The sequence below is a fragment of the Chanodichthys erythropterus genome, chromosome 24 (genome assembly GCF_024489055.1).
Source record: "Chanodichthys erythropterus isolate Z2021 chromosome 24, ASM2448905v1, whole genome shotgun sequence".
NCBI classification, from domain to species: Eukaryota; Metazoa; Chordata; class Actinopteri; order Cypriniformes; family Xenocyprididae; genus Chanodichthys; species Chanodichthys erythropterus.
In genome coordinates this window covers 25,725,940-25,845,176 of record NC_090244.1, presented here as the reverse complement: position 1 = coordinate 25,845,176, position 119,237 = coordinate 25,725,940, and the positions used below count along the sequence as shown (strand labels likewise).

Here is a 119,237-nt window from a genome sequence, read left to right as displayed (position 1 = left end):
AAAGGTGCTCTAAGTGATCCTGGGTGGAGTAACTTCCTGTTGACGTTCGAAGTGTTGTCAAACAAAACAGAGGCTAGCTAGACCCTCCCTCCTCCTCCTCCTCCCCCTCCCCTCCATGCTTCCTGAAACAGTCATGAACGCGCATTTAAAATCATTCATGTCAGTTATTGGCTGGAGCATGTGTAATATGATTCATGGTCCAGGCTGCACCAGTTTGTTTTTGTTGCCGTTTTTCGGGGCTTGTGGCAACTACAGAGATTGTGTTTTTTTTTTACAGTGTGTTCAGGGGACAGGCAGCTAGCGGATAGCGAGGAGATGTTTGCTGTATGTAACAAAAAATGTTTTGGCCTAAAAACGCATGACATCACTTAGAGCACCTTTAAGTTATAAATATTTTAATATGATTTTAAATCTGCTTTGAAACACTTGTAAGGCTATTTATGGTAGGTAAAGACGGCTATGTTTATTTGTTTTAAGGAATTAATTAAATGTGCATGACACCAAAGACTCCAATGCATGTGAGAATGAAACTTAAAATATGAACCTGTGAGGTATGGAATATAAATGAGAAATTAGGAAAACTTTTAGAATTCTACTGGAAGGAGAAAGAGCTATTGTATTACTGTATTACTTATACCATTCTTTTGTTTCAAATGTTACACTGCAGATCGAATAATTACACGTCTTCAAGTAGTAGTAGTCTCCATTGCTATAAAACTCTCATGGAAAAACTTTATTAAAAAGGCATTTAAGGTTGTATTATTTCTTTTAATTCCTGATCTATTTAGTGCAAATGATGATTCTGAGAGGTCAAGACATCAATTTCATACATTTTATTCAATACATTTTGACAGAAACAGAAACACAGCACTTTCATTGCCTCTATTTTTATACATCATTTCACAAAATAACAGAATTTTATATTCATTCCATTTATCATGAGTATAATAGGCTACAGTACATATTTGTTTTATATATACTAATGTGTTCACATGGCTTTACAAAAAAAATATAAAATTATATACAAAACATATAAAATTTAATCTGTTTATTAAACACACTCATTCCAGTGCTTAATTTTTGACGCACTACACAAAAATATGATTTTATGTACAGGAACCTTGTTTTAGCTCATTTGTCTTACATACTATTTAGCTTATTTGACTTTTTCTGTTTAGATGTTCTTTTTACATTGCCATTCTCATTTAGTTTGGTCAAAGTGTCCTGTTGTGCTCTTTGAACTCTAAAAAAGAGACCAGTTTAATTAGAAAAAGAAGTACATAACATGAACCAAAACACATAAAAATAACTTGTTAAAGTTCATGAAATATTTATTCTCTTCACATTACACACACACACACACACACACATATTATATATATACAGTGAGGAAAATAAGTATTTGAACACCCTGTTATTTTGCAAGTTCTCCCACTTAGAAATCATGGAGGGGTCTGAAATTGTCATCGTAGGTGCATGTCCACTGTGAGAGACATAATCTAAAAAAAAAAAAATCCAGAAATCACAATGTATGATTTTTTTAACTATTTATTTGTATGATGCAGCTGCAAATAAGTATTTGAACACCTGTCTATCAGCTAGAATTCTGACCCTCAAAGACCTGTTAGTCTGCCTTTAAAATGTCCACCTCCACTCCATTTATTATCCTAAATTAGATGCACCTGTTTGAGATCGTTAGCTGCATAAAGACACTTGTCCGTCCCATACAATCAGTAAGAATCCAACTACTAACATGGCCAAGACCAAAGAGCTGTCCAAAGACACTAGAGACAAAATTGTGGACCTCCACAAGGCTGGAAAGGGCTACGGGGAAATTGCCAAGCAGCTTGGTGAAAAAAGGTCCACTGTTGGAGCAATCATTAGAAAATGGAAGAAGCTAAACATGACTGTCAATCTCCCTCGGACTGGGGTTCCATGTAAGATTTCACCTCGTGGGGTCTCAATGATCCTAAGAAAGGTGAGAAATCAGCCCAGAACTACACGGGAGGAGCTGGTCAATGACCTGAAAAGAGCTGGGACCACCGTTTCCAAGGTTACTGTTGGTAATACACTAAGACGTCATGGTTTGAAATCATGCATGGCACGGAAGGTTCCCCTGCTTAAACCAGCACATGTCCAGGCCCGTCTTAAGTTTGCCAATGACCATTTGGATGATCCAGAGGAGTCATGGGAGAAAGTCATGTGGTCAGATGAGACCAAAATAGAACTTTTTGGTCATAATTCCACTAAACGTGTTTGGAGGAAGAAGAATGATGAGTACCATCCCAAGAACACCATCCCTACTGTGAAGCATGGGGGTGATAGCATCATGCTTTGGGGGTGTTTTTCTGCACATGGGACAGGGCGACTGCACTGTATTAAGGAGAGGATGACTGGGGCCATGTATTGCGAGATTTTGGGGAACCACCTCCTTCCCTCAGTTAGAGCATTGAAGATGGGTCGAGGCTGGGTCTTCCAACATGACAATGACCCGAAGCACACAGCCAGGATAAGCAAGGAGTGGCTCTGTAAGAAGCATATCAAGGTTCTGGCATGGCCTAGCCAGTCTCCAGACCTAAACCCAATAGAGAATCTTTGGAGGGAGCTCAAACTCCGTGTTTCTCAGCGACAGGCCAGAAATCTGACTGATCTAGAGAAGATCTGTGTGGAGGAGTGGGCCAAAATCCCTCCTGCTGTGTGTGCAAACCTGGTGAAAAACTACAGGAAACGTTTGACCTCTGTAATTGCAAACAAAGGCTACTGTACCAAATATTAACATTGATTTTCTCAGGTGTTCAAATACTTATTTGCAGCTGTATCATACAAATAAATAGTTTAAAAATCATACATTGTGATTTCTGGATATTTTTTTTTAGATTATGTCTCTCACAGTGGACATGCACCTATGATGACAATTTCAGACCCCTCCATGATTTCTAAGTGGGAGAACTTGCAAAATAGCAGGGTGTTCAAATACTTATTTTCCTCACTGTATATATATATATATATAAACATAGTTATAGCATATAGCTATAGCTTTTTTTCAGGTGACTGACCACCTGCCTCACACGCCAATAAATTGCAATGAATAAAATCCAGTACTGCCTTACATTTTTTTAAAATGAACAGTACAATAATCATTAAAACTTGATAAAGAGACTCTTAAAACATTGTTTCCTGGAAAACATTCCATGATTTTTCTCCATATAGTGGACTTCAACGGCTACCAACAGGTTGAAGGTCCAAACTGCAGTTTCAGTGCAGCTTCAAAGGGCTCTACACGATCTCAGACGAGGTATAAGGGTCTTATCTAGCAAAACGATTGGTCATTTTCTTAAAAAGAAAAAAAAAAAAAAAGTGTACTTTTTAACAACAAATGCTCGTCTTGCACTGCTCTGTGATGCAATACACATTACGTAATCATGTTGGAAAGGTCACGTGTGATGTAGGCGGAAGTACTGCGGTAGGGCGAAAAAACTCCATCTCATTTTCTCCTCCAACTTCAAAATCGTCTGACATTGTTGTTTTACTTTTTTTTTTTACTTAAGGCCCTTTCACACTAAATGCAAAACTTGGCACAAATGTTTGCCACGATGACGCTTGTGCCACCTACGTCACACGTGACCTTTCCAATATGATTACGTAATGCGTGGCATATTGCAGAGCAGTTCAAGACGAGCATTTGTGGTTAAAAAGTATTTTATTTTTTTTTTTGAAAAATGAACGATCAGATAAGACTCTTATTCCTCTTATTCTCGTCTGGGATCGTGTATATCGAGAAAAATCCTGGAATGTTTTCCTCAAATACCTTCATTTCTTTTCCACTGAAGAAAGAAAGACATAAACATCTTGGATGACATGGGGGTGAGTAATCTATCAGGAAATTTTAATTCTGAATTGAACTAATCCTTTAATAAAAGAAACTTCTCTATTTCCTTCTAAAATCAAATGTATAGAATTTGATTTTAAAACATTGTTTTATTAGCTCTTGTTACTGACCTCAGTTCTTCTTTCAGCCTCCTGAGTTTATCATACAGTCTTTCATTTCTCACATCCAGGGGGGAAGTAGGCACAAACCAACTTGCTACACACTTAAAGATCACCACCACATGCTGGTCACAGAGAGACAGTTCAAAATAGTGAGTGAGCAACAACATTCATTATTATTCTTAGTATAATTGCTGTGTATCTAGAATCCTGTTTTTAATGAGGTACTAGATTACCTCAAACAGAATGATGAAGACTAATCGTGCTGCCAGAATGACCCAAAACTGATTAGTCAAACTATAGTCTTCATTACTTCTGTAGTCTCTATAGCTGAAAAGAAAACAGTACAGTAAATAAACAGTAAATAAACAGCACTGGTTTGATTTTGATTAAAAGTTTTTTGTTGAATTAAATAGAATCTAAAATGTGCACTTAAATACAAATTAATAAAAGAAAATGAATTTAATTTTGTGTGTTCAGTCAAGCTTATTCTTGCTAAGAACCACCCACTTAAACAGGAGTGAAATGGAGAAATGAAATGATCTTGTTTGCTTGAGTAGTGGTTGCTGAGTTCCTAAGGTGTTCAGATAGATAGACAGATAGATAGATAGATAGATAGATAGATAGATAGATAGATAGATAGATAGATAGATAGATAGATAGATAGATAGATAGATAGATAGATAGATAGATAGATAGATAGATAGATAGATAGATAGATAGATAGATAGTTAGTTAGTTACCTGCAGTATGTCACATTTATGCCACTGTTAGTGACCATCTGATGTGGTTTGAAATCCTCACTAACTCTCTTATCACTTATATTAGCAATGGAAAGTGTGTTGTTTATGTATCCAACCATACAACTGAAAATAAACAAAGAAGACTGAAAGACACTTGTGGTGCTGCAAATATTTATTACGTAGGTGTGAAATATCAAGTCCAACTCACTCAATGCCTGTGACACTGCCATTGGCACAAGGTCCATAGTAGTACTTGTAAACCAGACGAGGAATGAAATCAGAGGATATACCAATGACCAGTCCATTAGCAATGACCGCAAGCACACTAATTGTCTCCAGCACTTCTGTCCAAACACCTGAAAAGAGAAAAAAATGTGTCATTTCATACATTGTTTGTGGTCCAAATATTTGTTTCATGACCATTTTCCATCCTTTGTTTTTATTGAAATCTTTCAATATCAAGTTTCTTTGCAAAGCTGCATTATATTGTGACTGCTCAATCTGTTAAAGGCAGACTTCAGAAGGATATTCAGAGTGGTAGGCACTTGTCACAGTTCTATTGTGTTTGGACTTTGTTTTTTGTCTTAGTTTCATTTTCATGGACTTTTATTGTTTTCCTTTGTCCTATTTTCCTGCCACTCTTTAGCAACCACCGTGACAGAGGGAATCCTAGTGGAATTGAACTTGGAGGACTGGTATGAACATTGATTTATTGTCAGTAATCCTGCAAAACCTCCCTTTTCCACCTCTACTACTAAGCTCAGTCCTTCAGCCCTGCCTCAGCTGGATTCCTGCAGCCCTTCATCTTCCCCCTTGATGCCATGTGGTGTTGTTAAGCCTCAGGTCATTCAGTCACCAGCTTTGCCGAAGTGAGAGGATCCCTCAGCTCTGCCTCCGGCCTCTGATGCCTTCGCTCCACCTCCTGCTGACATGTCGGCTCTCCCTTGGCTCCTCCCACCCTTGGCTCCACCAGAGACCCTCAGCCTTACGACTCTACCGGGTTCCCTCATCCCACTGGCTCCACCTTGGTCAGTCGTCACTCTGCCTGCACCATGGACTTACGAGCCTTCTCTCCACCCCTACAGCTTCAGCAGGCTCCTCCTTCTCCCTGGCTCTACCTTGGTCCTCAGTCACACCGGCTCTACCTAGGTCCTTGGGCACTCAGTTTCTACCTCGGACGCTCATCTCCACGGCTCCATCGGCTCTCTGTCTGCACTCTGGGATCACCTGACCTTGTCTCCCGCTCAGTCGATCGTCCCCTCAGTGGTTTCTCCCTCAGTCGACTCCACCGTGGGCTATAGTCTTGGCAGTGCTCTGGTTCTGCTTGCTCTTACCAGCCCTTTGCCAGCTCCTCTCACCAGTTCTTCATTGGCTCCTCATCCACCTCCAAAGTCCTGTTATGCCACAAAGTTGTGCCTTCTGGGAGGGGGTGTACTGTCACAGTTCTATTATGTTTTTTTTTGTCTTAGTTTCATTTTCATGAACTTTTTGGGCCCTATTTTAACGATCTGAAACGCAAGTGTAAAAGCGCGAAGCGCAAGTAACTTTGTGGGCGGGTCTCGGCGCTGTTGCTATTTTCCCGGCGGGATAAATGGCTCTTGCGCCCGGCGCAAATCTAAAATGGGTTGGTCTGAAGTAGCTTCATTATTCATAGGTGTGGTTTGGGCGTAACGTGAAATAAACCAATCAGAGCGTCATCCAACATTCCCTTTAAAAGCAGGTGCGCAAGTTCCATTATGGATTGCTATTATTATGGCGTATTTACCAGGCGCACGCCAGGAGCGGTTCACAGCCGAGGAGACTGATGTTCTTGTAAGAGCAGTGAAAGACAGAGAAGTTGTGTTGTATGGGGATGGGAGAAACCCACCCACCATATTTTTTTTGTGTAACATATGATTTGCAAAAATAACTGTTGCATCTGTGTAGATTACATGAGCAAAGTGTATGCGCGTTGTGCACGCTATACATTATGGTCAAGCATGCGCCCTTAAAATAGCATAATGAACAACGCGCAACGCGCCACTGACTTTAGACTAGGTTTTTTCTGGTCAGTGGCGCAATTGTTTAATGGAACAGCAAAATAGCACCAGGGATTGTTTGCGCCGGAACACGCCTCCTTTTTTGCGCTGAACCGCCCAGGGGCGCAAGTTCATTCACTAGTTTAGCGACGTGCTTCTGTGGAGGGAAAAGCGCGCTTTGCGAGGGTGCAAAATAGGAATGACACATGCGTCGGTGTACAAAGTCAATTGCGCTGGGTGCAAGATAGGGCCCTTTGTGTGTATTCATTAGATTCCTGTGTCCTATTTTCCCACCACTCTTTAGTTACCATGGTGATTGATAGGATTTGTCATTCTGTTTGGCTGTTTGTCATCAATCAGCCTTGCTTGCCTTGTATTTAAGTTGCAGTCTTTTCAGTTCTCATTTGTCCAGTCATGTCTATGTTCTGTCAGAAAAACTATCGTTTAACATGACTGGCAGTAAGTATAGAGTTTGGATTAGTGGTATGGTTCTGTTCTGGGCAAAAACTCCCTGCCCATCCATACAGCCTAGCATGGATAAGAGCAGGAAGAGCAGCGATAACCCCCCTCAGGGTAAACGGAACAGAACCAAGTATTGCAATATCATTAAAGACCCCCTGTGGTGAAAATCAAGTTTTTAATGTTGTTTATATGTCTATGTAGTGTTTTTAATATGCTTTAAGACAAACCATGTGCAAATGCATAAATCAATACCATTGCTGAGTATTTTATGTTCGAAACTGCAGTAAACCAAAATCCCGCGGTTTGAAATCGTGGGTGTTTGTGACGTCACAGACTACCTTGTAACCAATCACAACAACGTGCCGGCAGACTTTAGCATATCATTAACTATGACCAATCTGAAGCAGGAAAGTCTCAAGAGAAGCCAGGTTATCCTGGTAAATTTTCTGTTGATATGAAAAATTGTGTAGATTTATCAATGTTACAGAGCCCCATGTTTGTCTTCCCCTGTGACCTAGTTTCCCCGTTCTGTTGATTAGTTCATTTGATCCACCTGTGTCTTGTTAATCATCCCATCACCTTGTTTAGCTCCCTTTGTTAGTCATCTGTATTTATACCCTGTGTTCCCATTCACTCCTTGTCCGTTCTCGTTGTTGTCAGATGCTAGTTTGGTGTACTCTGCCTTTGTTTATATTAAAGTCTTATATGTTTGTGGAAATCTGTTATCTGCCTCATCTCTACACCACCAGCCGTAACAGAAGAACGGACCAATACAGTTTTTGCGGCGATTTTCTTTTTGTTCGTTTTTTCCCCTTTCTCCGTCACCATGGACCCTGCTGTTGCCCTTTTGTGCCTGGAGCAGAGGGACCGCTCCCTGGAATCACACACCCTGGATTTTTTGGAGTTGGCGTGCCTCACACACTATCCAGACCGCTCGCTCTGCGTGTTCTACATCTCCAGCCTTAGTGAGCGGTCCCGGGCACGCCTCCCAGGGAGCGGTCCTCAGAAGGACTTCGCCGCACTCGTGGAGTGGGTGCTGGTAAACAACAACTCTCCGTTTACCATCTGCCCCGCGGAGGATGACTTCGCCGCCAGCCCCACTCCACTGCCAGAAGCCAGTCAGTCACCATCGACGAACGTCACAACGGAGATGTTTCACGAGCCCACCGCAGACCGAGGAGGCCAGCCCACCGCGATGGATGAGCCAGGACCGAGGAAAGGATCGGACAGTACCATCGCCCCGGAGCCAACCTCACAGCAAGGTTCTGACCAGGTGCGTGAGCCAGTAACATCATCTGACGTCGTGGGAGTGCTTGTGGAGCTTGAGGGCTGGGAGGAAAGCTCCGCCCACAACGCCACCACAATGGAAACTATGACTGACATTGGCAAATATGCTGAGGAACTGAAAGACATTTTTACAGTTGATTTAATTGATTTTTTCGGAGAGGTGACTTCCCATTCCCCTGATTCTCCTGTTTTTAATGATTCTCCTGAGCCTCCAGAGGACCAATCTCCAGTGTTCTCCAGATCTCCGTCTCCTGAGTTCCCTGTCTGCCCACCCAGCCTCCCTCTCCCGCCTCCTCCGTCACCCAGTCTCACAGCCAGTTCCTCAGCCCCACCATCATTTCTGCCCTTCAGCCACTTGACATCTCCCACATGCCAGGTGGGGATGTCAAGCATCTTCAGGCCCTCCACTCCATCCATTCAAGAAGATCCCCTGCCTCCACTTCCAGCCTCCACGCCCCCTGCTCCACCTCGGCCCGTCGACACTTCGGCGTCACCCTGGCTCCTCCCTCCCTCGGCTCCACCGGACACCATCGGCCATACGGCTTCTCCGGGCTCCCTCGTCTTTCCGGCTCCGCCTTGGTCAGTCGTCCACCTGCCTGCACCTACGGCTCCGTCTGGCTCCTCCTTCCCTCCAGCTCCGCCTACATCCTCAGTCCCACCGGCTCAGCCTCTGCCCTCTGGATGTCCGCCTCCTCCTCGGACGCTCGTCGCCATGGCTCCTCCTCGGTCTCCAGGACCATCGGCTGCGCGTGGGCTCGTCGGCTCTTCAGTTACACCTGGGTCTCCAGCTGCATCTCCGTTGGTCGTCCCCAGGGTGTCGTCTGCCCCAAAGCCGACTCCACCATGGCTCCTCCCACCTGCGACTCTACCCTGGGGCCTCGTCCTGGCTGGCTTCTGGGGTAACATCTGGCTCCCCCTGCTCCTGGCTTCCCCCTGGCTCCTCCCACCCTCCACTCCCCCTTGGACTGTCTTTGTTGTTTTCTATGGACTCTTTTCTTTTTTGTTTGTACTCCGCCCTCCTCCAGAACCCCCTCCCTCCCTCCTCTGGACTCTTACGGCGCGAGGACGCGCCTATTCGGGAGGGGGCGAACTGTTACAGAGCCCCATGTTTGTCTTCCCCTGTGACCTAGTTTCCCCGTTCTGTTGATTAGTTCATTTGATCCACCTGTGTCTTGTTAATCATCCCATCACCTTGTTTAGCTCCCTTTGTTAGTCATCTGTATTTATACCCTGTGTTCCCATTCACTCCTTGTCCGTTCTCGTTGTTGTCAGATGCTAGTTTGGTGTACTCTGCCTTTGTTTATATTAAAGTCTTATATGTTTGTGGAAATCTGTTATCTGCCTCATCTCTACACCACCAGCCGTAACAATCAATATATATGAGTCTATTACGATGTTATGATGAAGCCTTTCTCCACTGACGTTCTGAGTTGTTCAAAGCGTTTGTAAGGATACTGATTGTTAGAAGGCAGCTGTCTGACTCTGAGATGAAGAACAGGAACGGTGTGTGTAACTTTAGCAACACATTATTAGCTGTTTGATAACGTAGTCAAGCAAAAGGCTAATTAATTCATAATAAATGACAGAACCGTCGCAAGGGCTGTGCCAAGTGTGCGAGCGCATAGGGGGTTGCGCTAAGTAAAGTGACAGCTGACTTGAAGTAGGCTAAAGCCAATAAAGTTCATGTTTTTGTCCTCTGAAATATTTTAATACTATAAAACATAGCTAAAACAATATTGCTCTGAGCATGTGCGTGTGACCATGATTCGTGTGCATATTCAGTCAGTGTGGAATCGCATGCCAAGTTCTGAGAGAGCTATTCAGTCCATTATAAAAATTATTAAATGAGGCTAGGGTGTAGAGTTACATTCAAGCTATTTTAAGGTATGAAGAAAGTTTTTTCACCTGATTTTTTTTTTTTTTTTTTTAATATGTGATTTTGGTGATCAAAGATGAGTTTTAAGGGAAAAAACTATTTACTACAGGGGGACTTTAATTTTCTTAATGACAATAATTAATGTAATATAATTGAAGAAATGAGTTTGATCAAAAGAAATATCAGAAGGTCCAGTCCATATATATATATATATATATATATATATATATATATATATATATATATATATATATATATGAATGCTGTGATAGGTGTTGTATTCCTATAGGTCAATGTGAATCAGCTGAGTGTCAGCAGATGCAAGCTTGACTAATGCGACCTGCCAGAACTAACGCTATATACTTGATTTACGGTTGTGTTTCGCTGTTTTGGATTATCTTCGGTGTGGATTATTAAAGACGTTTGAAACTGATATTCTTCCACCCCTTGCTTACTACAACCTAGTTGTGACAGCACTAAACAGAACCACATTTTACCCTCATCAATAGTCCTTCTAATATTTAGGAATAACAGTAACTATTGTACTTCCTCCTTATTAGCTCACAGTGACTGGAGCTCAAAATGAGTCTTTAAAACATGTCAATTTAATTTGTTTTTATAAAAAAAAAATATTGGTGAGTTTGAACTGCAAAGGGAGTTGAATTCTGCAAGTACAGAATGTTTACATAGTTCCATAAGCTCTTTTAAATAAAAAATGATTTCTATTGATATGAACACTCTGTTTATAATCCCACAAGCCTTTTTTTCTCTCACCAATATCATTGGCCTTTGTTGGTACTAGTCTGCGTTCAAGGCTGACCATCTTAATGGCATCCAATCGGATCTCAATGATGTTGTTTAGAAGAGCCAACAACGGAGCCAAAGGAAATGCCGCTACAAAGATAGTAGTAAAACTGTACTGCATCACTGGGGAGGTAAAACAAACAAACAAAAAAAGGACAATGCAAATTTTAGACATCTGTCATATTTTCAAAGAAAATATAAGCTTTGTAATGTATTCTCTTAAAAATATCTCTTTGAAGATCCACAATCCACAACTAAAATTTTAATGTGTGTTTATTTATGCAAAACTTGGGTAGCTTCCAGGCTATTACTACGTTACTGCTAAGGTATTCTGAGTGGTTATTAGTAAGTTACTATGTGTTGGGGTTACTACTGGCCCAAATCATAGAAGCCCACTCCAAGTCTCTATGGCAGGGATGGACAACTCCGGTCCTGGAGGGCCAGTGTCCAGAAGAGATTTGCTCCAACTCTAATCAAACACACCTGAACCAGCTAATCAAGGTCTTCAGGATTAGTAGAAAGTTATAGGCAAGTGAGTTTTTATCAGGGATGGAGATAAACTCTGCAGGACACTGGGCCTCCAGGACCGGAGTTGTCCATCCCTGCTCTATGGTATGAGATATCAATCATGACAAAATGTATAGGATGGGTTACTAGCCAAAATTGAATACATATGCTTAGGTGTTTTAGTCATATGACTAATTATAAGAATAAACAATGAATAGTAATAGTGATTATAGTCTTAGCAAACACCAGTAGTAACCAGTTCTGGCAAAAAGACGCACACACACAAAAACAAAATGACGATTGAATTTTCAAGCATATTTTCAAGATTTGTACCCATTTCCAAGAACTCATTAAAGAGGCTGAAGCAATCCGTTTTAATCAGGCCATAGTTTCTGTGGAGATCTTCGAGTTTGCAGTTTTCACAGAGTTCGGATCCTTCCTTGGCACTCATACATTCCTTCTTATAGCATTTGATACATCTTCTCCGCAGCTTTTGGGTCTTTTTCCTGTTCAACCACCGCCTAAACCAGCTGTAGAAAGAGGGTATAAATAGGTGCTTGTTATCTGTAATACATTTACTGTATGTTATACAAAGTCCATGAAGCAGTGTAAAATAGGGATCAGAATTACAAGACATTTCATGATTCTGGTTCCTTAACTATTATTTTTAGTACTTTAAGATGAAATGGTTCTAACTTCTAACTATATAATAACATACAGTGTGGCCGATAGAACACACATAGAAAAGATGTGTGGTAGCATAATCATACGTAATAGAAATTATTGTTTTTCAGTATTTTATAAAATATGGAACTGGTTCTGTATAAGATCTTGATTTCCAAAACCAGTGTTAAATGATAAAAAACACAGACCACAGAAAGACAATAAAAAAGTTCCACTTACGGACCAGAATATTCAAAGATATTGTTGAAGATCTGTTTAAGTACCATGATAATAGACATCTGAATGAACAAATCTGTGAGACAGCCACTTGGGTGACACTGAATTGGAAAAGAATATAATATTGCATAAAAATGAGTGTGAGTAAGTAAAACATAGTAGAGCATTGTTTATTTTTAGCACACTGTAGAGAAAATTATAATGGCCACACCTCCTCCAGTCTCCATATATCAGATATCCTTACATATCCTCCAGGGTGACCATTAATTCTAAAACACAAATTGATTTTCAGTGTATTATTATTATTGCTACAGTACATTTTTGTTGCAGTAAAATGTGATGCATTTTAGAGGAAATGAGTTATTCCCTGGTAAAAACACCCCTCAAGTGCACTCTACATATCCAATCTGTCAAAGCATTTGACATAGCTACACAACACTAATACTGACAAATTTGATATGCAATTAAATTTCGATTAATTAATTGGTACATCACGTAATTAATTAAATTAAAAATGTGAATCGCTTTGTTGATTTATTGTTCTCACCTGTTTCTTGTTACACTTATTATTTCCAGTGTATTAGTTCCTTGTCCTTACATGGTGTTTTGTTGGTGTACTCTGTTTTAGTTTCCGTGTTTGAAATTATTTGTTTTTGGAGTTACTTGTACCTTAAATTTGTAATAAATTGCTGCATATGGATCCTTCTCTCCTTCACCCTCCATGTGAGATTTCCAATCTCTGGTAAGTACACAATGTTAAAAAAAAATTAAAATCCTCTCAGTAGAGCTCTTTAAGTTCTACTGCTGGATCCATCCTTTTTAAGGTTGGGTCTTCTGTAATGTTGGGAGTGTGACTCAGAGATGGAGAGAATGATCCATATGTTGCAATGTATTAATAACATAAAAATACAAGTAACTTAAAAAACAAGGAACTACAAACAAGAAACAAGCAAACCCAAACTAACGAAGCGCATTAACGAAACATCATGAAAGGACAAGACCTGACCAGGAACACAAGGGTGTTTATACACTAGAACTAATATGGGTAACAAGAAATAGGTTAGATAAATCAAAATTTTAAAAACAAAATTACAAATGGATTACAAGACTAAAACAGGAAAATAAAATATCAAAATAATATATCAAAATAATATAATATAATATAATATAATATAATATAATATAATATAATATAATATAATATAATATAATATAATATAATATAATATAATAATTGATTGTTAAGGCTACCTTCCCAGAAAGAATGCTGTGTACATGAGAGAGGAGAACATTGTAAAGAACTGGAATATGAACATCTTCACTGTAAAACTCCTTTCAATGGCAGTATGGGAGTGTTTATTCTCTGCAAGCAAAAATAAATAAATAAATAAATAATAATAATAATAATAATAATAATAATAATAATAGAGAAGAGTTTTATATAACAAACAAATAGGGTTAACAATAAAAATGTCTGACAAAGCCACAAACTGTGTTCCACTTACCTATTTCACTCAGCTTCATGGCTACTGTACAATTTACCTAAATAAAATAATTACAATGTTACGACTATTGTTATCATAAGCCAAAAGAGATACAAGCTCTATTCCAAATTTCATTGCATCACAGGCACACTTGATGTGAAGACAAAACATAGATACTTAATTAAGCTGCATGCATATTAAAGAATTGCGTCATTAGCTTTGTAACATTCTAATATCAAACTGTATTGTAAGTCTTCAATACAGTGTTATATGTGTGATGTGCAGATTTGCTGATTTTATAGACCATTTTATGTGCATGTTATAAACCACTTCATGTGCACTTGCGGTAAGAAGAGTGTACCATATTTGAATTATATTTGCAGCCATTATGCACCCTCGATGCACACTTTTGCCAAGGCTGCAGTGAGGCAAGTTCCTCAGAAGACTTCTAGCTAACAGTCGGAGCAGCATTACGTCAAGAAAGTGTGGACTTGGAGAAAGACTGCGAGGGCTTAGGGTTCAGTTTGGGACAGGGCCATATTCCAATCAGTACAATATAAAAAAAATCAGTCACTTATAAGGTTTAATGATGCATGGAATGGTGCCATAAGAAGACAGCTGCCTATGTTGGCATCAAGCAGCTTACCTGGTTCCCTTTCGGCTGCTCTGTTAAGTCTTCGTCGTCAGTTAGGAACCTGGGTGTACTCTTTGATACCAATCTTTCATTTGAAGGCCATGTTACTAGCATCTGCAAAACCGCATTCTTCCATCTTAAAAATATATCTAAACTATGACATGCTCTCAATGAAAAATGCAGAACAGTTAGTTCATGTGTTCATGACCTTAAGGCTAGATTACTGTAACGCTCTACCGGGTGGTTGTTCCTCCCGCTTGATAAATAAACTACAGCTTGTACAAAATGCAGCAGCTAGAGTTCTTACCAGAACTAGGAAGTATGACCATATTATCCCAGTTCTGTCGTCACTGCATTGGCTTCCTGTTAAACATCGTATAGATTTTAAAATCTTGCTAATTACTTTTTAAAGCACTAAATGGTTTAGCTCCCCAGTACCTGAGTGAGCTCTTAATGCATTATAGTCCTTTACGTTTATTGCGATCTCAGAATTCAGGCCAGCTGATAATACCTAGAATATCAACAAGTTAGATGTTGAATGTGGTGTTATTTCCACACAAGAAACACACTCGGTCTACTGTCTATGAGTTGAAGCATACAGCTTCTTTTCTTTCAGGATCTCCACAATGAGTTGTCATGGTCCTGGACACAGCCATATTCTGCTCGTATTGGATTAGAAGGGTATAGATATGCGGTGATATCTAAGGTTAAAGAGACCATTAGTCAACTATCCCTCACCTTCATCTGAATCGCCCTGGAGTCTACTCTCCAGACTGTATATAATTACTTCTAGTCTGGCTGTTCAGGCTGATGCCTCATTGCATATAGTTCGGCAAGCGTACCAAGCATATCTCATAAAAACAAATGGATTAGGGCTTCCATGCCCTCAAGGGGCTGCATTGCTAAACCTGCCACAGAAGCCTGCCCCCTGAGGGTATCAGGACACCGGGCACCATCTTTTTCCATCAGTCCCCTGTTTAAAAAGTTTGCTTCTTCTTGCTATTCTGTCATTTCAGGACAACAAATAGAACTGTTTTCCGTCCTCTATTATATTTCAAGGAAGCAAGGGGCTGCATTGATAACCTGTCATAATCTGTGTTTTGGGAAGCATCAGTCCCCAGCAGGATTCCACCAGTTCTCCGCACACCATATTCACTAGCACTACCCCTTTTCAGAGGTTAAAAATTTTGTTAGGGTCATCTGCCCCCCGTAGGAATACAGGGCATCCCCTTTCAATCAGTTCCCTGTTCAAGATGCTTAGTTGTTCCCTACCAGTAAGCTGTTTCTGGGCACCAAACAGAGCAGTTTTGTCCCCTCTTTTCTCAAAGTATCAGTCGGGTACTGGAAAATGAACGTGTGATACCGCTTCTTTGGACCATAGAAAAAGCTTGAGAGATCATTTTCTCATGCATCCACCTCACTTCAACAGCATCCTCCTCATGCTAGTTACTGTCAAAGAGGCAAGCACAAAAAATACAGTCTCTTTTGGACAATGGGGCCATAGAAAAAGAGAGTCCGGATTTTACAGCTATTATTTTCTAGTTCCAAAAAGGGGAGTTTGTGTCCATATTTGGATTTACATTATCTGAACTGTACTCTGAGGGCATGATGTTAATGTTCAAATCATATCAAATCTGGTCAGGAGAATGGTTTGTCACGATAATTCTAAAGAACGCCTAATTTCAAATCTTACCCAATCACAGAAAGCTTCTCTGGTTCACATTCGGGGGAGAAGTGCACCAATATCAAGTAGAGTAGGATTCAACCACTCAAAAACCCATGCATTTGAGCCACCATAGTGGTATCATATGGGCACACCTAACAGAATTACCGGGGCTGCTGTTGCACAAACCAGGATCAACTCCACACAGATGTCAAATGATCAAGACTTAAATTCCGTATTAATTGAGCTTGAAGACTTCAAGAAATCAAATTTTAACTTTGAGGTCTTTATGCTAGTGTACTAAAATAAAATAATACATATTTTTTAGCAGATATGCATATGTGAAGAATGTCTGTAAAGGATGGGAGCGGGACAATGGAGTTGGAGATCCACATGCAGGCTTTATTTACAGAAAGAGCAGAGCAGACGACCACCAAAGCATTTCAGATAACACTGGGAACACAGGCAATGGTCAAGGCAAGCAGCAAGCGATCATCAAACAAGGAATCAGTCCAGAGTCAAAAACACAGGCTAGGCAAGACAAGGCAGGACAAGGAACAAACAGAATGCAAACCAATGGCTAAACACTACTCAGCCATGTGTGTGTGTCTGAGTGCAGCCAAAGAGCTTAGAACTCAAGAGGCGACACTTTTTGGGTAACAGTCACTAGATGGCGCTCCGGTAGCGCAGCCTGCATTATGGGCTGAAAATACTAACTAGACCATACAATCCTTCATATCTTACGCGCCCAAAATCGGCGAATTTCACTGCCAAATCAGAAGCACAATAAAACTGTTTTTTTTTTTTAATTAAGTCACCAGTAAATTGTATGGCTCCCACAGTAAATGTTGTATTGTCTTATATATGTTTTATTTTACCAGTTGTGGAATCCAACCATCTGAGGTAGCGTAGTTAGCCTACTTTATTGAGTATTTCCATTATTATTATTTCCATTATTTCCAGTATTATGCAACTTTACACATTTATTAATAGTAAAACAATAATTAATAAATTTAAGATCATCATGTTTGCAGTGAACAATATATTTTAGACCTAGTGGAGTAATAGTAATGATATCTAGGTCTGAATTGAAATATATTGTGAATGTTTTATCTCCCTCGGGTCGGCGGTCACGCCGGTTTTTTTCTTACCAGTGTGAAAGAGACTCAAAATACTCCATCAATCTTGCACATACAATTAAGAGTTATACACCATTCTAATCTGTGGAATATCTTCTTTTATTTGTATACACGGTTATCCACGAGTAAAAACAAAATGTTGTGCTTTTTGTAAAATAAAGAAAACTAACATGATGCGTGATCTCTCGTCTCCCTCTGATCAAAGTCCAATCTGATAGTTCTCAGAAAATGAACTGTAACTTAGTGAATACTAATCACAAAAAAATTTTTACTTATGTCTAAAGAAACATTGAAATGTCAGGTTTTAAACCGTGTAAGTCAAATCGAAAACAAAAATTCTGTGTTTATGTAATCTGTATGAAAAGAGACACGTGTCAGAAGTCTGTGATTCAGCTCATTATTAGCTAATGCAGCCACGCCCATGGAGCCAGCGCTGTTGAGATGCAAATTCTGAGGCAATACATGTATACAGCGTCTCAATCGTGTATTTATTGTCTTGAAAAGTGTTTTGAATAGCCATAGTTAGCGTTCTCTGGAAGCCTGTTAGTTCCTGGATTGTCACATGGCCTATTCTTCTTTAGGAGATATTTGTGGACTAAAGGTGCATAGAGCGCCCTCCGGCTGCAAGTATGAATTGAAAACACAGTATCCAGCGTTCATAGTGATGACAATAAATACTGAATAAATATTACTCCTCTGTATAGAAAATTGACATAAACATATGAGAATCCATCAATATTTCTCCAAATGTGCATGCTTTTAAGCTAAAAGCCTATATGAAATGCCATAGAGGTAACATAATTGTTCAGACACTTTGCATCACAGAAATACATTATATTTTAAAGTATAAAATAGAATACCATTATTTTAAATTGTAATAATATTTCACAGTATTGCTGTTTTTTCTGTATGTTTGATATACACCATGATGAGCTTGAGACATGATCACATAGGGTTTTTTCACAGCCTACCTGACTGAAAGGCCTCATTATTATGTAAGTCATTACAGCTCATTATGTGATTATTTTGTCTTCTCAGGTGTAAATTACTCATCATTCGTGATGATTCATGCCTCCACGCATACTGTGTTTCTTGACAAAAAGTGTCTTAGAAAATGTAAATCAATATATTGTTATAAATGAAAGAGTAGGCAGGATCATTTTTACATTATTTTGAAGCAAAAACTCTAGTCTACAACCTCCAATACCCAGAAGTCTTGTGAGCACAGATTATAATATATATATATATATATATATATATATATATATATATATATATATATATATATATATATATATGTTTTTTTTGTTTTTGCTTTATTTCAGTGTTCATGTTTCTCACATATTATTGTAGCCTAGTTTGTGCTGAATACAGTGTAATGACACTTTTTCCATTAATATGTTTATGAACATCTGAAAAAAGCACAAATGTCAGGGCATGTCAAAACTTCTCCAAGCCCCAAATCAGCCTCAGACTCCAGAGGGTTAAAGTGACGGGACTAATCTGTGTTCGACATGAGCACATAAACAATCTGTAGGAAGTAGAATTCTTGCTGGGTGGTAGGGGATCGAATACTTATTTCACTTGATCAAATGCTAATCAATTTATAACCTTTATATAATGTGTTTATTCTGGATTTTTTGTTTGATATTCTGTCTCTAAAACACAAAGGCCCGGTTTCACAGACAGGGCTTAGCCTAAGCCAGAATTAGGCCTTAGTTCAATTAGGATATTTAAATAGCATTTATAAACATACACAAGAAAAAAAAAATACTGGTGTGCATTTTAAGACAAAACAATGACACTGACATATTTTAAGATATGTCTGTACAAGTTATTTTCAGTTAAAACAACTTAAACATGCATTTTAGTCTAGGACTAGCTTAAGCCTTGTCTGTGAAACCGGGGGATAGTGTATAAAATAAACTGTAAAAAGGATTTGATGATCACTAGTGATAGTATTTTATTCTGTGTTGTCATCATTCAGGTTGGATTTCAACTTTAATGTACAAAGCAGCTGATATTGCCATAGAAACTAGTGACTGCCGACTCGCTTTCACCCCAAAATGGCGGAAACGCAGGGCCACTGCTGGGCGCCGTTGTTTCGATGGAACGTTCTATTAAGTGTCGCTTCTTGTTAGTGTATATTCTTTGGTGCAACTTATAAAGAGTCACTGATGGGAGCAGGTGTGAGTGTGTGATTGGTTCCTAGGTGGGGAATTGTGGGAAATGGAGTCCATATAATGAGAATAGAGCACGGACCTAGGGCACATGTAACAATGTCTTTCTCTTCCAGGAAAATTTATTAAAAATATTAATGACATTAATATTTGCACTCAGGGGCAGTTTTTGCAGTTTTTCCCCAATAAAATGCTCTCTAGAATGAGAATTTGCACTTAAAGGTAGGGTCAGCAATTTTCTTTTATAAACAAATTTTGTTATACTGGTTGAAACACATCCTGATAGCAATCAATAATAGAAGTGGTCTAAATATTAAAACATGTACATATATCTTCTGTGGATACGATGTTCTACCCGCCTGTCAACATATATATCTCTGTGCAGAGTTCACATCATGTTGTAACCATAATTACGAGATGCCAACCCATGACATTCTACCTGGAGCTGTTCACGTCTTCAGACTCAGATTTATGCATTTCTATTTCAACACAATCAATGCCCAAAATAAATCTGTAGCAGTCATGTGGTACAAGTCAGAGCTCTGTAAGTTGTTTACATTCATTATTATTGTAACGTTATGTGCTTTGATACATGAGGTAATTTAACGCTGTCTCTTGTGATGCTTTGCAGTCTCTGCTGTGCGTGTTCATGTGTTTTGAAGGAGACATTGGAGAGTACTCTGATTGGAGTGTGGGATCTAATGCTTTCATAGCTAGCTTTTTATTGCTAGACTCTCAAAAATGCCTACCCTACCTTTAATACAACCTGACTCTGATTATCATTAGCAAGTAACAAATCATGATCCATAGGTTTTGAATGAACCAAAGATTGTTGGTTATATAAACACAGGAAAGAAAACTACACTCATCAAGCCATTTCATTGGGTCTTTAAAACCCTACCATCTGTTCTCTGAAAAAAGCAGGAGTTTTGTGGAGTTTGTGGAGCTTACCCGAGTCATGACGGTGATGGTGATGTAGTGAAGCACAGCTCCGAGCATCAGGGCAACTGTTTGAGAATTCTCAGTAATGACCTGCCAAGAACTGTTTTCGGCCAGCAGTACAGTAGCAATCACTCGAAACACAACCAGGACATGGGTCAAACCAATGATGATCAGCAACTGATAACACATCACCAAAGACAACAACAAAGTGAGTTAGCCATACATATATGAATTATATCTTTTTTTGATGAGAGTAAAGGCATCTTCACAAAATCAATATGGGTTTCTTACCATGAGTGTGACTAAAACCATTACTATAGTGGACCGTAGATAAGAGTGCTGGCGCATCTTGGGTTGACATTTTGCATTATTTACAATCTCCAGAATCAACTCCTCCTGCATGGTACAAGTGCGTACAAAATTATATGTTATACCCAACCACCCTAAGCTTTATATTTTTGTAGTTATTCACCATGATGTAACAATGATGCAGTTTTTTGGAGTAACACTGAAAGTAGTGGCATTGCAGCAGTCAATGTGCATCAAAAACTAGGACACATTTGGTTATAATTTATTTTGTGAGTTTAGCGGAACAGAAAGTGAATCACAGAGTTTTATAGAGTGTATGTTTGAGAGAGGGACACAACACCTTTCAGAACAGTGGTGCTCTATGCAAATACCTATACTTGAGACTTGAATCTGCCATTGACAAGAAGGAGGCATATAACTTATTGTAGTGTTTTTAAACCAGTACACACACTAAAAGGAGACAAAACTTGTATTTATTGTAATTGTATATTCAAATTTTACTTTACACCAGTCATTAGTTATGTGATCCTCAATTTTTTGATAGTTGCTATTCGGTCGTTAAGGCTGATGTCACACGGCAGTGCTTCCAGGTCCAAACGCTCTATCTCATACCATAAGTAAACAACAAATGGTGCTAATATACACACATGATGTGGTGTAATACTACCAAAAAATTATAACCATACCAAAATCCCACATGGCCAGACAGTGATTCATCTTTTATAAATCATTAATATATTAATGTCTGTGACGCTGTGACCACGGAGACTGTTGTGGAGAATGTAAGTATTTTAAATGTTTAACTTTAAAATGTTAAATGTTTAATATGAATAAATATCGCGCATAAACGGCCGTCGAGATGGCATTCTCAAGTGAAACGAGCCGGGGCTTGGACCCAGAAACACCGTTCCTTATGTCACGACTTAACAAGTGGATTGCCCACTTAAATAGCTTTAATGTTTTGTTAGTGTATGTTTTATTAGTGTAGCCAGCTGCTTTTTCAAAAGGGTAGCTTGACTATAGTTTAATTATTCAAATTTATCAGTACTTTGTTGCTCCGAAAAATAAAATTCCCAGTAGCTATCTTAACAGTGTAATGTTGTATGATGTATTGTTGTTATAGAGACAGTTTCTTGGTAATACCTCTTCCTCACACCAGTCAAAGACCTTCCATGCAGACACATAAGATGACCTGTGGCGCTTCCAGAACTCCAGAAACACAGTGGCTGTGAAGAAGAAAATAACATCTGTCATAACATTGATTCATTCCAACTTAAATGAGGTTAGAGCTATTGAACTTACCCCACACAGCCATGAACATGGCGAATGCCACTGTTCCCTCATTATCAAACAGAAGGCTCACCTGCACGTGACCCAAAAGACACAGTGTCAGCATATCTTATTACAAAATATTAACATATATTTAAAAAAAGCTGACAGAGAACATTCTCAAAACTTTGGCCAATGTTCTGGCAAGATTCTCTGAAAGTTTTGAACAAACGTTCTACCAGTAATTCATACTTGCATATAATTAAGTACAGTAAAGGTTATGTCTATGTCAAGCTGTCTGGGTGGAGGGCTCTGAGCTCAGAATTTGACCCGAATCCAGAGTACTCCCCCTGGTTGCGGAAGAGTGATAACTAGAGTAAGGAGATGGGGAGGTGGAGGGATGCTCCACTTGTGTTAATTAGGTTAATTATCTGAAAATGCTCCTCCCAAACTTTGTTAATAAAACATCATTAATAGAACGTTCATCCAAAGTTATGTGGTCTCTAATAATATTCTCAAAATATCACAAATTATAATACATTATTTACACTGATGGAAAGTATTTTTTCTGAAAGCTTTATTTGGATGTTCTTCTAACGTTCCCTTTCGCATCGAATGATGACACTATAGTCTATAGTGCAATTCTGATTGCTCAGGTGAAAAAAAGTACATTTCTATGATGTACTTAAAGTACTCTAATTCCGCGCATTAATTTTGTACTTAATATATTAAAAATGTATTTAGATACTACTTACAGTACATTTGAACCCATAGTGTACTACAAGTGGTAACTAAATATATTTTTTAAATACAGTGATAGTATATTAAAAGCACATTTTAGTTCATATTCATGGTGTCTCAAAATAGCACAGTTGAGTACACTTACACAAATTATTTATCGATCTTGGGCTCAAAGGAGAACGGCTATGGGATGATGCCTCGGGTGTTAGACTTTGGCTCACCCTTGATGTTGCATCATCCCTTAAGGCCCTGACGATACCCACCAAACCCTGTCGTACAACATCTTATTTGGTGAACAAAGCATATATGGCAGTGAGTCAGGCTGGTGCATGCCTGCACACCATGGCAATCCTGCAGGCATACCTAGCCTACCTATTAAAGGACCTTGACAAAGACGAGGGGGTCGGGTCAGGGGTTCGGCTGATGCAATTAAAGAGCTGCGTCAGGCCACAGACCTGTCTCCAGTCTACTAAGGAGATGGCCCATGCCATCGGCCCCTTCATGGCAGCATTGATAGCTACGGAGAGGCATGTATGGCTGAACCTCTCTGGCATCAAGGAAAATAACAAAGCCTTCCTCCTTGATGCCCAGCTTTCACCTTCTGGCCTCTTCGGCAACGCTGTCCATCTGGTCATCAAGAGGTTCCAGGAGGCAAAAAGACAGTCGGCAGAGTTTAAGAAGTTCATCCTTCGCCGCTCTCGGTCCTGGTGGGCTATTAGGGCCATGGAAGCTAATGTGCTTAGGTCTTCTCAGGGGAGGAAAACCGATCAGTTACTGGTGTGTTTTGGGTCACCCAAGAAGGGATCCCCAGCCTCTAAACAAACAATCAGTAAGTGGATTGTGGAGGCAATTTCTACAGAGTATGAGGCACGTGGTATGCCTTCAACTCTGCTGGTAAAGACTCATTCCACAAGAAGTATGGCAACTTCTAAAGCCTTATTGTCGGGAGTCTCCCTTCAGGAAGTATGTGATGATGCAGGGTGGGCCTCCCCGCACACCTTTAAAAGGTTTTACAGTTTAGACCTTCTTTCTACACCTGGCACTCAAGTGCTCTCATCCTGAGTTGTGCCTGTACAGTTTCACACCAGGACAGGCATTAGTTTGGCATAGTGTGTATTTCATTCCTTATAGTATTGTCATTCTGCGCAGCACATGTTCTCTCAAAAGGGAATGTCTAAGGTTACAACTGTATCCTTACTCCTAGAGAAGGGAACGAGATGCTGCGTCCCTTTGCCATACTTCCTGAATGCCTGTCTGTGAGCGGCTTACTTCAGCCTATTAGACACTACTGTTTACCGGCTTCCCTTTGTAGCTTCTGTGGTATGCTGTCACAAGTCACATGGTGATGTAGCACCAGTTGGGATTGGACTAGTTGCATGACGCAGAGGCCTTCCCCATAGTATCGACTTTCAATGCAGCTTCTTTTTTTGCCATTTTTGCAAAATCTTTTCTTATAATGTTTTCCCTAATGTTTGCATAAACATTTTTAAAGAACCTAGACATTAAGCGAATGTTCAGAAATAACGTTTTTGTAACTTGAATGGAATGTTAGCAAAATGTTTTTAGAATGTGTGTGTGTGTGTGTGTGTGTGTGTGTGTGTGTGTATATATATATATTTATTTATTTATTTATTTTTATTTTTTATTTTTTTTACTACAAAAATGTTACTAAAAGCTGGAATACACTACAAGATTTTTGCTCAAACTTTTGCCCCAATTTGCTCTCTAGATGAGTCAACAATAGTTGCTTAAAATCTGTGCCAGTCTGCAGATTATGTCCAGTCGGAGTTGACAGAGTTCACAGAAAATCTTGATGTAGTGTATGATGGGCACAAACTGCAATTTTTTTGCTTCAGACTATGATTGTATGATAATGATTGTATGATTGATTCCATCCAGTCCGAGGATATCAACCATATTTGATGTTTTGAGCCAATTTTAACACATATCGTAGTGTATGACTTGTCACTACTAAAACCAAAGCTGTCCTCTTCTGCCAGTGTTGCAATTAAATACAATACAAATACAACAACAACAATACAAAAGTAAATTAACAACACACATAACAAATTTGCCTTAATTGTTTTTTTGACTCATCAGCACAGAGAAAACAACTGACTGTCTCACATTGTAATCTGTAGAGTCCATTCTAACCACGTCTATCTACCCAAGATCGCATCCAAAAGCATCTGGCTCGTTTTTTTCCTTTTGTGACAACTACTACAATCCATGTTTGTTTCAACAGTAATGTGTCTCCTAGCAATGAAGCACCTTTCATTTACAAAGTCAGCAAGTGTATGGTGCCAAGTGATGCCTAATCTGTTCAGATTTTAAGTCCTGTAGTGTATTCCAATTTTAAGAATCTTTTTTTGAGTTCACCAAGATAATCCTAAAATAGCAGTTTCATGAGCCCAGATTTGACAGGTAATTTTTGTTTTGTATGAAAGCAAAGATTTTCTTCTAATCTCAAGTACATTTTTTTCACTGTTTACTTTGCACTTTCTTGGCATAATGCACACACTTCTGCCTAGTGCCTGTGATGCTGTTAAGTCTGATGCCACAAATCACAATTCCAAACGCTCTATCAGATCCTAAAAGCATACAATAAATAGTGCTAATATATACTCACAGTGTGCTGTACTACTACAGAAAAAAATCATCTTCAGTTATCTCCATGACATATGTGCCAGAACACTGTAGTGTACACAGTTTTTAAAATCGTAGTTTTTAAAAACTTAGCTTAAAGATGTGCTATATACAATATGAATAGTGCTTATAAACAATCGTTGAGGTCCTCATTTATAAAAGAGTAGAGTCTTGGACCCAAATCTGTATTTGATACATCACGATTTAATAGGAACACATGATGCTTACAGTAAGCTTGTGTTGAAGCCCTGATATGAGTCACTTAAAAGGCCTTGTGTGCTTCTTATAAGTGGGTGATTGAGTCATGATATAGTGCATATGTGTGGATGTGTAAATAACAAAGTAATTGACTTAGTAATTGCCTGAATAAAAAGTACAGTACCTTTGCATACATGCAGGTGTCAGAAAGCTCCCACACTTTGCATCTATTATCGCACAGAGGGCACATAATAATGTTCGACTGGCACACCTCCTGTCTGCGTACACACACACAAACATCAACTGATTTTGCTTCAGGACCTTATTTTACATAAGACACCATGTAGCGACCTTACACAGTACCAGAAATTTTTATCGAACAACAAAGATGTCCAGAAATCAAACACTGAAGTTAAATAATATTAGGTTACTCACATGAGAGGACTTGTGTTGTAGAAGGCCAGGCCATACAGGAAAACTATGATACCAATTAAAGAAGCAGGAATCAAGAGAAATGTATACCAGCCCAGCCACAGGAAATAAAGAGCCACCTTCTCGCCAAGGTAGTTTCTGACAACACATGCAATAAATGAATCATCAAGACACTTTCAAGGATACTTTCTATTTGTAGCAGAATGGAACGAGAGATGAGTAAAACCAGAAAATAATAAGAAAGAGAACCTGACGTTAGTTATGGGTTGCCCTCGAAAACAAGCGGACCATCGAGCCCAGCTCTGCTTCAGTTCTTTCTGCTCCCTTTTCTAGGAATGAAAGTGGACAAAAGACAAAGTTTGTTTTTTTTACATTTACTACAAAACCATGGACTGTAACAGAAACTTGAACAGTACTACTAACTTTAAAAAGATTGAGTACACTGCAATTAAAGTCTGTTAAATCACTGATGCAACTTTTAAATTTTATGAATGAGGAGTTTTTGAGTAAACTCTTATACTTAAATTATTATTTTTAAGTTTACTCAGCAACATAAAGTGATGTCACCCAGGTCACGTCATTGCTCTAACAGAAGAATCTATTCAACATTAAACTGAGTTTGCAGCAGATTTCAAGTTCCCAAGTTTTGCGTCACACTGTGTAAGGAGAATAAATGTTGAAATTGAGTGTTGTTTTCTGTGTTTTTGCACACGATTAATACAGGGGAAGATGGGTTATTGTTTAATGTTCTGTTATTTTGGTATTTCAAGGTGTTTTTGTGATTTTGAAGTTTTAGAGACAGAATATCAACCAAAAAATCCAGAATAAACACATTATATAAAGGTTATAAATTGATTAGCATTTGATCAAGTGAAATAAGTATTTGATCCCCTACCAACCAGCAAGAATTCTACTTCCTACAGATTGTTTATGTGCTCATGTTGAACACAGATTAGTCCCGTCACTTTAAGAAAGCACTCTTAATGTCAGCTCATTATGTGTATAAAAGACACCTGTCCAAAGAATCTACATCTTCCATTCAAACATCTCCACCATAAGCAAGGCCAAAGAGCTGTCAAAGGACAACTGGGACAAGATTGTAGATCTGTACAAGGCTGGAATGGGCTACAAGACCATCAGCAAGAAGCTTGGTGAGAAGGAGACAACTGTTGCTGCGATTATTCGGAAATGGAAGAAATACAAAATAACCATCAAATCACCCTCCGTCTGGAGCTCCGTGCAAGATCTCGCCTCATGATGATAAGAAAGGTGAGGGATCAGCCCAGAACTACACAGGAGGAGCTTTTAAATAACCTCAAGGCAGTTGGGACCACATTCACCATGAAAACCATCGGTAACACAATAAGCCGCAATGGATTGAAATCCTGCAGTGCCCGCAAGCTCCCCCTGCTCAAAAAGGCACATGTACAGGCCCGTCTGAAGTTTGCCAGTGAACACCTAATGATTCAAAGAAGGTGTAACGTAGTTCGTATATACGGGAAGAAGGAGGCGGGAACTGGCGAACGTTCAACAAAACTTTAATTCAAAATAAACAAAGAACAAAACGAAAGTAATGCCGGCAGAGCCTCGCGGACGTCTGCCGGCCACACAAACATAATAAAACATAAAATAAAGTCCAGGCCTCGTCCTCTCTCGTCCTTCACTGACGTCGCTCCTCCTTTTATCAAGTCAAGTCAAGTCAAATTTATTTATATAGCGCTTTTACAATTGGTAATTGTTCGAAGCAGCTTTACATATTAGAAGCACAGAAAAAGGGAAGTGGTTAAAAATAAGCTGTACAACCAAGCGTGGTAATAAGTAACATATACAAGATGGTGCTACATTAAGCCAATGTCGGCTGACTCCCAGGGGTGGAAAAAACCCCCTAGGAGAAAAACCCAGCGTGCTAGCACTGGGAAAAAAGTCCTAGGAGGGAAAAAAAACCCTTGGAAGATATATGTAATAAATTGGGCTCCTTGGCATCAACTCAACTTGCCGTGTTTGGAGGGAGAGAAATGCAGACGATGACCCCAAGAACACCATCCCTACAGTTAAGCATGGAGGTGGAAACATTATGCTTTGGGGCTGTTTCTCTGCTAAGGGTACAGGACAACTTCACCGCATTGAGGGGCCGATGAAAGGGGCCACATACCGTAAAATCTTGGACAAGAATCTCTTTCCTTCAGCCAGGACACTGAAGATGGGTCTTCCAGCATGACAATGACCCAAAACATTCTACCAAGGCAACAAAGGAGTGGCTCAAGAAGAAGCAAGGTCTTGGAGTGGCCTAGCCAGTCTCCAGACGTTAATCCTATAGAAAATCTATGAATGGAGCTTCGAGTTGCCAAGCGATAGCCAAGAAACCTTAAGGATTTAGAGAGCATCTGTAAAGAGGAGTGGACCAAAATCACTCCTGAGATGTGTGCAAATCTGGTGACCAACTACAAGAAACGTCTTATCTCTATGCTTGCCAACAAGGGTTTCTCCACCAAGTACTAAGCCATGTTTTGCTTGGGGCTCAAATACTTATTTCACTCATTGAAATGCAAATCCATTTATAACCTTTATATAATGTGTTTTTTCTTTGATATTTTTTGTTTGAAATTCTGTCTCTATCCATTAAAATAAACCTACCATAAAAATTATATAAGTTGGCAAACTAACAAAATCAGCAGAGGATCAAATAATTATGTTCCCCACTGCATGTCTCTTTAAGACTTTGTGCTGTTGCTAACTTACACTTAACCATAAAGATTAGATGTTAGTTTATTCAATATTTTTTTAATATTCTGTGTATAAGGATTTTTCTAGGTTTGTAATCAGTTACTCATTGTGACCAGATACTTTTCCTAAATGCTGCTTTGAGCATCAAATGGTGATGTATAATTATCACCCTGGGATATACTTCCTTATCGACACATTTGCATAATGATCCTGCAGTGTGAACTCTGTACCACAGTTGTAGAAAATGCTATGAGCAAGAGGAAACAAAATATTAAAATCATACCTCATGTAAGCAGAAGTGAGTCTCAAAAATATTTTTTTTCATGAGATCAGGCAGGTATTCTGAAACACCTAAGAGAACGAGAGAATGTATTATGGAATCAACAGTTCTAAATTTTAGATAATACAGTGATGTAATATGAAGTAATATGAATGAGCAATCTAGGGAAACTGTTACTCACCCTCTGATTCAATGTATGTGTGATTCAGAATGAAATCAACAATACGAATCCTGAAACAGAGCCACAGATCAAAGACCCTCTGTTAAAGTGGCTTCTTTATTTGTGTACAACACAGTTTCACAATAAATCAATCATGACTGTCACCTTTCTCTACTGCACCACATAAAGAGAAAATAGGGATTGCTAAGTAAATGAAGTATAATTTTGTTTGCTAGCTGTTTAATTGGACTTGGAGCGAAAATCTCCATTCATAAGCAAAATTCACTGGACAAATTAAGCAAAAATAGGAATCTGTTAATTAATCGATAGTGATCTACAAAGTATTGCCAATCATATATTAAAATACGTCTTGGGTTACGAGTGTAACCCTTGTTCCCTGAGTAAGGGAACGAGACGCTACAACAGTGACGTGATGGGAATCCTCTGCATTTTTGTGTTCGTGAAGCACTATTGTATCTAACCAATGAGAGAACGTGACGTCAGAGGCGGGTGACGTCGTGGACCGAAACCTATGAAGCATGCCCAGAAACAAAGAACGCTAGCTTCTGTGATATGTTTGAAGTAAGCGCTCCAGGCATGCTGGAGGTACGGCAATGTGACGTAGCGTCTTGTTCCCTTACTCAGGGAACAAGGGTTACACTCGTAACCCAAGACGTTCCCTTTCGTTGGAACTACTGACGCTACGTCAGTGACGTGATGGGAACGCTGTCCCAACTACGCCATGCCTCCGAGTGCCTGGCTACTATCTTGTAAACCGCCACAAATATCAGCAAAGGAAACTCCTGACATATTAGCTCTTGAAGCAGCCATACCTCTAGTTGAGTGTGCCCTGACATCCAAAGGACACGGGTGCCCTAGGGCTTTATAAGTCAATGTGATGGCCTCAACCACCCATTTACTCATCCTCTGCTTGCACGCTGGGCCCCCTCGACTCGGGGACCCGTAACATACAAGTAGTCACAGGGCACAGCAGTTTAAGTTTTTCCTGATTCGGTTTAGTGAACGGAGGGGGATAAAAAGCCTCCAAAACAATAGGACCTGGGACCCTAGTGGGGACCTTAGGTATGTAACCAGGCCTTGTATGTAGAAAAGCCTTAACCATTCCTGGTGCAAACTCTAAACATGATGGTAAAACCGAAAAAGCTTGAAGGTCACCTATTCTTTTCAAGGATGAAATGGCCAGTAAAAACACAGTCTTCAATGTGAGCATTTTATCTGACACATCTTCCAAAGGTTCCAAGGGCGCCTCAGCCAACCCTTGTTACACAATAGCTAAGTCCCAGGTCGGAGATTTTGGGCGTACTGAAGGCCTCAACCTCAGTGCAACACGAAGGAAGCAAACAACTAAGGGGTCTCAACCTACCGAGACACCACCCATAGGAATATGATAGGCTGAAATAGCAGCAACATACACTTTTAATGTGGAATGAGTTAAGCCTTCTGAAAGCTTTTCTTGAAGGAATTGAAGCACCCAGCTGATAGATGAATGGACTGGGTCCACCCCATGATGACTACACCATGTAGAGAACACCTTCCACTTATACATATAAAGCTTCCTTGTAGATGGAGCTCTGGACTGAAGGATGGTCTCCACAACCTCGGTTGGGGGACCAGATTCTATGAGCCTTGCCCCCTCAGAGGCCAGGCCCACAGTTTCCACATTTCTGGACGGGGATGTAAGATCATGCTGCCCGCTTGGGACAGGAGATCCTGTATGACTGGAAGCTCCAGAGGAGAGCCGTGAAGAAGCGATACTAGGTCCGCAAACCATATTCTCGTTGGCCAGAAAGGAGCCCCCAATATTAAGTCTACCCCTTCCTGACGGACTTTGTCCAGAACTCCCGGGAGCAGAGAGACTGGGGGAAAAGCATACAGGCGTCGCCTCGGCCACGTCTGTATCATGGCATCCAACCCCAGGGGAGCTGGATGCCTCAGAGAGTACCACAGAGGGCATTGAGTTGACTCCTCTGTGGCAAAGAGATCGACTTCCGCTCAACCGAATGTTTTCCATATAAGCTCCACTACCTCGGAGTGAAGCTTCCATTCCCCCGGACTCGCGCTCTGCCTCGACAGAGCGTCCGCCCCCATATTCAAATACCCCGGAATATACGGTTTCCCCTCAGAGAAAACCCCTTGGTCCTGAGCCACCACTGTAAGGGTCTCATGTGCAGAAGGCCAAAAGTAATAACGTTGGACGCAGCTGCCATCAGACCCAACAGTCTCTGAAACTGTTTTACAGTGAGTGACCGGCCTAACTTCACCCCATTCACGGCCCCGAGAATGGACGTCACACGAGCGGGAGACAATTGCGCATGATTGACAATTCATGATTGAATCCCAGATTACCCCAAGATAGTTGGCAACCTGACTCGGAACCAGCACACTTTTCTTGGCATTGAGCCTCAGCCCAAGCTTCTTCATGTGCGACAGAAGAACATCTCAATGTTGAGCTGCCAGATGTTCTGTTTGAGCTAAAATCAACCAATCGTCGATATAGTTCAGCACGCGGATGCCCCGGAGTCTCAGAGGAGCCAAGGCTGCATCCACGCACTTTGTGAACTTGCGGGGTGATAATGATAGGCCGAAAGGAAGAACCTTGTATTGGTATGCTTCGCCCCCGAAAGCAAACCTGAGGAACTTCCTGTGAGAAGGGTGGATGGATATGTGAAAATATGCGTCCTTCAGATCTATCGCCACAAACCAGTCCTCGGATCTGATCTGTGGGATAATCTGTTTGAGTGTAAGCATTTTGAACTTCAACTTCTTTACAGATCGATTTAGTATACGTAAATCTATGATCGGACGCAACCCCCATCCTTCTTTGGAACAGTGAAGTAGCGGCTGTAAAAGCCCGACATTTTTGAGAGGGAACCCATTCTATAGCCCCTTTTTGCAAAAGCATCGTAACCTCTTGTTCCATTACCAGAGACTGCTCTGGAGCTACCACTGTGTGAATCACTCCACTGAACCTGGGCGGACGAGAACCGAACTGAATTCTGTAACCCTGTTCTACCATGAGCAGCACCCATTTCAAAATATTCGGAAGACGTTTCTATTCCCCCAAAAATTCTACTAAGGGAACCAGCCTCTCGAGACTGGTCTCTGGTGTTTTTTGAGCACTTGGCTCGTTTATCTGACGCGGCGCACCGGCAGATAAGCGAATCACGTGCTGGCCGACCCTCCTCGAAGGATCGACGGTAGGGGTGTGACGGTTAGTATATAACCGTGAGACCGGCGGTTATAGTTGAACACCGTCATTAGAACTCTATAACCGCCAAAACCGTGTCATTAAAATATTTTTTACAAACATTTTTTATCAAAAATTATTTTCATTTTTTAGATCGGATCATAAGATGCGCAATATATCGGGAGACATGGTTTTTTATCACTTAATGAAGTTTTGTAAATCGTCAGACATATTTACCACTTCATTAAATTTTGCTTTGTAGAGAACCTTTCTTAAAAACTAATTTTGTTTTGTACAAATTTTATCTTAATTTTAATAAATGTTTCATCAACCAATTGCATGTATTTTAATAAATAAAAAGCAAGTATAGCAGACAATGATAACCGTGACATGGAAGCGCCAGCGCGCCGCGTTCACTTGCACTGCACTGTGAACTAGAGCGCATCTCATCGTAAATGAAACTCAGCGTAGGCCTATGCCTCATACATTAGCATTAAATATCTTTGCTGCATCCTTTCTAGAACAGACAAGGGCTTTTTTTTTGCGGCTCGCATCAGCAAAGCATTGCATCGTCCATAGACCGCAAAACAATCAGCGGATGGCGGGCGGGTGCGGCTTTGAAATTTGCTCAAAAAACGTTGGCGCGGATGATGAGTTTTGTGATGTGGTTGCGGATGAAATAATACCCCATCTGCGTATATCTATCGATAACAACATTTAACACTACACAAATATTAATTAAATGATTTTTAATTTAGGTGATTAATTTCCCATAGTGACATAGGACTGAGGTGCCGGATCCAATAAAAAATGTTCCGGATCCAACGTCGGAGGTCGGCTCAAATTAAAACTTTGTGAAGAAAGGTAAAAGTGGTGCTTCGGAGGCTGCTGCTGATGGAGATGATTCGGGAGTGGTCTGTGCACCACCACCTCCCAAGAAGAGAAATCTTGGAGATCTCCTTAATAAACGGAGGTCTGAAATCTCTGCCCCTTTAGAGCGCGCGCTGACACGGAGTTAACCCGCTATCTCCAAGAACAACCAATTGACTCTACGGCAGATCCACTAGCATGGTGGCGAGACAATGAAACACGCTATCCGCTCTTAGCAAAATTGGCACGTAAATACATGTGTATTTGTGCTACAAGCACAGCATCAGAGCGAGTTTTTAGCACTGCGGGGAACATAGCTACCCCTGTCAGATCGTCACTAAAACCGAGTAAAGTGAACATGTTGGTGTTCCTGTCACGGAACTTGTAAGTCGAAAAAGATTAGGAAATTAAAATGTCATTGCACTTTTTTTTTGTTTCCTTTATTTAGTAAGGTATTATTTGTAATTTAGGCCTAGGCTTCTCATTCATTTTTATGCTCTTATAGAATTTAAGTAGCCTACTTTTTTAAAAGGTTTTGTTTACTGTGTGTGATTTATTTAAAACAAAGCACGTTCATTGCAAAGTTTTTTTTTTTTGTTAAGGATTTTTTCAGTCTGTGATTCATTTAATGGAAAGCACATTCACTGCTAGTTGTCTTGCTGTTAATTTTAAATAAACGTAGAGCAAGTAGCTAATCAGTGTCTGCTCCTTTATTCACTCCCCCCCGACGGTTATGTTATAAACCGTCACATTTGACTCACGTCATAACCGTCATCACCAATTCTGAAACCGGCATACCCCTAATCGACGGGGACTGCTGCGCCCTGTCGCACACTGGGTGGCAGGGTTGGCAGAACAGCCCCCTGAGGGCACCGATGGGGAATGATAGATATTAATCGTCGAATCCCTTCGGAGGGGACTGCCCTCAGAAACCCTGACCCATGAGCGTCAGGATTTTCTTTTGGGAAGATCCGCCCTACCCCCAGAAGGCTTCGGCTGTACAGCACGCACCGGTCCCCAAGCTTTCCGTGGGGGAGCACGGGCGGCCACACTAGCCTTTTGCTGGGACCTGTGTCCTGAGGAGCCGGCTGTCGGCTGAGGCTGCTCCCGCCCAGCAGCCTCAGGGGGATGAGATTTTCGGGAAAGGAATCTCTGGAACGCCGCTTTCTGTTTTTTCGCCCTCCTCGAACCTGTCGACGACAGTTGTAACTGTGTCACCGAACAGGCCCTCGGAGGAAAGCGGCACATCCATAAGGATATGTTTGTCCTTATCCTTAATATCTGCAAGATTGAGCCACAGATGTCTCTCCGTGGCCACCAGGGCTGCCATAGAGCGGCCTACTGACTTGGCCGTCTCCTTGGTGGAACGGAGAGATAAATCTGTGGCTTTTCTCAGCTCTTGAATGGTCTCAAAAGTAGCCTCCCCAGTCTCATCAAACTCCCCCAGCAGATCAGCTTGGTATGCCTGCAGTATGGACATTGTGTGCAGACATGCCGCAACCTGACCCGCTGCCGAATAAGCCTTGCCCACCAGATTCGATGTTTGCTTTAGAGGTCTGGTAGTCTGGCTATCACCAGACCAAGCTCAATTTAAAATTGAACATTGGTCTGGGGAGTTTGCTATGTATTTCCTACTGCACAAGAGGCGTGGTCAACGAGCATTAGTCACGCAATTGGATAGTCCTTCAACCAATCAGATCAACGATCCGGGTGACGTACTTTGCAGAGCGATGCGAAAACTCCAGACAGGTTTACCATGTCTCAATCAGCATCAAGTGATTTTTGCAGGTTGTACAAAAAAACATGAAAGTGATCGGTATTTCGAGCAATTTGTTTGCTAACTAAAGAAGTCATTCAGCATCGTCGAGAGGTTAAAAGGCGACTCTGATACTGTTCTGGTTCAGTGTAAATGAATGCGGAATATAGCCGCCCTAAACTACGTCATTGTCATGACAACCAAAAAGAATTCCAGTCAGCTCAGGCGGCGCGAGATTCAAGAAGCAGGGAGACGAAACATATAGAGCAAATAATAAAAATATTGCCTACCATCAAGGGGAAGTAAGAGTCCTGTACTCACATTGTGAAGCAAACCACCAAAATAACAGCAGAGAATCATTGTGCGTCATCAATCGCCGTTTGTAATCTTCCTATGAAGAGACTGTCGGATCAACGCTCTGCTACATTTCTCTCAGATAAGGTAAATGCTTAACACAATTGGCGTCACTGTGATTGTGCATTGTTATTTTGGAGTGACGGTCGTGCGAGAGACGGGTAACGTTAGATCTGATAGAGTTTGAAAGCTGCTTGCCGTCGCTTCTCTATCGTCAAAACTTTGTGTTATACCCGCCAATAGCGAGCAAGGTGGATAAGCCCGTCTGTGATTGGTTCCCGCAAAAGTGTAACAGCGCAGCAGAAGTGAATGCACGGGTTTCCAGACTGAGTTGCCGAGCGAAATCAAATCGCCGGCAGATCAGGCTGGGTTTACCCAGACTAGAGGTCTGGTGGGCAACATCGGGGATTTCAGGGACGATGCAGACTCAGGCGAGAGATAGCTCGCAAGCATCTACTCAACCCGAGGCATCGCCCCATAACCGTGTTGCTTCAGCCCAGTGATATTGCTGTACATTGTTGTCTGTGGGCTGAAGACACGGTACTGCACGGGTCTATTCCACGACCTTTACACCTCGGTGTGGAGGTCGGGAAAGAACGGCAGTCCCCGACGCTGGGGTAGTGACCTAGCTGGGAGGAAGCGTTCATCTAACTTGCCTTTAATTTTTGGAACGTTTTCCTCCACGGGCCAGCTTATTTTCAGTTTTTCTACTGTCCGGGTCACTATCTCCATAAGCTCCTCATGGGCTGGAGATGAGGACGACGGTCCCTCATCTACACCCTCGACACCTTCAATATCAACCTCCTCGGAGGAAGATATATTCAGTGCCGGTGCCTCCCTTTGGGGGGAAGAAACCGCAGCGCGTGCTTCCACCACCAACGGAGAGACACTAGATCTAGCAGGTAAGGGGACCGATAAGGCAGAGCCCATCTCTCCCCCCTCTACTAGATCCATTTGTGAACCCCACGAGTGCAGTCTTCGCTGTGCCTCGGCAGCATCAGGACCAGCCCCTTGGGGAACACTCGCCGCAGCGCCCTCCTCGTAGGGCTGGGCGATATATCGAATGATTTTGTCACGCGCATTTCGTCAGTAAAGCCGGTTCCCTGATTACCGCTAAATCGTCATCACCTGCTTTCAAATGAAGCAGCATTTAATAGACAGAGCCGTAGTTCACTGATAAGCCACGCAATATTGCGTTCAATATCGATGGCGATTCATATCGATATTGAACGCGATATTGCGTGGCTTATCAGTGAACTACGGCTCTGTCTGACGAAATGCTCATGACAATGTCTCATTACTGACGAAATGCGTGTGACAAAAGCATTTGATATATCGCCCAGCCCTACCTCCTCGGCGTGAGCTCAGCGTCCTGAGAGTGAGTCTCTCACAATTGAACCCCCTCGAGAGCTGCCTGTGCATGCTCAACTCCCAGGCATTTCACGATGAATTGCGGGCAGGGAGGTGCACACTTAGTGAAACGCTGGCTTTCCTTTTCTTCCGTCATTATATATATATATATATATATATATATATATATGTGTCTTATTTCACTTTGTGCTTTGGAAACTCTTGTCCTCAGACGATGAGATTACTTTTGGCGAGATGGCAGACAGACAGTAAATAAGACAGACAAGATACAAATAGCGCTTACTGAAGACAACAGAAGCTAGCGTTCTTTGTTTCTGGGCATGCTTTATAGGTTCCGGTCCGCGACGTCACCCACCTGACGTCACGTTCTCTCATTGGTTAGATACAATAGTGCTTCACGAACACAAAAATGCAGAGGATTCCCATCACGTCACTGACATAGCGTCAATAGTTCCCACGAAAGGGAACATATCGTATCACCTGTGGTCAGTTTGAATGACAGTCATAAAAATGGCTAGAGAGATTTCTGAGACTGTGTTGGTGTGTATTGATGTATTACCTTGTTGACTGAGGAATAGTACCCTGCTGCTCACAACTCCAGTTACAGGCGTCAGACACTTTTAAGAGATACTGGTACGTCTCAAAAACCTTTTCTGGTGCTCTAATGCAATAAAACACCTTATCATCATCACAAAATTTCTGCAAAAAGAAACATAATACACCAAATAAAATATATATTCGACACCAGTTCTGGGGTTTCATTATTAGTACCATTCTCCTAACAATATAACATTGCAGTGTCATTATATAGTTTTGGACCAAATCTAATAATAATATACACCAATCAGGCATAACATTATGACCACTTACAGGTGAAGTGAATAACACTGATTATCTCTTCATCACGGATCCTGTTAGTGGGTGAACATTTTGTCCTCAAAGTTTGATGTGTTAGAAGCAGGAAAAATGGGCAAGCACAAGGATTTGAGTGAGTTTGACAAAGACCAAGTTGTGATGGCTAGATAACTGAGTCAGAGCATCTCCAAAACTGTAGCTCTTGTGGAGTGTTCACGGTCTGCAGTGGTCAGTATCTATCAAAAGTGGCCCAAGGAAGGAACAGTGGTGAACTGGCGACAGGGTCATGGGCGGCCAAGGCTCAATTGGGGAGCGAAGGCTGGCCCGTGTGGTCCGATCCAACAAATGAGCTACTGTAGCTCAGATTGCTCAAGAAGTTAATGCTGGTTCTGATAGAAAGGTGTCCATGCTGACCCCGTCCACCGCCGACAAGTACCACCTACCTAAGCATTGTTGCAGACCATGTACACCCTTTCATGGAAATGGTATTTCCTGGTGGCTGTGGCCTCTTTCAGCAGGATATTGCACCCTGCCACAAAGCAAAAATGGTTCAGGAATGGTTTGAGGAGCACAACAACGAGTTTGAGGTTTTGACTTGGCCTCCAAATAGAAAAAACTAAAGGATCTGCTGCTAACATCTTGGTGCCAGATACCACAGCACACCTTCAGGGGCCTAGTGGAGTCCATGCCTTGAAGGGTCAGGGCTGTTTTGGCAGCAAAAGGGGGACCAACACAATATTAGCAAGGTGGTCCTAATGTTATGCCTGATCGGGGTAGTTCACTGCAGTCTTCTTAATTTGACAGTATATTGTATCATTGACTTTTACACTCACACTCAGAAAAAAGAATTAAATTGTGCAAAACAGAACTGCAGTGTTAACTCAACTGTTGTGTCAGCAATTATGCAACTCCGACAATTTTATGGGAAACAATATTTAGTTTCACTTTCATATCATAATAAGGGGAATTTCTCCTTCATATGTCAATACATTAGATTTTTATTATATAAAAAAGCCTTAAACTCAAAAATGTGAAAACTCACTTGTATGTTTAATTTCTTAGCTTTCAAAATTTCAATGAAAGCTTTCCGTTTACTGATGCAAGGGTCATTTTCATCATTTGAGATCTTTGCCACAAGAACATAGTCGAAGGTCAGAGGAGGGTGCTGAGATTAAAAAGAAAGAAAGCAGGGATAATAAATTATTACATTGTTATGAAAACCTTTCCACTGTAAACTTTCACAACATTCCAGTTAGCGATGCAAAGGGGCGGAAAGTTTCTGAAAACTTTCAAGAATTTCCGGAAACTTTCCAGGATTTTTAGAAACTTTTGGCAAATTTTGGAAAGTTCTGGAAATAAATTCTGGAAATGTACCCCTGAAATTCTATAGACCTTCTTTTGCGTGTATGAGCTATAAACAATTTAAACATACAGTGGGGTCAAAAAGTGAGGCCACATGAAAAACAGCAATTTCTCCCCCAACTTAAAATTGAATTTTGATTTATTATAAGGCAAAAAAGATGCTTTTTGGAACATAAATTCAAAAAAGAAGTCTTTTCACAAGCAGTCTCACTTTGAAACCCACTTTATGTTTTATGTGCAGTTCATTGTTTCACTCAGATTGTTACACTGCTAATATATTGTGTAAAAAAATGTATTAAATAAAAATAGAAGCATTTTCACTAGTGGTCTCACATTGAAACCTGTTATGAGCTGTGATGTGCAATAGGCCTTACCACTGGGGGCCTAGATGAGATTTCAGTGCCATTCTCATTTACAACGCCGATGGTTTCTAAAAGGTCAATGCTCCCCTACAACAACACAATATAGACAGTTCAGAGAAATATACAGTAGGGAAAAAGATGGAAATGCACTATCAGTATGTTCTTAACACAGTAACTGTGAGTGTAAAAAGAATATTGTAATGAGAAAATGAAAGAGATAATGTCTCATGTAGGATAAGAGATCACAATTTAGGCTATTTTTGGCAAAGAAAAAAGGCATGCTAGATCAGTATCAACCCCTTCTGTGTACTTTTCAATTAGTCCTGTCCAGATCCAGCTGCATGCACATTACACTGTAAAGTGAAATACAAATTAAAGCATTTTGGAAAGTTCTGCTCGACCACCAAGTTCTACTTTCATACTACTGCTGACTAATCTTATGGCCTTTATTGTGAAACAAGTAACACTGCATATGATGCCTGTGAATACCCGAAATACCTTCATGGTGACTGACTTATCAAGTCATGAGGGTTTAAACGTTGTTTCTGCATTTTTTTAATAGCTGTAGTTATAGAATCTGATTTTACAGTTGATAGTCATTGTGTGTAACTATCAATGTTTGTTTCCCACTAAAATAGTCAGAAGAGCTCAGAACTGCGTAAACGTTCCACACCAACAGAAGCAGAGGCGTTGCAACAATAGCAAATGTTTTGATTGGTAAGGGAAGAAGACAAATGAATGTTTTGTGTTGCTTGGCATGAGCCCAAACACAGGTCATATCACAGATACTGTTTCTATTGATACTGCTTCTCCAGTCGACAAATCAAGAGACAGTTTCACACAGACAATCAAACCATTACTACTTAGAACAGGTCTGTTCAACCTTTTCATGGTTTGGTTTCATATTTCTTAGTTACTTCCCTTACATTGATTCACAAAACACTGTAAGACCTCAGTCGAGGTAAATGTGCTCTGAAACTGTCTGCTGGTGTTCCTCTGAAAAAAATCACTGACACCCTCAGCTTTTATTAAACCTCAGCTTATTACTTCTGCCTTGCTCAAAATGATGTGTATGTAAAACATTTCTGTAATCTTTTCAGTCTTTTGACAAAGCTAAAATAAAATTGAAGACAATGTTATCAAGATCAAGGAATCACTGCCAATGTTAGAACAATATATAAAAGTAATTTGGCAGGCACATTAAATATGTTTAGATACTTTTTCGATAACCTGTTTAGTTTTAGGACAGACGTCCTTCCCAATCCTTAATTTCTGGTTTACATCTTTGAATCAGACACACAAATATACCTGTAAATCATAAATTTTGTTGGCTCTCAGCTATCAATTGCAGTAGACAATATTCAGGTTTTTACTGAAGCACCCCAGGAGAAAAAAATACTATATAGTAATTTATACTAAATACTAAAGTGTTTTTGAACCATACTATAGTAAAGTACTTGATATAATTTGTTGTGGTAATTCTAGTTGCTGTGGTAATATAACAACTATAGGCTAGTAATACAAACAATTTACTTTACCCAATACTGTAAGGTTTCTACAACTATGGGGTATATTATACAACAATACACACTACAGTTTACTGTAGTAAAAACTAAAGTATACTACAGTAGGCTATTTATTACAGTTTATCAGTTCACTATAGTTAATAACACAGTATGCAGTAGCATTCATTAACAAAGTGTTGTAAATACTATATGTACAGTATATATTACAATTTACTATAGTACGGTTCAAAAACACTATAGTATTTACTATAAATTACTATAGTATTTTTTTCTCCTGAGACCATAAGAAACTGTAAGATATTGTAAGTTAACTGTAAGAAAGGCAAAAACTGACCAAACAATGGCATTAACATTGCTGTTAGGTCAGGCGGTTAAAGTTCATCTCACCTGCCTCCGGTGGCCTATCTTCCTGTTCATCATGAGAGCTCCCGGGCTCCAGTCCATGCCTGGCAGCTGTGCTAGCTTTATACGAGATGATGACAGTCACTTGTCAGTTAAGAGGAATCTTCATTCGACATTACATCCAAAGAGCTAACACAAAACAATCATCCGAAACTCAATTAGACTTCCGTGCTGCTACAAGGAACTTCGCATCTATTGTTGGCTCGAGGTTGCTGCCCCTGTGGAATGGAATGTCGCCGGTTTACTCTCGATCGTGATGTCATTAAACGTGCGCTTACGTCTGATAATAAAACTCATCACTCGAGCACAATAACCTAAACAACTTCGCCAAAAGAGCTCAATAACCCAAACATTTGTCTACAATCTTATATAGTTCCCGTTTATCTTTTATAATAAAACGACAACAATAATTCCACAAGTCACCAAGGAAAAAAAGATCTGAAATGTATAATAATAATAATAATAATAATAATAATAATAATAATAATAATAATATATTAATAATATTATAGGCTAAATAAGTAAACATCTACACATTTCACAATAGGCTATTTAAAATTAATAATATGATATATCAAGCATATTTACCAAGCGATAAATCATATAAGTGTAGCTCAGGTCATCCTAATTGTTTTGTTTTTTTTTGTTTGTTTGTTTTTTTTTTAATTATTTACTTTTTTTTTTTTTCAATGAATTTTACTGATCTAAATATCTCGTTTTATTTTGATTTATACCGTTAAGAATTAAAGGATAGCTACATTAGTAGTAGTAGTAGTAGCATAGTATTATTAGCCTATTAGACTTTGCAGTGTGTGGTATACGATATATTAGCCTACTAAATCAAAAAGATCTAAGAAAACTTAAGCAAAAGTGTACTTTCCTTTTCGGGGAATGTGTTTATTTTTTGTTAAATGATATAGTTTATTGGCAATAATGTAATTTTGTAAGCTCTGTTTTTTTTTTTTTTTTTTTTTTTTAAATCAAAGGTGGCTATTAACTTATTATCTGTTTCTTGAAAATCAAACCCATAACCACATTCCGCAGTGAAACGTTGCATTTTGTGGCTGCATTTCTGCCACTAGGTGGAGAAACGAGCTCGTGTGCGCAGCCACTGCAGGAGTGGCCTGAACTGCATTCTGTATGTTTGTTTATTCATGTTACCTTTTGAAAACTTGACGAAAACATTGTACCACACTATACACACAAAATTTATAATTTCTTATAATATATATATATAAGACCACTGCAAAATTATACATTTCTCTAGAATTTCTACCGTAAAAAAAACAACCCAATTTTAGCCCAAGGGCTGGGTTTCTTTTTTTTTCTTTTTCTTTTTCTTCATACATGAATTAATGTGATTAACCTCTACACTTTTTGAAATACTCCACAACCACTAGTTATGATAATTCCTTTATTTTCGATCATATTTTACAGTATATAATATTTTATATCGTTTTTAATACATGGTGCCTACATTTAAGCTTGTTTAACAATTATAAGTAAAAATAATAAAACATTTAAAAATAAGAAACATTTAGAAGTAGCTAATTCAAGTGTAATGACGAGTCTCTTTTGTCCTGTTTCCACCGTACGGCGCTGGATCTCGTGCCGGTGCTTGTGTCATGTTCAGCGGCGGAATTCCTAACTTCAGACCGCCGCCCTGCATTTCTCTCATAGCGGCTGCAACTGACTCCATCGCCTGTCCATAAGTTTAACATTCCGTGTACAGTTCTGAGAACATATTTAGCATCCTAAGCATTTATATTCTGTATCATTTTGAATAAAAACATTATGCAAGCATAATTAGGCGACTCACATTGCGCCCTGTATGTTGCTTTGTATAAAATTAAACGATATACAGCACAATAACGAATCAGATAAAATAAAATGTACACAAATCTGTATTTTACTGAAGACATGCGCCAATTTGACGGAGCTGCACTGCTCTCTCCTGAAGAGGTCGCAAAAAGCCCGCAATAAATAACTCAGCCCTGTGTTATGTCTGACCCAGGATCTGTGTAACAAAACTACCCAAACACTGAAAAAATAACCCCCCAAAAAATAACCCAAAAGGCTCAACTCAGGATTTGGGTAGAAGAACCCAAGATTTTTATGTGTGAGTTAATTTTTGATATTTTATATTAATATAGCCTATATATAGGCTATTGTCATTTAGAGCATTTTTTAAGAAAATTACAATTGGTCAAAATAACAAAAAGTTGCTTTGTGTTCAGATCTTGAATAATGACATCAAATTTATTTTATTAACACAAAACATGCATTGTCAGAGCAGAAAGAAGTAGGTTTTGTTCCAGAATAATGTTGTAGCCTACAGGCTTGATTCAATGTATATCCTATTGCGTTACCATTTAAATTTTACTTGCAGCTTCTAGAAGGATGGTCTGATATTGTGGCACCATCATTTATTTTGTTCCAACCAACTTCACTATATTTCTTTAAATGTCTTAAAACTCACAAGCTATTGGTTTGACTTTTAATTCAAGCTATCTATATGTGAGCTCAAATTACAAATATCTGAATCTCCTCTATAATCTTATGAACCAGATTAAACACTCACGTCCTATATTATTACTTTGGTCCCACCCATCGGGACCATAGCCCTCAAAAAGGTGCCTCCCGCCCCATGCGTCTGCCACCTTCACATGTGGCTGTGGAATTATGAAACCCAGATTGTAGAATTTAAGGTTTGGGAAATAGGCAGCTACGTTTCTGTCCCACTGCCACACCCAGAGAGAAGTACATGTGTAATTGCTAGAGTGAAGGGCCGTGGTAACCACTCGAAGGGTGGCCCTGGCCAGAAGAGGCTATATTGGGCTGCAGACTCCTTTAGTTACACTCCTGGTGGGGCTGAAACAAGCCATCAAGATGTGGAGAAAGCTGCTTCAGTAATAGCATTTCCTCTCTCTGTTCTGTATGGGGAAACTTTGTGTGTGTGTGTGTGTGTGTGTGTGTGTGTGTGTGTGTGTGTGTGTGTGTGTGTGTGTGTGTGTGTGTGTGTGTGTGTGTGTGTGTGTGTGTGTGTGTGTGTGTGTGTCTGTGTGTGTGTGTGTGTGTGTGTGTAATATTGTAATTTTTAAAGTCTTCAGACATTTTAATGCTAGTTTTGATTATCAACCGATATATTATAGCCAGTCATTTTGTGACAAGTGACATCAGCCAACAACAAAACCTGACGAGATATATAAAAAATTTACGGACATCTTTGTTGATTAACGCTGTTAATTTCCTGTTGTCGTATTTTTCAATTCATTTTGAGTAGATTTTGTGTGGAAAAAATCCTTGTTTAAGCAATGTCTTTATGTACTTTTCTTTTTTTTTGTTCTGAAATGTCAGAGAATATGTATGGGCACATTCCATTTTTGCGTCCTTGAAATTGCCGTTATCAGAGGGAACGTGCAATAGCTGCCAGAAACTTTTCTGTTTATGATCACATGACCTTCATGATTCATTTGAGATGTTGCTGTCCTTAAAATTTCCTTAAATATTTATGTTTCTGTTTACCAAATGCCACACAAAGAGACAAGTTGAAATAACTTTGAATTCAAACCAATCTTATCAGCTATAAACATGAATTTTACTGCTGTGTTATCAAGACAATATTTATATTCAGATAACATTCAACATGAACATTTGAAACAATAATATCTTGCTCTGTTTTTATCTTTGCCCATCGTAGTGGGTATACTGTATTTGTGTGTGTGTATGCATATAGTATGTGTGTGTGTCTACTGATACCCTGAAGGTCCATTACAGAATAGGCCAAAATAAAAAGCAATTTACCTGAGAAGCCAACATATTTACCCTGTTTACACCTAGTATTAAAGCGTTAGTTCACCCAAAAATGAAAATTCTGTCATTTTTTACTCACCGTCATGTCATTCCACACCCATATGTCATTCCAGACCTTCATAGGAGAATGACAGGGTAGAAATTGGTGAATAAAGTCGTTATTTTTGTTTTGTTTTTGAGAACAAAAAGCATTCTCGTCACTTCATAACATTAAGGTTGAACCATTGAACCATTGGATCTCGAGTGTTCTGCAGTGAGGGGCTACTGCAAAATTTGGTAAGCTTTGGTGAGAACTAAACAAAAATTGAATTACTACAGTAGTAATTTCTTGCTAGAAAATGTAGAAAACATTGGTCAAAAACATACATTCATATACAAAAAGAGAAACGGCAAATTTCAGGCGCCATCTTTCTTTTTCTAGCTCAACTGTCACCGAATGGAACACATAGGATTTTGGGATATCAAAGGCAGCGAAGGATACATTCAAAAATTGATCAGATAAAGGTATCTTAGGAGACAGGATGTGACACTGCATTGGATTTGGGCATGCCTTGATGCTTCCTATCTTGGAATGTTTTCGGATACAGCCTATAAACTCCTTGTAGAGCTTTAATGCCACAATTTAGCACCAAACTCACATAGACCTTCAGATTGTTCTGTTGCTGTTCAAGTTTGTTGCTATATCTTTTTGAAATGACGGACAGACTTATGGTTTTCATATAAATTATGATAAATGTTTTTTTTTTTTAAATCCCATTGGCTGTAATACTAATATCCTAATGTCCTATAGAGGTGCCACAGGATAAGTTTATTGAACTTAAATCAGTTTATTGTTCAGGTAAGATCATCATTCTAACTAACACGCCATTACATTCAGACAGTAGCGCGCACATCACTTGCAGATCACATGCACATGAAACATTCAGGAGTGCATAAACTTGTGCTGTCCTGTGATTTATCAATAAAATTGCTTAGAAACTGAAAAGTTGTAACATATTTATTTTTGTTTCTGAAGTAGCCTACCTAAAACCCACAGCACTAGTAGAGAGACTCTGCACAGTAACAAACTTCAGTTGGTCCAAAATGCGGCAGCTAGAGTTCTTACTAGAACCAGAAAGTATGACCATATTAGCCCAGTTCTGTCAACATTACATTGGCTCCCTATTAAACATCGTATAGATTTTAAAATCTTGCTACTTATAAAGCTCTAAATGGTTTAGCTCCCCAGTATCTAAGTGAGCTCTTGGTGCATTATAGTCCTTCACGTTTATTGCGATCTCAGAATTCAGGCCAGTTGATAATACCTAGAATATCAAAATCAACTGAAGGTGGCAGATCCTTTTCCTATTTAGCACCTAAACTCTGGAACAATCTTCCTAGCATTGTTCGGGAAGCAGACACACTCTGTCAGTTTAAATCTAGACTAAAAACACATCTCTTTGCTCTTGCATACACATAACACATTATCAATACATTAACATTTTTCAAATCCGTTAAAGGATTGTTACGCTGCAATAATTAGGTCAGCCGGAACCGAGAACATTTCCTATAACACTAGATATACCTGTACATCAGAATAAGAATGGCATCTCCGCTAATATCTGTCTCTCTGCTTATCCTGAGGTTTGCCGGGTGCTGGATTCAGGCCGTATCCAGATCAGATGGAGAACCTGTCTCTGGACCTGACTACAACGTAGCCCAGGAGACAATGGGCCTACAGACCCAGTTCTGGCTGCATCTATAATTCAGATTTTTAATCCCCGTATCCGCTTACATATATTTATATATAATCTATTTTTAATCTCTATAATAAAAATGTATAATTCAGATTTTGATCTCCATTTCCATTTACATATATTATATATATCTTCCAAGGGGTTTTTTCCCTCCTAGGACTTTTTTCCCAGTGCTAGCACGCTGGGTTTTTCTCCTAGGGTTTTTTTTCCACCCCTGGGAGTCAGCCGACATTGGCTTAATGTAGCACCATCTTGTATATGTTACATATTACCACGCTTGGTTGTACAGCTTATTTTTAACCACTTCCCTTTTTCTGTGCTTCTAATATGTAAAGCTGCTTTGAACCAATTGTAAAAGCGCTATATAAATAAATTTGACTTGACTTGACTTGACACAGAGCTTAAAGAGTTAAAACGGCTTGTGACGAGACATTGATATCCTAAGACACGAAACGATCGTGTTTTTTTTTTACTTCTAATACACCACTATGTCCAACTGCCTTGAGCATCCGGTGTGTGAGGTCTGAAAACGCACTCTGATGCCGGAAGTGATCTCTCGCGTGTATATGTCAATGAGTGCGAGCGATCACTTCCGGCATCAGAGTGCATTCAGACCTCACACACCGGATGCTCAAGGCAGTAATAATTAGAGGTAAAAAATTTTATAAATAATGTTCAGTTTCTCGCACAAACCAACTGTTTCGTGTCTTAGGACATCAATGTATCATCACAACCCACAGGGTTTAATTTGGATTTGTCTGTGCATGTTCTTTTTACTCTCATAGATTTTGTTACCATTGACATGCATTATACAACTGACAGACCAGAACGGTTGGAGTTAAAAATCATCATTTGTTTTCTACTGCAGAAACAAAGTCACCTACATGTTGGATGCCCTGGTGGTAAGCAGATAAACATCAAATTTTAATTTTAGCGTGAACTATCCCTTTAATGACAGAATTTTCATTTCCAACCCTTTAATTTATCCATATCTGATTTAAAATGAGCAGAACTCTCTAGAAATACAGTTACATGAAAAAGTATGGGAACCACTTGCAGAATGTCTTTTGAACGGGGTTATTTTAAAGGTGCCCTATGCTTTTTCACAAGATGTAATATAAGTCTAAGGTGTCCCCTGAATGTATCTGTGAAGTTTCAACTCAAAATACCCCATATATTTTCTTTTATTTTTCATTTTTTTAACTGCCTATTTTGGGGCATAATTAAATATGCACCGATTCAGCGCGTGTCCCCTTTAAATGCTCGCGCTCCCCGCCCGCAAGCTCACAACTCCATAATACATTGCATAAACAAAGTTCACACAGCTAATATAACCCTCCTAATGGATCTTTACAAAGTGTCCGTCATGCAGCATACCCGATTATGTAAGTATGGTATTTATTTGGATGTTTACATTTGATTCTGAATGATAGTGCTCCATGGCTAACAGGCTAAAGCTAACATTACACACTGTTGGAGAGATTTATTTATCTGAATTATACAGACTGCAAGTGTTTAATAATGAAAATAATGACATGGTTCTTGTCTCCGTGAATACAGTAATAAACAATGGTAACTTTAACCACATTTAACAGTACATTAGCAACATGCAAATGAAACATTTAGAAAGACAATTTACAAATATCACTAAAAATATCATGGATCATGTCAGTTATTATTGCCCCATCTGCCATTTTTCGCTGTTGTCCTTGCTTGCTTATGTTACCTGCATAAAGTCTGACGATTCAGCTGTGCACAGATCCTGACATTAATACTGGCTTGACTAATGCCTTGAACATGAGCTGGCATATTTATGAATTTGGGGGCGTACATATTAATGATGCAAGTGGTTCCCACAAGTGGTTTTTTCATGCAACTGTATAACGACCTATAGACAAAATAAATAATGAAAATGAGCTGTTATGTTGGAGCAATAGTCTGGTGTGCAGCGCTCTGAAAAATGGCGAGGTTCAGGCTTCTCAAGCCAACATTAAAGTTCACAAACTAACACTTTATCACTGAAATGATATCTGTATTCTTATATTCCACTGAATTTCGTTGAAGTAGACCATAAACTTGTAAAATATTCTCATATATTCTCAGTTCGGCTTTTCGAGTTAAGTGAATCTAAACATGAGGGTTAAGAATTGGACATCTCTTTGTAGTTTGCCGACAAAATTGCGGTCATTTAATGTCACTCCCCTTTAAATCAAGTGAGCGCTCGAGAGAGAGAGCGAATTTACAAATCCAACTATGTGGAAGGTTTAACCTATGAATTTTAAATAGAGCCCGATGACGTTGCTTTGCAGCCTTCCAATGCAAAAGACCTGTTTTTGAATATGAATTAGTCCATGCTGACGTTGTTAGTTAACCTTCCAATAGTGAAGACATGCTCATGAATATTAAGAGAGCGCTTATGCCATAGTAGGAATCGTAATTTTGCCAACTGAGACCCAAGACAAACCCGAGTGGGCAAATCTGATCCGCTGAGCGTTAAGTGAACGGTCATTCCTCGGGCAGAGCAGAGATCAGATCACGGGGCGTGGGCTCGGACGGAGCCCCGGCGGAAGGATCTTTCTTTCTACATTTATATCGAATTCACATTAAGTATCTGGACACTTAATTAAAATGAATCGCGGGTCGGGAAAGTCGAGTGATGAGACGCTTATAGAAATGGACCGAACTGCTTGGTCCGGCGGCGGTAAGTGTCTGTTACACGCCTTTACACGTTTTCACACATGGGAATGTTTTAAAAGAAAAAAACATAACACAGTAATTGTCACTTTAGTGCTTTATTCTGAAGTTAGCTACCACTTTTGTTTATTGTTTATCTTATTCAAATAGTATTTTTAGAGTTAATGGCCTGAAGACTGAAGAGTGGCTATTTTCCAAATGCGCACATCCGTTCCGTCCAAATTGTGCGTGATATTACATTCGACAACGGCTTTAACGTTATATATAATAATTATTATTATTATAATAATAGATTGAAATAAAGTTTGAAAACTTTAAACCACACCTTATTCTATCTGTATGTGTTAATGTAATTAGGCTGAGATATTCATCAACGTCCCCTTTAAAGTCCTTGATTGTGTTTTTACCTTAAAATGGTCATGTACTTTCCCTTCTTGTCAGAATCTCTCAGTTTGGTCTCCATGCCAACAGCCAAAACAGTTTCTATTAAACTCATTGCAGTGTCAGGGAAGATTCTGACTACAGACACACTGGTCTGTGGTCAGGGGTATAGAGTACCATGTTTCAAAACACTGGTTTCTGGTGTAAAATAGGGGTTTTAAAAGAAGCTTTGAACAGTTTTATTGTGTGTAAAAAACTGTAGTAAAATTGATAGTAAATCCAAATGACTTTTCATATGTACTAATGCAACCACTAGATATGCATCTAGACTCAATGGATATTTATGCCTTTGGCTTTGTCAGACTTGTCTGAATGTTGCTGACTTCAGTTTGTCTTCACTCGTCCCAGCATGTGCGCAGCATTAGAGGAGTTCCCTGATAAGCTGATAAAGGGCTCTATAAACTTTTCTGCGAGATTTATGTTTTCAACTTTGTCTCCACACACTAATTCACTGCCACTTAAACCATAAAAGCATACCACTCAAAAGAACTTTATAACTATTGTTAATACCATTTTTACATCATAGTTTTATATGTAATATTTTTTTTTTTCTGATTGCTGTGCATATCATCTAACCACAGAATAGGTCTCATGTGCTTTGTGTTCATCGTTTCCTGTGTCGGCACGCGTTCTCACTTCCAGTTTCACACCCTGCCGTACCTAAAGTTGACTTGTTTTCTTACAGCGGTCAAGTGTTCATAAAGATGTTATCCATTAGCTGGTTATTTGATAAGGGTTGGAGCTTAACTTTGCAGGAAGATAGATCTCTAGGAACAGGATTGAGCAGTGCAATATATTAGCACAAGGCTTGTATATATCCTGCTGCTCAAACAATAGCAAATCTAAGGTCATACATACAGGGAATATACTATATCTTCAATATATTCAATGTTTCTGTGAGTAAATGTAATATAATTGTGAATGTCAGTCAAAAGTAAGACATCTGCACTGAAAAGAAATATCGATTTAATCCTTTTTAAATGAATCCTTGTTTGTTTGAAAGACCACTGTCAAAAGGCTATACACACACTATAAAATTATAAAATCTTATCTTTATATAACAGCAGAGATTGTTCATCTGAAATTCATTGGTTTGATAACACACACTATTGCATCATTTTTTACGGGTTCTTCTGTCAAAGATGTGATTCGCTGCCTTTCTGTGAATCAGAGACAGAAACTGATCATGTGGACAGGAGATAATCAAAGATTAGTTCACCGAAACATGAAAATTCTCTCATCATTCACTCGCCCTCATGTCTTTTGTGTTTGAAAAGTGAGCGAAAATATGAAATTAACCCTGTAAAACCAACTTTGTCATATTTTTGTAAATTTCACAATTTGTAAATTTTATTGAAAATTTCTAAGGCATCTAAATTATCAACATGAATGAAACTTTGGTGAAAAAAATTGTTGAACACAATCTACTACATGCCTTCTGTCATTTGATTGATACTTTATACTTTTTTAGTGAGTAAAATTTCTAGTATAATTTTATAAAAATGTCTCCCTTCAGCTTGTGGTTCACGTGTCTTTTTTACTGTGAAAACTTATATGATTTTTATAAAGTAAACATAAGAATAACTTTTATATTGTTAGTAATATTTCAAGATGAACACAGGGTTAGTTCACCCATAAATGAAAATTCTGTCATTTATTACTTACCCTCTTGTCGTTCCACACCTGTGTGTTCATCTTCGGAACACAAATGAAAGGATTAGTTCACTATCAAATAAAAATTTCCTGATAATTTACTCACCCCATGTCATCCAAGATGTTCTTGTCTCTCTTTCTTCAGTTGAAAAGAAATCAAGGTTTTTGATTATTCTCCATATAGTGGACTTCAATAGACCCCAAATGGTTGATGGTCAAAATTACAGTTTCAGTGCAGCTTCAAAGCGTTATGCGATCCCAGAATAAGGGTCTTATCTAGAGAAACCATCTCTCATTTTCTAAACAAAATTAAAAATGATATACGTTTTAACCATAAATGCTCATCTTGAATTAGCTCTCTTCTTCTTCTTCTTCTTCTTCTCTTTTAGAATTCCAGCAGTGTAGACACTGCTAAGTAAACTAAACTAAACTAAGTAGAATTAAATTGTTATAAACTTGCACTAGCATATTGAATATGACAATTTAGTTAAAACTTTGACACGTTGAGGGCAGTAATACACTTAGCAGCGTCTACACTGCTGGAATTCAAATAGAGAAGAAGAAGAGAGCTAGTTCAAGATGAGCATTTATGGTTAAAACGTATAAAATTAAATTTTTCTCATTTATGGTTAAAACGTATAAAATTAAAATTTCTCATTTATGGTTAAAATGTAAAAAAAAAAAAAAAAAAAAAATGAGCGATGGTTTCACAAGATAAGATCCTTATTTCTCATCTGGGATCGCGTAGAACACTTTGAAGCTGCGCTGAAACTGTAATTTTGGGGTCCATTTCTTTTCGACTGAAGAAAGAAAAACATGAACATCTTGGATGACATGGATATGAGTAAATTATCAGGAAAATTGAATCTGAAAGTGAACTAATCCTTTAAGATCTTTTTGATGAAGTCTGAAAGGTTTCTGTCCCTCCATAGAGATCCAACACAACAATTTCAAGGTCCAGAAAGTTAGTAAAGACATCATTAAAGTACTCCATAGCCGCTTTTACACCGTCGGGCCGAACGGGTTCCAGTTGTGTTTCCACTGGAGCCTGGTACGGCACGGCACGATTACAAGCCGTTCTCGGCCCAGAATTCTCGTGCTGGTAGAATCTGTGAAGTGATGTCGACACACAGGATTGGTCACTTGTCTGTTGTCTGGCGACCAGTTTCTTCTTAGCTGGCTAAGCGCTCTATTTGAGCAACATAAACACAAATTAATTATAACATTTAAAGGTGCCCTAGATTGTTTTTTTACAAGATGTAATATAAGTCCTAGGTGTCCCCTGAATGTGTCTGTGAAGTTTCAGCTCAAAATACCCCATATATTTTTTTTTATTAATTTTTTTAACTGCCTATTTTGGGGCATCATTAACTATGCACTGATTTTTTCAGCACGGCCCCTTTAAAAGATGCGCTTCCTCTGCCACACGAGCTCTCAACTATATATACATCGCATAAACACAGTTCACACAGCTAATATAACCCTCAAATGGATCTTTACAAGATGTTCGTCATGCATGCTGTATGCATGCTTCGAATTATGTGAGTAAAGTATTTATTTAGATGTTTACGTTTGATTCTGTGTTAGTTTGAGGCTATGCTCTGTGGCTAATGTGCTAAAGCTAACATTACACACTGTTGGAGAGATTTATAAAGAATGAAGTTGTGTTTATGAATTATACAGACTGCATGTGTTTAAAAATGAAAATAGCGACGGCTTTCGTCTCCGTGAATACAGTAAGAAACGATGGTAACTTTAACCTCATTTAACAGTATATTAGCAACATGCTAATGAAACATTTAGAAAGACAATTTACAAATATGACTAAAAATATCATGATATCATGGATCATGTCAGTTATTATCGCTCCATCTACCATTTTTCGCTGTTGTTCTTGCTTGCTTACCTTGTCTGTGCACAGATCCAGATGTTAATACTGCCTTTCCTTGTCTAATGCGTCGAATGGGCTGGCATTATGCAAATATTGGGGTCATACATATTAATGATACCGACTGTTACGTAACAGTCGATGTTATGTTGAGATCCGAATGTTTTCCGGAAGTCTTTTAAACAAATGAGATTTACATAAGAAGGAGAAAACAATGGGGTTTGAAACTCACTGTATGTCTTTTCCATGTACTGAACTCTTGTTATTCAACTATGCCGAGGAAAATTCAAATTCTGATTCTAGGGCACCTTTAAAGAAATATCTAATCATTTGCCAGAACGCGGTCGTTATTACATTTCATATCATAAGTAAACCATAGCGTTACCCAGGCAACGACTGACGCTTTTATATTACATTCCAAAGAGCGGCCATTATCAGCCCCATAGTGGAAAACGAAACGAGAACCGTACCAGCTCGGCACGGAATGGAATGGTTACGCAATGAGAACCGTTCGGCCTGATGGTGGAAAAGCAGCTCATGTGACTCCATTGGCTTAAACTCAATTTTATGAAGTGACGCGAGTGCTTTGTTTGCACACACACAAACATTTTTTTTTACCACTTTACTTACAAAAATATTAGGGATGCACCGATACGATTTTTTGAGGCCGATACCGACTTTACCAAACAATTATTGCCTGATACCGATATTTGTCACTTCCTCTCTTATTTGAAATTTTGTCATCAAAATAGATAGTATATTGATCATGTTTTAAATAAGCAAAGTTCAAAAACACCTGCATTTAAAATATACTAGCAGGTTTATTGCTGCATCGTCAAATAATTTTTAATGAACATGGATTGGATCCATTTAACTACTCTACGTACTAAGGAGAGCTCGCAGTTCTTCAGAGTTATTTTGCAGATTTAAAGTTTGTCCATTTATTAAGCATCCCCCGAAAAGGCATACAATCTGTATGTGTTTGTTTACTGTTAGTTGTAATAAGTGTTTTGAGTAATTCGCTGTATGTTGATGAAAATTACAGAAGTTATTTAGTCAAGAATATTGTGCAATCTTTTGTTATTTGATTAGCATTAAAGCAGAACTAAGTAACTTTTTTTTACCTTCATATATAGTTTTCTAAGTCCTTACAATGGTTAATTTACTTGTAGTGGTGTGTTTGAGGCGAGCACTAACCCCCTCTGGCACGTCTACGCCAGAAAACAGCACTTGCAAGTTGAGCTGCACCGACCCGAAACAATCTCGCCTCATGTTCACGTTCACGCGAGAGTGACAAAATGCTTTATGGTAATTCAAAAACAATGTATATTTTATGACTTTATAAGACAATTTCGAAAAATACCCACCTCCATCGAGTGTACTGTATTTGCAAATTACCCACCTCCTCTTTCTTGTACTGTATTTGCAAAACTACTGTGCTGGTGAGTGTTGTAGTCGTTGTAGTCCAGAGCTGTGCTTGGAGTATTTACGACAGTGTGATTCACTGTAGGAAACTGTAGGGGGAGCTTCGCAAATCTTACTGAGTTCCGCTTTAAAGCACAGACAGCAGCACTAGGATTATGCGACAGTCATTATAAAGCTCAGTGCCTTCACGCAGTTAATCTATAAACCATCGGTTTGTTATATCGACCTATTTCCTGCTACAGCCGATATGCCAATGGTTGTTAATTGAGCAAAAATAGGCCGATAAATATCGGCGGCCGTTACATCGGTGCATCCCTAAAAAATATTGATCTGCAGTGCATTCACGAGTGCATCACAACGCATGCGTTTTGTGTTCACGCGAGAGTTGACATTGTTGCGTGAACATACCTTTTTTACCTTTCTTGACCTTGGAGTAGTAGTTGGGTTGGATCACTATGGAGGGACAGAAACCTCTCAGACGTCATCAAAAATATTTTAATTTGTGTTCCAAAGATGAGCAAAAGTCTTATGGATGTGGAACGACATGAGGGTGAGTAATAAAGGAATCTTAATGTTTGGGTGAACTAACCCTTTACTGACAGAATCAACTTAGGTTTACTTGATTTGATTATCCATACATTTGTGTAAATATAATATTTTTTGCTCAATTATCTCTGAATGAAACTGAGCTTCCTGCTCCAGTCTGAGCTCCATATTCTCAGTATGTCATACGCCTGATGCATTCTAAAGGTTCAATAAACTGTTCCATTTAATATGTCAGACTTTACAGGAGAAATTTTGAAGAATGTTCATGCTGGTCTTGTACATATAATGAAAATAAAAACAGTATATTGTAGTATAATAAGGTATGTGCATGGATCATATGGACTACTATTATACTAACTTTTTTTGTTTGTTTGGTTGTTTTTTTGGAGCTTGGAACTGTGAGAGGATTCTTCAAAAATTCTCCACAGTGAAAAGATGCTTAAATATCTACTCAGATGTCTACATTTAGAAAGTGTTTCATGCTACTAGCTCTGGAGCAGTTCTCTGGTAGGGAGTTCACCGTGGTTTATATGAAACCCAACTTATACATGAGCTTGGCCTGCAGTAAATTTAGCCTGATCTGATGAGAAACCTTCTAGTATTCCAGCTGTGTTTGATGCAAGAGCTGGTTTTGGACTATGTGGCCACATACAGTCAGTGTTTGGGACTGACAGCCTTATTTATTGTCAAATTGTCATGTTGACATACAACAGTAGACATAAGTATATATTTTTCTTTATGGACAGATAACCAAAGTCGTTTATCTTCTTTTATACTTGCTACTAATGTTTGTAACCATAGTGATAAATACAGATGATATCAAGATTTGCATTGTATCTTCAAAGATTCAGCATTTCAGGACACTCCCTCTGTGTTCATCTGCTTACATTTGTGGTTATGATACAATAAAACAATATAATAATCAATGAAAAAAAAAAAATATTCAGATGGGAAGGTTTCAGAAACAAAATGGACTATGACTTGATCAAAAATAATGATGGATGGGAAGGGACAGTGTGAATGCAAAGAAAACATATTATTTTTTTGGGTTTAAAGTGAGGAGCAGCTAAACAAAGGTTTGTTGTTTTAGATAGTTCAGCAGCATATCTGTTTTCAGACCTTCACCTCATTTTTATCCCCAATAGTGTGACAAAGTTACACAATTTTATTCATTGTATCAGAAGGAGTTTACTTTGATTTCACAATGGAGCATTTATGAAGAAACAACTAGAAAAGGGAAGATTTTTTGCTGAAGTCATGTGAACATCTATTAACACCCTTATTTTGTCCTTTTTTTCTCTTCCAGAAGAAAACAATGGCTTCCATACCAATTCGGATAAGGAGTCGTTTCAACTTGAAAATGCAGCGGTAAAAACTTTTACACATTCAAACACCAGTTTAAGTCCTCCTGGTTTTCAGTTTCTACCTTGAATAATTTGATAGTGCCAACACAAGTCTCAATACTGTTAAAAACCTCTTGAAAAGACCTGCTTAGACCATTATTAATTTCCATGCTGGTCCGGGTGGATTTATGCTGGTGGTTAGTGGTAGTTTGGTGCTGGTCTGGCTCATGGTTGCTATTTACCACCAAATAATCTGGTCAACCAGCATGGTGTTTATTGGACTTGAGCTGGATAAGCAAGGAAATTTTGGTGGTTAAAGTGTTAGTACACCCAAAAATGAAAATAATGTCATTTATTACTCACCCTCATGTCGTTCCACACCCGTAAGACCTTCGTTCATCTTCGGAACACAAATTAAGATATTTTTGTTGAAATCCAATGGCTCAGTGAGGCCTGCATAGCCAGTAATGACATTTTCTCTCTCAAGATCCATTGATGTACTAAAAACATATTTAAATCAGTTCATGTGAGTACAGTGGTTCTGTCATGATCACCATCAGTTCCTGTCAGTTCCCAGACTACATTTCCCACAATCCTCCCTGCCAGTCACATGTTCACTCTACACCAATCATCTGTTGCCACATACAGCTTAGCACACTACCTGGACTATAAAAGACTCACACACACACACTACCTGTTTGCGAAGTCTTGTTTTCCCTGTGATACAATTCTGAGCGTTTATTATCCTGTCTGCCTGTCTGTTACCGTTCCTGCCTGTTACCCGTTATCGACCCATTGCCTTGTCTGCTGATCCTGATCTTTGCCTGTGCCTGTATCCTGACTACGACTCTGCCTGTCCCTTGCTGTTCCTGTTTGTTCTTGTTTTGACCCTGCCTGTACGACCACGCTCACTTTTAATAAAAGCTTTGCATTTGGATCCCTGCCTGAGTCCAGCTTTGTTATAGGTTCGATATTAATATTATAAAGTGACGAGAATATTTTGGTGCGCCAAAAAAAATAAATAAACGACTTATATAATGATGGCCGATTTCAAAACACTGCTTCATGGAGTCGTTATTTTGTTTTTTTTGGCGCACCAAAAATATTCTCGTTGCTTTATAATGTTAATAAAATATCCTAATTTGCGTTCCGAAGATTAGCAAAGGTTTTACAGGTATGGAACGACTTTAAGCTAGTCAAGAAGCCTGTTGGGAACACAGCAGGCGTGTTTTCAGCAGGGAAATCCTTCATTGCTCTATGGTGTAACCATATCTCACTAGCAGATAAAAGAATATCATAGCCTTAAATGTTAAAGAGAGAATTGAGATTTGGGCGAGTAAGGAACCCCTAGTAACCGCATAGCAGCTAGCTAACAACCCTCATTAACCACCCAAAACACACTAGCATTGTTTAAAATCTCAATTTTAAAATCTCAATTTTGTAGGGTTTTTCAGGGCATTGATTGTTCAGCCAACTCTATAGAAATCAGAAATAGGTATCATATAGCAGGTTATTTCATAAGTTAGTTATGCGTTATTAAAAAACTATTAAAAAAAACCCTCCTTTGTTGAGATAAATATATAAATAGACATGCTGTGACTCAATAGAGTGATTGTCAAAGGAATGCATTTATATATGTCCTGCGAACAAAGTGTGTTTTGTCACATTACAATGCATTAATAAAGAGTTGTTTATGTTCATTAATAACACAGTGCATGGAAACTCATACATATCCACATATACTTTATTAGCTCATATTAAAGCTCAGTGGTCAGTTTGTGTTTGCCTAGACAGGTGTTCTCTCATCGTGACACATTCATTCAAATCAGCTCACCTTTCTTCATGCACATCCATTTAATTTGCATATGAAAAATAACTTGTACCTGTTCCCAAAGACCTTCCATTGTGCCTGCAGTTGTGTTAATTTTTGTTGTGGTTTACAGATATGTTCATTGTGCCTCTGTTTTAGCAGTAAAACAAATTGTTGTGGACTTGATCTTTCACCCAAAGATGAAAATTCTGTCACACCAGCATGTTGGTTCAAACCCGTATGAAGTTTCACAGAAAGTTCACGCTGCATACAGTGAAAGTGACTGGGGCTCAAAAATAACAAAACAGCACCATAAAAGTATCTTAAAGGGATAGTTCATCCAAAAATGAAAATTATCCCATGATTTACTCACCCTCAAACCATCCTAGGTGTATATGACTTTCTTCTTTCAGATGAACACAATCTAAAAATATCCAAGCTTTATAATGGGAGTGAATGGCGCTCCTGATTTTGAAGTCCAAAAAAGTGCATCCAGCCATCATAAAAATAATCCATACACCTCAAGGCCTTCTGAAGTTGAAGTGATTGTTTTTTTTTGTTTTTTTTTTTGAAAGAAAAATATTTATTAACATACAGGTTTAGAACAACGTGAGACTGAGTAAATGATGACAAAATTTTAATTTTTGGGTGAAATATCCCTTTAAAGTCCATACGACTGAAGTCATGTAAAAAATCTGAACAGTATTTTCAATTTTTCCCCTCTTTCACTGCTCTCAAATCTCATTCACACTTGTGTGTATTCAGACCTGGCATGACATGTTGTGTCAGATTTGACCTCAGTAGCCATGTTTCCACTGTCGGGCCAAAAGCGAGTGTGGTAGTTTGCGTCAGGGCTAGTCGCGTTCCACTGTCACTTCTGGGGGTTGATTGGGCCTCATCTGTGCTTCCTTGGGGCCAAAGGCCAGGGATTTATGGCTCACCAAATACATTGGTCCAAAGCGGGCCAACTGAGGCTCGAGGAGTGGTCAACACCCCTGCTAATTTCCCATGTTATTATATCAGGCTACCAGCTAACCTCAACATTTAAAACATTTTAAACTATTTTTTTAGCTTAAAACTCACTTTCAGCACCACAGAGTGTCTGAAATAACTTCTGATTGCGATCCAATGGGATATATATACATTTATGAATATATTTATATGAGATGCTAAATGCCACTTATGCTAACCTTTGCTATAATAAATATACTGATGATTATGAAAAATACCAGAGACCGCTTGAAGAATTTAGACAAATTACTGTCAGTGTAACATTTTTATTATAAATCATTGGTCAAATATCAATTCTGAAGTCTTAAAGGTAGGGTAGGTAATTTTCGGAGAGGTTAGAAATAGCAAGCTAGCTTTGAAAGCATAAGATCCATTCCTTCAGAGAGTCTCCAAACCACATGTACGCGTACAGTAGGGAACAAACAAAAGTGACAGCAGAGAGCACTGACCTGTACCACCTGACTGCTGCAGATTCATTTTGGCGTTGATTTTGGCCATTGAGACAGGCTACTGGTCCAATAGTGGAAACGCAGCTTGATTTTGGTCTCGCAAGGCTACTGGCCCCACCCGGCACGTTGTTAGTTCTTGTTCACGCTGGCCCGACAGTGAAAAAGTGCCTGCTGATACTAATGTCGCATAATTGATCATTACACGCTGAGTTTGAATATGCAAATTCATGAAGGAGAGGGGAAAATTTTCAGTAAATAATGTGAATAAATATTTACATTAAATAGTTATCTTAAGACTTCAAAAGACTTGGAATATTAGTTAAATGGACTACTTTTCTGATACTTTTATGGTGCTTTTTTGTCATTTTTGGAGCTTAACAGTCCCCCAGTTTCCATTCACTTTTAATTATTAACAAAGTTACGGAGGGACATATTCAAATGATCTATCTAATCAGTACAAGAGGAGGCCTATATATACATACATAGCCAAGTCACATATGTTCTTCGACAGTTTTTGCATCCTTCCATCACCCCGACTCCTCACCCTTGGCTGGTTCCTATCCCAGCCAGGGAAAGGGGGGAGTACTGTAGGTTCAGGCCACATTCCGAGCTCAGAGCCTCCCCTCAGACAGCACACCAAATACGAATACTCTTTACTCTATCTGATTATTTGTAAGTGTGAACTCATAAATTGCACGGAAAAGAGAAAAATGAACATTCTTAAAAAGTTTCTCAGTTTGTGTTCCACGGAAGAAATAAAATCATACAGGTTTTGAACAACATTAGGGTGTATAAATAAGAGTTTTTGAATTGTTATTGTTATTGTTCCAGACACTAATTTCCTCTCAGACTCTGATGAAATACTTTGAGTTTTGCTGATGTCATCAGGAAAGACTGAAGTTCACTTTATCTTAATTGTTATCTGTCCACCACCCTTCTCTAGCTATTTCTTGGCCTTTTTATGTTTTTATGGATTCACTTTTTGAATCTGCCATTCTTAGACTGAGTGAAGATAAGCACTCTCTGGTGCTCATCTTAGACTGCCACCCTTTCTCTCCTCTCTGTTCTGTTTCTCTTCCTGTCTCTGTAGTCAATGGTGAGTGTTGTCTCTGAATGCACAAGCTCTGTGTCTGTTTGCTCGAGTCATTCTTCAGTGATTGTATGTGAACAGTGTGAGACAGAACACACTGAACCACAGCAGCACCTCACCAGCTTCATGGGGGTAAGAAGGGAATGTGTTTGTGTTTGTGTGAGTTTGTGAGTTAAAGGAGCTATCATGGAAAACACATTTGATCATATTGTTAACTCATCTAATATTTCATATATATATTTAATAGGCTATCCAGTCATCACAATAACTTAGCAGAATTAATTATAAGTGAGTAGCGCTTTTAACATGAAGAATAAAAAAGCATTAAAGGATTATAGTTCACCTCAGAATTAAAATGTCCTGATAATTTACTCACCCCCATGTCATCCAAGATGTTTATGTCTTTCTTTCTTCAGATGAAAAGAAATTAAGGTTTTTGATGAAAACATTCCAGGATTTTTCTCCATATAGAAGACTTCAGAAGTTACCAACGGGTTGAAGGTCCAAATTGCAGTTTCAGTGCAGCTTCAAAGGGTTCTACAAGATCCCAGATAAGGAATAAGGGTCTTTTCAAGCGAAACAATCAGTCATTTTCTAAAAAATTAAAAATGTATATACTTTTTAACAACAAATGCTCATCTTGCACTGCTCTGCAATACACCATGTTTTATGTAAGCATGTCACGCTTACATAAAACTATGTAGGTGGAAGTACTGAAAGAATGTTTTCAAAGCGAACGTGCAAAGACTAAGTCTGCCATTACAAAAAAAGGTAAAACAACGATGTTGGATAATTTTGAAGTTGGAGGGGAAAATGAGATTTCTTAGTACTTCCGCCTATGTCACGTGTGACCAACATGATTATGTAATGCGTGGCGCATCGCAGAGCAGTGCAAGATGAGCATTTGTGGTTAAAAAGTATATACATTTTTATTTATTTTAGAATATGCCCAATCGTTTCGCTAGATAAGACCCTTATTCCTCGTCTGGTATCGTTTAAAGCCCTTTGAAGCTGCACTGAAACTGACATTTGGGTAAATTATCAGGAAATTTGAATTCTGAAGTGAACTAATCCTTTAATGTAATAAAAGAGCAGATTTTTAAAGGTCGATTGTGAACTGTAGGCCAGTGATAGTTGTATGTTCAGTGATATGAAGAAATAATGTTCTGACTTCTAAAGCCATTTTTTTTGTCATGTATATTCAATACTTTACACAGATTCCACAATAAATTAATGTACAAATAATATCATGTACATGTATCTGTGAAGGAATTGTCCACTTTGCAGGGCTTTTCTCATCAAGTGTTGATAAATTAATTTAATTTTAATTAATCAGATTATGATATAATTAATTTGATTTAATTTTAAACAGTTTACAATCTTAATGTTTTAATAAACAATAAACACTATGGCCTCTTTTTAAAAAAGCCACATGCATAACAAGGATAGGCAATTAATATTATGCTTTTCTCTACTCACAACCAGAGTGTTTGCATGTCCTGTTACTTTAAATACTCATAGTGATGAGCCGTTCACTCTGGCTTTGTTGATGACTTCTAAAACCAAAGGCTTCATGCAAATAAGAGAATCTTTGTTCTTGTAACTTAATTCATAGAATTGGAATAATATTACTATATTGCTCTTGATAACATGCTATCAGATTATTTTTCTGGCTTCATTATTACAATAAAGCATTCTGAAATAAATTAGTAACAGATGAACATCAAATGGACTTTCGCCCGCATGGTTTATTGTGTAGTGTGAATAGGCCAGGCGTTGACATTTGTGTGCTCTGTGTTTGTTAGTGTGTGTATTCCAGTGTCATTAACCTCACAACCCGCTCAATTCATCCACAGATCTGGAGAAAGAGAGCTTTATTTCTGAAGTATCGCTCCAGGGTACGCCACGGTAAAGAGGGCTGAACTGTGTGTATGTGTGTGCTTGCTTTGAGTGAGCATCTTGCATATGATCTTATTAGATTTTATTAAGCTACTGTGTTGTAAAGAACAACATGAAATGCATGGCAACATGTAATGTGACTTATGGTTGTGTGAAAGGGAAATAATGAAGTGTAGACCTGATTTTATCTGACTGTATGTATTGGATTGTGAAAAAACAGTAGTGTTAAGTGGTGATACTTATGATTACGGCTTGTTTAAATTACTTACCCTGAGTATTAAATGTCAGGTTGTAATGCGTCCTGCAGTGTGCCATGACTTTTCTAACTGCTTTTGCCTGCTGGATGATGAAATTCTTGAATGGGGGTGCAAGCTACAATCTTAAAAATAGCTGGGTTATAGTTCATTTCAGAATTGAAATTTCCTGAAAATTTACTCACCCCCATGTCATCCAAGATGTTTGTCTTTCTTTCTTCAGAAAGAATGTTTTTGAGCAAAACATTGCAGGATTTTTCTCCATATAGTGGACTTCAACAGTTACCAACGGGTTGAAGGTCCTAATTGCAGTTTCAATGCAGCTTCAAAGGGCTCTACACAATCCCAAGCAAATCTAGCAAAACGATTGGTCATTTTCTAAAAAAAAATAAAATGTATACTTTTTAACCAGAAATGCTCGTCTTGCACTGCTCTGCAATTCGCCACGCATTACGTAATCATTTTGGAAAGGTCACGCGTGACATAGGCGAAAGTACCGATCCAGATTTTTTTACCGATTTTGAGCTGAAACTTAACACACATTCAGGAGACACCTTAGACTTATATTACATCTTTTGAAAAGACTTTCTACGGCACCTTTAACTCCTGACTGCTTTGTCGGACTAAATGGGGGATTCTGCGTTCTGACTGGTTAGATCGCTTGTCAATAAACTCCCGGCGAAGGGTCAATTTCATAATGAACAATGTCGTTGATTTAAGGGTTTGTGAGCTCCAAGCCTGCATTACAGCATTAATAAATTATGTTTAGTGCTGATTATGAAAGCAGCATTTTAAAGCATTAGAGGAAAGTTTCTGAGAAACAGAAAAGGAGATCACAGAAGGGAGACCTTGAAATCTTTAACCCATTTGTTGAGATGTTAACCACTATGTTTCTTTCCCTGTATGATAACATGTGTCTGTGAACATAAAAGCAGCATGTTCATTAGCTGTGTTTTTTATAGAGTCTGAGTCTTTAATTGTATCATGTTACATGATTATATATCTGTGTTGGAGATGCTGTTTTTAGTGGCTGAAGGCTCTGCAGCTCACTCTGTGCCGGCCTGATTTACCTAACCACGCATATACTTATTCTATATGTCAGTGTAGGAGTGTATGGTTATTATTGACTGCTTTCTAACGTATGTTCATATGCCTCATCTTCAACTTGTAATTATAGTAAATGAAAGAGGGAGAGACCTGTAGTGAAAGAACAGCAGCTGCCCTGCCAGGGCAAACATATTCCTGCTTACAGTAAAGAGACAGCAGGATGTTAATTAGACAATGTTTGTATAGAAGTGTATGTCTGTGTGTGTGTGTGCGAGTGAGATTTGTTTAGAAAGGGATCAGGCTACATCTCACTTAAAGGGGCAGTTCATGCAAAAACTACATTTTTGTTATCCACACCACAGCAGAAATAAATGTGTACAGACTGTCAATGATATTGACTGTACAGAATTTGCCAAATTGGGAAAAACAAAAACATTAGGAAAGTACAAGACAGATGTCAATCAGATGGAAAGTCCTCAGATACGCCTGATTATTTACATGCAATTGTAACTTTCTAATGCTGAGGTTAGTCCTTTTGGAAAATGTCACGATCTGTTAATGGGTTTTAAGCTTGGCATGCAAATGACAGCAGAGAGAACATGTGGAAAACGTCATTGCTTAGTCGATACTCTTTCACTGCTCAGATTTAGATTTACATTGAAGAAGGGACTTAAGCCTTTTAGAGACCAGAATAACATAGCCTTGAGGGCTCTTTTAAATTTGGCCAGTATGCAAGAACACCATAGGAACGCCCCAACAACCACCCAGACTACCTTCACAACAGCATAGCAACATGGTAAAAACACCTATAACTACACAGAAACTCTCTGACAACCACCTGAGCATCTACTTTACAATGCCGTAGCTGCCACCTACAGTAGCAACACCGTTTCAACCATGTAGAAATGCCCTGTCAACTACCCACAATACCATTGCAATGTCATAGCAACCATCCAGAACACCCCAGCAACTACATAGCAACGCCCTTGCAGCCACCCAGAGTACCGTAGAAATCACAAAAGAATGCATTAAAATACTCAAAACAATTATCAACAGCATAGTGTAACAGATGTAGGCCAGTAAGAGCTGTGTGTGTAAACCTCACTCCCCTGATCTCAAGAGGCGCATTAGTGACTGATGCTAGGAACTGCGATCTTATAATCATTCACACTCATAATCATTACTTTTGCCGGTGCGCTGTGGAAAGCTTTATGCTTGCGCTTGAGCGCTGATTAGGTTATCTTTTATATATATATATATATATATATATATATATATATATACTACCAGTCAAAGGTTTGGAAACTATTTTTAATGTTTTTGAAGTCTCTTATGCTCATTAAGGCTGCATTTATTTCATAATAAATACAGAAAATACAATAATATTGTGAAATATTATTACAATTTAAAATTTTGGTTTTATATTTTAATATACTTTAAAATATAATTTATTTCTGTGAATTTTCAGCATCATTACTCCAGTCTTCAGTGTCACATGATCCTTCAGAAATCATTCTAACATGATGATTTGATACTCAGTTATTATCAATGTTGAAAACAGTTGTTTTCGATTGCTTAATATTTTTTATATTATATATTATATATATTTATATTATTTTTTATAATATTGCTTAATATTTTTTGGAACCTGTGCTACTTTTTTCAGGATCCATTGATGAATAAAAGGTTAAAAAGAACAGCATTTATTCAAAATATAAATCTTTTCTATCAATATTAATCTTTACTATCACTTTTTATCAATATAACACATCCGTGCTGAATAAAAGTATTCATTTCTTTCAAAAAAAAAGAAGAAAAAAAAAAGACTGACCCCAAACTTTTGAACGGTAGTGCATATTGTTACAAAAGATTTCTATTTTAAATAAATGCTGATATTTTTTTACTTTTTAATTCATCAAAGAATCCTGAAAAAGTATCACAGGTTATAAAATAATATTAAGCAGCACAACTGTTTCCAACATTGATAAGAAATCAGCATATTATAATGATTTCTGAAGGATCATGTGACACTGAAGACTGGATTAATGATGCTGAAAATTCAGCATTGCATCACAGAAATAAATTATATTTTAAAGTGTATTAAAATAGAAAACCATAATTTTAAATTGTAATAATATTTCACAATATATTAATATAATATAATAATATTGTTTTTCTGTATTTATTATTAAAAGCTGGTTATTATGATTTATGGCTTATTAATGTAAACGCACGATTAGTCGACTGTATGGCTTAAATGAACGACTACTAGTTGAATAGAAAACTCTTTTGTCGGGGGCAGCCCTAAAAACCATGTAAGGCACATTTCATACACAATAGTAATTAAAAGTGCTTTACACAGTCAAATTCAAGTTTGAAATCATTTAAATAATCAACATAGAAATGAACAAAGAACAAGAAATGAAATCAACATTTATTTAAAACTGGATTAAAATGAATAATAAGCCTGAGCAACTCGAAGTAACATGTTAAAAACACTGTGTCTAAACTGAACGTGAGCGGCATGACAAAAGACAACAGAACCCATTTAAAATCAGCGATACTGTTTACACTGGATGTGACGCAATGCGAAACGACAATTCATGTGTGTGTGTGAGACGTGAAAGCCAAGTATGATAACCCATACTCAGAATTTGTCCTCTGCATTCAACCTTTCCAAGTTAGTGCACACACATTAGGAGTAGAGAATAGTGAACACACATACACATCCGGCCATTTTTGCTGTGGCACTTGGTTGATTGGGGTTAGGTGCCTTGATCATGCCTTCTGACATGAAGGACAAATGGATTGGCAATGGTCAGACAACGGAGTCCAGTGTAGACACAATGTCAGAACACCTTACCACACAACAAAAGCTACCCATAACACTAGGGGCCAGATTTACTAAACAGGGCAAATTAGCATGAGAGTGCGAATCCCATAAAAGCTCCGATTGGAGTCGAATTAGCGCGTAAAACGGACCTTCCCGAAAACTCACCTTCATAAACATCAGATTTGATAGTTAAATGTGTGTGTTAATGAATTCCAATCATTCATAAATAAGGCGCGCTCATTCACAATTAGCATATCCCGTCTATGAATTACAACTACGCAAATTGCGTGTCCAGGAACGCTGTGGAATCTTCCAGATTCCCATCTCAAGTAAATTGTATAAATGCATAAGAGACTAATAGGCCATATGCCTAATTAACGTGTCTACCAAAGCGTTTTTAGCCAGCTGAAAAAAAAATGCCTGGTGCTCTTATGAAAATGGTCAGCTGGTTAGGGTTAGGGTTTAGTGTTGCACCCGCAGCATTTTTCCAGATGAGACGCTTTATCGCTATTAGTGTTTTATTTTGAAGAATATCACTGAATATAAAAATGCAGTAACCAACAATATTAACTATTAACTTCTCCATTGTTGTTCAGTCGTTGTACAAGTATGAGGGTTGGTCGTGTAGTATTTGTCCCGCCCCTCCTCCACTGTGATTGGACGGCTGGGTAAAAAGTGACAGTGATGAGCGCTGTGTTTTAGCCAAAGTTGAACAGTAAAAAAAAAGACAGGGCAAATTAACTTGTGAAATATTATTATATGGTACATAGTGCATCAAAATGCAGTGTCTTCAGTTTGCCTAAAAGATCACAGAACGTTTCAATGTTTTACGCACCATCTACAAGTGGTAGGGAGCAGGTGTAAATTTCTTTCATACCAGCTAACATTTTGAAAATATGAACATTTCCATGAATCTGAAAATTTACGTCAGAATGGCTTTATGGACGATTTACACACAAATTTACACACAAATTCGTTCTGCTCGTGTTTCATGAATGAGGCCCATTATGCACAGTAAAGAAAACAGACGCAGCCGGACCATTTCCATAATGACCAGCACAATCTACCAAGTGCTTCTTTTCGGCGATAAATAATGGCACAAATACCAGTAAATTGACTAGCGCAAACTTTAGTAAATCACCTTGCGTGATTCATTAAAAAACCCCGCTCCCATAAATTTAGCGTCTGAAAGGGAAACTCCTACAAATGCTTAAAGGTCAGCTGCAAAAATAACTTTGTCCACGCCTTTTGAATGCTAATTTTTCACTTTTTTGTCTTTTATAAATCCTGACAGTAGTTTTTTAATGGCAAAAGAGAGTTTTTGCCGGTGCAAAAAAGCTGATAGTAAATCTGGCCCTAAGTGTGTTTTCTTTAGAGCATCTCTGCTGACAAATACAGTTTAAACCAGCATGAAGTCCATGTCATGTTGTGTCATGTGGGTCCAGAAGTCATGTTGGTCCAGGCTGGTTTATGCTGGTTAGAGCTGGTGGACTAGTCTAATTAGCTAGTCATGCTGTTCTCAAGCAATACTGAGCTGGTGTAGCTGGTCCACCACCAGTACTCCTGCGTCCCATGCTGGAGATCAGCGACCAGCATCCCATGCTGATCCCAGCATGCTAAACATCCCTTATGCTGGTGACCAGCAATGGTTGATTTTTCAGCAGGGAAGTTCAAATCCAGTTTGACATTATAATTACATTATCAGGATGGTGTCCGCCCTGCTGGCATGATGATGTCATCTCTGTGAGCCCCCATGCTCTCTCTCGCTCTCTGTCTCTCTCTCTCTCTTTCCGCTCTATTAATGACTGGGCGTGTGTGTATCTTGAGGGAAGGCTGCTTTACAGGGTGTGTGTTTGTGTATATATGTGTCCGATTTGCTGGGCTGGACAGGAGGTGGTCTCTGCCTCTAGAGACTCCTAGAATCGTGAATGATGCAGCACTTGATAAACGGATTGGAGGTAAAGTGTTTTTTCTCTCCTTCTTCCATCTTCCGTCAGCTGTTTGTGGAATAACGGAGGAGGATCTCTGGGGAATTTGATTAGCAGTGACATTACTATAGATGGCCAGCTGGTAATTGTTTTTACTAATGGATGCTGGTGTGTATTACTTTAGCAGGGACGTGTTAGCCGTAGACTGCTGGTAGTCATCGGGAGGTTTTGTTTGTAGGAACGGCGTAAGAAAATCAGTGGTGTTTGCAGGATAAACCTCAGCGAAATGTTTGGTCACATCTCTGGAAATGGCCGTGAGAGAATGTAGAGGTGTTTTACACCCCGCCTGCCTTTGTGGTCGCCAGCCGAATTTGTTTGTGTTATGCAGTGCATGTAAGTTATTTTTAGTTGTTCGAGGACAGCTGCAGACTGACAGGGCTGGAGCAGCACTGCTGTTATTTTCCTGGCTCAAAGTATAGCCTGCAGTTGTTTAACTTTGTGCAATGTCAGTGTCAGCTTAGGTTGAAAATCAGGGCTGATCTGGTCAGTGTTGTCATGCACCTCGTGGACTGAGATTAAAATAGGATTTAAGGAAGCCATTTAATACACTTGCCTGGTTTTGAGAAAGTATGTGTATGTCTGCTAAGGCCTTCCTCAGTGTTTATATCTTTATATCAGACTGTCCTGAACAGTAGGTGGCAGCAATCACATTGCTTTATAATTCAATACTTTGGAAGAAGAGGGTTATGAGTTGAGAGCTGCACCGTCTCATGCTGATTGCCATTCTACCTAATTATTAAGTATCACTGAATGTTTTTGTCTTTATTAGTATAATGAATAGTGAGCAGGAAGCAAAGTGGGAGAGAATGAGAGGGATGGGATGTGATGGAAAAGACCCATGAGCTGGGATTTGAACTCGGTTTGCACACAAATGCGTTGTGTGTCAAGGTTAATTGGTAACGTGGGTATGTGTGTACATTTCAGCTATAGTTTATAGACAAAATTGTCCCTAGAAATGAACAAAAATATGACAAAAACATGCTTTTTGGGATCTTTATGATTGGGAAAAACAAATAAATAAATGTTGGGTTTTTAATCAGGGTTTGGGCTAATGTTTAAGGAACACTCCACTTTTTTTTGAAAATAGGCTCATTTTCCAACTCCCCTAGAGTTAGACAGTTAAGTTTTACCATTTTCCAATCCATTCAGCCAATCTCCGGGTCTGGCAGTACCACTTTTAGCATAGCTTAGCATAGTTCATTGAATCTGATTAGACCGTTAGCATCTCACTCAAAAATGACCAAAGAGTTTTGATATTTTTCCTATATAAAACTTGACTCTTCTGTAGTTACAACGTGTTCTAAGACAGACGGAAAATTTAAAGTTGCGATTTTCTAGGCCGATATGGCTAGGAACTTGTGACGGCATGTGACGGTATCAAATTTTCATGTTGCGATTAATTGATGAAGCTTTTATCACGGTATACGGTATTATTGCGATATTAAAATAAGTTGCAAAACCATTTTTGTCATAGTTTAACAGGTTTAAGAACTCTTTTTGTAATAAAACAAAACAACAAAGACATTTTCAAACAGATTAAAATGCAAAAGAATTAGGCTATAAAGAACAACAGATAACACTTTACTCTATTTAATGCATTAACTAAGAATGAGCAATAGCTACATTTGTTATAGAAATTGTTATTTTTTATTAATGTTAGTTTAGAAACACAACTGATCATTATTAGTTTTATCTCAGGTCCATTAAATAAGTTATTTTGATTTTAGTAATGTTATTAAACAGTAACTAAGAAATTAACATTAATTAATAATAATTAATACTTTATAAGTATTTTTATTGTCAGTTTAGTGATAATGAATTAACATGTTAACTAATGAAGCTGTATGTTTTCAAAGTTTTACTGAACAATAACAAATAATCAGAACATTTCTAATCATTAGGGCATGTTGTAGTCCAGATTAAAATATAAACATTTTTAGGTTTGAAAATAAATATCCTTTTAAGTCTTTTTTAAGTATTCAGTATTTGGTGCTGTGATGAACAACACTGAGATGACAAAAAAATGAATGGCTGTTTGAAGCATTTTAAAAACTTCACTAGCGCAGTTACTTTGTTTGCATGGTTTCCGTGGTAACCACTGCACGCTGTTGTCAGAGAGTGAATGCGCACTTTCATTCAGCTCGTCTCCTTCTCGTGCACGTTGGGATTGTTTACATCTGAGCGCGTGTCCTTTTGATGCAGAATACAGCGGTGTTGTGCATTTTATATGATTGATGGGTAAAGTATTCTTAATTGCCTTATAAAAAATTAAAACTTGGTAATAAATTATTATTTACGGTATTCTGAAGTGCCAACGATTACAATATCGTGCATCGTCTACTAGGAACTATACTCTCATTCTGGCATAATAATCAAGGAACTTTGCTGCCGTACCATGAGTGCAGCAGGCGCAATGATATTACGCAGCGTCTCTCACAAATGTCTCCATGGTTGCAAACAGGGGATCACAGCTGCTGCATAATATCATTGCACTGCTGCACCTATGGTACGGCAGCAAAATTTCTTGATTATTATGCCAGAATGAGAGTATAGTTCCTAGCCATATCAGCCTAGAAAATCACAACTTTTCATTTTCTGTCGGTCTTAGTACACAATGTAGTACACGAACAGGAAAAATATTGAAACTCTTTGGTCATTTTTTAACAAAGATGCTAACAGTCTAATCAGATTCAATGAACTATGCTAAGCTATGCTAAAAGTGGTACTGCCAGACCCGGAGATCTGCTGAATGGTTTTGAAAACAGTAAAACTCAACTGTTTAACTCTGGGGGTGTTGGAAAATGAGCCTATTTTCAAAAAAGTGGAGGCCCATTCACACCAATGAAGTTTATTACAACAATAACTATGACAAGTTTTTATAAATGTTCCACACAACTATAACGATAATGAAGCAGAGAAATGATACCATTGGAAACACTTTCAGAACAACTTTTTCCAGCTTGATGAACGCTAAAAATATTGACAGCCATTCAAGAAAAGAGCTTGAGCATTTAAAGCAACAGATGATAAAACTGCCGTTAGGGCTGGGCGATGTATCGAATGCTTTTGTCACGCGCATTTCGACAGTAAAGCCGGTTCCCTGATTACCACTAAATCGCCATCACCTGCTTTCAAATGGAGCGGCATTTAATAGACAGAGCCGTAGTTCACTGATAAGACACGCAATATCGCGTTCAATATCGATATGTATCGCCGTCGATATTGAACGCGATATTGCGTGTCTTATCAGTGAACTACGGCTCTGTCTATTAAATGCCGCTCCATTTGAAAGCAGGTGATGGCGATTTAGCGGCAATCAGGGAACCGGCTTTACTGAAGAAATGCGCGTGAAAAAAGCATTCGATACATCGCCCAGCCCTAACTGCCGTACACTTATACTGTAATAAACAGAATGTCATTGTCCATTGGTGTGGACGCCACTGTTGTTGTTACATAAATATAATTTTTAATATGAACAAGGCTTTAGTTTGTAGTAAATGGATGATTTCTATCGTTTGTTGTTGTTTAGGTGGAGGCTTTAAATAAGCCCTTTGGGTTTTTTGCCTCTCCCTGCACAGTATATGGATTGTACTTTTGTTTTTTATTGTATATATTTTATATTTGTGCAAATAAATAAAACTAAAACATAAAAAAACCTAAACCGTTCTTTAGACACAAATGCTTTTGACTAAAGTTTTGGTCACAGCAGTGAAATTTCACAGGCCAAAAAAGGTCAATAATTGACCATTGTCAATAATGTATCAAGCCATGTATGAAGCACAGGTCAGATAGAAGTCACTTTAAAAGCAAATAGCTTTCTGTTGGTCTGTGTGATGAACTTAAACCTGTTGCAAAATTTGCATGAAGAAATCTTTCATCTTACCAAATTCCAGATTGTGTGGATTCCTATTGAAATGACTGGATTTCGCCTGGGAAAATTTGTAGAACAATGTGATTGCACTTTAAGTGGCTTTTCTTTAGCATGCAGCTTGTGCTGAAGTATTGTTCAGGTTTTATGCGCGCATGAAGCCTGTGTGCAGCAGGATGCTTGTATTGTTTTTTTGTGGGAGTTAGACAACAGACTGTTGTGGATTGGTTTGAAGTTTTGAAGTTGCTATAAGACTGTCATGTGTATTACTGAATAAGCCCTCATTAAATATAGATAAGTTTCTATGCACCCTTTATGGTGATGATATTTTATAGGGTATCTTGAAATGATTATGTATGAATTAACTCTAATGCTTGTTTGAAAAGACAAAACTTTATAAAGCTGCAGTACTTTGTATAAAAGCTTGACTTTGTTCAAATAAATGTTAAAAAACCTTCTTTGTGTTTGTGCAGGTGGATAAGCAGCAGCAGAGTAAGGATTCTGTATACTTCAGAGATGGCGTACGGAGGATCGATTTCGTTCTGTCTTACATCGATGACAAAGATGGAGAAAAGAAACAGGTTTGCTATCCAATCTGTTATTTATTCATATAATAACATTTGGCTTCCTTGTGTGAACTGAGATCATTTGCTTAAATTGCTAACTTGTAAACTGAATAGTCATCCTACAAAACAATGACTCGTCCTACGTCCTAATCCTTAGAAATATTGATTAGCATTGAGTTAGACTTTCTGCAAGCCACCTATGAATTTATTTATTAATTTTTTTAGTAAATGTAACTATGGGTCAAATGTGGTTTAATCTCAGTATAGATCTGTTTGAGGTCTGTTTGACTGTACTGCACATCTCTTCACACTGCCGATAACACTAGCTGTCATAAAAATCCTTGATAATCATCCTAGATACATATATGTGTGTGTGTTCTGGATTGGGGACGTTCTATAGTCTCATGCCTTGATTTGTGTGTGTGTTTGTTATGGATTGTGCCAGATTTTTTTGTATTTTTTTTTTGGCAAATGAAAAGAAATCCCATTTTCCCCCATTTCCCTTTCATTCCTATGGGGGTCAAATTGACCCATGAGAGAAGGATTTGTTACTATTTCTATTACACCCACATAAACTCCTCGAATCCAGTCAAATTAGTTGTTGTGTATTCCAAGTTCCTAAGAAAATAAGTGTCTTAAAGGATTAGTTCACTTTCAAATTAAAATTTACTGATAATTTACACACCCCCATGTCATCCAAGATGTCCATGTCCTTCTCTCTTCAGTTGAAAAGAAATAAAGGTTTTTGATGAAAACATTCCAGGATTTTTCTCCATATAGTGGACTTCAGTGGCCTCCAAATGGTTGAAGGTCAAAATTACAGCCTCAGTGCAGCTTCAAAGTGTTTTACACGATCCCAGACGAAGAATAAGGGTCTTATCTAGAGAAACCATCACTCATTTTCAAAAAATGCTTATCTTGCTTATCTTGAACTAGCTCTCTTCTTCTTCTTCTTCTTCTTCTTCTTCTTCTTCTTCTTCTTCTTCTTCTTCTTCTTCTTCTTCTTCTTCTTCTTCTTCTCTATTAGAATTCTATTAGTGTATTACTGCCCTCCTCAGGTCAAAGTTTGAACTAATTGTTATATACTTGCACTAGCATATTGTATATGACAATTTAGTCCAAACTTTGACCTGTGGAGGGCAGTAATACACTTAGCAGTGTCTATACTGCCGGAATTCTAATAGAGAAGAAGAAGAGAGCTAGTTCAAGATGAGCATTTATGGTGAAAATGCATTTTTTTTTTTTTTTTAAATGAGCAATGGTTTCTCTATATAAGACCCTTATTTCTCATCTGGGATCGTGTAGAACACTTTGAAGCTGCACTGAAACTGTAATTTTGACATTCAACCATTTTGGTCTTGAAAGCACACTCTCTTTTAAGTATGCATAAGTGGCCTTTTTTTTCATTAATATCATATTGACCGCAAATAATTTTTTTTAAATACACTTTTAAGATATAAAGTGTACTACTAGTACACATTCAAATCAATTAAAGGTGCCCTAGAACTTTTTTTTTTAAAGATGTAATATAAGTCTAAGGTGTCCCCTGAATGTGTCTGTGAAGTTTCAGCTCAAAATACCCCATCGATTTTTTTAACTGCCTATTTTAAGGCATATTTAGAAACGAGCCGATTTCAGGTTGCGGCCCCTTTAAATCGCGCACTCTCTCCGCCCCCTCCCGAGCTCTCGACTCTATCACAGCATAAACAAAGTTTACACAGCTAATATAACCCTCAAAATGGATCTTTACAAAATGTTCGTCATGCATACTGAATGTATGCGTCGGATTGTGTGAGTATTGTATTTATCTGGGTGTTTACATTTGATATTGAATGAGTTTGAGGCTGTGCTCTGTGGCTAACTGGCTAACACTACACTGTTGGAGAGATTTATAAAGAATGAAGTTGTGTTTATGCATTATACAGAATGCAAGTGTTTAATAATGAAAATAACGACGACTCTTATCTCTGTGAATAAATAATCAAAAATAATATAATAATAAAAATAATATTAATAATAATAATAATAATAATAACTTGTTACTGTGCGATCACATCGCCGCCTGCGAGAGTGTAAAAATTCGCTTTGGCTGCCCTGCCAACAACGCTGTACTGTGCGTTCAAACCGCCGCCAGCGGGAGGGTCAAAGTAAATGACAAGTTGTGGCAACCAATCGGAATCCTTTCAAGCAAGGACCTCTCATAGCTCATAGCTCATTGTCATAAAGTTGACCTGACTTCAACTCTCCTCATCACTCTCACCATCCAAGATGTGCCGCGCCGCTCCCGCCGGAGCTCGCCACCGGCTCACATTGAAAATTAATGACTTCCTGTCACTTTGACACTCTCGATGGCGGTGGTGTGAATGCACTGTTACATTTATATAGCGCTTTTCTCTGTAAAAAGCATAAGCGCTCTCACAGTGCTTTACATATGGAGTAAGTAACCACCACCAGCAGGATGATGCGATGGCAGCCATATTGGCCCAGAATGCCCACCACAAACCAGTTACTTGGTGGAGAGGTGACAGAGTGATGAAGCCAATCAGTATATAGGGATGATTAGGAGGCCATGATGATGGACAGAGACCTACTCTTTTTTTAATGACCACAGAGAGTCAGAACCTCGGTTTAACGTCTCATTTGAAGGACAGTGCTTTTTGACCATATAGTATCCCCATCATTATACTGGGGCGTTAACACCGACACAGACCCCCTGCTGGCCTCACTAACACCTCCTCCAACAGCAACCTAGCAACCTAGTTTTCCCATGTAGTCTCACATCCTGGTACTGACCAGGCTCAACCCTGCTTGGCTTCAGTGGGCATCCAGTCTTGAGCTGCAGGGTGATATGTCTGCTGGCTATCAAAAAGTTGTATTTTGATTCTCATGCACAGCTAGCAGGGGAAAAACGCAGCAAAGAGTTTAAAACAGTCCAAAAATAAAGTAGACTAAGTACAGTGAAAAATTACTTAGAAATACACAATTCTATCCAACACAATATCACTAATATAAAACATAAATTTTATTTGTTACAATCACACTTAAACAATGGTAAGAAGCTTTCAGCTTTGGCCTCCAGATGGACCCCCAAACTCCACCTGTGCTTTCAGCCCTTACTTTGTGAAGTTTCACACCTCTGTGTATGAGCGTCAGAGTCTTGTGTACTTCCACATTCCATAAACATAAATTATGTGCTTTGCCAGGCCTGGGCAAGAACTCACACACACATTGCACACAAACAGCTCTGCAGACAGAAATAATATTGTCATAAATAGTTACCAGAGACCCTTCTTGTTCTATGTATAGTATGTATTGCACCAAAAGCTTAAATCTTTGATTGTCAGATGTGTTATTGATCTTTCATGCAGGATCGAAGGAAGGTGTTTGAGGCTAACTTACAGAAAGCCGGACTTGACCTGGAGACTGAGGACAAATCTGTGAGTAAAACACTTAATCCACTAAAAAGCCCTATCAGGACATCGATATTAGTTCTCACTGTATCTCACAAATAAATATATTGATTCATCAGCACTAGATCATTATGCTTCAGCAATGTCTGATCATAAGCAATATATTTCACTGTATTTGTTTAGCTGGGTGCAATCTAAAGGATTTTTTCATCAGATATCCATTAGAGCAGTGCTTGCCAAACTGGGGTACGCGTACCCCTGGGGGTACGTGAGGTGACAAAAGGGGGTACGCAAAATGCTGAGTAGTTCATTTAATTCTACCTAAGAATAATATTAAAATCGAGCATCTAATTCTAACTGCCAAATTGTCATAAATCCAGCACATTTAATAAAATTACCTCATCATTTGCAGTCAAAAATGACTGTGTCCACACAAGCAGCATGCATATGATAGATTGTGTGCAGAATCTGTTGCCTTAAATCGCGCTAAATTACTGTCGTTCTCGACAATGCACCTTTGTAAAAGTGGGGATTCAGCACTAACTCGCATGAAGAACAAATATAGACACAAATAATGGATTAATTTCGATTTAAGACTGAAACTTCCTCCGGTACAAAAACATACCTTGTGTGAGTTCTTGTATTTAATGCACAGACTGTCCTCCAAAAAAAAAAAACGGCCCTATAGGTTCGTTTTTTAAGCACCATATTACGACCTATATTTACGTTTTGAAGTCATGCGCCCTCTAGTGGGCGTAAAAATAATGACAGTGTTGTGTTACGTCTGTCGTCATGAAATGACGTATGACTGTCATTACCAATCAAAATGCATGTTCATTTAAATGCAATGTGTGGACTTTTTACACTATTTCTCCTATTTCCATTTACAAAAAAATATATTTTTTTAATGACTACACCTACCCCATCCCTAAACCTAACCTTAGTGATTTATAGTGCATTTACACTTTATGAGCACATGTGTTCCCTGGGATCGAACCCACAATAACATGATTGCATATTGTTCTTGCAATGCTCTACCAGCTGAGCTACGCGAAACCCGAAACCTGATGCAGATAAAAGGGAACAATGCATTAAAATGAAAGCAAATGCTCCTATGGGTCGTATTTCATGAATTAAAATGAAAGTGTGCTGTTGTCGATAGGGCGCCACTTTAGTAAACGCTCCTATGAGTCGTATTTCAGGGAAGTGACAAACGACCTATATGGTCGTATTGGTTGGAGAACATGTTGATTTAATGATGATAACGAGCAAGAATTGCATAATTGTTCCCAAATATCCACATGACTGCAAACGTGACATTATTATACAACAGGTAAAAAAATAAAATGTACATTTTAAACACAGTACTGTCAGTATTTACTCTATTTTGCAATGAAATAATAGTTCTAACGAAAACCACAGAAGAACTACAACTCACGTCTGTGTTTCAAAAACAATTCTGTGGCTTTGAACGACTCGTGAGAGTCAATGATTCAGTGATTCATTCACAGCCACTTGCTTTGTTACTGAATGAATGACTCGATGACTCACTCATAAAAACAGTGACTTGCTGCCACCTACTGGCGGTTTTAGTTTAATATTTAAAAGTTTTACTTCGTTTTACCATCATTATATATTTCTCTATTGAACATTTTTTTAATTTAAAACATTATTTATTTTATAAAGTTATTCATAAAGGTAAAAAAATGCACTGGAAAATCAATTTAGGGGGCAAATATGGTTGCTTAATGGTAAAGGTGTGACTGCAGTCGAAGTGGAAGAGAGGGGGTACGCAGAAGGATGGTAATCCCTTCAGGGGGTACTCCATGCTAAAAAGTTTGGGAACCACTGCATTAGAGGGCAGTGAGCTTCATGATGAAACACTTGCATACAAATTCTGTCGTCATTTACTCACCCTCAATTTCAAACCTGAGTACTTTCTTCTGCTCTACACAAGGAGATATTTTGGCAAAGAATTGGGATGGGGACATTTGAGTTTTGAACCACAGAAAAAAAACAGTTCACCCATGTCCTGAAGCATGAATGATTGTGCTGATGCAGTTCACATTTTCCCTAACTGTATATGTCACGTGTGTGTCTTTCCAGGAGTCGGAAGATGGAAAGACATACTTCCTGAAGATCCACGTGCCATGGGAAGTGCTGTCAACATATGCAGATGTTCTGAAAATCAAAGTGCCTTTTAAAGCCAATGATATTCCAGCTAAAAGAGAAGTGCCCATGAGCTGGCTCTTTACACCCTATCGTCTGCCCGATCATGTGATGCATCCTGAACCGGATTACTTCACCTACACGTTTGACAAGAGCAAGACTGACTTCTTCCTCATCGAGGATAAAGAAACCTTCTTTCCTCCGTCCACACGGAACAGAGTTGTAAGATTAGTCATTAGAAATGGCAAATTTTATATATATATATATTTAGTTTTACCATTACATATAAACTGCCCTGTAACCGAAGGATTGGCTTCTTTTTTTCTCCATGTAGGTATATTACCTCCTTTCCCGAATTCCGTACAGTAAAGAAGACAAGGATAAGAAGGGCATCAAGAGGCTGCTGAACAATGGAACCTACACAGCTGCCTTCCCTCTGCATGACGTAGGTCTTTTACATGGGAAGATTTGGACTCAATGTCATCAAACCTATTGAGTAGATGTTTCTCTGGATACTTGGAATAGTGTCAATGATTTGCTTCATGGAAAAACAATAACATTATTGTGTGTTTTTGTAGTGTAGGTACTGGACCCGGTCCCGTGATGCTAACTGTGAGAGCGAACGCTACTCCCTGTATAAACACTGGGCCCGTTTCAGCCGCTTTTACAAGGAGCAGCCGCTCAACCTCATACGGTGAGACCATTCACCGCCTGGGTTTATATTTCTCTTCTTGTTTACAAAATGGGCTCAGAAAAACAGCAAAGAAATTTCAGTCTTTTTTCACACTAGTAGTTTTGTTCGTTTGGTTCATTTGGTCTGGACCAAAAAAGAAAAAAAAAACATTTATTCCTGGTCCGATTAGCATTCATATTGGCAATTTTATCACCAAACCAAAAGATACAGAACGTAGGGATACATTCACAACCCGATTGGTCGGATTTTTTGACGTATTGCTTTTTTTGAGACGGAACTTACTAAACATTCAAAACAATGCTGTGTGCTGAGGTAAATGCTCTTGTTGTGTGTGCGTAGTCTGCATATGGTGGTATTTTGGCCAGCTGGGAACTCGTGAAGATCTTATGAAATGCGTAAAGAAGTCAAAACAGCGGCGGGAATCCATCCGTCACAAACATGACAAGTCTGAACGAACTCTTAAAGGCCGTTGTTTCTATTATTATTTATTTTTGTTTTTCAATCAAGAAGAAACTTCATTTTAAACAACCATTGTAGGCAATCAGATTAATTTTTTTAAAAGGTTAAAATTAAATTTTCTATGTTTATTGAAATACTTTATCCTACCCCAGTTTACAGACAACTGTATGTAAGACAACTATAAAATAAAGGCTAATTCGAACAAAAATGTGAGTTTGGGGGCGGGACTACCTACTTGTTTGACCATTCTTTCTGCAATTCAGTAGCAGTAGGGTGCAGAAATTCACACAATGCAACAATTAAAACAGTGAAAATCTTGTTAAAATCAGGACACATTTTTACGTTTTCCACTAAATGAAAACAAGGAAGAATTATATTTAAACATTTTCATAAATTATATTTAAACATTTTTATAAATATCAGTATAACATTACGAAGTGATAAATAGCCATATATGTATGTACTAAAAATGATGAATTATGTTTAAATTATTAAAACATCTTCCTTAACACTCTCATACTTGCAAGCCAATGAAGAATCACATATCTTGTCTAATGACATGGAGTGAACTTAACCCTTTTATGTGTCAATTAAAAAAACTTACACATAGGTCCACAGAGGAAAAAAAAGGTCCATGTTAAAAAAAACTGTTTAAAACTGTGAAACTGCTAGAAAATCAAAGCCATAAATCTAAACAAGTTATGTTCCAAATTTGAGATTAATATCTCAAAAAATGAGCTTGCAGTAAGATTGTAAGATTGTTTGAGCGCAGTACCAAATTTTCCTCATTAGATGCCAGCAAAACTCCACTCTGGTGCACGGTGGTTGGCACAAATTTTTTTTTTTTTATTACACACATACAAACCACACGCTGACATCCATACCAACACACACACAATTATAGCTGCATTTTTTTTTTATTATTCAATTGGCTCTATAATATGCATAAGCAGAAAGCAGGAATAAAGTGAGAATTTGCTTTATAGGCCAAACCTGAGAGAATGGCACCATCTAATAAAAATAGGAAAAATTTAAATGATTAAGCCTTGCCAACAGAATGAAAGTCTATTATCAAAGATTGCATCATTTTATAGTTAAGTGGCCCTGGGATTTCAATGGGGACATTTTTGACAAAAAAGGTCCTGAGTGGAACTATTTGGTATATATTTTTTAAAGGAAATGGGGGTGAAATAGAAAAATTCTAATAAAAATACACACCTGTGGCAAAAATGTATGCAGCTGGCTTTAACACAGGAAAAATGATACAAAACTAAAAAACGTACTCGGTTACTAACGTAACCTCGGTTCCCTGAGATACGGAAGACAAGAGATAGACAAGTTGTTGAACCAATGGCGGCACGGCATAGCTGCGCGGCCTATGGCGACAAAGCGCGCGAATGTTCCCGCCGAAATGGGTGGGGTTAAGGGCTATATAAGCGGGCGTTTCGCCATAGGACTTCAGTGTCAATCGACTGAAGCGACGACCCTGAGCCGCAGCCTCGTGGCACGGCAAGTGACGCAGTACTCGTTCCGTATCTCAGGGAACCGAGGTTACATTAGTAACCGAGTACGTTCCCTTTCGATACTTCACTCGTACTGCGTATGGGGAACGAATTCAACCACGCCGTGCCACGGCTGGGAACGATATAGCTTGCATTTGGCCAACCAAGAGGGGGCCAAGAAGGCAAAGCCTAACCGAACCCATGGTTACACTTAAGGAAGATACTTCCTGGGAAGCGGAACTCGTCGGAGGCCGCTAATCACACCGAGAGAACCCGAGCTTGTAAGGTCGGGACATCGAGATGATAGAACCTGACAAAGGTGGACGGCGAAGACCAACCGGCCGCCTCACAGATGTCTTGGATGGAAACTCCGTTGGACCAAGCCCACGAGGAAGCCATTCCTCTAGTGGAGTGGGCACTGACTCCTATGGGGCAGTTAGTACCCAGTGAGGAGTAGCACAGGTTAATAGCATCCACTATCCAACGGGAGATGCGCTGTTTCGAGACCGGAGACCCTTTGGTGCGGCCGCCAAAACAAACAAAGAGCTGATCCGACTGCCTAAAGGACCGCGATCGCTCTATGTAGGTCCTCAATGCCCTGACTGGGCAGAGTAGCTCCAGCTCCAGTACGTCCGCCGAGGGAGGAAGAGCAGAGAGCGAAATGACCTGAGCTCTAAACGGAGTTGAGAGCACCTTAGGAACGTAGCCATGCCTAGGTTTCAGAACGACCTTAGAGTCACCAGGCCCGAATTCGAGGCATGCAGGGTTCACAGAGAGAGCCTGCAAATCGCCGACACGCTTAACCGATGCTAGTGCTAGTAGCAGAGCGGTTTTTAGCGTTAGGGGCCTGAGGTCGGCTGAACCCATTGGTTCAAATGGGGCTCCCTTTAAGGCCCTGAGGACCAACGAGAGGTCCCAGGGGGGAACAGTGAGAGGGCGGGGAGGATTCAATCGCCTAGCACCCCTCAAAAAACGGATCACAAGCCCGTTTCGTCCCACTGATTGGCCAGCAATAGGAGCGTGGAACGCCGCAATGGCTGCTACGTAAACCTTAAGCGTGGAAGGGGTGCGCCCCATTCCCAAGCGCTCTTGGAGGAAAGACAGTATGGAAGATACGTCACTCTCCACAGGGTCTATGTTGCGTGCCGAACACCAATCAACAAAGACTGACCACTTCTGGTCGTAGAGGCGTCTCGTGGACGGGGCTCTAGCCTGAGAAATGGTATTTAGGACGTCCCCGGGGAGGCTAGTCGGCTCCCATCGAGGGACCAGAGGTGCAGAGCCCAGAGCTCCGGCTGTGGGTGCCAGATTGTTCTGTTTGCCTGAGAGAGGAGGTCCCGTCTCAGGGGAATCGGCCACGGGGCTCCCAGGGAGAGTCTGAATAGCTCTGAGGACCAAACCTGGTTCCTCCAGAGCGGGGCCACCAGAAGGACTCTGTGCTGGTCTTCTCTGATGCGCCTGATGACCTGAGGGATCAGTGCGATCGGAGGGAAAGCGTAAAGGAGCGTGCTGGGCCATGTGTGGGCCAGAGCATCTACTTCCTTCAAGAAAAATATTGGGCAATGAGAGTTGTCTTCTGAGGCGAAGAGGTCTATCTCTGCCTTCCCGAAGAACTCCCAGATCTTGAGGACCACTTGGGGGTGGAGCATCCACTCGTGACAACATGTCCGCACCCAGATTGTTCCTGCCAGGAACATGAGTCGCTCTGAGCGACTGAAGCCTCGGAAGAGCCCATTCCAGAAGACGTTTCGCCAGAGCGCATAAGCGGCTGGACGAGAGACCGCCTTGGTGGTTCAAGTATGACACCACAGTCATACTGTCTGACCGAACTAGGACATGACGTCCCGTCAAGTAAGCCTGAAAGAACTGAAGGGCCTTCATCACTGCTAGCATCTCTAGACAGTTGATGTGTAGACGGCTTTCGTCGTGGCTCCACGAGCCGAAGGCCGGTCTGCCCTCGCACACAGCGCCCCAGCCCAAGTTGGAGGCGTCTGTTGAGAGCACTGTCCTTCGTGAGACCGCCTGTAAGGGGACTCCGCGCTCGAACCATACTGGATCCATCCAAGGTTTCAGGGCTAGAAGACAGGCCTGATTGACCTTGAGACATAAGCGGCCGTGCCGCCAGGCGCTGGGAGGAACCCGGAACTTCAACCAGTACTGAAGAGGCCGCATCCGAAGAAGGCCGAGCTGCAGCACCAGGGAGGCGGAAGCCATCAGCCCTAGCAGCCTCTGGAAAAACTTCAGAGGGAGATAGGCTTTGTTCGTGACAGATGCCGTGAGCTGCTGAATTGCCAGGGCGCGCTCTGGCGAGACTACTGCCGTCATACGGACCGAGTCGAAAACTGCTCCCAGAAACGAGATTCGTTGAGTGGGGCATAGCGAGCTCTTGGCTAAGTTGACCCTGAGACCCAGACATTGTAGATGGCTGAGGAGCACGGATCTGTGGTGTTCCAGCTCGTCTCGCGAACGGGCTAAGATGAGCCAGTCGTCGAGATAATTCAGAACCCGGATTCCCATCTGCCTCAGAGGGGAAAGAGCCGCGTCCATTCACTTGGTGAAAGTGCGAGGAGCCAGAGACAGCCCGAAGGGCAGGACCGTATATTGGTACGCCACCCCCTCGTATGCGTATCTCAAGAATCGTCTGTGACGGGGGGCTATCTGGATGTGAAAATACGCATCCTTCAGGTCAAGCGAGCAGAACCAGTCCTCGGGGCAGATGTGCGCGAGGATCTGCTTCAGCGTCAGCATTTTGAACTTCCGTCTCATGAGGGAGTGATTCAAAAGTCTGAGGTCTAGGATGGGTCTGAGACCGCCATCCTTTTTGGGGACCAGAAAGTAGCGGCTGTAAAAGCCTGTCTCGCTCTCTGATTGGGGAACTGTTTCCACAGCTCCCTTTTCCAGCAATGACATAACTTCGGCCCGGAGGACATGAGCGTCGTCCGGATTGACCGATGTTTGAAGCACCCCGGCGAAGCGAGGGGGCCGTCGTGCAAACTGGAGCGAGTAGCCCTGGTTTACGATCCCCATAACCCATTCTGACACATCGGGGATGGCCTGCCAGGCCTCGGCCCGAGTGGCAAGGGGTTGAATGATGTTTGGTGACAGACCGCCGTTGAGGGGGTCATACACTGAGAGGGGTGGAAGAGGAAATTTGCTCTTTTTGTGATGAGGTAAAATATAGTTCGCCGTGAAAACGGCGTTTGGAGTGGGCGCAACAGGTGTGGGCCCAGCTGTCACTTGGAGCATGTTTCCCACGCCCGGAAATAAACGAGGCGGAGGGGAAATTACTCGTGGGAGCTTTTGGGGCGGTCCGGTCGTAACGGGACGATCCCCCATCCTCTTCCTTCCTGACGAATCAGGACGACTTCGGAGGCAGCGGGCCCAGCACAATCTTGGGCCGGGGTCCCTGGCGTCTCAGGAAGGGAGGGTGCTTCGCAGGGCGCGAGCGCTGGCGATGCTGCTGGGGTGGCGCTGCCTGTGTTGTAGGTGGGGCTGGCTTGTTCTGCTGAGCCGGCGCAGTCCTGGGGCGGCTAGACGCAGAAGCGGAGCTGGAGCGCTTTGGCAAGAAATGCCTCATAGCCTGAGACGATTTCTGCGCGGCAGTAAAGCGCTCAGTGAAGCCTTCCACTGCAGGCCCGAAGAGACCAGAAGGAGAGACCGGGGCGTCTAAGAAGGCCGTCTTGTCTAGATCCTTGATCTCCGTAAGGTTGAGCCACAGGTGGCGCTCCAACACGACCAGGCTGGCCATGGAACGACCAATGGCCTGGGCCGTAGCTTTCGTGGCTCGCAGGGCAAGATCAGTGGCGCTGCGTAGATCCTTGAAAGCCGGCGCGTCGATTCCAGACTCGTCCAATGAGCGGAGGAGTTTGGCCTGGAAGACCTGAAATATGGCCATGGTATGGAGCGCGGAGGCAGCCTGGCCCGCCGAGGTGTAAGCCCGTCCAGCCAGTGTAGAAGTGGTGCGACAGGGCTTGGAAGGAAGGGCCTTCTTCGTTTCCCAACCCACAGCCGCGGGAGGACAGAGGTGAGCAGCCACCGCTTCGTCTAGGGGTGGCAGATGCTCGTATCCCTTCTGCTCGGCGCCGTCGACGGCGGTGAGGGCGGAGCGGTGCGTAGTGTGGAGGCGGGCGGAGTAAGGAGCGCGCCACGACTTCGTCAGCTCTTCGTGGACCTCAGGAAAGAAGGGCGCTGAAAGCTGGCGAGGTGCTTGGCGGCGGCCTGGCAGGAACCATTCATCCAGGCGGCTGCGAGACGGCTACCGCGCTGTCTCTTCCTAGCCGGCTCGCGGGAGGAAGGAGACGGGAGGGCGCGAGCGGCGAGATCGCCCTCCGTGAAGAAGGCGACCCGCGAGCGCAGGGAAGCGAGACTCATGCACTCGCAGTGCGGGCATGAGTCTCCAGCGAGCGCGCCGTCCGCATGGGGCTTGCCCAGGCAGGCGACACACTCGCTGTGTCCATCGTCGTCGTGCAGGGGGGCCCTGCGCGTACCACATGAGTGGCGGGGCATCGTAAGACGCCGCTGCCGTGAAAACGGCAATTGGGTGGCTCTGGAAGCGGTTAAAACCGCTGAAATCGCTCTTTTAGAACGGCGTTAAGCCACGGGTGAAGCTCTCAGGCGGCGCGCCGGATGGCGGCAGGGGACGCACAGGAAGCGGCCGGGAGCGGGAGGCGGCGACTCGGCGACGGCGCTGGAAGCTGCAGTCTGCGAGGGCGCCGGCGCTGTCCTCAACCGGCGAGTCCAGGCGAGTCCGCTGCGGGAGCCTCTTCAGATGGCGGCGAGAGCAGGAAGGCGGCGAGCTTCTTCGGCTTCAGGCGGAGATCAGCGAAGAGAAGTAGAGGTCGTCGCTGAAGGAGAAAACACTGAAGTCCTATGGCGAAACGCCCGCTTATATAGCCCTTAACCCCGCCCATTTCGGCGGGAACATTCGCGCACTTTGTCGCCATAGGCCGCGCAGCTATGCCGCGCCGCCATTGGTTCAACAACTTATCTATGAGTGAACCAATGACGGTGCAGTTACACTGCGTTATTGAAAAAGGCTTCAGCAGCGGGGAAAAAGGGAGACCTTTCCCATACGCAGTACGAGTGAAGTATCGAAAGGGAACAAAAGAAATCTGAAAAAGACAAAAATGTCAACAAGGCGCACAAGGGTTAATAGCATATTAAACGCACTGCAGTATTTTTATCATCACGTGTCATTGCTCAAACAGACTGATGCATATTTTGCATCATAGTTTTTGTTAAAGAAATAAACTCAATGTTCCTTTTCAAATCAAAGTTCATTTTATTATAGAGAATGTTTTACATGTTGCTTTTGCTGACACCTTGAGAAAGTGGATGGACATTTTCATTGAATAATTTGCTTCTTGTATCAAAGGAAGTACTATGGAGAGAAGATCGGCATCTACTTTGCTTGGCTGGGTTTCTACACAGAGATGCTGTCTTATGCTGCTGTTGTGGGACTACTCTGCTTCATCTATGGTGTGGCCACCTTTGACAACAACGTCTGGAGGTGAGGATCAGGCTAGAAAACTCAAAAGAGAAAACTGACCATGGAAGAAGACAGTTCATGGTAATGCCTGCTTCAGCATCCCTTGTGGCAGTGCTGAGAGTGCAGTGCATTAGGAATCACTTTGACACATAGACACGAGTATAGTGAATATGAGTCTGTGTTCACAGAAACAAATTTTGAGACAGTTTTTGTTGTTTTCTGTAGTAAAGAGATCTGTAATGAAACCATTGGTGGGCAGATTGTCATGTGTCCTCTCTGTGATAAGAAATGTGGCTACTGGAAGCTCAGCACAACCTGTAGCTCTTCATGGGTGAGTAAAAAAGTTTATATGGTATAACTTTTTTTTTTTTTAAGAAACATGTTCTTTTTGCATATTTATTGATGAAAAAGTCATACCTTCTCTCCGTCTAAATGCCTTTTAGCAATCGTACCTGTTTGACAACACAGCAACAGTGTTCTTTGCGATATTCATGGGAATATGGGGTGAGTAAAGAGCTTTTTTTTTCTTTTTTTTTTTTAGCTCTTTGTAACTTTTGTGTGCTGGTTCTAGAATTGTATTTGCTATCTGTGTCTGTATTTGTTACATCAAACTACTGTCTGCATCTTCTTATAATACTTTTGTGCAGTTTCGGAGTCATTTGATCAGCCAATGAAAATAGGAATGGCCATAATTTAAGAGAATGCGTTAATGTTTAGATGTAGTTTTAACTATTATGATCATCATAAAATGGCACATACCCTGACAAAGGCTTGATTAAATTTGAGTTCTCGATTTAAAAAAAAAAAAAACCCTGGCAAAATGCCGAAAGTGGGGCATTCCAAGGACGAGAATCCATGAACCGCATTATTAGGCTGTTTTATAAGGCTGCACAATATTTTTAAACCATTTAAAAATAATAGCATTTTGCTATTGTGAAATCAAAAAGTCTGTGATTCAAGTAAACGTCTCGGTTACGAAGGTAACCCTCGTTCCCTGAAGGAGGGAACGGAAATGTACGTCGGACAGGCCGACGAATAGGAATGTCGCTAAAGAGGCCAATCTACTTCGAGCACGGGTATATAATGAGCAGCAGGTGCGTTGCATCTTCAGGTTTTCGCTGAGGAGCCGAACAAGTTAGGTGGCAGCATCAGCGGGGTCCAGCGACTGTGGCGACGGGACGTACGTCTCCGTTCCCTCCTTGAAGGAACAAGGGTTACCTTTGTAACCGAGACGTTCCCATTCAGTCAGTCATGTTCGACATACGTCGGACAGACCGACGAATAGGAATCCCTACCAAAGCACCACAGGAGCCCCCTTCCAGCGCTTTGTTTCAAGCCACCTGAACCCCCTTGTCTAAGGACGGTGGGACAGGGCTAACACAGAGAGTGTCGATCACTGCTGTTTCCCAAAACCCACTCAGTACTGTTGTATGATTGGTGTGTTAAAATTGTCTGATCATCTGAATGCATTACACACAGTTAAACATGCTGAGAAGATGCTACTGTTTATGCACATGCACTTTGAGGCAGTCTGTTTCAATCGAGATGTGTTATAGGCTTACCTTCGTCAGTCTCCACGATAGGGTGCGGCATTTGGTTAAAGGCAGCATACACTTATATCCATCGGCAGCTGTAAGCTCTTTCAGCTGTGGTCTACTAAAAGCCTCAAAGGCATCATGGCTAAAGTGAAGAGAACAAAGACTTCAAAGAAATCTTCAGGAAGATTTATTCGTCCACATTCTTCACAACCTCCCATTCTTTTCTCCTCTTATCGCTGGTAAAGCACTAAAGACTTACATTGCTTGTGGCTCATCGACTGAAAATTACAACCAAAAGCTGCACAATGTTGCATCGTATATTATATTCCGAGTTGTGTTGCGGTAAATATAGCAATAGGACAGTGTCAGTAGCTCAGTGAGTGCAACCAGTTGACGTCATTGACAACGCACTGTGCACCTAAACAAAATGGCACTGCCCATTGTCCAAATCGGTCCAGATATGTCATGGATTTTTTAAATAATATAAATCTTTCATGGGTTTTCTACTACATACAGCTATGGAAAAAATTAAGAGACCACTTAACATTGATTTCTGAACTTGGAGTGGTCTCTTAATTTTTTCCATAGCTGTATTTGATCATGCTGTAAAGTGTAACAACACAATCACCAGGCCATTGGCGCCCTCTGTAGGCATGTGTTATAATACGTAATCTACATAAGTTGATTATGTATATATTATGTGTATCACTTTATGTATTTTAACAGTGTTGTTCAATAACAGCATATGATTACTTGCTTTTAATACTTTATTTGAACAAATTATTATTGTTATTATATATGTATTTTAAGTAATTTTAAAGGCTGTTATTCACCTAGGTCTATTTTTATTACCATCTGATTAATCGATTGTCAAAATAATCAACCGATTACTCAATTATCAAAATAATCGTTAGTGACAGCCCTGTTTATAAATGTTTAACATTCCCTTTTACTCTAATGGTAATAGATTATTCTTGTACTTATACTAGGAAACATTTATTAAAATATAAATGAAGTGGTCAGTTATTCACTTGTTTTCGTTACATACAGTCTTACATGTCTTGACATCGGTTTGCATAAAAACCATCATGTTTACATATTTAGTACAGTTTCAGTGCGTAATGTTCAGTTCTTCATGAATGTAGATGAACAATGTCTTACAGTACGTGAGTTTTAAGCTGTGATTTTCCTGTGGTGTCAGTGACTCTGTTCCTGGAGTTCTGGAAGCGGCGTCAGGCCCGACTGGAATACGAGTGGGATCTGGTTGACTTTGAGGAAGAGCAACAACAGCTGCAGCTCAGACCTGAGTACGAGATCAAGTGCACCAGTAGACGGGTCAACCCCATTACACAAGTAAGCTCATATATCTAACGTCTCGGTTACATAGGTAACCCTCGTTCCCTGAAGGAGGGAACGGAGACGTACGTCGGACAGACCGACGAATAGGAATCTCGCTAGAGAGGCCAATCTACTTCGAGTGTAACTAAACGAGCCAATGCACATTGGCATGCAATCATATGCATCAGCTGCTCGCCTCGCAGCGCGGGTATATAGTGAGCAGCAGGTGCGTTGCATCTTCAGGTTTTCGCTGAGGAGCCGAACCCAGCAGGCGGCAGCATCAGCAGGACAACGCCTGTGGCGACGGGACGTACGTCTCCGTTCCCTCCTTCAGGGAACGAGGGTTACCTATGTAACCGAGACGTTCCCATTCAGTCGGTCACGTTCGACGTACGTCGGACAGACCGACGAATAGGAATCCCTACCAAAGCGCCACAGGGGCTGCCCTCTTCCAGCGCTCTGTCGTGAGCCACCTGAACCCCCTTGCCTAAGGACGGTGGGACCAGGCTCACGCAGAGAGGGTCGATCACTGTTGTTCCCAAAACCCACTCAGTGCGACAATTGGATAACGCTGGGAAAGCGTAGCCTTACATGCGATAAGGAACGCTGCGGAAGCCATATCCTTCCCCGAAAGAGTTATATGGATAAGTACATATGGACCAACCTTGTAGGTTGTACAACATATGGAAGAACTGGGGTGACTCCACTCGGTGAGAGATGGGTTCTCCCAGAGGGAAAGACACGGGCTTCGTTTAGGAGCAGCCGTGGAAAAAGCCATATGGGATCCCCGTAGGGTCACACATATGGAACCCAGCCTAAATCCGGTTCTCAAGGATACAACGGAGTATAGGCCTGGCGCCAGACGCTCCGCCACGTCGGCTGCCGAAGGGTAACCGGAGGACTCAACAGGGTCTGCCCGTAGGGACTCTCTGGAGAATAGAATGCGCATGTAGCGCAGCAAGCCGACACTAAGCCGGGGCCTCTCCGTGCCTCTGACCTGAGGCGAGAACACGGGAGGAGACCGGCTCGACACGAAGGCTATAGTATCTAGCGAACGTGTTAGGTGTCGCCCAGCCCGCAGCTCTACAAATGTCTGTTAGCGAGGCGCCACGAGCCAGCGCCCAGGAGGATGCCACACCTCTCGTGGAGTGGGCATGCAACCTGAGCGGGCAGGGCACGCCCTGAGCTTGGTAAGCCAGGGCGATGGCATCCACTATCCAGTGGGCCATCCTCTGCTTGGAGACAGCCTTTCCCTTCTGCTGGCCTCCGTAACAGACGAAGAGCTGGTCTGAGGTCCTGAAGCTTCGAATTCTGTCTATGTACAGTCGCAAGGCGCGAACTGGACAGAGCAAAGCCAGGGCTGGGTCTGCCTCCTCCGAGGGCAGCGCTTGCAGGCTCACCACCTGATCCCTGAAGGGAGTGGTAGGAACCTTGGGCACATAGCCAGGCCGGGGTCTCAGTACCACGTGGCTGTCACCCGGCCCGAACTCTAGGCACGATTCGTCGACCAAAAATGACTGCAGGTCCCCTACCCTCTTGATGGAGGCCAATGCCACCAGCAGCAAAGTTTTCATAGAGAGAATCTTTAAGTCTGCTGACAGCAAAGGCTCAAAGGGAGCAATCTGGAGTGCTCTGAGCACCAGAGTAAGGTCCCAAGAGGGTATGGAGGGGGGACGAGGAGGATTTAACCGTCTCGCCCCCCTAAGGAACCTGACGACCAGGTCGTGCTGACCAACAGATTTGCCATCTATGTGGTCGTGGTAAGCGGAGATAGCAGCAGAATGGACTTTGAGGGTGGAGGGGGACAGCCTACGCTCCAACCCTTGCTGCAAGAAGGAAAGCACGACACCGATCGAGCATCTTCGGGGGTCTTCTCGGCGAGAAGAGCACCACTCGACGAACAGGTTCCACTTCGAAGCGTAAGCACGTCTCGTAGACAGTGCACGTGCCGAAGTGATGGTGTTAAGTACCTCGGGGAGTAAGTCACCTAGAACCTCCGCGTCCCGTCCAGGGACCAGACATGGAGTTTCCAGAGGTCTGGACGCGGGTGCCAAAGAGTGCCCCGTCTCTGAGAGAGGAGGTCCTTCCTCAGAGGGATGGGCCAGGGAGGGGCTGTCGCGAGGAGTGAGAGTTCTGGGAACCAGGTCCGGTTGGGCCAGTAAGGCGCAACTAACAAGACCTGCTCCTCGTCCTCCCTGACTTTGCACAGGGTCTGTGCAAGTAGGCTCACTGGGGGAAACGCATATTTGCGCAGGCCCCGGGGCCAGCTGTGAGCCAGTGCATCTGTCCCGAGTGTTCCCTCGGTCAGAGAGTAAAACAACTGGCAGTGGGAGGTTTCTGGTGAGGCAAACAGGTCTACCTGAGCCTCTCCGAACTCTCTCCAGATCAGCTGAACCACCTGGGGGTGGAGTCGCCACTCTCCGGGCAGCGCAGCTCGTGATAGCTCGTCGGCCACACGGTTGAGCACACCGGGGACATGAATGGCGCGAAGCGACCTCAGATGCTTCCGACTCCACAGGAGGAGATGGCGGGCGAGTTGCGACATGCGACGGGAGCGTAGACCACCTTGGCGGTTGATGTACGCAACGGTCGCAGTGTTGTCCGTACGGACCAGTACATGCTTGTCGCGAAGCAGGCCTTTGAGGCGGCTCAGCGCAAGGCGTACTGCCAGCAACTCAAGGCAATTGATGTTCTAGGGGCACTCCTGCCCGGAGAAACAAAGGGTCCGACCACGGACTGAAGGTTCGGCGGCACTCCTGAGTGATTGGCACCCGGAACGTGCCGCGTTGCCACGCCCATCTCGGGACTCGGCCGTGAAGCCAGTGCTGAAGCGGTCTCATATGAAGCAGCCCGAGCGGTGTTACAGCCGCTGCAGCCGCCATATGCCCCAGGAGCCTCTGAAAAAACTTAAGTGGGACCGCTGTCCTGCCATTGAACGTATTCAGGCAGTTCAACACCGACCGAGCACGTTCCTCTGTGAGGCGTGCTACCCGTTCGACCGAATCCAACTCCATACCGAGAAAAGAGATCCTCTGCACTGGGGCGAGTTTGCTCTTCTCCCAGTTGACCTGAAGCCCCAACTGGCTGAGGTGCCTGAGCACTAAGTCCCTGTGTTCGCACAACTGATCCCGAGACTGTGCTAGAATGAGCCAGTCGTCCAGGTAGTTGAGAATGCGAACACCCTGTTCTCTCATGGGAACAAGGGCTCCCTGCACGACTTTCGTGAAGACGCGGGGAGACAGGGCCAGCCCGAAGGGTAAGACTCTGTACTGATATGCTCGACCTTCGAACGCGAATCTCAGGAATGGCCTGTGTCGCGGAAGAATCGAAACATGAAAGTACGCGTCCTTCAGGTCGATCGCTGCAAACCAATCTCGGGGACGGATGCACTCGAAAATGCGTTTCTGCGTAAGCATTTTGAACGGTAGCTTGTGAAGGCTCCGATTCAAAACTCGCAGGTCCAAGATCGGTCGTAACCCGCCGCTTTTCTTGGGTACAATGAAGTAGGGGCTGTAGAACCCTGACCTCAAATCGGCTGGAGGGACCGGCTCTATCGCGTCCTTCGCCAGTAGGACTGCAATCTCCGCACGCAGAACAGGGGCATCGACATCTTTCACTGAAGTGAAGAGGACGCCCCTGAACTTGGGGGGACGCCGGGCGAACTGAATCGCATAGCCGAGCCTGATGGTCCGGAGGAGCCAGCGAGACGGACTGGGGAGCGCTAGCCAGGCTCCCAGAGACCACACCAGCGGCACCAAGGGGACCACCGGCGTACCCGCCGCGGGGCAGCGAGGTGGAACGCAGGGACGCGGCCCGGGAGGCTCTCTGTGTGAGGCGGCCCGAAGCGGGGTCACAGTGTGCTGTGCAACACTTACCTGCCTCCACGGGTGGACAGAGGGAGCAGTCGAGGATTTGCTTACCTGCTGCTCGCTGCTGTCCGCTGGCGACAGAAGAGGTGGATGAGAGTGGTGAGGTTCTAGCCCTCCCACTGCTCTCCGAGCCCTCTTCGGACCCGGAGATAAAGGAAACCGCTCTTTTCTTGAAAATTTGGGTACCGCTGGCCGTTGAGCCAGCGGCGGAACAAAAGGAAACAACAAAAGATTCTCCACCCGGCCCTCCTCCGGGGGAAGGAGTGGTGCATTCACCACCTCCTGAAGAGCAGTCCCCTCCATCTCCGGGTCGCCCGTCCTAGGGCCGCTTGGACTTGGCCTTGCCACCCTTCTTCTTGGGGGGTGGCTGGACGGGCTGGGCGCCCCGCCCGCGACCGGCTCCACGGCGCCGCTTGGATGGAGGCTGCTGCTGCTGGGGCGCGGGAGCGGGGGCGGCTGCAGGGGGGTGCCCTCGGCGACGGGTAGTCTGAGGTGCCGCCGGCGGTGGAGGTGCAGCAGCTGACCGCCTCGGCAGGATGTGACTGATGGCCTCAGACTGCCTTTGTACAGCCGAGAACTGTTGGGCAAAGTTCTCGACCGCGTCGCCGAAAAGGCCGGTCTGGGACACGGGGGAATTAAGAAACCTGACCTTGTCGGTATCCCTCATGTCCGCAAGACACAGCCAGAGATGGCGTTCCTGGACCACCATAGTGGACATCGCACGACCCACTGACCGCGCCGTAACCTTCGTCGCTCGAAGCGCGAGGTCCGTCGCGGCACGAAGTTCCTGGAGAACTTGTGGATCATGACCACCCTCGTGCAGGTCCCTCAGTGCCTTGGCCTGATGGACCTGCAACAACGCCATAGCGTGTAAGGCAGAGGCAGCTTCCCCACAGGCCTGATAAGCCTTGCCGGTAAGATCCGACGAGTACTTACAGGCCCGGGAAGGGAGAGACGGCTCCCCCGCCAGGTGGAGTTAGGGCACAGTTGCATAGCAACGGCCCGTTCCACAGGGGGTATGCGCGTGTAACCCTTCGCTGCCCCGCCATCAAGGGTGGTGAGGGAGGAGGACCCACCGACACGGTTTCGGGCAGTAAAAGGTGCCGTCCACGTGCCCGTGAGCTCTTCATGCACCTCCGGGAAAAAGGGCACTGGGGTGGGGGGCTGAGAACCAGCCCTGGCCACCCCGAGATACCAGTCATCCAACCTCGAGGGTTCGGGACACGGTGGAGGATTCCACACGAGCCCGACCCTGTTGGCGGCCCGGGAAAGCATAGCCATCATTTCCGGGTCCGTGTCGGGCACAGTTGTCACCCCCGAAGGAGGCAACTGCGCCGACTCATCCTCCCCAGAAGTATCAGGCTCACCCTCCGATGCAGCGATCGACATCCGGTCGTCTGGGGGAGCTCCGAAGGAAACGGATGGTACACACCTCTGGGGTGGTCCACCACGTTCCGAGGGCAGCTCTACTGGCTGCGGAGCGCACGAGGGGGGAGGGTTCCTAGGGGGTTGGTTCCCCGAAGGAAGCACGCTCACCGTTATCCTCAAGTCACCAGCCCCGCCGCTCGCAGCAACCCTCTGAGGAGGATTGGAGCGAGGCGTCGGGACCGGGACTCCACCCCTTTGCAGAAAGTGGAGTCTCGACCGCAACTCCGCGATGGTCATCTTCCCACAATGGGTACATGACTCATCCACAAACGCTGCCTCAGCGTGCCTTAAGCCCAAGCACGCGATACAGCGCTGGTGACCATCCCGAGGCGCCAGGTAACGACCGCATCCAGAAACACACAAGTAGAACGACATCTTTAAAAAGACGCGAACTACTCGTGTTAGCTCTTTCAAGGACTGACTCTTTTAGGTGCTGAAGCACGCAGGGGAATAGCCGCTGCAGCACAGACAGGGAATGTGCAGCCTGTCGTGTGCACTCTCCTTGAAGGCGCTCCTCTTACCAGCTGTAACAACAGCTTTTTAGCGCTATAGGCGCACCGTTTCACCAGCCGTGAGAACGGCCTTCACGCTGATTACAGCTTTGCTCAATCAAATTAAAGGCAAAAACAAAAACAAAAGGAGAATCGGCCCCGCTGCTGCGCTGTCCGCCTGCACCTCGCAACAAAGAGACGTCTTGAAGAGAGACTCGTTCACCACACTCGCTTTCAGTAGCTGTCTTCATAGAAGGTTTGGCTCCGAAGCGAAAAGCTGAAGATGCAACGCACCTGCTGCTCATTATATACCCGCGCTGCGAGGCGAGCAGCTGATGCATATGATTGCATGCCAATGTGCATTGGCTCGTTTAGTTACACTCGAAGTAGATTGGCCTCTCTAGCGAGATTCCTATTCGTCGGTCTGTCCGACGTACGTCGAACGTGACCGACTGAATGGGAACTACCTTCTGTCCCAGAGATTAAATGTGATCAAGTTTTGATCATGTAGAGCAGGGTTCTTCATTACTGGTCTTGGAGAGCCACTCACCTGCAGAGTTTATTTCCAGCTGTGCTCCAGTTCAACTGGCCACCATTTTCAGGTTAACCAAAAGACTTTGTTTAGTTAATTCAGGTGTGTTGGAACTAAACTCTGAAGGAAAACGGCTCTCCAGGACCATGAATGAGGAACCCTTGTATAAAGGAATTGCAATTTATTTTAATGATTGATTGATTTAGCACTGTGTTATGCTACTGCTATTTTTTTCTTCATTCTACAGATAATGTATTGTTTTCTCATACTGTAAATGTTTATTGCAAGATTTTCTTGAATTTCACCATTTGCCCTGAATTTAAATGTTTGTCAAATTTATTGCAGCTGTTCTTCATTGTTTTATCTCTTCCTTTAGCAGATTTTATATTGGCTAATCATATTTTTCAACTGTACATAATGTAAACTCAGGCAAGTTAAAAAGGTTACTAGGCTAGTTAGAAAAGATTTAACTAGACTCAGTGAGATTGGTGAGTTATAAGGTGGCTCATAGTAGACCCATTTAGTCAGGACAGATGCCATTTACCGTGAAGTGAAAATGAGACTGATGAATAGATCAGAGGCCCTTTTTACACTGGGTATTAAAGGATTAGTTTACTTTCAAATTAAAATTTCCTAATAATTCACTCACCCCCATGTCATCCAAGATGTCCATGTCCTTTTTTCTTCATTTGAAAAGAAATGAAGGTTTTTGTTGAAAACATTCCAGGATTTTTCTCCAAATAGTGGACTTCAATGGACCCCAAATGGTTGAAGGTCAAAATTACAGTTTCAGTGCAGCTTCAAAGCGTTCTACGGGATCCCAGACGAGAAATAAGGGTCTTATCTAGAGAAACCATCGCTCATTTTCTGAAAATATTTTATTAATTTTATACGTTTTAACCATAAATGAGAAAAATTTAAATTTTATACGTTTTAACCATAAATGCTCATCTTGAAATAGCTCTTTTCTTCTTCTTCTCTATTTGAATTCCAGCAGTGTAGACACTGCTAAGTGTATTACTGCCCTCCACAGGTCAAAGTTTGAACTAAATTGTCATATTCAATATGCTAGTGCAAGTTTATAACAATTAGTTCAAACTTTGACCTGTGGAGGGCAGTAATACACTTAGCAGTGTCTACACTGCTGGAATTCTAATAGAGAAGAAGAAGAAGAGAGCTAGTTCAAGATAAGCATTTATGGTTAAAACATATATAATTTTTATTTTTTTTAAGAAAATGAGCGATGGTTTCTCTAGATAAGACCCTTATTCCTCGTCTGGGATCACGTAGAACGCTCTGAAGCTGCACTGAAACTGTAATTTTGACCTTCAACCGTTTGGGCTCCATTAAATCCAGTATATGGAGAATAATCCTGGAATGTTTTTATCAAAAACTTTGATTTCTTTTCGACTGAAGAAAGAAAGACATGAACATCTTGGATGACATGGGGGTGAGTAAATTATCAGGAAATTTTAATTTGAAAGTGAACTAATCCTTTAAGATTATTCTATGCGTTTCAGTTGATCAGATCACAAGTGGACGATGCAAAATACAGGTGTAAACGGGGTGTAAAATGTTTTGAGCTTGTCCACTTCTGACCACTTCCAGAGGTAGTCGAAAACACATTCGGCCGGATTGCTTTTGTAGTGTAGACTCTCATGTGATCAAATGTGTTTGAACAGCCATAAAGGCTGAAGACCCAAGTTTGGTTTGAAGATGAAAAACGTACTAAGCACAACATTCTTTCACCATTCCTGATTTCTAACACACGTTCAGCTGGTCTTGCGGCTGTCAGAGCAGAAAGGAAAGCTGATGCTCTGTTTTTTTTTTGCGCAAATTGTGCAAGCTTAGTATGTCCAAGATCGAAAGATCTGAAAAAAAACATACATTTACCCATGCCTAGAACCTCCCTTCGAAGAAATCAGGACAGAAGTGGTTGAAAGTGGACAAAACAGACGGATTTAAACACCAGGTGTAAACGGGAATGTGTCTTCCTTGTCTACCTATGATCTGGTTGACCAAAACACATCTTAATACCAGGTGTAAACAGGGCCTGAAATGCATTCGGATTCAATTAGATTTCAAACCGTATGTGGATTGGGTTTGTAAAAACCAGCCATCTAATAATTTGTTAAATGGTCGGAAAATGGGCTAAATATGAGTCTTGTCATTTCTCAAACAGAAGGTATGTTGGAGGTCAAGGTTAGTTTATCCACCAGCCAACTGAGAAACTAGATAATGTGCGTGTTTGTTTGGCTTTGCTCGTGTTGTATAGGAACAGGAGTGGGTTCTAGACCAGACACCAGCTGATAAAACAGGCAGGTTTATCCTGTGCTGGACCACTGTTGTCTTGTGGGTAAGGCAGGCACAGGACGAAAGAGTTTGATGCGTGTTTGAGTGTGTTTATAGCATTAGCGACCTGCTCGCAGTGTGATCCCAGCTTTGAGAGACTGTAGTCATAGAGTTGATCTGATTCTAGAGATCTCATTAGAAACAGGAAGAGTCCTCATAGACAGCAGTGCGGACACTGACGGCACTAGTACAGTGCTAGATTAGGGCTCCTGTCCCAGGTGTGTGGTGGTGGTTGCTCATGTTCCCTGCTTTGCTTGCTTGCTGTGTAGGAGTTGGAGCCTTATTTACCTCTAACAAGCAAGTGTGCTCGCTCAATGCTGTCTGGGGCCACCGTACTCTTCTGGGTAAGCATCAAAACAGTCTGCTACATTTAGCAGACAAAGAATTCAATTTTTCATATTCATTTTCCTTATACAGTAAAGTACAAATTTTGTCACCTTTTTATATTAGTGCATAATGCCAATAATGTACAAAAATACAGAGTGGGGTCCAAAAGTTGTAGACAACACTAGGCTTGCTGTGATAGTCGGTGTTACTGTTGTTGTACGGTGTTCAGCCACAACACCGGTTACCTCACTTGTCCACCGCGCCCCCCACCGTCATTTTGATTTTTTATAGTAGTAAAAAAATTAATTAGTTCAGTGAGAACAAACACTGCAATTAAAAACTGAACGCATCTGCTCAATTCAGCGTGGGACAAACAAGAGTCGCAGCACAGATCAGCTTGACTGACAAGACAATGGCGGAAGATTTGGTTTCAAAGCAAAATGTAAAAGCGCCTATTTAAGCGAGTTTGTCATTATACTGTTTTGAGGCTAATTCGAAAGCGAAAGTAAAATGCACACAGACGCACGGGCATCCGCAATGGTGCAAAGCGAGCGTTTTCAGTTCATTCCGATAGAAGTTGAGCTTCCGTATGAATTAATTGAAAATGCTTGTGCTGCTCTGCTCTGTGCCAGTGGACATGCACTGTAAGCGATTTAAAAGTGAGCTGGAAAAGACACCCCGCCTCCCAGGTAAGAAACCGTCACATCCTTAGACAACACTGAAAATCTGGAATTCAAAATTGAATTAAACTTGGAGATACTTGGAAAGTTTTACGATTTTTAAACATCATAAATGTTATGATAGAGCACCATGTTCTAACCAGATGCTATGTGAAAACAATCTTTGTCATAGAGTGTGCTTATTTGTTCACAGTTTATGTTGTTGGTTCCTTTAATTTATTTTCAAGATCTGAGGTAAATTATCCATTGTCACTTTCAGTATGGCTATAAAGGTCACTTAAAATTATATTCAAATTCACATTAAATAAAGCACATAATCATTAGATGATATTATCATTGTCATACCTTGTATGTTGTTGTTCCAGTCGTGACATTGCAGGAATAGAAACCGTTTCTAAAATATAATCCTGTCGCTCGTTGTGTATCGCTGTCATGACTGGTTAGGACAAAAAGCATGGAAAAGATACCCTTTATCATGAGTCGTGGCATCCGACGCATCTGGTCAGGACACTGTGATAAGCTGAACAAGAAATATGTGCGATTCTGCCAAACCAAATAAGAAATAAGAAATAAAATCCTTTACGCATTTTCACTAGTGGTCTCAGATTTTTGAACCCCACTGAATATATTAGCTCTGTTTCAATACCTAGTGAGCTGTCTACATTCAGCAGTTTAAGGCATTATTTACAAGGATGTTATTTAATACCAAAAAGTATCTATAAAAATAGTAATAGACTGTTTTCTCAACATTTGCATGAATTCACTTTCATTGTTTATTAGAGTATTGTGTCATTAGCTTAGCGACATGCTAATATCAAAAACAGTTTAAATCAATTGTGAATTAAATCTTCTGTAAACTGTGCATAAGGAGTGTATAATATTGTGTATTAAATTATATATTGTATTATGCAGTGTTGGGGAAAGTTACTCTGAAAAGTAATACATGACAATATTGCGTTACTCTCTTAAGAAGTAAAGAAGTTTTTTGGCAAATGTAAAGGCTCTTTTTACACCAAAAGCGAAATGACACAGGGGAAGAAAGTTCAATACTCTTACTTCAGCAATAAAAAAAGAAACACAAAAGTAATGTGTTACTTCACTAGTTACTTGAAAAAAGTAATCTGATTACGTAACTCGTGTTATTTGTAATACGTTACCCCAACACTGGTATTATATTATTATATATATTGTATTTAATGTCTGCCTTTGTGCACTTAAGAGGTTCCACTGCCATTGGAACCAGCCGCCTGTGTTGGTAGTAGATAGTAGTAGTTTGGAAACAGAGCTATTATATACAGATATTATATAGCAGATAATATCTGTGTTAGACTTAATATTGAATTTTAATAAGTCGCTGGACTGTATGGACACAGAATCACACATCAGTAAGTCAGTTAAATCAGTAGATCTGATGTTTGTTGTAGAGCATTTTGCCTGAAGATGCATGTTTTTACCAGCATGTAGCATTTTACTGTTTTGGTGTGTCCTAGTTCATAGTTTTCACAGTGATCAATCTTTTTTTTAACAATATTTGTGTATAAATAATTGAGTAGTATCTACTAATTGCAGTGAATGAGTTGTTTTGTGTGTTTGACGTTTACCTCTCTCACCCCAAAACCCAGATCTGTCTGATTATCGCCAGTATAATCGGTGTGATAGCGTACCGTCTGGCAGTTTTCGCAGCATTTGCCAGCATCATGAAAGACAGCCCAACCAATAAACTGGATGTGGTTGGAAGCCTCATCACACCCCAGTTTGCCACATCCGTCACTGCTTCCTGCATCAACTTTGTCATCATCATGATTCTGAACTTCCTGTATGAGCGCGTAGCCATTAAGATCACTGATATGGGTGAGTCTAAATAAAGAGCTCTTTCTTAGCCTCATTATCCGGAGTAAAATTTTAAGTTATATTGTAACTTTTTAATAAATATAATAAATAAATGTTATTTATTTTAATTTTGATGAACTGTTCTATTAATTTATTGTATTTATTTGTCATTGGTGCCTTCTATTTTGTGAATGGATTGTTCTGATTTGTTCCAATCAATTCATAAAGTGTTCTAAATCATGTAACAGATAATAATAGAAACACTGTCATATATTGTACAATTATTAATGTATTTCCATAATATACAGATTTCTGTGGTTTTGCACACTGATTTTTATTCACATATTGTCCACAGAGGTTCCTAAAACCCATGTGGAGTATGAAAACAAGCTGACAGTGAAGATGTTCCTCTTCCAGTTTGTCAACTACTATTCCTCCTGCTTCTACGTCGCCTTTTTCAAGGGCAAATTTGTGGGTTACCCTGGCAAATATGCCTACATGTTTGGCGAATGGAGTGGGTTGAGAAATGAAGAGGTAGACCTGAGATCCCAGAAAAATGATTTTCCATGCCACTTTAACTTTTTGACCCTTGTGCGGTCTTCGGGGTCTTTTGAGACCCCAAACGACGTTTGCTCAAATAAAAAAAAAATGTTCTCTTTGTCCAGATGGCATGAGACTTTGTACATTGGTTAACAATTTTAAGATCTACAAAAAAAGAAAAATCTTGTTTTTATGTTAGTGTAAAAAAAGAAAGTTACGCTTGTGGTCTTCGGGGTCTCTGGAGACCCCAGGCAACAAAATGTAATTTTTGTAACAATATAAAATATTTTTAAAAAACCAATGTAATTTTACTCTGTTTATTAATGTTTTTTCTCAACATTTGTGCAGTTTTTGGAGGATTCATGATATCTTTTAAATTTATATAAATAAATTAAAATATATATATTTTTAAAATAGGTTTTTATGCATAAACAACTTTTTATGTAAAATTCACTTTATAAAAGGCCCAGATTTCTAACTTTCATTCATGTGGATAACATGGGCAAAAATCTTACACTAAACCATGTCAAATTATCCATCTTTTGAAAAATGCAGTTTTAAAAGTAAAAAACTATCACTTTTACCAGTAGATGGCTGCAGAGCTCAGTTGCTCAGTTGCTATGTGCTATTTGAATGACTGAAAGATATCTTTTCACAAGTTTTTTTCCATTAAATTCATATCTAAATGTTATGAAATCACACTTATAACAATAAAAATTACTTCAAAGTTTAGCATTTTTTGTACAGGGCAAAATCAGTTTTTCAATAATAATTTTATAATAAAAATAATAAAATAAATATTTATTATTTTTATGTGTGTGCGTGTGTGAGCATGTCCATTTTGTATTGAGGATGTTTTTTGTATTTTTGGAAGTGTGCCACTTCTGTCTATGTGTGTTGTGCGTTGTTTTTGATTTTGAGAATGGATTTTGTCCAATTTCCAAGCGGGGTCTCTGGAGATGACATTATTGATGATATTATTGAAAAACGTATTTTTCTTCCGTACAAAAAATGCTAAACTTTGACAAAAAATAATTTTTATTGTTATAATTGTGATTTCATAACATTTAGATATGAATCCAACTGAAAAAAAAAAAAAAAAAACTTGTGAAAAGATATCACAAATCCTCCAAAAACTGCACAAATGTTGAGTAAAAACATTAATAAACAGAGTAAAATTGTTGCCTGGGGTCTCCAGAGACTCCGAAGACCACGAGTGTAGCCCCCAAATGAAGACAGCACAAGGGTTAAAATGTTGTTTTGCATTTAATGTTGTTTTATTGTCTGTGGAACTAATTTAAATGAATTAAGTATAGAGTTAAAGCACAATCAAATGCATATTATTTTATAAAATTATAGTAATGAATTATTAGTAGATTCATTTGAAGTAATCATTTATTTATGATGATCATAATTGTCTTTTCAGTGCGAGCCAGGCGGCTGTTTGATTGAGTTAACCACTCAGTTAGTGATAGTGATGGTGGGTAAACAGGTTTGGGGGAACATACAGGAAGCGCTCGTCCCGTAAGTCCCCATGACATCATAATCACACAAATAACCATCATTATCTGTTGCATGACCAGGATATATACCTTAAGTAATGCTTAATTTCATGACAATAAATAGAGTACAATAATTTTGATCCACTTAATGTGGCCACTGTGAGTTTCTATGCAGTTTATTATATTTATTAGTGTTAATTATTTATTTATTGATAGTGGGTGGCGTTTTATATATTTCTATATCTTTATGTTTATTTATGTAGCTGGTTGCGTAACTGGTGGGTGAGCAGAAGTGCTCGGAATCATCCGGAGAGTCTGTATAGTCGCTGGGAGCAGGATCATGACCTCCAGACCTTCGGTCAGCTTGGCCTCTTCTACGAGTACCTGGAGATGGGTGAGTGGATGGAGATATACTGTATATATATAGTGCACAGCATAAATGATTACATCCCCTCTGAAACTTCTGAAAGTCAGCAATTACTCAATTACTTAGAAAACATGTTAGCTTTCTTTAGACATAAGGGGCCAATCTAAGCACATAGTCTAAAGCGCACAGTGCAAGTGCACTTAGGGCGTGTCCGAATCCACTTTTGTTAGTTTGAGAATGGGAAAAATGGTCTGTGCGCCCGGCACATTGTCTGAAAGGGTTGTCCCTATTCTCTTAATGAGTAATGGGTGTGTTTTGGGCTTAACACGCAATAAACCAACCAGAGTCTCGTCTCCCATTCCCTTTAAAAGCCAGTTGCGTTCGCACCATGGCGTATTCGCTATTTAGCAGAAAAACTGAACATGTCTATAGTGAGGAAACGGATCTGATCGTGCGCAAGGTTAAAGCGTGAGCAGACCATCTACGGGAAAAGCCGGATTCCACCAAAGCATTTTTATCTTTATGCATACAATAATAATTGATAAAATGTGATAAAATGTTGTGTAGCAAAAATGAGTGCACCCTCCTAAAAGTATTAAATAAAACAAAATACCTATTTTCTGCTGTAAGTTTAAGGCAATGTTTGATCAACAGGTAAGTATGTTGAACCAAAACATTTAAAGAGAAGTAATTTCTTGACAATTAAAAGTGTTATATAGCCCACTGAATCATTCTCAGACTTAATGCTGACAACAATGTAACCACTTGGGAGAGAACTGTCAGGAGACTTATTTCTTAGCACAAAAGAGGACAGTGGTACAAGAGGATTACCAAATTTAGCAAAAGTAACACAGAAATTCAAAAACAATGGACTTGTGACAAGGCCCCTGAAATAATCAGGCCTTCATTTTTAAGCTTTCGTTTAGTGATGAGGGATTTTTTTGCTAGACAACGAGTAGGAGAGATACAAAGCCAGCAAAAGCTATGAAAAGAGTGACTGTTTATCTCACAGAGTAAGATGCGGCCTGCAGAAATGACACACATGGTTGTTGTTCTTACTGGAACTACCTACTGTAGCCAAAGCACAATAAAGTCAGTTCGTCATTTCGAAAGCTGTCATGAATTCCCACACCACTGTGTAATTTAATACACAAACCTGAAATAAAAGATTTCTTAATGAAATAGAAGAACTCTTTCCTCATCCCCTGCATTGTTGAGCATTTTTCATCATTCTTTGTGCATTCTGTCATCCTGACAGACTCCTTGCACTGGAGAATGACCTCTTGAAGCTCCGCCCTCTTAGGCAAAGCGCAGCAGCTCATTTGCATTTAAAGGGCACACACTGAAACGGCACGTTTTTGCTCACCCCCAAAAAGTGGCAATTTTAACATGCTATAAAAAATGATGTGTGGGGTATTTAAAAATACACGCAATATATGACCTTAAATTATTACAAAACTCTTTAGAATACTTGATTCTGATTGCTTGTGTTCTTTCTTTGTGTGGTCTCTACAAGAATGCGAATGAAATAATTTCAACTCAAATCAATATTTCATGCCCATGTATTTACTTTTTAATTTCATACATTGCTGTGTAATGAGCAGGCTTTGCACTGGGGTTGTTCACTCTGTCAGGGTTTGTTTTGCATTAAAAACCATCTGACTGTACGTAAACACTTTATGTATCTTCATTTAAGGGCTTTTCTTAGCAAAACTCTAGTTCAGATTTTAATCTGTCACCCTAATTGAGATCCTTGTTGTTTTGAGATGTTGGGATGTCTTGTTGTGCCAAATAAGTAACTTTTATGTAAATCTGTTATGATCTGTTAGCTATAGACCTATTGGCCGAATTTCACATAGATGAAAATGAGGCTGTGAGGAAGGGACTTTACAGTGACATGCACTGGTCTTAGTTTTCAAAAATCAAGTTTTATGACGTCTTTGTCTACTGAAAGTTTTTAGGAAAAGCTGTTTTGTGAGCAATCCATTGAACACACTGTACTTCTGTCCCTCTCAGCCTCACTTTCATTCCTGTCAAACAATAAATATGGTGCTTCTTGACTAAGGATTATCGTTTAAAAAAATATTAGTTTTGCAATTCTTTTATAAAGTAATTAGCTACACTAAAAGTGTATTTTTAATGAAGCTTAACTAAATCTAATTATGAATTGCTTGTAACTTGACTAGAGTTTCAAAGTAGCTTCACTTACACTGATTTACTTGCAACTTCTATATGAACAAGCTTTCAACCTGCAATGACTCAGTTTTACAGACAGATGGCGCTGTAGCTTATCTTTGTGTGGTGTAGCACATCATTTCATCTTTGTTTTGCAGTTGTTCAGTTTGGCTTCATCACCCTGTTTGTGGCCTCTTTCCCGCTGGCTCCTCTGCTGGCTCTGATGAATAATATCTTGGAAGTGCGAGTGGATGCCTGGAAATTCACTACTCAGTTCCGCAGGCCCGTGGCAGCCAAAGCGCACAGCATTGGTGCATGGGAGGAGATCCTCAACATGATCGCCGTTTTCTCAGTGGTCACCAATGTGAGTCTGTACCAGAAACTGGTTCACTCAAAAAAATTATACATTGGATTTACTTAACTTTTTTATGTCAACAGTTTCCACGTAACTGGGTTATGTTGCATTTTATTAACATTGTTTATTTCTGTAAACTTAAGTTTATTACATAAGGTGATTTCAATGCCATTTAGTTCATTTAGACATTCTTCATTTTGTCCAAAACTATCAAGTTCAATTATCCTAATATTAATATCAAACAAAAATTTAAAACAAGTAATCCAGTTAAATTGAACATTGTTAGATGTTATCCAGAAGACTGTTTTGTTACATCCATGGCATGGCCAAAGTAGTTTTTTTTTTTTTATTAAAACAATGTTAATTGTTGTTAGCAGATCCTCACCCCAAGCACATGATCTATAATTTACCACCATGGTAAACCCTAACATACCAGAAACTGTTTTAAATATAAACATAAAAGAACATTAAACATTAACAAGTGTCCCGATTTTTTTCATTTTGATGAAAAAAAAACCCATAAAATAACATTATATTTCAACATTTACTCTCCCTATCAAAGCATGATGGGAAGGGGAAATCCTGTTCCTAGTTTCTATAATGCTATTTTATCACAACTAAAATCTTTTATGTACTCTCAACTTAAATGGATTAAAGGTGCAGTATGTGATAATTTTTTCCGATAGAGGTCGCTAGAGGCCTATTCAAAACAAAGGCGTAGCTTGATGACGGCAAGTTTGAGTGTGGAATCTTGGGACATGTGGTCTCCACCTCAACAGACAGTGCAGTAGGACTTGGGAAGAAAACATTTTAATGGATGCGATTATTAACGTTACTGTAGTATGAAGCAGAGCAGGACCGAGTGTTGTGGGAGCTGAACGAGGAGCTGGAGCGATTGCGCAACACACACCTCACAAGCAGCGGGACTTTTATTATGACACAATCGCTGGCGCTGCTTCCGCTTTACCATATGTATCATATGTATTGACAGCACAATTTTTATTGTGAGGTTATGATGTAAAATTATGATAACTACAATGTAGCTGCTACAGTAACTAACAAAATCTATCCAATACTGGATTTCGTAAGTGTCTGAAAAAGACAATTTTCACATGCCACCATTACATATTGCGTCATGCTATATTGCAGTACAATACAGCAAATATAGTTTACAGTAAATTATCAAATTAATTGATTACTGTTTAGTCAGATGATATGAAAACGATTACCACTTGTTCAACAAATATCAAACGATTTGCGCGAGTAGATTACATACAAAGTCAATGCAAAGACGCAGGTCTAGAGACGTGATGCCCTGCGTTTGGCGTGTATGCCCCATAATACTAATCGTGTTGATCGTTATAATGGCATATGTTTTCTGTAAAGATACGAATCAAAACAACTCACCTGTCGAGTAAAACACAAGCGAGATCGGCATCTCTTTCTAGGTGAAGTTTGTCGCGAAGCTCTCTCCATCTAGAAAATGCAACACCGATATTCTCCGACACCGATAATCGCTCTTTCTCTCCTCTTGTCCCAAACTCTTCTTGGGTCGTTTGGTTGGCCCGTACGCTTACGTTAACGGGAGCTGTCCTTGTCGACAGAATCAGCGGCAGATGGTAAACAGTAATTATGTTCCATAAATAAGTAACACAATCCACCATAAAACGTGCAAGAAGCAAATAAGGAACTACTTGAAGCAAACTAGTGGTTTGCTGAACGCTAGACACTTCCGCATTTGTCCACGGCACTGTTGTCATGTGGTTTCTACGTCAGTAAAGGCGGTAACAAAGAGTAACTGATGTCATTGACAGGCGACTGCACTGCCCCGTGTCACTGTTTCGAATGGGAATTTTCTCATGATTTACAAGTAGTTGAAAACATTAGAGATATTGTTAGTAATCAGCTGGACAAAATATATAACACTAGCCTAGTGGTTTTCGGATATTTTACTGCGAATATCTTACATATTGTACCTTTAAGTCAAATAGTTGAAAAAAATCAAACCTTCTAACCAAAAAGCTAATTAAGCTAATGAGTCTTATGGACTGATTCATTTAAAAGAATCAGCTAATAAGAATCATTGGTACACATGAAAGCTTGGTTCCGTGCAATAAGCTGTAAAAAAACAACTTAGTGTGGTGCTTGCTATGTCTGACACACAGCTGAAGTGCACGCACAGAATGCAATGGCAAATTCAGTTCTCTTCATTTCAGTTCTTCATACACACACAATTATGCCAAAATACCCATCTTGTGGAGTATTCATGTAAGCACAGTTGGTTTTGTCCCAAGTGAAAGTAAACAGTTAATGTAAACCGGATGTGTATCAGTATAATGGATATGTGCATTTGCTCTTAAAGTGACAGCAGCCTAATAATCTTCTCTGTGTCATTAATGTTAATCAAACAACAAAAGACAGTGTAAGACCTAATGTCATTCATTTGTTTGTCAGGCTTTTATTGTCTCATTCACGTCGGACATGATCCCTCGGCTGGTGTATCTGTATGTGTATCACCCGGGTACTGAGAAGAGTATGGAAGGATACATCAGCAACAGCCTTTCAGTCTTCAACATCTCTGAGATTCCATCTGCAAACCGTCCAGAGGACGGCGAGAACCCAGACTGGTTTGACAGCTCCAACATCACCACCTGCAGGTACTGTTGTGTATGTTTGTACTGTGTCTTTCTATAGAAAGATTTATGGTAACACTGACAAATGTGTCTGTTGATACTCTAGCTACCGCGACTACCGCTACCCTCCAGGACACGAGAAACAGTACCAACATAACATGCAGTTCTGGCACATTCTAGCTGCCAAACTGGCGTTTATCATCATTATGGAGGTATGGGCTCTTTAAATTCTTTTCATTCCCTTCTGAAAAAGAAGTAAACTTTAGCATACTTTGAATTTTATGTAAAATAATATTATATTATATAATAATAATATATATTAATAAACTTTCAAAGAGAGTATTTAATTGTAAACTGAATGTAATGTTTTTGGACACTTGTTTACATGTTATTTGCAATTGATTGAAAATGTATTATAGTTTATTAAAATAAGTTGAACTTTAGAGTGCTTTTTGACCCTTTTAAGTAGGACGCAAGTACATTTTTATTTGTAATTTCATAATTTTTTGTATTCAGGGCTTAAAATTAACACCCACCAAATGCGGTTATTTCAGCAGTGGCGTGTTACAGTCACTCTTACTAGCCACTTTGGTGGGTTGAATTTTATATATAATAATATATACATTTTTGAGTTGTAGTCTTTTAAAAAGGCATCTGAAATAATAAACTAAATGTAGTGTTGTCAAAAATATAGATTTTTCTGAAATATCTAAAAAGGTGACAATTACTACTTTTCTGCAGAATACATACATATATCAGTGGCGAGCGGTGACTTTTTTAACCGGGTATGCTGTGTGGTGCGTCATGTAAATAAATGTGGCCAATAGAGTTACGTTGAATGGGTTCATAGCTAATATGCGAGATGCTCACATTCTCTCTAGACATCGTTAGTTTACTCATTTGCTTGCTCATGACAAATAGAAACAGTGAAAAGTATTTCTAATATGTTGGAACTTTTATTGAGAGTAGCCCATATTTACCTGTTGAGACGTACCTTCACAAGTATCTGTAAGAGCTTTTGTGACATTTGAGTCAACGGAGGCACAACATGCGAAAGGTGTGTTTGCAAAATATTATGTATTTTTGTAATCCGCTAGGTGCCGCTAGTGTCACAGAAACGACATACTTCAACGTATCAGTTTAGGACACAGATCTAAATCAGACACGACAAATAAAAAACACCATGGCGTCAATTTAAATGTATGCCACAAGACAAGTACCTTTTAAATTAATTATTAAAAATAAGTAAAACAATTATAAATAAAAAAAATGTCATTATAATAAATATAAGTAGGCTATAATAAAATAAAAAAATCAGTTCTTCTATCAGTTCTTTAAAAAAAAGTTGAAATTATGCAAACGGAAAAAATCATGTAGGCTTTATGATACACCTCAAACAAGGGATTTAATAGTAATTTATAATGTTAATATTAGTTGCCGAGTCCACGAATGGCTTGGGTATGCAGAGCATTCGCAGCTTATATGGACCGCACGCCACTGACATATATATATATTTTTTATATATTATATTTTTTATATATATATATATATATATATATATATATATATATATATATATATATATATATATAACACACACACTACCAGCTGCTCTTTCTCTTTCACCTCTCTGACAACGAGTTGACAAACAAACCCACCTTCCCTCACTCATTTGTTTCATTTGCTCTGGATGAATTGTTGGGTTGAATTTCAGCTTGGGATTGCACGTATTACGCGTAATTTTACTTCCCGCAGATTTTGGGCTCACACCCAAAGTGCGCTCACATAAAGCTGCCTCTCAGTACTAAATTGAGAAAGATGAGAAAGAAAATGCATGTGTTAAAGTATAATGGATCCATGCGTCAGGTCTTATGGGGCGTTCACACCAAACACGACTTGTGCGAATAAATCGCGCTACTCGCGTGTAGTTGGGAGCTTGAACATTTTGAGTTTACTCGCTTCATTCGCGTGTGAAATTCACTTCACAACAGAAGCAAATTTGCGTCATAGGAATATATGTGTCCCAGACTCTTCCACTTCTCTCTGCACACTTCCTCTGAATAAACACATCAACTCGTCAGCAGGAAATTAGTTGTAAAATACGGCGAATAAGCTCAATTTGCCGGCTTTAGCTAGCTTGTAGTCTCAATATGTATATATATAGCTCAAATTGAGTAAAGAGCGTTTTTTTTTTTTTTTTTTACAACTTGCCAGATTGTCCGACCTCCTCATTCCAAGCAAGATCCTTTTTATTTCTTTTTCTATAAAAGTACGAAGATGTATATTGTATACAGGTCCGGGTATCCACATACAGCGACAATGATTTTGTCCTCCATTTTTGTTTCGGATTTCTGCCTCCTCGCACTACGTCGTAATCACGTCACTACTAGAGCAAGCTCCTGATTGGTTAACGCATCTCAAATATTCGGCAAAGTTCCGATTTTTCAACTCGATTAGTGCGAGTGACTTGGCGCGAATTGAGCGTTTCGGGCGTTTGATGTGCGTAACGCGTGATTCGAGCGCATCAAACACCCGAAACGCTCAATTCGCGCCACGTTATTCGCACCGCAGGATGTCTGTAAATGACTCGCACTAAACGCTTCATTTGCATCTGGTGTGAATGCACCATTAAAGTGACAGCAGCCGTATATACCTGCTGCCAAATTATGAGATAATATTAAAATATCTATATGGCAGTTTTTCCTCATGGTATCGATGTCAAAATTGTGGCCAGTGGCTAGTAACTAGCTGGTGAGCAAAGTGTACTGCAAATGCACTGTCAATCATCAATCATATGGTAAACTAAAATATACTTTATTGTCATTGTATTGAAACTTGTATTTAAATATATTAATTACAACATTTGCAGTGATGTCATAATTTAGTACATTTTGAACTAAGTAAAGTTAGTAATAATTAAGTAAAAATTTGTTTTATTACTAAGTAATAAAACTCTACAAGTACAGATTTGAAGTACACTACAAGTGCACAATTAGTACTGGTGCACTTGTTTGCTTGTTACGTCTACATATATATGTAGACCAACAATTTAAAAAAAATAAACATTGTTGGTGGAATATAAGAACGTGTTCTGTGTGAACGGCCATAACGCACTCTTGCTCATGTGATATTGCTTTATTAATTCTTTTAATTTATCAGTTTATCTTACTTTGATTGACTTTTATAATATATTTATGTCATCAATACTATTTTTTTCTGTAATAATAATGCTCTTCTCTCTCAGCATGTGGTGTTTGTGGTGAAGTTCTTTGTGGCGTGGTTGATCCCCGACGTGCCGTCCGACGTGAAAGCTCGTGTAAAGCGTGAGCGCTACCTCATCCAGGAGTACCTGCACGACTATGAGCTGGAAAAGCTCAAAATCCAGCTTAGCCAGAACGGCCAGAACATTGACCAGTGCACATGTCCGACCACAGCCTCCTCGCCTATGAACATCGAGGTGGTATCAGACTGTCTGACCTAACACTGGCCTATCTGACCTCACTAGCACCTGAAAGCCAAAGAGAGAGGCTTACACTTAGCCCGTGTGACAAACCAGTCATCTCTCTTTCAACACAAAATCATACGCCACTAGTTCCTAATATCTCATGGTTTATGTTGGATAAACTTTTCACACCACATTCATTGTTTGGGGTATTCCTTGACAAATCACTCCCATATTTTGTCTCCCTCATTGTCAGCCATGTGATGCCTACATAAAGGAAGCATCCAATAGATCTGAGTTTGTATGATAGAATAAGAGATTCAAAGTAAAAATCTTATAAATCTATTGATGTGCAGTACACTTATCTAAAGCCACATGAGTTCAGCTGTAACTCATTTTCTGTCTATGCAGAATGACACTTGCACTTGTCAAGAACAATCAAGTCTTCTCTCTCCTTCCACATCCTTGTTCTCTGTTGATGTTGCCAATGTCTTCTATAAGACACTACAAACATACAGTACAGGCTGTTTATGTTCTTTAAGAAACACTGTGTGAAAATCAGGCAGCTGAAGCGTCAGTCAAAAACGTAATGGTTGCAAACCAACATTTTCTTGACAGGTTTGTGTGTTTCACTCTGAATTACAACTAGAATGTCTCCTTCACACAGCGTCAGAACACAAGTACTCAGCGACGATTATGACGTTATTGTTTAGAATGCCTTTAAGCTACCAAAGATAAAATGCCTTAAAATCATAGTCATATGCATGGATATTTAAAATGAGACTTTAATATCAAACACTTCTATTTACTTTATGTTCAGAATTCATGTTAAAAGAAATTCATAATATCTAAAAAGGGTTTTCAGGAAAATTGTAATTTTCTGTAAGTTGTTTCTTATTATGTACTAGTGTTTTAGTTTAGTTTAGTTTTTTTTTTAGTAAATTTAGTGTATTTTCTTTTATGATTAAAATGTAAGACAAAAACTGGCACTCAAATCATTTAGCAGTATTATTTCATAGATTGCAGCAGCACCAATACTCATATATACATATATGCACACTACACGGTGCTGTTTGGGTGATGGTGTTTAATTTTCGCTCACGCTATTTATGAAGCAGTTGTCACTCTGTTCATATAAGATAATCTGCACTTTAAAGTTTTACAGTGATGTGCAGGAAATCTTCTCAAAGCCAAAGTTGCTCCTGTGATTTAAATGGCCATGTTAGAAAGCTAATATCTTTTTAATGTGCCTTTGTTTGTTCAACTATAAAATCCACGCTGAGTGATTGTTTGTACTTCCTTTCCAATTAATTTACTGTTTTGTCGAGGTCGGAGAAGGACAGTCACTTTGATTTTATGTTTTGCACAAAGCACTTATTGAGAAGTAATTGGTCTCAGTGTTATGGAGCTATATGTGTGGACAAAGAAACCTTGTGAATCTCCATAATTATGAAATGATCATATGGCGTTGGACTAAAAGCTTCAGAAACTTCACATCAAATGGTTGTAATGAGGACCATGGAGAGTTGAAATTTGACATGTATATATGCTAATGATGATGAAAAGTCGTAGCATGTGCATTTTGCTGTTATTTGTGACTTGAATATTTAAGTTGGAAATTATGATATTTTTGTTGAAAGTCTCTGGTTCTGTTATGAAGAATTTGATCATTGTTTTATCATTTGAAGAACTGTTATTCATGCCGTTTGAATATTTCACTGTTGATTTATGTAGCTAACTATGTGCAAGCTGTGCTACAAAATGAAAAGCCATTTATCGTAAAACATCACCTGGACTTTTTAGAGTTTCAGCTAGATGTTGAAGTTCTAGAGTGGTTCTGGGTGATCAAAATGATCAACATTTATGCCTTAATCTTTATCTGTTTTTTCTTGATGATTACTGTTTTAAGTTGATTTTATGCATGTTATCTTGGAGGTGGATATGAATCTGAGTGTTTTTCTCTACTGCTGATGTACCAGAAATGTAGTCAATTTTTCATACTTTAAGCAATCCATTGTCACCAAATAAAATATTGAATCCACAAATTCAATAGTCTTCAACTGTTGTACACATTGCTTTGACATCTCATGACAAATTTTTGGGTTTTAAGAGAGGGTAATTTTCAGCACCAGCTAAATTAAATTTCATATATCCAGTTCAGTAGGATAAAGTTTGCTCCATAAAGCAGAGCAGTAAGACTGATGGCTCACCGCTGCAGAGTTTAATACAAACAGTACTGTACTACTGTGATTTGTGACACACACACACACACACTTACGTATACATACAGTGCTGTGAAAAAGTATCCGTGCCCTTCATGATCTTTTTTTTTTTTTTCTTCAAATGTCACACTTAAATGATTCAGGTCATCAAACAATTTTTAATATTACACCAAGATAACCAGAGTAAATACAAAATGCAACTAAAAAAAAGCTGTCCAAACCAAACAGATCCTATGTGAAAAAGTAATTACTCCCAAAATCTAATAACTGGTTGTGCCGCTAATTTCACTACCCACACCCAGGCCTGATTACTGTTAGACCTGTTGAATCACTTAAAAAGAACCTGACAAAGTGAAGCATGCTAAAAGATCTCAAAAAGCAACACATCATGCCGCAATCTAAAGAAATTCAAGTTACAAAAATGGGTTACAAAGCCATTTCTAAGGCTTTGAAACTCCAGCAAACCAAGTTGAGAGCCATTATCCACAAACAGGGAAAAAAAAAAAAAACCTTCCCAGGAGTGGCCGGCCTAGCAAAATTACTTCAAGACTGCAACAACGATTCATTGTTCAATTCAAGAACCCAGAACAACATCTAAAGAACCGCAGGCCTCACTTGAATCATGACCTTAAAGGGTTAGTTCACCCAAAAATGAAAATTCTGTCATTTATTACTTACCATCATGCCATTCCACACCCTTAAGACCTTCGTTAATCTTCGGAACACAAATTAAGATATTTTTGTTGAAATCTGATGCATAATGAATCAGCGTGTCAAATCAGCTGTTCGGAGATCCAAAGTCACGTGATTTTAGCAGTTTGGTGGTTTGACGCGATCCAAATCATGATTCGATACGCTGATTCATTATGCCCCAAAGCTTCCTGAAGCAGTGTTTTGAAATCGGCCATCACTAAATAAGTCGTTATTTTGTTTTTTTGGTGTGCCAAAAATATTCTTGTCACTTTATAATATTAATATTGAACCACTGTACTCACATGAACTGATTTAAATATGTTTTTAGTAGCTTACATTAATGGATCTTGAGAGAGGGAATGTCATTGCTGGCTATGGAGGCCTCACTGAGCCATCAGATTTCAACAAAAAATATCTTAATTTGTGTTCCGAAGATTAATGAAGATCTTATGGGTGTGGAACAGCATGAAGGTGAGTAATGAATGACAGAATTTTCATTTTTGGGTGAACTAACCTTTTAACTTAATCAAACACTGAATTAAGGCAACAAATAGAAAGAGACTGGGTAAAAATAGCATCCATGGGAGAGCTCCAAGGCGAAAGCCACTGCTGAACAAAAAACCCACAAAGATTTATCTCACATTTGCCAAAAAACATCTTGATTATCCTTAATAGTTTTGGGCAAATATTCTGTGGACTGATTTCTGGAGGATCATGTGACACTGAAGTGACCATTAGGGCAGTGCTACACATGGAAGGTCTATGTGGTAGATCCAGCCTTGCTAGGGTGGAGTCAATACCAGCAGAGACGGGAGAGCGGGCTCTGCCAACGTAAATACACGGGCTCCCTGACAGGGAAGCCATACCATGGAGAAATACACATATGTGATCACCCAAAGGGGAATCACAACGCATGGGCACCTTGTCTAGCACAGAGGCTGACCTTCTGGGTCACTACACACGAGTGCTAGACCTAGCGTCTGACATCTCCACTGCATTTGACTGCCGAGGGTGCTTGTGCTTGTACAGGTTGTACTTCCCTACAGACTTACCGTCTACTGCACTGTGATGTGCAGTGATAGCGGCAAAGTACACTTTCAGGGTGGAGAGAGACAGCCTTTGTTCAAGCTCTTCTTGCAGGAGGGAGAGCACAGTTCAAAGCATAGGCATGGAGGTTCCAGAGGTCTGGACGCAGATGCCATTTGGTACCCCGTCTCTGAGAAAGCAGGTCCTTCCTATGAAGAATCCGCCAGGGAGGGGCTGTTGCAAGGATCATCAGTTCTGAAAACCAGGTATGGTGCAACTAGCAGGAGCTGCTCCTCGTCCTCCCTGACCTTGCACAGTGTCTGTGTGAGCAGGCTCACTGGGGGAAATGAATACTTGCGTAGGCCCTGAGGCCAGCTGTGTGCCAGTGCATCCGTGCAGAGGGTCCCCTTGGTCAGGGATTAAAACAACTGGCAGTGGGACATGTTCAGAGAGGCAAACAGGTCTACCTGTGCAGCTCCAAAGTATCTCCAGATCAGCTGGACCACCTGGGTATGAAGTCTACATTCTCCCGGGAGTGTGGGCTGTCGTGAAAGTTCTTGGCAAGCCATACTGCTTGCAATTCAATTGCAACTCAAAGGCAATTGATGTGCCACTGCAGTCGAGGTCCTGCCCAGGAGCCCAAGGCTGTATGCCGTTGCACATGGCACCCAAGCTGGTGGTGGACACTTATTCTAGGGGAACTCCCACCCTTAGGAAAGCAAGGTCTGACCACAGACTGAAGGTTTGGTGACAGGCAGTGGCGATTGTCACCCGGTGTGGCCGTGTGGAAGAGGAGATGGAAGCTGCAGGGGGGTGCCCTTGGCAATGAGCAGATGGGGTGCTGCAGCCGGCGATAGGGTGGATGCAGCAGCAGGCCACTAGGGCAGGATGTGTTTAATCACCTCCATCTTCTTTTGAGTCGCTGGCAACTGCTGGCCAAAGTTCTTGATTGCATCACAGAAGAGGCCCACCTGGGAGATGGGGAGTCAAGAAAACAATATTTGTCGGTCTCCCTCATGTCTGGCAGGTTTAGCCAGAGATGGCGTTCCTGGATCACAAGTGTGGACATCATCTGCCCAAGGGACCGCGCAGTGACTTTCGTCACGTGTAGGGCAAGGTCTGTTGCTGTGCACAGTTCTTGCATCAACCCTGGGTCAGAACTGTACTCATGCAGCTCTTTGAGTGCCTTGGCCTGACATACTTACAGGGGGCCATGATGTGCAGGGTGGAAGTGTCCTGTCCAGTGGCTCTGTAAGCCTTAGCTGTAAGCACGGATGGGAACTTACAGGCCTTGAATGGGAAACGTGGATGCAATTGCACACTCCATTGAGGGGATCTCCATGTACCCCTTGGCCGCCCCACCATCGAGAGCAGTGAGAGCGGAGGAGGCACCGAAGTGGTTTTGGGCATTTAAAGGTGCCTTACACAAGTTCATAACTTCCTCATGCACCTCTCGAAAGAAAGGCACTGGCACTTATTTAAAACTGCAGTGTAATGCTCTCTTTGTGAGACTGCTAATGATTGTAGGGGAAATTGCACTTTAATTAGCGACCACCACTGATGCGCCATCCCACTAACACTTTGGAGAACTATTTCCTGGTTTTAGAACACTCGTTGATGATTGCAGATCAAAATCTACGATGAAACGCTCAGCTCCTATGTGAAAGCTTAACTGAGCGTGTGCAGTGTACTTCCTTATATACCCGCTTTGCAGGGCATGGTTCACGAAATTTCGCCTGCCCATGTCCATTGGTTTGTTTTGTTTACACTCTAAGGTGATTGGGCTATCAGGCGAGATCCCAATTCATCAGTTGTTCTGGCGTTACGACGAATGTGGCTGACTGAAAGGGAACCATGTGATTTATTTAAAGCATATTTTCGTATTGGTCTAATCTAAAATCATGGTTTCTGGTTTAAACCTGTTTTTTTTTTCATTTTGTCTAAAATCAAATAATACTACCCATAGGGGAAAAAAAAGAATACATTTTGTTTCAATTTTATTTTTGCTTGATACCTATCATGGATGGCTGAAGATGATGATGAAGGAGAGATGAAGCGGTTACAAAATGCAGCGTTAACTTTAATAAACTAAAAAAAGTCAAATCCAAAACAAGAGAAATCCAAATAAACAAAGAGTAGAAGAACAGTGTGCATAGAAAACACCAGACAATGAACTAAGAGAACTGAAGGCCTTAAATACACAAGATAAAAGAACTCATTATGAAACAGGTGTGAACAAATCATTGAAACAATGAATCACTGTGACAACAAAATGAAAACAGGAAGAAAACACAGGAAATGATGATAACAAACTAAAAGTCCTCGAAAACATGACAACACCAGAGTGTTGATGTGCAGAACACATTATTT

General features: G+C 40.3%; 2 protein-coding genes across 2 annotated transcripts; one reads left to right on the top strand and one right to left on the bottom strand.

Moving 5' to 3' along the window:
- Positions 1-875: 875 nt before the first annotated feature.
- On the bottom strand, positions 876-41,676 carry LOC137014886 (anoctamin-9). The gene is made up of 24 exons (XM_067379421.1): positions 41,437-41,676; positions 39,536-39,610; positions 38,842-38,964; positions 37,504-37,643; positions 29,407-29,456; positions 29,229-29,296; positions 26,471-26,550; positions 26,225-26,359; positions 25,974-26,067; positions 22,238-22,298; positions 22,079-22,161; positions 20,918-21,022; positions 20,636-20,803; positions 14,090-14,126; positions 13,836-13,947; positions 12,796-12,853; positions 12,588-12,685; positions 12,018-12,214; positions 11,148-11,300; positions 4,939-5,086; positions 4,731-4,853; positions 4,224-4,317; positions 4,000-4,112; positions 876-1,243 (listed from the first exon to the last, which is right to left on the bottom strand). The coding sequence occupies exons 1-24, from the start codon at positions 41,491-41,493 to the stop codon at positions 1,141-1,143; spliced, it is 2,475 nt and encodes an 824-aa protein (XP_067235522.1). The 5' UTR covers positions 41,494-41,676; the 3' UTR covers positions 876-1,140.
- A 7,787-nt stretch (positions 41,677-49,463) lies between these two features.
- ano5a (anoctamin 5a) lies at positions 49,464-114,964 on the top strand. The gene is made up of 20 exons (XM_067380579.1): positions 49,464-49,701; positions 56,954-57,015; positions 73,713-73,820; positions 77,174-77,242; positions 79,322-79,606; positions 79,719-79,829; positions 79,963-80,078; positions 87,414-87,548; positions 87,753-87,858; positions 87,971-88,031; positions 90,267-90,418; positions 99,345-99,419; positions 101,705-101,933; positions 102,268-102,446; positions 103,879-103,976; positions 104,218-104,348; positions 106,655-106,860; positions 109,306-109,508; positions 109,591-109,696; positions 112,729-114,964. The coding sequence occupies exons 1-20, from the start codon at positions 49,629-49,631 to the stop codon at positions 112,963-112,965; spliced, it is 2,742 nt and encodes a 913-aa protein (XP_067236680.1). The 5' UTR covers positions 49,464-49,628; the 3' UTR covers positions 112,966-114,964.
- Positions 114,965-119,237: the final 4,273 nt, after the last annotated feature.

Coding starts and splice junctions, on each gene's coding strand:
- ano5a (XM_067380579.1), top strand. CDS start 49,629: ATGAATCGCGGGTCGGGAAAGTCGAGTGATGAGACGCTTATAGAAATG. Junction 57,016..73,712: donor TTCAACTTGAAAATGCAGCG/GTAAAAACTTTT, acceptor GTGTTTGTGCAG/GTGGATAAGCAGCAGCAGAG. Junction 102,447..103,878: donor GTGGGTTGAGAAATGAAGAG/GTAGACCTGAGA, acceptor TTGTCTTTTCAG/TGCGAGCCAGGCGGCTGTTT.
- LOC137014886 (XM_067379421.1), bottom strand. CDS start 41,493: ATGGACTGGAGCCCGGGAGCTCTCATGATGAACAGGAAGATAGGCCAC. Junction 26,551..29,228: donor CTCACTTCTGCTTACATGAG/GTATGATTTTAA, acceptor TTTCATTCCTAG/AAAAGGGAGCAGAAAGAACT. Junction 4,318..4,730: donor ATAAATGTGACATACTGCAG/GTAACTAACTAA, acceptor TTTTCTTTTCAG/CTATAGAGACTACAGAAGTA.